This window comes from Lepus europaeus, chromosome X, assembly GCF_033115175.1.
Source record: "Lepus europaeus isolate LE1 chromosome X, mLepTim1.pri, whole genome shotgun sequence".
Lineage (NCBI taxonomy): Eukaryota > Metazoa > Chordata > Mammalia > Lagomorpha > Leporidae > Lepus > Lepus europaeus.
Genome location: NC_084850.1, coordinates 80,971,052 through 81,090,438, shown reverse-complemented (window position 1 = coordinate 81,090,438; position 119,387 = coordinate 80,971,052). Strand labels below are relative to the sequence as shown.

The 119,387-nt window shown below is 40.3% G+C and overlaps 1 protein-coding gene across 3 annotated transcripts; it reads right to left on the bottom strand.

Moving 5' to 3' along the window:
* Window positions 1-17,140: 17,140 nt before the first annotated feature.
* On the bottom strand, window positions 17,141-114,724 carry ZDHHC15 (zinc finger DHHC-type palmitoyltransferase 15). Of its 3 annotated transcripts, XR_009865075.1 has the most exons (13): window positions 114,320-114,723; window positions 99,451-99,477; window positions 72,032-72,126; window positions 70,460-70,580; window positions 60,347-60,416; window positions 58,184-58,216; window positions 57,329-57,449; window positions 52,649-52,781; window positions 50,578-50,704; window positions 48,770-48,873; window positions 33,814-33,892; window positions 30,506-30,759; window positions 17,141-21,316 (listed from the first exon to the last, which is right to left on the bottom strand). XR_009865075.1 is itself a non-coding variant. In XM_062184267.1 (12 exons), the coding sequence occupies exons 1-11, from the start codon at window positions 114,453-114,455 to the stop codon at window positions 33,846-33,848; spliced, it is 1,014 nt and encodes a 337-aa protein (XP_062040251.1). In that variant the 5' UTR covers window positions 114,456-114,723; the 3' UTR covers window positions 17,142-21,316; window positions 33,814-33,845. The 3 variants fall into 3 exon arrangements, 2 of the variants coding, with proteins under 2 accessions (XP_062040251.1, XP_062040253.1); XM_062184267.1 differs by lacking the exon at window positions 30,506-30,759 and having other exon boundaries at window positions 17,142-21,316; XM_062184269.1 differs by lacking the exons at window positions 30,506-30,759; window positions 99,451-99,477 and having other exon boundaries at window positions 17,142-21,316; window positions 114,320-114,724.
* Between the last annotated feature and the right edge of the window lie 4,663 nt (window positions 114,725-119,387).

The window sequence follows — 119,387 nt, the reverse complement described above, 5'->3', positions numbered from 1 at the left end:
GATGATAGTATAGTCATTCCAGTTTTCTTGTAGTTGCTCTTTGCATGATATTTTGTAAAAAGAAGCAATCAATTGAATTGAAAGGCACTATAAATTCCCTAAGTATTAGAAAACATACCAAATTCTACACTTAAATATACAAGATGGTATAGTCTACAAATATTTTTTATCATCTAATTTTAATGTCAAATCTTCATGAGATAGGAAGGGTGAGAATTATTCATTAATCAAAGGAGGAAACATATCTTTAAAAGTGAAATGACTTGTTCAAGACCATATGTTATGCAGAGCTCAAATTAGGAACTCAAATCTCTTAACTGTTCCTGCTAGTTCATCAAAAATACTTCTTATTTTAATAACCATTATTAATTTCTTATAAAAGAAACTGCACAAATATGCCCATTAAATCACCTAATTACCAATATAATCAAAATAAAGGAATATTATGTTTAAAATTTACTCTTGTCCAACATGGATTTTATTCATGTTAAATGAAATCCTGGTAAATCAGTTCATTCAACATTTATTAAGTACCTTCCATATACCAAAAACTGTTCTTGGCATGAGTATACAATTGTGAACAAAGAAGTCCCTGCCTTCACAAAGGCTGTATTATAGTCATTTTAGTGTGTTACAAACAAGTTAATAAACAAATGCATATTAGAATATTAGACATGTTCTTATCTTTATTTTTTAGAAAAAATATATGGATGAATTTGTTTTTAAAATGATATGTCACCTCAAATAGACTATTCATTTGCAAACTCTAATGAATATTTCTTAAGTTGTTTTTGTATTGGGTACTCTAGACTCTAAGGCTCACCATATACAGATGTTCCTTACTTAGGATGAGGTTATGTTCAGATTAATCTATCATAAATTGACAATATCACAAGTTGAAAATGTATTTAATACTCTAACCTATTAAACCTCACAGCTAAGCAGCACTGTGCACTGTAGCATGTCAGTTCTTTCCCTTTGTGATCACATGGCTGAGTGGGAGCTGTGGCTTGCTGCTCCTGCCCAGCTTTTCAAGATAGCATAGTAATGCATATCTCTAGCCTGGGAAAAGATCAAAATTCACAGCGCAGTTTCCACTGAATGCATATTCCTTTTGCACCACTGTAACACTGAAAAATGGTAAGTCGAACAATCCTTAAGTGCAGAACATCTGTACATTTGAATTTACGGGAATCTACTTGAGATTCTATTAGAGATAGGGGAAAACCAAAGTATTTTTCCTACTCTCACTCAGCGCAACACTTCTGATACAGGATATGTGGGCGTTTCTTCCCACACACCAAGCAATCAATCCGCAAGTGGACACCTGCTGAGTGTCCTCTAATTCAATCAGTTCTAACACTCTAGCTGAAGCTACTGTCAGATCCCTCAAGTTAAGTGCTTAGTCCCACTTCAGATGCCAGTTGCAAGTCCTATGTTGTGTTATCTGTATTTCTGACCTGTCAGCTATAAGATGAGGGTCTCCCAAACCTCCTCCTCAGTTTCCATTTATTTGTTAGATGACTCACAGAACTCAGGGAAATGCTTATGCTTACGGTTTATTGTAAAGGATATTATTACAAAGGATGCATATGCACATCTACATGGAAGAGATGCATTGGGTAAAGAATTTGTAAAGGGGTTTGAGTTTCCATGCCCTCTCTGGGCATAACACCTTCTATGAACCTTAGTATGTTCAGCAATCCAGAAGATCTCTGAACCCTGTCCTTTTGGGATTTTATGAAGGCTTCATTATGTAGGCTTAATTGCCTACATCGTTGACCACTGATAATCAGCTCAACCTTCAGACCCTCCTTGGGGGTCTGGGGTGGGGAGGGGGTGGAACTGAAAGATCCAACCCTCTAATCACATGGTTGGTTCTATGGGCAACCAGCTCCCAACCTAAAGACATCCAGGAGTCCCTAACCAGGAGACATCCCATTAGCATACAAAAAAACAATCACTTAAGAGGTACTAGAGATTTTAGGAGCCCTGCACCAGAAACTAGGGGCAGAGACCAAATATATGTACATGTCCTGTTATATCACAATATCATAGATTCATGCTAACTTAATTACAATGATATTCAGAAACTTTACTACTGGGGCCAGAACTGTGGTGTAGTGGGTAAAGCCACCCCCTGCAGTGCTGGCATCCCATATGGGCGCTGGTTCGAGTCCTGTGGCTGCTCCATTTCCCAGCCAGCTCTCTGCTATGTCCTGGGAAAGCAGTAGAGGATGGCCCAAGTCCGTGGGCCCCTACACCCATGAGGGAGACCTGGAAGAAGCTCCAGGCTTTGGACTGGCCCAGCTCCGGCTGTTGAAACCATTTCGGGAGTGAACCAGCGGATGGAAGATCTCTCTCTCTCTCTCTGCCTTTCAAATAAATAAATATTTTTTTTAAAAAAGGAACTTTACTACCTTATAACTTTATTTCCTCTTCCTCCTCTTTGTTCTGGTATTATGCCATATGTTGTCTATATATGTTAAACATCTAACAATATATTACAATTATTACTTCACATAACTTTCATGTCTTTCAAAGAACCTAAGAACAAATACATATGCTCACAGAATTTGTTATATTAACCTTTTTATTGTTTTTTTGTTTTTCCATTGTTTCATCCACATGAATGATTCAACATCATTTCCTTACTGACTGACAGGATTTTACTCCCTACAACCTCCTTTGTGCTGTTATTGCCAAATATTTCTGTATGTTATATGTGTTGTTTTGTATGAGACTTTTTAAATCAGCTAAGGAAAGAAATATTCATGTATAAATTCATTTAGAATTATGTTATAAATTATAATTGCAGTTATATGCTTATAGTTGCATAACAATAAACATTATTTATATAAAATTGCATAATTTTATACAATTATATAATTGTATGGAATTATTATTTGTCAGTCCCTGAGAGAACATCTTTAATTTACATTATACATAAAGGCTTAATCCTCCACCAAATAGAATTCAACAAATAAAAAGTAAAAATAGGGGTCAGCACCGTGGTGCAGTGGGTTAAACTGCGGCCTGCAGTGCCAGCATCCCATATAGGCGCCGGTTTGAGTCCCTGCTTCTCCACTTCCGATCCAGCCCTCTGCTAACTCACTGGGGAAAGCAGTGAAAGATGGCCCAAGTGCTTGAGCCCCTGTCATCCACATTGGAGACCTGGAAGAAGCTTCTGGCTTCGACCTGGCATAACCCTAAGCATTGCAGCTATTTGGGGAGTGAACCAGCAGATGGACAATCTCTCTTTCTCTGTGTCCTTCTGTCTCTCTGTAAGTCTTTCAAATAAATAAATAAATCTTTAAAAAAGTAAAAAGACCATATTTTAGTAGGGAAATAGGCAAAGGCTATATTGAATAATCAAATGAAAAGATGTTCAACTTCACTCATATAAATTAAATTTTAAAATAGTTACAAAATCATTAAAACTGTAGTGGTGTATAATTCTTAATTTGATTGACAAAGGTTTAAAACAAAGATTGATAAAATGCTGTATTTATAGGAAAACTAATACACACCAACATTTATTTTTTTTGTTTTTTTTTAACTCCCACATATAAAGGAGAATATGCAGTACTTGCCTTTTTTTTTTTTTTTTGATAGGCAGAGTTAGTGAGAGAGAAAGATCTTCCTTTTCTGTTGGTTCACCCCCCAAATGGCTGCTACGGCCGGCGCGCTGGGCCGATCTGAAGCCAGGAGCCAGGTGATTCCTCCTGGTCTCCCATGTGGGTGCAGGGCCCAAGCACTTGGGCCATCCTCCACTGCCTTCCCGGGCCACAGCAGAGAGCTGGACTGGAAGAGGAGCAACCGGGACTAGAACCCCGGGCTGCTGGTGCCCCAGGCGGAGGATTAGCCTAATGAACCGCGGTGCCGGCCACTAATTGTCTTTCTGTGTCCACAATATTTCACTCAACATGATGTCCCCCAGTTCTAACCATTTTGATGAAAATGATAGAATTTTATCTTTTTTATAGCTGAATAATATTCCATTGCTTATACAGGCAGTTTTTATCAGCATCATATTCTCTCACTTCTGTTTGCCAAGGAAAAGTTTTACTTTTTGTGGTAAAATATGCACACATATAATCTGTCATTTTAACTTTTTAATTGTACAATTCAGTGCCATTAATTGCATTTACAATGTTGTGCAACCATCATTACTATCTGTTTCCCAAATTTTTTCCACCCTGTGGTCAGCACTGTGGCACAGTGGGTAAAAGCTGCCTCTTGTAGCACTGGCATCCCATATGGGCACTGGTTTGAGTCCTAGCTCCTCCACTTCTGATCCAGCTCTCTGCAAATTTTCCTGGGAAAGCAGCAGCAGATGACCCAAGTGCCTGGGTCCCTGCCACCCATGTGGGAGACCTAGATGAAGCACTTGGCTCCTGGATCCTGGCTCCTGGATTCAGTTTGGTCCAGACCCAGCCGTTGAGGCCAAATAGGGGGTGAACCCGCTGATGGAAGAATTCTTTCTCGGCTGGCGCCGCGGCTCAATAGGCTAATCCTTCACCTGCGGCGCCGGCAAACCAGGTTCTAGTCCTGGTCAGGGCACCGGATTCTGTCCCGGTTGCTCCTCTTCCAGTCCAGCTCTCTGCTGTGGCCCGGGTGTGCAGTGGAGGATGGCCCAAGTGCTTGGGCCCTGCACTCGCATGGGAGACCAGGAGGAATCACCTGGCTCCTGGCTTCGGATCAGCGCAGTGCGCCGGCCGCGGTGGCCATTGGAGAGTGAACCAACGGCAAAAGGAAGACCTTTCTCTTTGTCTCTCTCTCTCACTGTCCACTCTGCCTGTCAAAAAAAAAAAAAAAAAAGGAAGAATTCTTTCTCTTCCATTCTCTCTCTCTCTGGAACTCTGCCTTTCAAATAAATAAGAGAGAGAGAGACAGGTCTTCCATCCGGTGGTTCACTCTCCGATTGGCCACAATGGCTGGGGCTGTGCAGATCCGAAGCCAGGAGCCAGGAGCCAGGAGCCAGGAGCTTCCTCCGGGTCTTTCCACAAGGGGGAAGGGGCCCAAGTCGACTTGGGCCATCTTCTACTGCTTTCCCAGGCCATAGCAGAGAGCTGGATTGGAAGTGGAGCAGTGGGGACTCGAACCAGAGCCCATATGGGATGCTGGCACCACAGGCGGTGGCCTCACTCACTATGCCACAGTGCCGGCCCCAATAAATCTTTAAAAAAAAAACACAACTTTTTCTACCCCAAACTGGAACTCTGTAACCATTATGCAATAATTCCCCATTCTTTCCTCTCCCAGGTCCTGGTTATCTCTTACCTACCTATGTCTATGAATTTGCCTAGTCTGTATATTTCATATAAGTGGAATTATATAACGTATGTCCTTGTTGTGTCTGGCTTATTTCACTTAGCTTCATAAGGTTCATCCATATTGTAGCATACATCAGAATTTCATTCTTCTATGGCTGAATGATATTTTATTGTATTTACCACATTTTGTGTATCCATTTGTTGATTGACACATATACTATTTCTATCTTTTGACTATTGTAAAGAAAGTCTGCAATGAGCATTGGTATAAAGTATCTGAGTTTCTGTTTTCAATTCTTTTGGAGTGGACTCTCTGGATCATATGAGAATTCTGTATTTAACTTTTTGAGGAACGGCCACTATTTTCCACAGGAGTTGCATCATTTTGTATTCTTAGCAGTAATATTTGAGAGTTCCAATTTTTGCAACATCCTTGCTAATATTTATAATATCCTGGGCTTTTAATTTTATATGTATATTATAATTTTTCTAGGTGTATGAGGTGTTATCTCATTGTGGTTTTGATTTAGATTTCCCTGATGACTAATGATTTGTGCATGTTTCCATATGTTTATTGTACATTTGTCTATCTTCTTTGGGGAATTCTTTAGTCCTCAGCTTATTTTAAAATTGTGTTGTTTATTTGCTGGCAGAAGCAGAGAGAGAAAAGTCTTCCATTTACTGGTTTACTTCCCCAAATGGCTGTAATAGCCAGGGCTGGGCCAGAACGAAGCCAGGAGCCAGGAGCTTCATCTGGGTCTCCTACATGTGTGCAGGAACCCAAGCACTTAAGCCATCTTCCTCTGCTTTCCCAGGCACATTATCAGGGGGCTGGCTCAGAACTGGAGCAGCCAGGACTCCATCAGGCCATCCATATGGGATATTGGTGCTGCAGGTTGCAGCTCAGCCCGGCTACTCCAAAGCACTGGCCCTAAGCATGCTTGTTTGAAGGTGATTGAACCTTAGTATTCTCAGCCTGATTTAGCTCAGATAGAACTTCTGTCTCATGGTTGTGTGCTAGAGGATGAGGAGTCTCAAAAGACAGATGCTGGCCGGCGCCGTGGCTTAACAGGCTAATCCTCCGCCTTGCGGCGCCAGCACACCGGGTTCTAGTCCCGGTTGGGGTGCCAGATTCTATCCCAGTTGCCCCTCTTCCAGGCCAGCTCTCTGCTATGGCCCAGGAAGGCAGTGGAGGATGGCCCAAGTCCTTGGGCCCTGCACCCGCATGGGAGACCAGGAGAAGCACCTGGCTCCTGGCTTCGGATCAGCGCGATGTGCCTGCTGCAGTGGCCATTGGAGGGTGAACCAACGGCAAAAAGGAAGACCTTTCTCTCTGTCTCTCTCACTATCCACTCTGCCTGTCAAAAAAAAAAAAAAAAAAAAAAGACAGATGCCTAGGATAGACCTTCTACCACATGGAACTGGAATAGGGGTGAGCAATGTTGGTGGCCTCCTACTCCAGGATAGATACCAGAGCCTTCATTGGTAACTAGGGGGAAGAGGGTTCCTCATGTTTCTGGCTGCACCTCGCCTAGGGTATAGCTTGAATCATACTAATCTAGTGCATGTGTGTGTGTGTGTGGAGGGGTGTTCATGGGTGCTGAAAATGTAAGAAGGCTGTGCTTCGAATGCTGCAGATTCTCATTGTTCATAGTAAGATTGAGATTTTCTTGAATCATTGTTTCTTCATTTGCTGTATGCTTTTGGGACCATTTTCAGAGATTTAAAATGGTTGTTTTAAAAATAATTTTCAATAATTATGTTTCTTTTTTCCTGGGAAGAGTTTCTTTGGAGCTCCTTATACCACCATTTTTTAAAAGATTTATTTATTTATTTGAAAGTCAGAGCTACAGAGAGGCAGAGAGAGAGAGAGAGAGAGAAAGAGAGAGAGAGTGAGCCAGCTGATCCCAAGTCAGGAGCCAGGAGCTTCTTCCAGGTCTCCCATGTGGGTGTAGGGGCCCAAGGACTTGGGTCATCCTCCCCTGCTTTCCCAGGCCACAGCAGAGAGCAGAATCAGAAGTGGAGCAGCCAGGATTTGAACTGGCACCCACATGGGATGCGGGCACTGCAGGCGGCAGCTTTACCTGCTACGCCACAGCACCGGACCCATACCACTATTCTGTAATTGATCTCCTTTGACCATTATTTCTTCAAAATGTTTTTCTACTCTCTCCCCTTGAAGACTACAGTTAAACTTATATTAAGCTCCTTGTGGAGGCCCCCTAGCTCACTGTTCTTTTTCTATCTAATTTTACATAGTTTTAAAACTATCTAAATTTGATATATGACCAAGTTCACTAATCACTACACTGCAATGTCTAATCATGTTAATACCACCCAGTATATTTTTCATCTTTGTCATTTTAAAGAGTGTTAAAAATTATTTGAGAGGCAGACACATACAGAGTGAGGGAAGGAGGGAGGGTGGGAGGGAGAGTGAGCTAGCGAGCTACCATCTACTGGTTCACTCCCTAATTGTCCGGGAGACAGGAACTCACTCTAGGCCTCCTACATGGATGGCAGGGACCTGACTTACATGAGTCATCACTGCTCCTCCCAGGGGATGCATTAGCAGGAAGCTGGGTTCAGGAGCAGAGCCAGGACTTGACTCAGGTTCTCCAATATGGGATGCAGGTATCCCAACTAGTGTCTTAACTGCCACAACAAATGCCTGCCTCAGTAATTTTTAGAATTTCATTATCTTTATTATTATATTTTTAGAATTTATAATTATAAATAAATATAAAATTATAATTTTAGAATTTCATTATCTTTATCCTTTATATTTCTCCTTAACATGTTTATATTTTCTTCTACCTTTTTGAACATATGGAATAAATAGTAACTGTTTTAAGATTTTTTTCTACAAATTCTGTTATCTATCATTTCTGAGTCTGATTTTATTAATAGATTTTTAAATTGTATTTTACTGCTCCTTTGAATTCCTAGTAACTTTTTGTAGGATGCCAGATGTGAATTTCACCATTTTGGGGGCTAGATAGTTTGGGTGTCATTAATATTCTTGAATTTTGTTTGGGGATACAGTGAATTTACTTGCAAACAATTTGATTTTTAAAAGTTTTGTTTTTATTTAGATCTTCTTCTTTTTTTTCTTTTCCATGGTATCTTGGCTTTCCATGCTTACAATACTCTCATGGGCTCTTCCGCCAGATCCGAATGCCTTAAGGGCTGATTCTGAGGCCAGAGTGTTGTTTAGGACATCTGCCATTCTATGAGTCTGCTGTGTATCCCGCTTCCCATGTTGGATTGTTCTCTCCCTTTTTCATTCTATCAGTTAGTATTAGCAGACACTAGTCTTGTTTGGGTGATCCCTTTGACTGTTAGACCTATCAGAGCCATCAATTGTGAACTGAAATTGATCACTTGGACTAGTGAGATGGCATTGGTACATGCCACATTGATGGGATTGTATTGGAATCCCCTGGCACATTTCTAACTCCACCATTTGGGGCAAGTCGGATTGAGCATGTCCCAAATTGTACATCTCCTCCCTCTCTTTTTCCACTTTTATATTTAACAGGGATCACTTTTCAGTTAAAATTTAAACACCTAAGAATAATTGTGTGTTAATTACAGAGTTCAACCACTAGTACTAGAACAACAACAAGAACAAATCCTAAAAAGGATAAAGTATTACATTGTACATCTAAGTGAGATCCCAGTGGAAAGAATGGGGCCATCAAAGAAGGAGGTACCTTTCTCTGAAGGGAAGAGAGAACTTCCACTTTGACTATGACCCTATCGGAGTAAGATCAAAGTCAGCGAACTCTAAAGGCTTCCATAGCCTTGGCAACTCATGACTAGAGCCTAGGGAGATTACTGACGCCATAAACAAGAGTGTCAAATTGTTAAGTCAGCAACAGGAGTCACTGTGTACTTACATCCCATGTGGGATCTGTCCTTAATGTGTTGTCTAATGTGAAGTGATGCTATAACTAGTACTGAAACAGTATTTTTACACTTTGTGTTTCTGTGTGGGTACAAACTGATGAAATCTTTACTAATTATATACTGAATCGATCTTCTGTATTTAAAATAATTGGAAATGAAAAAAAAAACCTGGTGTTTAATTGGAAATGGCATAGAAAATTAATTAATTTAAAAAAATATTATGTAGGATCTCTGTCCTTAATGTGCTCTACACTGTTATTTAATGCTATAACTAGTACTCCAACAGTATTTTTTTCACTTTGTGTTGCTATATGGGGGCAAACTGTTGAAATCTTTACCTAATATATACTAAACTGATCTTCTGTATATAAAGAGAATTGAAAATAAATCTTGATGTGAATGGAAGGGGAGAGGGAGCGGGAAAGGGGAGGGTTGTGGGTGGGAGGGAAGTTATAGGGGGGAAAGCCATTGTAACCCATAAGCTGTACTTTGGAAATTTATATTCATTAAATAAAAGTTTAATAAATGAAAAAAAAATAAAATAAAAGTATAATAAAATTCAATCTGTTTAGGGATCACTTTGGTTCAAATCAATTTTAACCATGTCATAAAACTGTCTCTTATCACCTTTTGGAATACATTTATTAAAACACAAAGTCATCAGAAAAAAGTTTTGTTTTTAAACTTTGGTAGGCAGGTTCAGACCACTTTTTAAAAAGATTTATTTATTTATTTGAAAGGCAGAGTTACAGAGAGGCAGAGGCAGAGAGAGAGAGAGAGAGAGAGAGAGAGAGAGAGAGAGAGAGAGAGAGAAAGAGGTCTTCCATCTGCTGGTTCACTCCCTAGATGTCTGCAAAGGCCGGAGCTCCGCCGAGCCGAAGCGAAGAGCCAGGAGCCTCCTCGGAGTCTCCCACACAGGTGCAGGGGCCCAAACACTTGGGCCAGCTTTTACTGCTTTCCCAGGCCATAGCAGAGAGCTGGATCAGAAGTGGAGCAGCCAGGACTCGAACCAGCGCCCATAAGGGATGCTGGCACTGTAGGCGGCAGCTTTACCTGCTACGCCATGGCATCGGCACCCAGACCACTTTCTAGGAATAATTGTTCCTGCTACTTACTACATGAAACCTTTGTGCATATTCTAGCCCATAGTCTACGAATTACCAGGTTTTTTCACTCTGGCTGTAGGAAAATGAACTCTTTCGGGCCCTGTATGAGATCCAGAGATTGTGTCTTCTGCTTCTTTTGGGTAGTTCCTTAGGGTCCACACTGTGAGAAACACAGCCATGTAGTTAGTAGTAATTCATACACAATAAAAGCTTTTAAGAACCAACGTTGTGGCACCATGGGTTAAGTTGCCATTTGTGTTGCCCACATCTCATACCTGGGTGCTAGTTAGCAGCCAAGCAGTTCCACTTCTGATCCAGCTCCCTGCTAAAGGTCTAAGAGACAGCAAATGATGGCTCAAGTACTTGAGTCTCTGCCACCCACATGAGAGACCTAGATGGAGTGCCAGGCTCCTGACTTCAGTCTAGTTGAGCCTTGGCTGTTGTGGACATTTGGGGAGTGAAGATCTCTTGCATGTGTGCACTCTTGCTCTATTTTTCAAATGCAGGGGAATAAATAAGCACTTTTCAAAAGAGCTATTAAGAGTCGTTTGACCTGATGGTTAAGATCCCAGTTAAGAAGCCCACACCCCATATCACTTTGAGTCCTGATTCTGCTGCTGATTCTAACTTTGCTAATGTGCAACCTGGGAGGCAGCATGTGATGGCTCAAATAGTTGGATCCCTGCCTCCCAAATAGAAGACCTATATTGAATTCCTAGATCCTGGCTTCTGCCTGACCCAGCCTCAGTTGTTGGGGGGCATTTAGCGAGTGAACCAGTAGGTGGAATTTCTCTGTTTGTCTGTCTCCCTCTCAAATAAATAAATAAATAAATAAGCCATTAAAACTTTAGGCATGCAAGTTCCAAAATCCAATATTTGACAAGAAGTTTAAAAGGGGAAATGAGCATAATGCTTATAATAGAAAATTCTCTTTAAAAGCCCATTTCTGACATTTAAAAACCAATGTCAGTATCACTAAAAATAACACTGACATGAGTTAAATATTCCAAGAGCTGTCATGTTAAGACTCTTTTAATTTGATGCAAAACATTTGGTCCCCTGTTGTCTGAAGAGAAGACTGTATATAGTACCTGCTGTGTACATAGCCCTTCTCTCTGATATCCTTAGCAACGACCATGCTGCTGCTCATCCAACTGCTCCAAATTCTCAGGTAATGGGCTGGAGTATTATGGGAATAGCAAATTCTGAAAATATAATAAACTCAGTAATACTTTGCGTTAACTGGTAACTTGTAACCAAACGTAGCATAGAGTCATACACAAGGACACTTATTTGATTTGATGATTCTATAAAGACTGGCACAATTTAAGGTAGGAATTTTTAATTATGGTTTATAATATATTTCAGAGTCTCTTGAAACCCTGTGAAATTGTGTGTGTATGTGTGTGTGCGTGCAGGCACATGCATGTTTTTTATGTAGAGAGGGTCCATAGCTGTTTTTTTCATATTCTGAAAGAGATGTTATGACCAAAATAGTATTTCAGCCCTCCTCAAATAAGTTCCAGCATGGTGCCTCTCTTCCTCCCTTCTTACTATTCCACTTTTATTGTTTTTCAATAGTGCTAACAAGGATGGCAATTTACAACAGTGAGAATTATCATGAAGAAGTAGATTTAAAAGCTAGATTGGGTAGTACTAGAAAGATTCCATGTAATGTAAACACTTTAAAATTTATCAACTGTACTGTCTATATCACTGAAAAGTTACATGGAGGCCGGCTTAGCCACCACCTGGTGATACCAGCATCCCATATGGGCGCCAGTTCCTGTCCCGGCCGCTCTACTTCCAATCCGGATCCCTGCTAATGACCTGGGAAAAGCAGTGGAAAATGGCCCCGGGTTCTTGAACCCCTGTGCCCATGTGAGAAACCTGGATGAAGCTCCTGACTCCTGGCTTCAGCCTGGCCCAGCGCTGGCAGCTGAAGCCATTTGAGGAGTGAACCAGATTGCTCTCTCTGTGTCTCTCCCTTTCTCTCTGTAATTCTTTCAAATAAATAAATATTTTTTTTAAAAAAGAATACAGTTATATACCCTCTGCTTAATAATATACGCTTTTCTCTCACTTTATGACCATTTTAATGAATCTCAGATTACATGATATTGCTTTCAAGAAAAATTTTATTTTATTTTATTTTTTATTTTTTTTGCAACAATCTTTTTTTTTCTTTTTTTTTATTTTTATTTTTTTTTTAATTTTTTTTTTTATTTTTGACAGGCAGAGTGGACAGTGAGAGAGAGAGAGACAGAGAGAAAGGTCTTCCTTTTGCCGTTGGTTCACCCTCCAATGGCCGCCGCGGTAGCGCGCTGTGGCCGGCGCACCGCGCTGATCCGATGGCAGGAGCCAGGTGTTTATCCTGGTCTCCCATGGGGTGCAGGGCCCAAGGGCTTGGGCCATCCTCCACTGTACTCCCTGGCCACAGCAGAGAGCTGGCCTGGAAGAGGGGCAACCGGGATAGGATCGGTGCCCCGACCGGGACTAGAACCCGGTGTGCCGGCGCCACTAGGCGGAGGATTAGCCTATTGAGCCGCGGCGCCGGCCTCAAGAAAAATTGTATGTACATGTATATAATATTTACATATGAAATGAATATATCAAAATGTTAAAAACTGTTAAATATAAAAAAGCCATTCAATTTTTTAAAAAAATTGTTGAAGCTTATTCTGAGGTCTAAAACATTATCTACTCTGGAAAACATTCTGTGTGCTCTTGAGAAGTGTGTTCTGCTCCGATTGGATGAAATGTTCCATATAAACCTGTGAGCTCCATTTGGTCTAATGTATAGTTTAAGTTTAATTTTCTCTTACTGAACATCATCCTTACAATGGATGATCTATCCATTGTCCAAAGTGGGATACTGATGTTCCCTATTATCATAATGCTATCTTTCTCTTCAGATCTGTTAATGTTTGCTTTATATATTTTAGGTATTCCAATGTTGGATGCATATATAAGGGTACTGCAAAAAGTTCAAGGGTAAAAACGTCAAAAAGATAAGTTTTAAAAAGAAGTCACATGGATGCAAAGTTGTTTCTGATGACTTTGGCTGAACTGAAGTTGACTGAAACTTTCTGATAAATAAAAAAATGGGAAATTTCATAATTCCATGACAAATGAAGGTATTTACAAACAGTGTTTAGAAATAGGTGCTCCAGTTGTTACTGTTAAGAGAATCAGACCAAGGCAATGATAGAAATGCACATCTGAAGTTGTCTCTGGATCACTCAGCTAATAGAATAGACATAGATGAGATAAATTAATTTACCCTCAACAAAGTTGCAACTTTTATAGCTTGAAAATACGTTTGAGGAGCTGGCGCTGAGGCACAGCGGGTTAAAGCCCTGGCCTGAAGCACTGGCATCCTATATGGGTGCTGGTTCAAGTCCCAGCTGCTCTGCTTCTGATCCAGCTCTCTGCTATGGCCTGGGGAAGCAGTAGAAGATGGCCCAAGTCCTTGGGCCCCTGCACCCACGTGGGAGACCCGGAAGAAGCTCCTGGCTCCTGGCTTCTGTTGTGACCATCTAGGGAGTGAACCAGCAGATGGAAGACCTCTCTCTGTAACTCTGTCTTTCAAATAAATAAAATAAATCTTTAAAAAAAAGAAAATACATTTGAAATAAATTGAAAATTATCTAGATAATGAAAAAGGGTTTAAAATGCACCCTTTCCTATCTCCCCTTTGCTGATGTCCCCAGTGTTTCCCCTTACTTTTTTTCCATCTCACAGGGCCCTCACAGAACCTGGTAGGTCTGCTATACAGATTCTTTATGATTCAGAAGGAACTACAGATTTGCATTTGTGTGGGGTCCCTCTGAACCTCATTACTCTAATAAGTGTTTTCTAATTGTCCAGGATGGGGTTCCTTGCTTCTGGTTTCCCCTGGCTCAGCCTCAGTCCTGGACATTTGGGGAGTGAACTAGCAGTTGGGAGCTCTCTGTCTCTGTCACTCCCTCTCATATAATAATAAAAAGGAGCTATTAAAACTGTAGGCATGCGGCTTCCAAGATCCAATAAATGACAAGGGATTTGAGAGGGAAAATGAGCATAATGCTTATAATAGAAAATTCTCTTTAAAAGCCCATTTCTGACATTTAAAAACCAATGTCAGTATCACTAAAAATAACACTGACATGAGTTAAATATTGATGTACAGGATGATAGTAGGTTGGTAAGTGTAACCTAATGACAATTTTTTACTAATTGGCAACCTACATTCTTTAATGTTCCAATAGCAAAACTTTTGCTTTCCCTGTACAGTAAATAGTTTTATTTCCATTGCAATTCTTACATGCTGTAGCCAGATTTATTTATTTATTTTGTAGCCAGATTTAAATTAGAGTTTGCCGACATTGTCCAGCTCTTGGTCTGAGACTGCACTAATTTGCAAGATTGATTTGAGTACTTCAGTTTCGGTTTCTGAGGAAAATTTCCTTCAAAACAATAAACACGGGGCCGGTGCTGTGGCATAGCTGGTGAAGCTGCTGCCTGCAGTGCTGGCATCCCATAGGGGTGCTGGTTCGAGCTAGCCCCGGCTATTCCACTTCCTATCCAGCTCTCTGCTGTGGCCTGGGGAAGCGGTGGAGGATGACCCAAGCCCTTGGGCCCCTGCACCCGCGTGGGAGACCCGGAAGAAGCTCCTGGTTTCAGATCCTTGCAGCTCCAGCCATTGCGGCCAATGGGGGAGTGAACCAGCAGATGGAAGACCTCTCTATCTGTCTGCCTCTCCTTTTCTCTCTGTGTAACTCTGACTTTCAAATAAAATAAATAAATCTATAAAAAAAAACAATAAACACAATCAAATACTTTCTTTTCCTTTTTTTTTTTCTTTTTTTGACAGGCAGAGTGGATAGTGAGAGAGAGAGAGAGAGAAAGGTCTTCCTTTTTGCCGTTGGTTCACCCTCCAATGGCCACTGCGGCCGGCGCATCTCGCTGATCTGAAGCCAGGAGCCAGGTGCTTCTCCTGGTCTTCCATGCGGGTGCAGGGCCCAAGGACTTGGGCCATCCTCCACTGCCTTCCTGGGCCATAGCAGAGAGCTGGCCTGGAAGAGGGGCAACCGGGACTAGAACCCAGTGTGCTGGCGCCGCAAGGCGGAGGACCAGCCTGTTAAGCCACGGCGCCGGCCCAAATACTTGCTTTTAAAAAGTTTGCAGGGCCGGCTTTGTGGCACACAAACTAAGCAGCTGCCTGTGATGCAGGCATACCATATTGGAGCACCAGTTTGTGTCCCAGCTGCTCCATGTCTAATCCAGCTCCCTGCTAATGTGCCTGGGAGAGCAGCTGAAGATGGTCCAAGTTCTTGGGCCCTGGAATCCATGTGGGAGACCTGGGTGGAGTTTCTGGCTCCTGGCTGTGGCCTGGCCCAGCCCTGCCATTGTGTTCATTTGGAGAGTGAGCCAGAATATAGAAGATCTCTCTCTCTCTCTCTTTCTGTTACTCAGCCTTTCAAATAAATAAATAAATAAATAAATCTTTTTTTAAAAAGAAGGTTTGCTTAAAACGTACTTCTTGCTATCAAGATCTTTCCACTCCTCTACAGTTGGCAGTCTAACCACTGAAACATTCTGCTTCTGTGAGAGCATGAATATTTCAATCTTCCAAGAGAAACTGACTAGGATTTCAATGTCATTGCATATGGTGATAAAATTACATTTAAAAAAATTTGTTGCTTATAACAGGAAGAAAGTGCATGTCAATATGTTTCTGTGTCCCTGTGTGAAGCACTGTGCAAACTAGTACACCTTTACTTATATCTCTATATATTAAAGTTTCCTCTTAAATATCTATGTCTTAAATTTCTTCACTAACCTTTACTTAAATAATATTCTTCTATAAAGATTTATTCTTTTATCTTTTTTTTAATCCAGAGAGAACTTACTTGTCCTTTAATTCTAGTATGGTATGAATGTTTTTATGTTGCTTGTGATATCAATTCAAGCTGTTTATAGCTGATGCATTGGAATAAATGAAATAGGCTTTTCAGCAGAAGTATTTGAGATCTTTACCAAGGGTAAAGAACTTGTTTTTATAAGCTTAACTAGAATAGAATACATCTTTTTGGTTTTGCAGTAAGCCTGAACTCTATGGATTGAGCCTCTCCTTAAGTGATTCAAGTTCTCCATTATTATTTTGTCAGTCAACATTGACTGTTCCAAACTTCAGCTTTCAATGCTCTGTATTTCAATGATTTTGGCTTTTCTGGTTGGCTAATTGGGGGGCTTTCTCCATTATGACTGAAAAGAACTTTTTGTGCAAATGGCACATCGTTGAAGGAACCTTTATTTGGGTCTTAACATAATGAGGGTCTCTTCAAATATTTCAGGAGCAAGCGGGCTACTAGGTTCTTTTCTCAAGACAACTGTATTCTTTCTTCAGTTGGCATGTATCTGGACAATAATAAATAGTTTTTAGTGTAAAAAAAAGAAGCCAACTGGAGTTTACATCACCCTTAGGCCCATAAGATAAGTTTTCCTTCTCACAATAGTAGAGTGAAAAGCAAAAGATGTATGAAGCTGAGCAGAGACTGAACATGATTAAAGTGCCACCAGACTGTTCTGCTTTCTCTCTTAAAAGCCATTGCTGCTAATTTCTCAACTCATGTTCATGAAAGGGCATAAGAGAGAAACAATGAGCGTAAGGGAGATGGGGCATTCAGGAGATGAGATGTTACGTAGGCATTTACCTACCACACATACTCATAACAGTCAACCTGAGAGTGAATAAATTCCATTATACCTCCATGAAATGAGATGTGTAGAAACTTCAATCTGAGTGGTTTGAAACTTTAGGCTTTGCCAACATTGTTCAACAAAACCATAATATAGAAAAGAAACAATAATTTTATGGATATACCTTTAATAAAGGACATAGGAAGATAAAGCTGGCCAGAATTTGTCAGTATTTCTGCAGCAAGACACATGGTTTTAAGAATACTGTATACAATCACTTTGAGCAGATTGGTGGAAAAAAAGATTTATAGCAAGTTGGCAACTTGAGCTTAACTGCTGAGGTCCCCAGTGCTTTTCTGTTTCTTGCTCTCCAAAACATTTCATATAACCCAAGACCTAGTCCGAACTTTCCTGCTGTGTTCCTTTGCTGATTTAACCAGCAGGGTGAAAGCAATTATTCCTTGAATGCATCTTATCTTATTGTTGTTTCCTTTAATACCATTCCCTTCTACGAATCTATTTCCTGACATATTGAATTCATTGTATTTTTTTAAAAACTCATTCTGCCAATGGCCTTGTACCAGGCTGATCCAAAGAGCACAAGAAATGGTTTCAAACACTGTGCAGGATACAGCCCTAGCCCTTTTGGGGAAGTAAACAGTCATGGGTTGCATGCTATTAGGAGCCTCCCATTCATTATTATGTTATATAACACCTACATGCAAAAGGCTACAATTTAATATGGTACATTACGGCTATGCCTGAAGAAATGCAGATGTACCATACCTCATCAACCACTTCCTACTGACTGGATGGAATGCATGGATTTTCTAGGAACATGGGATTTTGGAAGGGTTGGACAATCTTGATAGATGCCCTCTATGCCTCTGCACAGAACATATCTTTTGCACTGAGTCTCCTAGCCACTCCGAGTGCAGACGTTCAGGAATGTTATCAATGGAATGTTCTTTGTTATAAGTGCTTTTTTAAAAAAAAAAAAAAGAGGACAGAAAATCATTCCTTTAAATTGTTTGCTCCTGGTGACCAAGCAGCCTGCATTGGGGTAGGGGAAATGTTTGTGCACAAGCACATCTGCACGTAGGTTAAGTGTGATGACAGCTGAAAGGGATAGGCTTTGAATGACTGGTATATTCCTGCGGACTTGGGCCTTGTTAAATTTCATGTGCACATTACAACAATATATAGTCAATATTCTTAAAACATACCTGCTAGGATTGTGCTTAAATCTCTACTGACCTCGATGTCTACACTTTGTGCAATTTGGCATCAATATGGGGAAGCACATTCTTTTCCCTGGCAAAGGCAGCCCTAGGATTTGCCATGAGGGGTGTCAAAAGAGATAATGGCACTGGCTGAGTCCATACAGTGTGAAACATGTGTCACATAGCGCCAGCGGGGGGCAAGAGGCACATATGTTGCATTTTTATCACAGAAAAGAAGAGCTGTATAAATTGCATACTTTAAGACTGTGAACAAAGCAGACTCTTTGAATGTTAACCTGTCCTGATTGCTCTTAATGTTCTAAGGTGCTCCATGCTAATTCCAATACTGGGAAGCCAAGTCACTCTACTAGTTATTGGACATGGTAACTGTGAGTTCTGTTCAAGATAGCTATGTTCTTTGGGAGGGCATTTCATCTCTTTTGTCCAATAATTTTTCCTGCTGTACCACGGGGAAAATAATTTCTATTCTATATCTTCCCAAGGACATTATTGAAACAAATGGAAGAATATTAAACAACATACTGAAAGCTCTGCAAGAAAAAAAATCAGCAACAAGTGTATTGAAGAAAGAATGGAACACACTCATTTGCTTAGAAATACCATTATGGTTCAACTTTTCATTCCAGTCCTGCAACTAAAGACATATAAGAGCACTAGGGAGTTACATAGCACCTTTCAGCTGTAGGATCCTAACAGTGAGTACCTTCATTTTGAAAATACGGAAAAGAAGTACCAAAGATTGGGAGATGAGATCCCACAGAGGTTACTGAATAGGGCTCCAAGGAAAAGCAAGAAAGGAGCCATATCAGGGTGCATCTGTCTTTTTGATCAATAATCAAACAGTTGGATGCTTATATACAGAAGTCAATACTCAAATTCCATAGATAGAGATCTTATCCAAGTCTATAAAAAACTGTGATCAAGGTGCTAAGATAGGGATATGGTTTCCTTTTATCTCCAAGCCCCAAGACAAAACCCTGATTTATTTGGCCTTTTTTTAGACAGTGTAAGTCTATAAGACATTAAACGATTAGCTTTGCATTATGGCTCCCCTGAGATTTAGCCTTCCAGTGCTTCCCAGTAGTTCACTGATGCTATCTTTTGTGCCCTGATTTCTGTGACAACTGAGTACTGATACACTCTGTGTAATAAAGACATTCTTGATCCTTCCTGACTTTGAATCATAGTTAGCAGCTGCTCTGCCTAAACTCTTGGCAGAAGATGATATAGATGGGAATAAGGAAGATTGCTTTGAGGCCCACTGTCTGTGAAGTAAGTCATGGCCCTCCATTTAAAGAAAGGTGCATCTCTACAGGAGTAGAAGGCCAGCCTTGTCTATCATAAAACCATGTGGATGGCGAAATAAACTTTTGAGAGAAACCTAAATAAGATGGTGTTTTGGAGGGAGAGCAGAGGGGGAATCTTTCTATTTGAATATATAAGATTTCATTATGAAGCCCAGTGTGCATAGTCTTCTAGGTTGCTTTTTGGATTTTGAGCTTGAGCAACAGTTCCCAGCCCTAATATGTTAAGACATATCTAGTATGCTCTCAGATGAACTGCTGACCACAATTCATTTAATGTCTGTTAAAAGTCTCACTTTTTATCAAAATTACCTAGGAGACCCAAATGAACAGGCTTTGTTGTTGCTTTAAGTAGCTGATGGCTCACCTTCTCAGTTCCATGGTGGCCCCACCACTGAATCATTTGACAGGTAACTCTTTTTTACTCAAAAAGATTTCAGGAGGATAATTTAGTATACCTAATCGTACCTCTAGGAGTTCAATTCCTTGATATCTATAAGATGCTTCTAACTCCCACTGATCTCTGTAAGAGTTGGAGCTTTTATTGTCAGCAGCTGGGCACTAGAGTGCTGGTTGAAAAATGAGAAATATCAATAGTCAGGTATTATTAGTATAAAGAAGCAGCATTAGTGTCCATATTCATTGATTCAGGCACTAGGACTGAAAGAAAGGCTGATTATAAATAAATGGGGAAATGGATGTAAACTGTCTTAATGGCTGAGCCACCACTGAAGTTAAAAAAAAGACTGGCATATTACTGTTCAGTTATCACTATCTGTACATTAACCCCTACTGTGCAAACACAGAGCTTTAGTGCTAATCCTCAGGCTAATGTCAGCTGTGAAACTTTACCCTTTTGAACAGTGTTGTAATTAAACCTGAAATTCATCCTTAAAACCCTTGAGAAAACCTATGGTCTATAACTTAGGCATATAGGTTTTTTTCATCATGAAAATCATTTATAAAGGTTAAAATAAAGATAGGCAGCAATGACATGAATAAAAGTAATTGGAGAATTTTACCACAGCCTGGTACTAAAAATCTTTAAAACATTAATTATTATGTTTAATAAAGTGGAACGAAATCTAAGCTGATCTTCTCTATTAACTGTGGTGCTTTTAGGAACCTCTGTGACAGAGAACAGGTTTTACATTGTTGTTGAATTCCCAGTTTGAGCACCTTGGTCACAGCGCATTGAATCTCCCTTTCAAACTTAGATACCTGATATGGGGTTGGTTCAAAGCTCTGCAAATATTTAAACTGCTCCTTAGGTAAAAAGCATGATTAAATAAAAGCCTCCATTTTTTAAAAAAGAAACCTTGATTTTCACAACAGTTAGCAGAATTTTGTATAGATGTGCTGCACATATACATGTTTACCAACGCACGTACACATAAGCAGCAAATGTAGTCTGTAGTCTGATTCTCTTCAATACCCAGAAGACCCTATAGATATGATTGATAGTCTTTCTTGGGGAACTAAAGACTCCAAGGAAGTCTTATAAATTCCCTTTTACCTGAAAAGATGAATGAAAAGCTATACTTTACATTTAGGTTTTCATGGATTGGGGCAGGAGAAATGAAGAGAGAACTGACTTGAATTAACTGCTACCAAACTGAAGTTCAGTCAGTACATTAAACAATTTGTAAAGTCCTGAAACATCTGCAAAGCAAGGATTTGACAGAATGCTTTCAAATCATGAAGCTTTCAATCCAGCATGGTGACTTATTTTGAAGATTAGAATGGTTCCCAACGCTGAACTCTGTAAGCTTCTTGGGAGATGGTGGGTCCTGAGAATGGAAAGAAGAAATTCACAGGTGAGCTGAACAGCTGTAAGTATTCACATCCCAACATCCATTGGACAACAATATGCAACCATTAAAATTACATTTATGAATAGTATGGACCAGCAGCAAATGAAGAAGGAAGGAGGCAAAATTATACATACAATGTTACAGTCACTTTCAAAACAAAAATTGTATCTGGAGCAAAAGAATGAGGAAATACTGTTGAAAGTATAGATCCATGAATAATTTAGTTTCTTTTCCCCTACTTTCTATTTGGTATTTTACACATTGTTTTTGAGAAATATGTAGTAATTTGATTAAAAAATATTTTTGAAATTCACATGAGATAAACCTGAATTTTGAAATTAGACAATTCTGAAGTTGAATCTAGCTTTGCCACTTGGTATCTTTGTGATTCTGAGCAAATAACATCAGTGAGCCTAAGTTTTTTTATCTGTAAAACAAGCATAGGAGGCCGGCGCTGTGGCACAGTGGGTTAACGCTCTGGCCTGAAGTGCCGGCATCCCATATGGGTGCCAGTTCAAGACCTGGCTGCACCAATTCCAATCCAGCTCTCTGCTATGGCCTGGGAAAGCAGCGGAAGATGGCCCAAGTCCTTCGGCCTCTGCATCCATGTGGGAGACCCAGAAGAAGCTCCTAGCTCCTGGCTTCGGATTGGCACAGCTCCAGCCATTACGGCCAACTGGGGAGTGAACCAGCGAATGCAAGACCTCTCTTGTTCTGCCTCTCCTCTCTCTGTGTAACTCTGACTTTCAAAGTAAATAAATAAATAAATCTCTTTTTAAAAAAAGAAATCTATCTAAAGGAATACCTGGCATGTAGGAGGCCCTCAAGTAGCCATTTTAAGCTATTATAGGCTTTCTGGAAAGCAGTTAGGTCATGAGTATTTTAAAAGTTCATAACAACAGATTTGCTTCCAGGGTTCTATCCTGTGGGAATGGTTATAAATGAGGAAAAATATTCAAATTCAATGATATTATTAATGTCATTTTCATAATATAGACATGTCCAACGGCAAAGAATTGGTTAAACAAATAAAGTATCCTGATACAATGGAAAATTACTTTTGGTGTTTGTGAAAAAGCAGAATTCAAAACAGAATACAATAAAGAATCAATGTTGAAAAATATATTCATAGAAAATAATGGAATGGATACAATTTTTTTTTTTGACAGGCAGAGTGGACAGTGAGAGAGAGACAGAGAGAAAGGTCTTCCTTTTGCCGTTGGTTCACCCTCCAATGGCTGCCGCGGTAGCGCGCTGCGGCCGGCGCACGGTGCTGATCTGATGGCAGGAGCCAGCTACTTATCCTGGTCTCCCATGGGGTGCAGGACCCAAGCACTTGGGCCATCCTCCACTGCACTCCCTGGCCACAGCAGAGAGCTGGCCTGGAAGAGGGGCAACTGGGACAGGATCGGTGCCCCGACCGGGACTAGAACCCGGTGTGCCGGCGCCACAAGGCGGAGGATTAGCCTAGTGGGCCACGGCGCCGGCCATGGATACAAATGTTAACAGGAGCTATCTTTAGGTTGTGTGATTATGAGTGATTTTAATTTTCTTTTTTATTATGAACATGTCACCCTCATGAGTGACCTGAATTGAGTTCCAGATTCCTGGCTCCAGCTTGGCCCAGACGAGGTTGTTGCAGGCATTTGGGCCATGAATCAGCAGATTAAAGATCTCTCTCTGTCTCTCTGCCTTTCTAATAAATAAAAATAGATTTTTAAAAAATGTATTTATTTATTTGAAAGGCAGAGTTACACAGAGAGAGGGACACTCAGAGAGATCTTTCAGCTGCTGGTTTACTCCCCAAATGACCAGAATGAGCCAGGCTGAAACCAGGAGCCTGGAATTCCATCTGGGCCTCCCATGTGGGTACAGGAAACCAAGTACTTGGGTCATCGGTCCGCTGCTTTCCCACGTGCATTAGTGGGGAACTGGATCAGAAGTGGAGCAGCTGGGTCTCAAACCGGCATTTTTATGGGATGCCAGCTAAATTACAGGTGGTGGCTTAACCTGCTTTGCCACAATGCAAGCTCCTAAAAACGGGTTTTAAAAAATGTTCTTAAATTGATTGTGTTGATGGTTGCACAACTTTGTGAATTTACCTAAAAACACTGAATTTGGGGCCAGCATTATGAGACAGTGGGTTGGGTCACTGCCTGCAATGCCAGCGTCCCATGTGAACAATGGTTTGAGTCTCAGATGCTCCACCTCTGATCCAACTCCCTGCTAATGTACCTAGGAAAGCAGTGGAAGATGGCCCTTAGTGCTTGGGGCCCTGCCACCCACGTGGGAGACCCAGGTAATCTCTGTCTCTCCCTCTGTCTGTAACTCTTTCAATTAAATAAATAAATCCAACAAAACAAAACAGAACAATTCAAACTGCATTTATATAGCTTTTTCACATAACCCTGTTATTCTTCAAAATATAATTTTTAAGGATTGTATAATATTTCAACATAATAATGTAGCCACTTATTTCACCACTCTTTATTGCTAGATATTTAGTTTTGTTTCAGATTTTTTGCTATTATAATAGCAGATAAATAGCTGTGCAGATCTCTGATTATTTCATTAAAATATATTCCTAAACTGGAGTTACCAGATAAAATTATATGAACATTTTAAGGTTCATAACATGTTGCTAAATTGCTCTCCAAAATGATCCATGAATCTAAATTTACATCAGCAGTGTATAAGAGCACCTGTTTCAACATGTCCCTGCCAACATTAGATACTATAATTTGTAAAAATTGGCTGACTTAATGAACAAAAATTAGTAATTTAGGTTATCTTTATTTGTATTTCTTTACAATGAAGTTGAACAATTTTCATGTTTATTCTTTGCTTTAATTTTTATTTTGTTGATTGTCTTTTCACATTCTTTAACAATTTTCTAGCTGTTGTAGTTTTCTTTCATCTATTGATTTGCAAGAGCTTTGTAAATTAAGGATGTGAAATTTTTTGTGTTGATATTTTGCAAATGCTCTGTCAAGTTTGTCTTTTCATTTTGAAGAAAACATCATTTTGGATGTTTTGGGTAAAATTATGTAAGTGTTTTCTTTCTATACACAAAAAAATTGAGATAAAATGAAAAAAGTTAGCATTGTTAATTCTAAGTTGTAAACACATGAGCATTCTTTTTATCCTTCAGCTGTTTGTTTTAAAAATTTTTATTTTATATATATTTTACTTTATTTACTTGAAAGTTAGAGTTACACAAAGAGAGAAGGAGAGGCAGAGAGAGAGAGAGAGAAAGAGGTCTTCTACCACTGGTTCACTCCCCAGATGGCCACAATGGCCAGAGCTGAGTCGATCCAAAGCCAGGAACCAGGAGCTTCTTCCGAGTCTCCCACAAGGATGCAGGGGCCCAAGGAATTGGGCCATCTTCAAATGCTTTCCCAGGCCATAACAGAGAACTGGACTGGAAGAGGGGAAGCTGGGACTAGAATCAGTGCCCATATGGGATGCTGGCACCGCAGGCGGAGGATTAACCTACTGCGCCAAGGAGCCGGCTCCTATTATTTATTTATTTGAGAGGCAGAGAGAGAGAAAGAGAGAAAATCTCCTGTCTTCTTATTCACTCCCCAAATGCTTACAATGGCTGGGACCGGGCTGAGCTGAAGCTGGCAGCTGGGAACTCAGCCTAGAATTCTTACCTGGGTGGCAGAAACTCAACCACTTGAGCCATCACCAGTGCTTCCCAGGATCTGCATTGGCAGAAAACTGGAATTGGGAGATTGAGCCCCACATGAAACTGAGGCACTCTGATAGGGGATGTGAGCATGTTAATCTGCATTTTAATTGCTGGGCTACATGCCTGTCCCCATTGTTTTATTAGTATAAAAAGTTTTCAAAATAAAATGAAGAAAGAAAATATAAAAATCTAATACTTTATTCAACCACTCTCCAATTCATACACATTCAAATTGTTTTCAGTTAGTAACTTTCATAAATATCACTTAGTAATTACCTGTATACATCTAAAAAATCCTTCATATCTTAGTTTTAAAATATTTCTCCCAGGGGCCGGCACCTTGGCACAGTAGGTTAATCCTCTGCCTGTGGCGCAAGTATCCCATATGGGCACCGGTTCTAGTCCCGGCTGCTCTTCTTCCAATCCAGCTCTCTGCTATGGCCCGGGGAAGGCGGTAGAAGATGGCCCAAGTGCTTGGGCCCCTGCACCTGCATGGGGGACTGGAAAGAAGCTCCTGGCTCCTGGCTTTGAATGGGTGGCCAGTTGGGGAGTGAACCAACGGAAGGAAGACCTTTCTCTCTGTCTCTTCTTCTCACTGTCTGTAACTCTACCTCTCAAATAAATAAAATATTTATAAAAAATATTTTTCCCACTCCTCCCTCCTGTATTCCAAAATATTTTTCTATTATCAGAATATGACTTTGGGGGCTGGCGCCGTGGCTCACTTGGTTAATCCTCCGCCTCCCGCACCGGCATCCCATATGGGCACCGGGTTCTAGTCCTGGCTGCTCCTCTTCCAGTCCAGCTCTCTGCTGTGGCCCCGGAGGACAGTGGAGGATGGCCCAAGTGCTTGGGCCCCTGCACCTGCATGGGAGACCAGAAGGAAGCACCTGGCTCCTGGCTTCAGATCAGCGCAGCACCGGCCATAGCGGCCATCTGGGGAGTGAACCAACGGAAGGAAGACCTTTCTCTCTGTCTCTCTCTCTCACTGTCTATAACTCTACCTGTCAAATAAAAAAAAGAATATGACTTTGCTGTTACCCCAAAACTAATCAGTTATATAATTCATTTAGACAATGCCCTGGATATAGCATTGCTTAAAGGCAGTTTTGCTTATTAAGGAAAGCATTTTAAAAATATTTTTTTTAACTTTTATTTAATGAATATAAATTTCCAGTGTACAGCTTATGGATTACAATGGCTTCCCCCCCCCAATAACTTCCCTCCCACCCGCAACCCTCCCCCCTCCCGCTCCCTCTCCCCTTCCATTTGCATCAAGATTCATTTTCAATTCTCTTTATATACAGAAGATCAATTTAGTATAAAGATTTCAACAGTTTGCACCCACATAGAAACACAAAGTGAAACATACTGTTTGAGTACTAGCTATAGCATTAAATCACAATGTACAGCACATTAAGGACAGAGATCCCACATGAGGAGCAAGTGCACAGTGACTCCTGTTGTTGACCCAACAAATTGACACTCTAGTTTATGGCGCCAGTAACCACCCTAGGCTGTCGTCATGAGTTGCCAAGGCTATGGAAGACTTCCAAGTTTGCCGACTCTGATCATATTTAGACAAGGTCATAAAAGACAGAGTGAGGATAGTAACCAATGATCCTAAGAGTGGCATTTACCAGGTTTGAACAATTATACAGCATTAAGTGGGGAAGAGGACCATCAGTACACACATGTTGGGAGTAGAGCCATTGGTGGTAGAGTAGAGGTTATGATTACAAAGGAATGAGGCCCAAGTGCACTAGACAGGGCCTAGAACAAAGGACAGAGTCATTATTAGAGGAGCTAAGAAAGGTGCTGTCTAAGCTACAATTAAGTTTTCTGATTGAGAGGCAAATAGAACCTGATAGAAGGGGCTTGATAATAATCTGTTGGGCTTTAGGCCTTGTAAATTCAGAGGCCCAGACCTATCTATCTCTTCACATGGGGTATATCCTAAGGGAGGTGTGAACCTCCCAGGGGAAGGCACTCTGTTGACTTTCATTACTTGGCTGGCCTGGGAGGAGAGCTGGCCAGGTAAAGGCAGGTGGCATCTCTAACAAGAAATTTACAGTTCTGCCTGCAATGTTGCTGACCCTACTTGACCATCCCCTCAGCTGCAGTGGTCACTTTGGAAGTTGGGTTGAGTGAAGGGCTTTTCAGCTTAGAGCCAATAAGATCTGTGGGTCTGACCTGGGCATCCTTCGACTCCAGGGCAGGTCCATTTCCAGTGATCCAACTCTTGGCAGAGCTGCCAGGGCTCTTCACAAGCTGACTTCTGCTGAAGCCCAGGCTTACCACATTGAAAGCCACTGCAGTGGACTGGCCTGTTGGGTCTCCTTGAGGGCAGATCACTGTACAGATCAGCCATTAATAGGCCTGCCACCCATTGCTTCTGATGCCGAGCTTTCTTTTCCTCCTGGTTTGTGTTAAAGCAGACCAGAGGATGCAAGTCAAGGGAGTGCCCGTTTCCCATCTCTAATCTTCGGTGGCCTGAACTACAAGTCTATAGTCACAGGCATGTTCTGTAGTAGTTTTTCTAAGGTAGACAATGCCCATGAGGAAAATTATATTCTCACTTTAAAACTTTCTTTCCCTTTGGTCTGAAAGGGAGGTTTTTTCTACTTACTGTATACTTCGCTGATGGCGAAGTGAATCTAGCTATGAGATTATTATTTGAGTTCTTATTTTGGCTATGCTATTGCAGAAAAATGTTAGCCATCTCTTTTATAAGGTCTAAAGATTAAATTGTGCATCCTACAGATTCCTTCATAATAGAATTAGTTTCCTACCTTGAAGAGAATAGAGAAATGAAAGAACAAGTTGGGCTTAGAATAGAGAAATGAGGGAGCAAGTCCTAGATCGCTTGCTGACAATAGCAATATCACATGAATACTTAGCAAACCGTTTCAACCATTAGATAACAACTTAAGAAAACATTTACCAGAAGGTCCAATGCCTTCTATAAATTTTAAGAATCATGTATTTGAAAACACCTCTTAAATATCTAACATGGTGTAGTTTGTTTAGCGAGTAAACTTAAGCACAACCATCTAAAATGTTTTTAGTTTCTTTCTACCAACAAGTCTAAAACATATGATACACAGATTCAGGTCCCACAAATTAAAATGTATCTTTGATTGATTTTAGCAGCTTAAATTTATGGACAATCTTATCTATAAGCCATTTAAAATAAAACTCTTAATAAAATTTCCCCATGTGGACATACAATATGTACACACATATAATATAGTATAATAGACCAATACATCAATTTTAATAATAGCTTTTAAAATCTTTAACTCTTTTTGTAGATTGCCAATTGATTTGAATTGCTTTTTCTTTTTAGTAACCTCAGTTAACCATACTTTCTCTCAGTTGGTACTGTTAATACATTATTGGCTTCATCTGTTTACAGAGCCATCCCAAAGTACTGAATACAATAAAAGTGGCTGGAAAAAGTCCATAGGAACCTATAGGAGGACAGCTAAACACAGAACCAACAACGCTTTAGTTTTATGAGCAGCAGATATTCAAATTTTTGAAAAAAGCACATATTTAAATAACCCATTGCTCTTAATAAAAATTCAGCTGTTTTTGAACAATTAGAATTTAACAGACATCAAGAGAACATAATAGATTACTTTAACACATTGCTTTAACAGAGCATCAGAGTTTAATTCTATGTCAAAGAGAAATTGAGCTTCCTGTGATCTTTTGCTGTGAGGTTTCCTTCCTTTACCTTCTTTCATATTGGTGACCATGTTTCTGTGTTTCTGTGTGTAACACATCTTTAAGCATCTTTTGCAGGGCAGGATGAGTGGCAACAAATTCTTTCAGTTTCTGTTTGCTGTGAAAAGTCTTAATTTCACCTTCATTTACAAATGAGAGCTTTGCAGGATATAGTATTCTGGGCTGGCAGTTTTTCTCTCTTAGTACCTGGGCTATGTCTCGCCATTCCCTTCTAGCTTGTAGGGTTTCTGATGAGAAGTCTGCTGTGAGTCTAATTGGAGATCCTCTAAGAGTGATCCGACGTTTCTCTCTTGCACCTTTTAGGATCTTTTCTTTATGTTTCACTGTGGTGAGTTTGATTACAACATGTCGTGGTGAGGATCTCTTTTGGTCATGTTTATTAGGGGTTCTATAAGCTTCCTGTACTAAGATGCCTCTGTCCTTCTCCAAACCTGGGAAATTTTCTGCTAGTATCTCACTGAAAATGCCTTCTAATCCTTTCTCCCTCTCCATGCCTTCAGGAACTCCTAGAACCCGAATGTTGGGTTTTTTAATAGTATCCTGTAAATTCCTGACAATATTTTTTAGATTTCTAATTTCTTCTTCTTTTCTTTGGTTTGCCTGTTTCCTTTCCTGTTCTCTGTCTTCTAAGTCTGATATTCTCTCTTCTGCTTCGCCCATTCTGTTTTTAAGGCTCTCTAATGTGTTTGTCATTTGATCTATTGAACTCTTCATTTCATTATGATTTCTAGTCACTATCAGAGTTTCTTGTTCCACTAGTTGTTTCATTTCATTTTGATTCCTCCTTAATATTTCACTTTCACGAGAGAGATTTTCTATCTTGTCCATGAAGGATTTCTGTAGTTCAAGAATTTGTTTTTGAGAACTTCTTAATGTTCTTATCAATTTTTTGAGATCTGCTTCTTGCATTTCTTCGATCTTATCATCTTCATAATCTTGAATTGGGGTGTTTTTTTCATTTGGGGGTGTCATAGTTTCTTCCTTGTTCTTGTTAGCTTGGTTTTTGCGTTTGTTGTTTGGCATGTTGGAGATATTTGGTTTCTTCACTGTGGTGTTTTTTCTTGTTACACTATGGCTCTATATTAAGTGGACTGTCTGCTTTCAGTGGAGCCTTAGAGGCTTGAGATGAGTGTGGACTGAGAGCTGTGTTTGGTTCCTCAGGGTTGAGGGTGTGTCAAGGATGACACTCCCAGGTTAGGTGTGGTAAATCTCTCTTTCTTTTTTTGATTTAAAAGGGAAGTAATTCCGCACAGCTGAACGTAATTGGAGGTAGTTAGCAGGCAAATGATATACCCACAGGAGCCAGAGATCGGAAGCTCTTTCCCAAGGACCACACAGGGAATCTCTGCTGCCCTCAGTGTGGGCTCCAATTCTCCTGCAGTCTCCCACTGGGTTGCCAAGTTAGATGCTAATCTCCTGTTATTTCACCCCTCCCCACAGAGTCAGGTTTTTCTGCTAGGCTCAGGGCTGGTGCAGACCTGAGGTCGCCCTGCTTATGACGTATGTCCAAAATGGCGCCTGCTCTGTCTTGCTCGCCTGTGAGAGGTGAGCGGAGAGAGAGAAACTTGTGTCCGTATCAGTCACTTTTTTTATTTTTTTTTTCTCTCTCTTCTAGTTAGCCTGGTGAACTTTTCCCCACGGAGTTTCAAGCCTCGTTCCCTCTAGCCTCCTCTTTCCGCTTGCCTGCTGGTATCTCGGGCTATGGAGGTTCGGCTCACCTCGCGTTCCAGCGCTGGCGCGTTGAGTCTGCTGCTGGTGTCCCGAACTTGGGCTCCCACGCTCTCCACGCAGGTCCACTGTGAATCACTAGTTCCGGAAGAGTTTCCTCTGCTGTTTCATCCCCTACTCTTCCTTGACACTGCAGTATCTCCACTTATATTAAACTTTCTCTCCCCCCGGACTAAGTGTGCTTCCTGCCTATTCCGCCATCTTGCCGCCTCTCCGCATTTTAAAAATATTATTTCAAGATTTCCTGAAAAAGAAAATACTTATACAGTCATATAAGTTTGAGAATTAACTTATTTAACTTCAGAGCATTCACAAAGCTCTTTAGTATATTAAAAGTGCTGACGGGGTGTGTGTGTGTGTGTGTGTGTGTGTGTGTGGTTTAATAGTTAATCCACCAAGCTCAAATACAGGTATCCCATATCAGAGTGCCTAGGTTCAAATTCTGGCCCCACTTCTGACTGCACTTTCCTGCTAATGTGTACCCTGGGAAGCAGCAGATGATGGCTCAAGTAGTTGGGTCCCTGCCACGCACATGGGAGACTTGGATTGAATTCCTGGCTCCTGGCTTCAACCTGGCCCAGCCCTGGCCATGTGAGCATTTGGCGAGTGAACCAGCAAAGAGGAGCTCTATTTTTGTCTGTCTCTCCAATAGATACAGTTAATGAAAAATTTAAAAATCCTGTAAGTTCTGCACTAAAGAAAAGGTTCAATAATCTGCACAAAAGAAAGAATACAAGGGTCAACTAAATTCAAGGGGCAAATACAATCTTCCCTTGACGAGTCACAAAACTCATCAGCATAGTGGAAGTCCTACACAAAAGAAACTCTCGTTTTGCTTCTACTTTCAGAGGGCTTCCCAAATTTATTCCCCGGAGCACTTTTTCTCTCCCTTAAAATTTGTTAGCATGTTAAGTACTAATGTTTCATAGAATGCCCTTAGCAAAATGCTTAAATAAGCACATGAGAGAGATGAGCATCATAGACAACTGAAATCTAGATATTTCTACCATACAAGTTGTTTTAGTTATACATCAATTATCAACACATTGAATAAGAAAAAACACTTAATTATTTCTTCTAAGCAGGATACACAACAGACTCATAGAAAGACAAATGCCCTAAACAGCACTCTGGTCTCAGAATCAGCCCTTAAGACATTTAGATCTGGCTAAAAAGTCCATGAGAGCATTTCAGGCATGGAAAGCCAAAACACTGTGGCAAAAAAATGACCTACATGAAAGATCTCTGTGAGTGAGATCCCAGTGGAAAGAAGGGGCCATCAAAGAAGGAGGTACCTTTCTCTGAAGGGAGGAGAGAACTTCCATTTTGATTATGGCCTTGTTTAAATAATGTTGAAGTTTGTGGACTCATGAGGCTTCCATAGCCTTGGCAGCTCATGACAAGAGCCTTGGGTGATCACTGATGTCATAAATAAGAGTGTCAATTGTTAAATCAACAACGGGAGTCACTGTGCACTTGCTCCCCATGTGGACCTCTGTTCTTAATGTGTTGTACTATGAGAATTAATGGTCAAACTAGTCTTCAAACAGTACTTTATACTATGTGTGTGTGGGTGCAAACTGTTGAAATCTCTACTTAGTATAGAGTTGATCTTCTGTATATAAAGATAATTAAAATGAATCTTAATGAAGAATGGGATGGGAGAGGCAGTAGGAGGTGGGATGGTTTGGGGGTGGGAGGGTGGGTATAGGGGGAAGAACCACTATAATCCAAAAGTTGTACTTATGAAATTTACATTTATTAAATAAAAGCTTTCTTTTTATTTATTTTTATTTTTTCAACTTTTATTTAATAAATATAAATTTTCAAAGTACAACTTTTGAATTATAGCGGCTTTTCCCCCCATAACCTCCCTCCCACCCGCAACCATCCCATCTCCCACTCTCTCTCCCATCCCATTCTTCATCACGATTCATTTTCAATTATCTTTATATACAGAAGATCAACTTAGTATATACTAAGTAAAGATTTCAACAGACTGCACCCACAAAGATACACAAAGTATAGAGTACTGTTTGGGTAGTAATTTTACCGTTAATTCGCATTAAGGACAGAGATCCTACATGGGGAGCAGGTGCATAGTGACTCCTGTTGTTGATTTGACAATTGACACTCTTATTTATGATGTCAGTAATCACCCGAGGCTCTTGTCATGAGCTGCCAAGGCTATGGAAGCCTCTTGAGTTCACCAACTCCGATCTAAATAAAAGCTTTCTATAAAAAAAATAAATAAATAATCTTACCCGTTGAATTATTAAAAAAAATTCTTCCTTCTGTTAAACCTGGCTTTTAAATATAGTGCCATACTGGAAATGGTAGGCTGTGAGGTCAGACAGACCTGGATTGCACTTTTAGGCTAGCCACTTACTAGCTATATAGCCTCCAACAACTAATTTAACTTTTCTGCACCCCAATTTTCTCATAGGTAAAATGAGAACAGTAACCTCACAACGTTGATGTGAGAAATGAATGAGAGAATGTATATCAAGTACATAGCCAAGTGGCTGATATAGACCAGGTCTTACACAGTACCTACATTTGCACATAGCAGAAGTTCTGTTAAGGGAAAGAACTGAGGACCCAAGAACCTACAAACAGATTGACGGTGTTTAGAGTAATCACCAGCATTTTCAAGGGAATAGAACTGGAAATTTTATCAGATTAGAGTTTGAAGCTCAGTGGTGTTTCTATAACTCAAATTCTCCTTCCAATACTGAATTACACTGGGCTTATTTACCTGTGAGTATTGCAAAAAAGAAGGCCGTTTAGCTTTTCACTAAGCCAAACAGAATCACAAGTATAAAGCTGCCTCTCCCTGATGAACAAATTAGTAGCATTTTCGGAGGATTGGAGTGCAGGGAAGGTGCTTTTTGCCTGTTAGTGGGTAACAGTAGGTTATTAACTGACTACAGAGTCAGGCAAAAATACCCTATTTGTAATCTCTATCATTTCAGACACCTGGCATATACCAGGGCAAGGTTTATAATTCACAGTAGGAAAGTAAATAACCTGAATGGGATGTTTGGTTGTTTGGGGTCCCCTGGGGTCTTTTAGCACAAGTGATATATGTGTGAGTTTTAGGGAAGAAGGGCATTTTTTTCCAGTACATCACACAGGGAAATTATGTATAGTACTTCTGCTTACGTGTGCAGTACAGAATGAAGAATTTCACAGTTTGTTCACCAGGATAAGAACTTACTCCTTTTCAAGTTCTGCTCCAAGGCCTGCTTCTTGGCAGTCCATGCGGCACTGGATGTGCCTCCCTCAGAATACTGACCTGTCTGAGAGATGCAGGAAATGTGGAAACTGCTACGTTTCCGTTTCCACAGCAAGAGATGATGAAGCTTCTGGATAATCTGCAAGATTGAAAAATGAAGGTGAGTGCTATGTTTTGAATATGGTTTGAGTGTGTCGTGCAAAGGTTCATGTGCTGGAAGCTTGATCTCTAGTGTGGCAATGTTAAGTTGGTGGAACCTTTAAGAGGGCCTAGTGGGAGGTAGGTCATCAGAGTGCCATCCAGTGAAGAGGTTAATGTAGTTTGTGAAAGGCTGGGTTGCTATAAAGTGAGGCCAATCTCTGGGCTTTGGCCCCTTCTGCACACTGCCATTTTGCTTTCCATTTCTTTGCCATTTTGTGATACAGCCCCGGGGCCCTTTGCAGGACTCCAATTGCCAGGCTATTTGGACCCTCCAGCCATTAGAATTGTGAGTCAAATAAACCCACTTACTTTATAAGTACCCAGCCTTGGGCATTTTGTTATAACAACAGAAAATGGACTAAAACAGCTATCATATGCATGCCCCTGTGTTTTAAATGTGTGGGTATTGATTCACTAGCATTATTTTCTTCTTGTCCAATCCCTGGAGACAGCAGACAATCTACAAATCTTCAAAGACTGGTGTGGTACACAAAAGTATTTGTAACCAGCCCAGACATTCACATTCCAAGAGCAGCCAACCTGTTCTAATATGAACTAAGACTATTTTATTTATCCACACTATCTGATCTATAATGCTGGCTAGTGACTTAAACAACTGTGATGACAGCTCAACATCATCTGACTTTAATGGAATGTTTTGGGTCTTGCTACTGGACATAATTGTGGTAGTTATTATAGTACTTTAGCTGCTGGTGTGTTTCTACAAAGGAATGAAATATTTAGAAAATAAGAGGCTTTGGGTTTAACAAGCAATATCATTTATGGTACAAATGTTTTGTTTCTGACCTCTAGCTTTTTAGGAAAGCCAAGTACACTCTGAATCAGCTGGCTTAATGTACAGATAGATAATCACTTTCTTCATACTTTCAGCATAATAATGTACTTGGTACTTTAAGACAAAAAAGTTGTTAGTGGTCAGTCCCAAAAGTTTTGGTCTACTGTATTTTCTTTTATGAAGTCAATATGCCATACAGTGTGCTTCCAAAAATGTGAGGTCTGGATCCCTGAAGACAGAGGCCAGCCAGCCAGGATGGGTTATCCTTGCCACAGCCAACTGGCAAATTCTCATGTCACTGAGTTAACCAGACGCAGGGCTGCTTTCTTCTAGGGAAAGTGGAAAAGTAAAAGTGGCTCTGAGAATGTCTGTGTTTGAAATCATGACCCATGGTAGGTACAACATTTTATTTTGTCAGGAATCCCAGATTTAGGGTATTTAACAAAAGATTTATGTATTTATTTGAAAGGCACAGTTATTGAGAGAGAGGGAAAGACATGGGAGAGATCTTCTGTGTCCCAGTTCACTTCCCAAATGGTCACAACATCCAGGGCTGGGCCAGGCCAAAGCCAGGAGCCAGGAGTTTCACCTGGCTTTTCACGTGGGTGGCAGGGTCCCAAGCACTTAGGCCAAATTCTGCATCTTTCCCAGGTGTATGAGCAGGGAGATGGGTCAGGAGTGGAGCAGCTGGGACACAAACTGGTACCCATATGGGATGCCGGCATTGCAGGCAGCGGCTAACCAACAACGCTGGTCCCCTAAGATATTATTTTTAAAATTTTATGTTTAATTGACGCATAAGAATTGAACATATTTATGGGATATCGTATTAGTTTCTGTACATGTAGACACTGAGTAATGTCCAATATGGGTGACAAATCTATCTTGTCAAACAGTTAACTTTTCTACAGTTAAAACAGTCAAAATCTTTTCTTCTATTTTTTTTAGAGAAATACGCAGTACTTTACCATTATCTATAGTCACCCTATCATGCAATAGAACAGCAGAACTTCTTAACTCCTAACTATAACTTAGTAACACTTAAGGTATTCTTGCCCTTAAGTGTGAATAGGAAGAAGCTATGTTGACCCAGGTCTTCAGTGAGAGACGCACAGAGAATAACTCACGTTTGTCAAACCAAGAGAAGAAGACACAGCAAGACTTAAGCATTCCACCTATCCAACATTCTAACCTAGAAGGCATCTGACAAAGAGGGAAAGATAATTCCAGAAGTGACATGAACTTCTTTGCCTTTCTGCTTTGGAGAAGTGATGCTAATTCTTTTGATGTTCAGTCCTTGCTAATGACTGTCTCAGAATTTTGTAGGTGTGCTTTGGCAGCAAAGCTTTCTAGAAGTTGGCTTTTAGGATTTTGCTAAGTGAATTTCTTTTCCTTTTTTCCACTGCAACTCACTCTTTATTTTGGCACAGAACACTTCCTCCAAGCAATTATTTGAATAAAAATCATGCTCTTGTAGACAATGAGGCGTGAGCTGGAAAACCTGATTATCAACTTTCTCCCTGGTTTCACCCCCAGGGTAAGTTGAAGCTCAGGTTGCAAGGCAGGCTTACCTAGTGAGGACTAAACTGAAAAGTGCAGCTACTTTAACTGTGCTAATCAGGCAGTGCAAATAGAAGACAAACGCAGAACTTAGGAAGTCAATTCACCTTCTTCTACCAGCTGCACATTTATTGCTTCCCTCAACTCCATCTGCTCTTGTTGCCTATGCAGTACTGATTTTACCATTATTCAATAGATGTCTACTTGAATTACGAATGGTATCATAAGGTCTTAGTGTATGCTTGGTTCATCTCTGATCCTCTTTCTTCGGCAGTGGAGAAATTATTGTTACCTTGGTTCTTTGTCTCACATGGAAGACGAATAAATTCCAAGCGGATGGCAAAGAGATTTAAAAGTATTTATTAGAATCAAGGACCTCCAGCCAGAGTGGTGTGGAGGGATGCTTCCAAGAGATGAAAACCCAAAGGGTGGTAGTCAGGCTTTTTTTTTTTTTTGACAGGCAGAGTGGACAGTGAGAGAGAGAGAGACAGAGAGAAAGGTCTTCCTTTTTGCCTTTGGTTCACCCTCCAATGGCTGCTGCGGCCAGCGCATCGTGCTGATCCGAAGCCAGGAGCTTCTCCTGATCTCCCATGGGGTGCAGGGCCCAAGCACTTGGGCCATCCTCCACTGCCTTCCCGGGCCATAGCAGAGAGCTGGCCTGGAAGAGGGGCAACCGAGACAGAATCCAGTGCCCCGACTGGGACCAGAACCCAGTGTGCCGGCGCCGCAGGTGGAGGATTAGCCTATTGAGCCATGGCGCCGGCCAGTCAGGCTTTAAGTACAATTTTGAAGGAAAAAAACTTGACAATTAGGTTGGCATTCAGTTACCAGACAGGGACAAAAAACCATCAAAAGACCTCATTACAGTTCTCCATCCTGGCTGGCCTGCTAAGGGTAGGAGCTCCCTTGCTATTCTCATTGTAAATTTGGAGATTCCAAAGGAAGGAGGGCAGCCTGTTTGTTCTCCCTAAAAATAAAGTTTTGGGGAAGGAAGCAAATATTTTACACCTCAAATTCCACTGGGATCCCCTGACTATCTATTAACCCATCTGACTCCTCACACAAGCACTTGGACCATCTTCTACTGCTTTCCCAGGCCATAGCAGAGAGCTGGATTGGAAGTGGAGCGGCTGAGACTCGAACCGGCACCCATACGGGATGCTGGCACTGGGTGCCGGCACTGCAGGTGGTAGCTTTACCCATTAAGCCACAGTGCCAACCCCTCTCTTTGATTTATTATGAGTTTAACTGCCACCTCTATACAAATGACTCCAAGATCTCTCTCTTGGAAATAGTTAATGGGACTATTTCCAGTTATTTCAAATGTCTCTTGGCTCTGATTTGGTCTCTCCATTTCTAGTGTTACCACCATAAAGGCACTGTGACATATACCTGGATTTCTGATGCACTTTTCAGTTTGTATCTCCAAATTCCAATCCATCCTGCATGCCAGTATCTGAGAAAAGTCTGAAACATATCATTTGCTACATCAATCAATATTAGGGCAACAAATTAATAGCTAGTTCCTATTGTATTAAGTCTACAAAGCCCTGTATCATCTGTCCATATCTTACCTCTCCAAGGCTCCTGGCCACAACCCACAATGCTTTAGATTGGATGATATCTGGGGCCAGTGTTGTGGTGCAATGAGTTAAGCTGCAGCTTGCAATGCCACTGGCATCCTACATCAGAGTGCCAGTTCAAGTCCCACTTGCTCGGCTTCCAATCCAATTTCCTGTTAAAGAACCTGGGAAAGCAGGGGAAGATGGCTCAAGTGCTTGAGCCCCTGCCACCCACGTGGGAGACCCAGATGGAGTTTCTGGATCTGTTGCAGCCATTTAAGGAGTGAGCCAGCAGATGGAAGATTCTCTCTCTCTCTCTCTTTCTCTCTCTCTCTCTCCCATCCAAGTACTAACCAGGCCCAACCCTGCTTAGTTTCCGAGATCAGACGAGATCGGGCGCGTTCAGGGTGGTATGGCTGTAGACAATCTCTCTCTCTCTCTCTCTCTCTGTGTGTGTGTGTGTGTCTTCCCTTTCCTTTCCATCACTCTGCCTTCCAAATAAATTAAATAATTCTATTAAAAAAAGAAAGAATGCATGGCCTCCTGAACATTCTTACCACATGAACACTGTATCTCTTATCTAGAAGGCTATTTCCTTCTTTCCAGTCTCTATCATGTTATCCATCCTAATAACATGTAGCTTAAGTTCTGCCTCTTCCTCAAAACTCTCATCAGTATAGTTGATACACTTTCTCCCTTTCTTGATAGACTCAGTGATTAAGCCTCACTAACAATCACATCCTTATCATTTGTACCAAACAGTGCTTAACACAAGGCTAACTTTACACTAGGCATGTAATTGCTAACATCAACTTTATGGCAATGAGCACACCATCACTGTGTTAGATTTATGTGCTTTTCTTGTCTTTCCTTGTAATTCCAAGTTCCTTAAGGGCAGAGGCTACGTTTTATTTATCTTTTTTTTTTTCAAAAGCAAGATTTATTAGAGTCAAAGACCTCCATCCAGGGCGACATAGAGGGGGGCTTCCAAGAGAGGAAAAACTATTTATCTTTATATCTTTCCACAGTACCTTGTTTGGGGTACATTCTCAGGAAATTCATTCTGAATTAAACTGATTGATTGGAGACTTGCATTATTTAAGGCACATACACCAGTTCAGAACTAAGGGTTGGACAATGTATGGAAAGCAGTAAAATAAGCACCCATAACACTTGTAGTAAGTTTTCTAGGAGATGAGGGTATAGATATTTCCTTCTCATCTAGAAAGATTTTCCATGCCACCTGGAAAATGCCTAGCAACACAAAGGTTAGCCCAAGGTATTATGTTTGTTGCTTTCAAAGATGCAGTATAGGATTCCCATTCTTGAACAAAGTCAAATGACAAATGTGAGAATAGGTTTTTTATAGGGCAGTGGTAAAAATGCTAGGTGGAGGAGATAAGGGGAACAAGTGTACCGAGAATACATGAAGAAAGAAATTTGGTTCAGGGCTGGCGTGGTGGAGTGGGTTAAGTTGCCACCTATGACACCCATATGGGTGCTAATTCAAATCTCGATTGCTCTGCTACCCATCCGGCTCTCTGCTAACGTGCCTGGGAAAGCTGCAGGAGACCCAGATGGAGCTTCTGGCTCTTGGCTTGAACTGACCTAGCCCCGACCGTTGAGCACATTGGGGGAATGAACCAGCAGATGGAAGATCTCTCTATCTCTGTGTCTCTCCTTCTCTTCTGTAACTCTCCTTTCCAAATAAATAAATAAAACTTAAAATAATGTAAGTTTACATATACTTCTAGTATAGAATAGCATCCTTCTTAAGAGGCAAAGGAGCCATCTGGTGAAAGACACCAGGTTGTGGTTATTCATAGCTTGAATTGTAACCCCTCAATATCAGATGGTATCATAAACTATCACACCTTAGGGCTGAGAATAGCTTAGAGAACATGAAATTGAAACTGAGGTCCAGAGAGCAGGGACTTTCCAAAAGTCACATGTTGAACCTAGTGTCAGAATCAGAAAATGTTTCCCATGCCAGAGCTCTATCCATGTTTCTCATCCTTCTAAATTTGGTGAAAGAGACACAGGAATTTAGATAATTTCCTTTCAAATGGACTTTAAAAGGTAAATAGGAGGGGGCCTGGTGTTGTGGCACAGGGGGTTAAACTGCCATTTGTGACACCAGAGTCCTATATCCAAGTGAGTGTTTTCAAGTCCCAGTTGATCCTCTTCTAATTCTGCTCCCTAATAATATGCCTGGGAGGTAGCAGATGATGACTTAACTTGGGCCCCTACCACCCATGTGAGAGACCAGAATGGAATTCCTGACTCCTGGCATTGGCCTGGCCAAGCCCCAGTCATTGAGGCCATTTAGGGGAGTGAACTAGGGGATGGAAGCTCTATCTATCTTCTTCAAGATTAGAAAAACCTAGTCACACAGTTAGTAAGTGAGAGATACTAGCTCTGAAGTCCAAACATTTAACCACTGTACCACCTAGTAGTTCTCCTTTACTAGCTGTGTGACTTTGGATTTCTCTGATTTGGGGTTCTCTCATCTATAAAATGGGGTTATTTAATCAGAAAGTGATTATGATCATTAAATGTGACAAAGTCTGTATATCGCTTGGCACATACTAGGCATTTAACAAATGTTGGTTGTACCCTTTAACGATCATTTTCTATGTGCAGCTCTATTTTGCGAGAGTCAGAAAATACTGAAGTGAAGGTGACAAGGTCTCTTGACTTCAGTGAGTTCCTATCTAGTCCTCTATTGCCCAAACTCTTTACTGGAATGAAGCTGCTTTCTTCCTGTACCCCTCACTTAACTTGAGGTGTCATGAATTGTAACCTGGGACTTTCCTTGTAACCTTTTGCCTCTTCATTCCTTGCCACCATCCAGATCCTATCTAACCTTAAGGCTCAAATTCTAGCTCCTTTGTGAAGCCTTTTCCGACCAGCTCGGCCCAGAGGAAATCACCCTTTCTTTTGAATTTCTAGCACACACTTTATGGTTCTACTCATTTGGTAAATAACATATCCTGTATTGTGTTTTGTTAGGTAACTTTTCATGTGTGTGCCTTATTTACCCAAATACATTGAACACTTGTTAGTTTCTCCTTCTTCCCCCTCCTTTTCCTGTTATATTCTTGGTCCATTATCTTGACATCTTATCCCAGAATGGTACTGTGTCCCATATGTAGGAATAAAAGAGAAAATAACCTTTTGGAAAAGATCCACTTACCCGTATGTAGGAATAAAAGAGGAAATAACCTTTTGGAAAAGATCCACTTACCCAATCATCCCAAATGTGTTACCATATGAGTCAGAGGAAGATTGGTTTGGAAGGTATTAGTACAGGCCAATGAATATTGATTCTTAAATAGAAAGCTGGCAAAGGATTGACGGAGACTAAGGACTTTTCCATAGTTGGCCCTACCTATTACTACCATATATGAGAATAAGTAAAGGTAATTTGGTACCCTTGAAGAAGTAGAATCTTTGTGGTAGGAACCATGGATTTAACTTAGGGCTGTAAGTCCTGCAGCAGTGTTTTCAAGTTCCTCAGATATAATCATACAGGTCTGGTTAGGCCTAAAGGATTAAAGGATTAAATGATAAGGTAAAATTTCCTTATGCAAGATTCAATGGCTGTCTCTGGCTGGGAAGTAATTGCACAGAATATCACCCAGAGGCTTCTTCTAAACAACAAAGCTCTTGATGTGAAAGGCCTCTTGTCTCAGAATCAGAGCTCTTGTATACAGAATGTACTTGGAGAGTCTGAGTTCTGTTGAAGAGAAGGACTCTCACCAATCCTTTCAGAAGGTCCAGGGATTAGATCAATCTCTGGCAGATGATGGAAGTATGCTTTGACAGGAGTATCACTTCATCATTTTCCTGAAGCAACATTTTCCTCATGCCACTGCTCACAAAACTTCAGTAGTTCCCCATCACCCACATAATAAAGTTTTTAGTCTTGTGTTTAAGGTCTCAACCAATTTGATACCAATGAACATGCTGAATTAATCTAATAATTGACTCACTTGGTCAATAACATATCCTGTATCATATTTTGTTAGGCAAATTTTCATGTTTTGTGTCTTATCTCCCCAAATAAATGGAAGGCTGTTGTGTTCAGAGACTATATTCATACTATGTAATGCTCCTTATGGGCCCAATGTCATAACCTTAGTAGGTACTTGTTAAATACTAGTTTATTTCTCTTGTTATTCTATAAGGTTATTTGTCATGGCAGCAGAAACTATCAGATTGAAAATAAATCAGAAACCTTTGCTACCTTGAGCACTAGTAATGGGTGTCAAAGAAAGAAGGTTTAATCCAAATAAAGGATTAAGAAATTAGGCTACTTATGTAACATTTAATACATTAGAGTCTGAAAATATTTTTCTGGAAAAGTGTCCAGCATTTTACATTTCTAATTATCATTTACACTAGGAGGTTATAAACAAATTTCAGCAAATTTTTATTTTTGTGTTATAGAGATTATTTTATTAAATAGTATTCCTTCTGTGGTATACTCTATTAAAATTATCAAAATAAGTTAAAGAGCTCATTTCCAGTCTAATCAGCTAGAGTTAAAAGTACTTTTGGCTAAAGAAAGTTCAATTCCTTTTCTGAAGAATTCTTTTAAACTGTTTTTCTTGTCATAGTTTGTACACTGATGCAAAGTAACTGGAATAAGTTGTGCATAATGGTCATGTACCATGGAGCTTGATCCTGATCTGGAGCTCTCTACTGAATTCTCAAACCAGGCTGATAGAAGAAGTAGGTAAGGAGGAAAGGAACTGGCTTTATCCTCTTTTTGAGGAAATAAAGAAACTACGCCTAATAAATAGAAGTCATGTAATTATAATGACAAATGCTGATCTTGGGCACTTTTATCAAAGATAAAACTGAGTTCAGTTCCTGCTAGGTAACCAGTTAGATGTTATTAGAAAGTAGATGTTATTAGAAAGTAGATGTTATTAGAAAGTATATGTTATTAGAAAAAAAATTTTTTGATGACTTCAATTTGTGAGTTCAGGCAAAGCAATCAATGAAAGGCAGATTGCAATCAGTTTAGCTTTGTTCTAGAAAACAGGAGGAACTGGAGCATTCCCTGTAAACTCTGGGACTTTTATCTGGAAACTTCTGACTCTATCAGCGTTAAACCTAGACTCTTAAGTTTCATGGCTACCATTCAGGGATCAGATGACTTGCTTCCCTTATAGCTTGGGCAAATCCACACCAAAGATAGTAACTTCATGGGAGTGTGTTAAGATGTTACCTGGTCAATCATGATACATATTATCATATACTTCAATTTGGGTTTCTCTGTGGGAGTACTCCAACATGAGGACTGAAGGTCACTTGAAGTTGCTTATTTGAGTCAATATGAAAACAAACCTCTTATGCCTCCTTGGTGAGATCTTCAGAGTAAGTTTTCCTAACAAGTGGGATGTATTTCTATTTATCCTTAAGAATTTCTGGATGAGAACATCTCTGGAGCCAGGTAATACATAATGCAATCAGCAGCATTGGTAAGAGTTGCTCCCAGATGACATTAGTGTGATGGCAGAGTAAGAGATCTGGCCTTCCTTCTCCCCAACAAATAGAAACAATTTGGCAGCTATCCATGAATGGAAATAACTCTGGAAGAGCTCAGGAGTCCACTTAAAAAGCTACAGGCACACAGTGGAAGGAAAAAAAAAAAGCAAGAATAACTTCACAAAAAGTGTAGGAAGGACAGTTTCATTTTGCTTGCATCACCCCCTCCCCTCAGCTGTCACAGCAGGCAAAAGTAAACATTTGGGACTATACCAAACTAAAAACCCATGACACAGCAAAGGAGATAAACAAAATGAAAAGGCAGCCTAAACAATAGAGGAAAATATTTGTGAACCATTTATTTGATAAAGGGTTAATATTTATTTATTTATTAAAGATTATTTATTTACTTGACAGGTAGAGTTAGAGAGAGAGAGAGAGAGAGAGAGAGAGAGAGAGAGAAAAGTCTTCCTTCCGTTGGTTCACTCCCCAAATGGCCACAAAGGCCAGAGCTGCGCTGACCCAAAGCCAGGAGCCAGGTGCTTCTTCCAGGTCTCCCATGTGGGTGCAGGGGCCCAAGCACTTGGCCCATCCTCCACTGCTATTCCAGGCCATAGCAGAGAGCAGGACTGCAAGAGGAGCAACCGGGACTAGAACTGGCACCCATATGGGATGCCAGCGCCACAGGCGGAGGATTAACCTAGTGCACCACAGCGCCGGCCCCAAAGTTAATATTTAAATATGTAAGGAACTTGCATAACTGCATAGCAGAAAGATCAACTGGATTAAAAATGGGTAAAGGACATGAAGAAAAATTTTGCCAAAGAATAAACACTAATAGCCAACAGGTGCTTAACATCACTAATCACTGTGATACTGCAAATTAAAACCACCTGAGATATTAACTCACACCTGTTAGGATCAATCGCTATTGTCAAAAAGTCAAAGATAACAAGTGCTGGCAAGGATGTGGAAAAAAGGGACCCCTTATATATTGTTGATGGAATTTTAAATTGGTGCAGTCATTATGAAGAATCACATGGAGGATCCTTAAAAAATTAACCCCCTTCAGGGTGTATACCCAAAGAAAATGAAATTTAGCACCTCAAAGAGACATTTGTGCTTCCATGTTTATTGCAGCACTACTCATAAAAGCCAACATATGGAGACTTTGGAGGTGCTTGTGGATGGATGAATAAATGAATTGTTATATACATGATTATTATTCAACTTTAAAAAAAGAAGGGGTGAGTGTTTGATCTAGAGCTGAAGACACCTGCATCCCATGTAGGCCTGCCTGGGTTTGAGTTCTGGCTCCATTCACAATTCCAGCTTTCTGCTAATGCACACACTGGGAGACAGCAGCAAATGGCTCAAGTTCTGTCCCTACCACCGATGTAGAAGACCTAAACTGAGTTCTTGGCTCCCAACTTTGGCCTGGCCTAGCCTGGGCTGTGGCAGGCATTCAAGGAGTGAATCAGTGGATGGGAGCTTTATCTATCTGTTTCTCTTTCTCAAATAAAAACAAATTTAAAAAGAAGGAAATCCTGCCATTTGCAACAACATGGATGACACTGGAGGGCATTATGTTAGGTGACATAAACCATACACAAAGAAAAATACTGCATGATCCCTTGTGTTTGTGTGAAATCTAAAAAAAAGTGGAATACATAGAAACAGAACAATATGACAATGCTTACCACCAGCAGCAGGCAGGGAGTGAGAGAAATGGGGAGATGTAGGCCAAGGTATACAAGTGGCAATTATGTAGAATGAATAAATCTAGAGATCTAAAGTGTAACTTTAGGGGACTACAGTTAATAATAAGTTACTGCCTACTGGAAATTTTCTGAGTTGATTTTAGGTATTTTTATCACACACTCATATAAAATAACTATGTTGGATGATATAGATGTTAGATTGCTTAACTGTAGTAATCACTTCATTATATATACATACATTTGTACTTCACAGGTTATTGTTACTATTAATATAATATGTTATATCATTTCATATATATTTTAGAGTGTTTATATGATGTATATAATTTGTGGTAAACTAAATATTATATTTTGAGCTAGAAATCAAGCCCTGACATCATTCCCTAAAAACATTAATGTTGTATACCTTAGATTTTTACAATATCAATAAATAAAGAAGTACACACATAAAAAAAATCAAAAATTCCTCCCTTACAAGTGGAGAAAGCCATTTTTCTACTGGTAGCATCTTTGTCAATATCTCTGTTAAGTTTATTGCCTAGAAAACACTGGCTGTGGCTACTTCCTCTGGATTGGCAAGGATACTGCATCTCAAATGTTCATGATCAAAGAGTTCGGCAAGTAATTTGAAAGGAGTGATAGCTGGATAATGGCACAGACTGCTATTTTTTGAAATAGTAAAAGGATACAAAACATTCAGAAAGGTATCAGAGCCATAAAGACAAAAAAATTGAGAAATTAGCTGTAACAGAAAATGTAAAATAACTAATTACTTCTCCTGAAAAGGTCTAGAGAGTTCTTTATGGATTTTACTTACAGGGAAGCTTTGACTCATAGCAGTTTGCATTTAAGAATCATCCTGACCATCATACCCACCTTATTATTCATGGCACTTTTGACAGACTGGGCCATAGATGCCACCCATCCAATCCGGAGGAAATGGATCCCAATTTTGAATACAGTAGAAAGACTCATAATCTCTAATATTTTTATGTAAGCTACAGAAACATTTATAATAAGCAAAAGCAGTAATAAAACAGACATCTCTAGATCATTTCCTCAAAATCTAAGTAGTCTCAAGTCTCAAAAGCCTTTAAAAAGATGCCCATTGAATCCCCTCAGAAGACTACTTGGATCTAATGTGTCATGTGAGGTGGCAGAGGATGGGTCAAGTGCTTGGTCCCTGCCACCCACATGGGAGACCGTGAAGGAGTTTCGGGCTCCTGGCTTCAGCCTGACCCAGCCCTAGCTGGGGAGTGAACTAGCAGATGGAAGATATCTTTCTCTCTCTCTACCTTTCGAGTAGATTAAAATAAATAACTACATATATTTTTAAAAAGTAACCTCTTTATAATGTGGTGCTACATATATACTTAAAGTGTTCCACCTGCCTACTCAAGACTCAGAAAAGAATAGTATTTTTTCCATCATGGAATTTTTTCAAATCAGATTAAGAGCCAGTAAGTCATGGAAGGCATTTGGTGCAGCAGTTAAGATGCAATTCAAGACACCTGCATTCCATGTCAGAGTGTCTATGTTCGAGTCCTGGACACTGATGACTCAAATAGTCAGCTCCCTGCAACCCCATGGGAGAGCTGAATTAAGTTCCTGGTCAGGACCCGCTGTTGCAGGCATTTGGGAGAGTGAACTAGTGGATGGAAGCTTTTTTTCCTCTTTCTCTCACTCTTTCTTTCAAATAAATTAAATAAATGTTTTTAAAAAGACCTGGTAAGTCTCTGATTTCTATTAGAGTTTAGGTCTCTTAATACCAAAATAAAAGTTATTGATTCTGACTTCTAAGTAAAAGTATATTCAGAAAGACTGAAATGTGAAGGCAAGTAGGTAAAAATACACTCAAATTTCCAATAGACAGCAGGAGGCAAGGTAGCTGATTGTGTTGTAAGTTCTTTGGGCTAGGCAAATGTTGTTTTCTTTTTTTTTTAATACTTATTTATTTATTTATTTATTTGAAAGGCAGAGTTACAGAGAGGCAGAGGCAGAGGCCGAGAGAGAGAAAGATCTTCCATCCGCTGGTTCACTCCCCAAATGATCACAACAGCAAGAACTGGTCTGATCTGCTTTGAAGCCAGGAGCCAGGAGCCTCCTCAGGATCTCCCACGTGGGTGCAGGAGCCCAAGGACTTGGGCCATCCTCTGCTTCATTCCCAGGTGCACCAGCAGGGAGCTGGACCAGAAGCTGGAGCAGCCAGGATCTGAACAGATGCCCACGTGGGATGTTGGCACCGCAGGTGGCAGCCTTACCTGTTGTGCCACCGTGCTGGCCCCCGTTATTTTCTTTTGTACCTATGTATTTGGGGTAGTTTTGTCTTTCTTAGTCCTAGCAACAAGCTTTCCTCTAAAGCTGAACTTCCAGGTTGAGAGCATGGCCTTGGATAACTGAACTGGATAAAAATTTAGAAAGGCTGGCTTTCTGGCTCTACTCTCTACCTCTATGCCTTTCAATGTTTTTACTCAGCCTCATTCACCTGAGGTGCAATTTGCGGTAACTATTTCAAGTCTCTACTCAAAATTGCCAAAAGCCACTGCTTTGTTGGGATCAGCAACTACAAACTACTTTCTGCCAGTTAGTTAGCAAGATAAGCAAATGTTGGAGGCATAGAAGTGGGCATAGCAACAGGTAGAGTGAAAGCATAGCACTGGCAATGGGGATACATGATGTGAGAATGGAACTTTCAGCCCTCTCCAAAAGCCTCAAGATTATCTAATGATTTGGTGGGAGAAAGTTGGAAGGGCAAAGTTCTGCTTCCTTCATTTTCTGTTGCCCTTCTGCCTTTTAGAAAAGGAGACTATATGCATGTGAAGGCTTCTCCTGATATACTACCTCTTATTATTTTTCATTTTTCATTTTTTATTCAAAAAATTTAATATATTCAAGTTGTACATATTTATGGGGAACTATGTGATGTTTTGGTGCACATATACATTGTATAATGTCCGATCGGGGTAAACATATTTATCTCTTCAAGCATTTAACATTTTTTGGCAGTAAAAACATCCAAAATCCTATCTCTTCTTTGTTTATGGAGAATTATACACTACATTAGCTGTAGTCATCCTAATGTTCAAGAGAAGCCCAGACTGTCTTATGCAGCTACAACTTAGTACCTATTAATCAACTTTTCCTCATCCTTCTCTACACCTTCTTTCTTCCCAAACCTCTGGTAACCACCACTATCCTTTTCTATGAGGTCACCTTTTTTAGACTCCATGTATGAGTGTGTTAACAGATTTAAAGTATTCTAAAAGAGAAGACCATGTTAAACAAAATTTAACCAAACCGATTAAAGCATAGAAGTGAACTGCCGCATATTGATTGAATTAACTAAAGCTCTGCACTACCAGGCAAGACTGTTTACAAACATGCACAGCATTGTTTATTATGTTTCTTGATTTCTCTGATTGGTTACAAATCATAGTATCATGAAATTGGTTATGGGCCTCCCAAGCTGCCATCTTATCCTATCCAAGCTATCCACATTTGCTAAACAAATCCGGCCATCCTTGCCCTATTTCATCCAGAGGGCACTTACAAGGTTTGCATGATTATAAAAATCTTTGTGGACACTATGTTATGGCCACATCACATTGACTGTATTAACATGGACCTTATAGTGCTTGGATTGATGTGTGATGAAGACTTCCTCTGGACCCACTTACCTCGGTTGTCATCCTCATTGTCTTCCCAGGGCTCTTCATTTGCAAGCAGTGGATTCTGTGACTCATTCATAGACCTCATAGGGAAGGAGTGTCCATCACCTGGGCTGGTGGGGAAAGGAAGACAGTGAACTGTTGACCTTTTTTTTTGACGGCAACAATCCTCTCAGACTTAGCAGGATGGGTTCTTAGGAATATTTAGGCTTATTTTCTAAAGTCATGGTGAAAAAGATCCTTGTAATGGTATCATTTCATTGTTGTATTGCTTTCAATTTCCATATGGTGTTTGTCTGCATCATTATTGACTGTTTCTGTTTGTAAGGCATTTGGTTTCCACAAAGCCCAGTAGGATAATATGCACACACAGCAGGCTTCAGAAATATTATTTAATGATGATGATCCCAATTTATATCCCATTATTTTACTGCTTTGGTTCTAATTTTTTAAGAAATTTGAGCAGAATCATTGAATGCAGTGGAGATAAATTACTGTAAATTAATGGCAGATATTGCCTGGGAGGGTATCCTGTTATTTTTTATTTGGCTTTATGGAAGAAAGGTTATTAGGAACTACGAGAAAGAGCCAGAGTGAGGTGACTCAAGAATGCAGATTTCAGGGACAATTATCCATGCATGTGATGCACTTTGTGGCTATCTATGGTGAGCAAGGGTCCCATCCCCGGTTAATTTCTGGCTAGCCCTTACAAGAGTAGATTACAATTTAAGTATTTGTTTCTGTCTATCTTAATGCACTCTAAACTGAAATCTGAGTATTTTAGATTATTCATTTGCTATTACCTTATGCTTTTTCTCCTGTTCATGAATGTGATTAATTTAAAGTTGATATGTTTTATTGATAGTACTCTACAGTGAAGGTAGTTTACTGATTATTAGTGAATGGGCTTTGATTTTTATTTTTGTTCTTTATTCCAGAGAAAACTCACTGCGTATTTCCCTTTGATGGTGCGTGTATGTGTGTGAACGAGATCATCTTCACACACATGCTGGTAACAGTTATTAATCAACATTACTCGCTGACACAGCTTTGTCTTATGATTTATAGTCATGGTAGTAGGATATATCACATCTCAAATAACCAAGCCTGTAAAACACTAACTGGTGCAGAGGAAGTATCTGGGCAATGAGTGAAGAGAGAAAATTTTCCTTAACTATCACCTCAACAAAATGTCCTCAAAGAAGGAAAGTGAATGGTCCCTGTCTAAAGAGTGGATCTAAGGGGGCTGCAAGAAGGCTGCAAACAAACTGCTCCCCAAGCTAGTCTAGTTGATCATGGTTCAGTCTGCTTCTGGAAGACACTCAGAAGACACAAGCTTGTTTTGGCTCATTTCTTGCTCATTGCTTTCCCTGCATTCTGCTGCAGTTCTAAGAATTACAATCTCTTACTCAACTTTTGTTCTTGCTTTTTATTTTAATTTTTCCTTTCACACAAATATTAGTATTTCATCCCAAAATATAAAAAATGGAGAAAAAAATTAATTTACTGCTTTTAGCATTTTTATATGTATTTCTCTTTTATCATTTTTTTCTGTATATATATTTCTATATATATTTGTTCATAATTTCTACTAGTGTAAATACCATTATGTTATATTTTTCACTTAAAATATAGTAGCCATCTCCCTTTATTGCCCACACACATATGTAATAAATTCCCATTTTGTTGATTATTTTCTTGGGGAATGGAGTGTTTCACATTGGACTGATACCTGTTGCATACTACAATTGAAATGGAGTTTGCTGCTTCAAGGCATGGCCCAGCATCAACTTGTTTCAGTGGTAATAATTACCTACCTGGACCCAATAGGTATTAACCAGAACTTCTTGTTATCTCCAAACACCTGTTGGATATTCTTGATGAAGCCAAGGTTGAACCCATTTTTCTCTGGGCCACTTGTAAACACCGGAGTGCAGAAGGCCTCTAGGACAGGGTAGGGGAGTTGAAAAAAAGATAAAGAAAGAAATAGATTTCAGCACAGTTATAACTTTCTAGTTTTCTATGAATGTGACTTTACCTATGCTATTTTTTTTTCTTTGGTAGCATAGGTCTCTTATTAGTAGTAAACATTAAGTTTAGTCATAAGTTACAAGGTAAGTTTGTTATTCAAAATAAAGAATCACAGCTCTTATTTTCCACAGGGCAGGGGAAACATGATGATAGAAATAATTAAGCAGCCATGGGAGTAATGTGTATTTTATACTGCTGGATTTAAAGAGTAAGGGAATAGAGGCCAGTGCTGTGGCACAGCAGGTTAAACCACCATCTGCAGTGCCAGCATCCTACATGTAAGCCGGTTCAAGTCCTGGCTGCTCCACTTCCGATCCAGCTCCCTGCTAATGGGCCTTGGAAAGCAGTGGAAGGTGGCCCAAGTGCTTGGGCCACTACACCCACGTGGGAGACCCGGATGAAGCTCCTGGCTCCTGGCTTCAACCTGGCCCAGCCTTGCCTGTTGCAGCTATCTGGGGAGTAAACTAGTGGATGGAATATGTCTTTTCTCTCTGTCTCTCCCTGTAATTCTGACTTTCAAATAAATAAATAAATATTTAAAATAATAATAAAAAATAAAGAGTGAGGGAATAGATTTAAGAGCATTTGATTTGAATCTAAGTGGCAACAACAGCCAAATAGTCCCCATCTTTAGAGCTAGGACCAAAGTAATGACATATAAAGAGATGATAATGACATTGATTTGGTTTTGAAACATTTCAGATGTTCACAATGAAGTCTGTAATGTAAGAAACTGAGTTGTACTCCAGATAAAATGTCACTGGGTGAACTATAATCACCTCAAAGACTATAAGGAATTGTACCATGTGAGTGCACATTATTTTAGACACACATTTATCCCATTAAGCAAACACTTTCACTGCTGGATTCAGGCTGCGTCTGACCATTTCCTGTGTGTTCTTCATTTTCAAACTCTGTTATCATGAAGCTTTTAGTACTTTTGTACTTTGTAGCTGATTTCCAAGCCAAATGTGCTAATTTACCATCCTAGCAACTAAGTGCTACATATATATTTGCTTTAGAAAACGGGGTCAAATATTTTCTTAGCTGTTAACATTATTGGCAACTGAAATCCCAATGTGTAGTGGCTTTTACACTAAACTTTATTCAAATCTCTTCTAGCCAAACATTCAACACTTGGACACTTTCTTTTTACTCCCCATATTTGTAGTTTGTAGATAATGTAAATATCTGCTTCACCATAGATGAAAAGAAATCTTATACTGGAATCTATCAGAAATAAAATTCTCCATATAATAACAAAGCTTCAAGTATACAGCAACTGACAGAAAAGAAGTTCATTCCTTGTACTCATTTTCTAGAGACTCATTTGATCAACGTGTTTATTCCCACAGTCCCTACACAGCAACTTGATTATGGTAGATATTCAAAAATTTTATTCTGTCTCAAGACTGTTGGATTCTTGTTGTTGATTGGATTCTTTCTTGGGACTCTGTTTTCTCCTGAGCTCAATAAATTAGATTCTTCTATATTTATGGACCACCTCCTCCTTCTGATAATCTCTTCTGTACTGATTCTCGCCTTCATTCCTCATGGGCACTTCATTTATAAATCTTCAGAGCTGTCAATCTGTGGTATTATTACCCAACATGCACTACAAATAGCAATGGTTATTTTTGTTTTTTTTGTAGAGCTTCATTTACTAATGCTCTGTTTAGTCCATAAGTGTCATCCAATGTGGCACTCCATTTTGGTAAAATGTACTTTCGTAAGTCTGGAGGCAAAGTGACATCACTGGCTAAACTGCTTCATTAGAAGTTTTTGTCTTTCTTGGGAACAATCCACAGATCATCTGATATACATTAGTATGTTTTCTCCTGTAATATTCAGTCTTACCTAAGGTAGTTTTGTTTCTGCTGACAAGCCAACAATGGTAACCAAAGAGAATCACAAGGCTGACAAAAAACATGCAGGCCACAAAGAGGAGAAAAAGGACATGGAACTTAGAGCGAACACTGGGCAATTCCCCCTAGAAAAGAAATAATAAGCAAACAAAACAAAAGATTAAAGTACACAGCTTGGCTAGTTATTTTTTAAATGTAGGTCAGTAGCTTTTCACACGTATAAAATATCTAGCCGTAATTTAACAATCTAGATTTTGCAAATTTCATAAAAGCATTCTTTCTGTTGCTGACCATGGATTTACTCTCATTATGGATAAATGCTCAGCCAACAAAGAGAAAATGGATTCTTTTGTAAGTGCAGTTCAGTGTAAAATAGAGTATATAACATACCAGTTAGAAAAGGTAATGTGAAAAGGGTATACTCAGGCCATAATTGGCATGCAACCTTTAAAGATTGTACTCCATTTAGTTTGAGATTTATAAATCACTGGCTAGAGGTGATCATGAGGTCATATGGCTCATCCTCTTGTCTCAAGGTGAGCTATTTGGGAATTCTTTATATGTCATTTTCCTTGGACATATGTGTGCTGAAAATGTCACAGGGATTTATGTAGGAAGTTAAAACACATAGGTAAAATTTTAAAATGTCCTATCTATAGGTCATGATCTGACTTTAAAGCTGCTGCAGAGTATGTGTGGTTGTTTTTCTTTCAGCTAAAGTGAAATGTGTTGGTTTATTACATCCTGTGGAATAGCTGTTTAGACGGTAAAAATCAAGCAAGGCTTTACAGGTAATTATAAAAATATGTGGCTAAAGATTTTTATAATTTTTGGGACATCTTTATTCCATGTGGCACCAGATTTTTTTTTTTACATGCAATCCTAACGAGAATGAGTGCTCTAAATTTCTGTAGCATGCATAGCATGTAACATTTTTTTTTGTCTTTTGAAGAGAATTTTAGAAAACATTTTGATTATTGGAGTGAGAAGTTGGGGGAATGGCTATTATTTATTTTCTCCTTTTCTGTGATGATCATTGTTTAGGTCTGAGGAATTTTTGAGATATTTCCAAATGTTCTCTAGTAGTAAATTTAGAGGTGACTCTTAAGCACGAAATAGTCATGTTACCTGCAGGAATCTTTGAAACATTCCTTTTTGAAGTGAAATCTCTACAAAATCTTGGCCTATGCACCCAAACTGAATAGGATTGGTTTTGGTTTGTTTTATTTTTAATTTATGAGAAACCCTCATATAGTGCTTTGTAGTGGTTTTTGCCTCAACTGGACTTTATTTATTTTAGTTATTTTAAAGATTTATTTTATTTATTTGAAAGACAGAGTTACAGAGAGAGGAAGAGACAGAGAGAGAGGTCTTCCATCTGCTGGTTCACTCCCCAGATGGCCGCAATGGCCGGAGCTGCGCTGATCTGAAGCCAGGAGCCAGGAGTTTCCTCTGGGTCTCCCATGTGGGTGTAGTCCTTGGGCCATCCTCCACTGCTTTTCCAGGCCATAGCAGAGAGCTGGATTGGAAGAGGAGCAGCCGGGACTAGAACCGGCGCCTATATGGGATGCTGGTGCTTCAGGTCAGGGCTTTAACCCGCTGCGCCACAGTGCCAGCCGCTCAACTGGACTTCTGCTTTCATAGTCTCTATTTTTTGAGTATGCTTTTAAAAATCTTTTGAAGCTCACATTTATTTTACTTCTTATTTTTCACATTTAAAAGGGCAATAGGAAATGGCTGGACAAGAGGAACGGATATAATGTCAGTCCACACTCTATGTAGCTCAGCTGGAAGTCTCCCTCCTCCCTGCAATTATTTTTTGCAGAACTCTTTTTATGCCACAGTCCATCTACTATGTTGTCCCTTGACAGAGTTTTTAGTATTAAACTTTTTCTGTGAGAAGGGAGTGACAGCCCTAGGTTCAAAAATACTTTCTCAGGAGATAATCAAGCTAAATCACTCAAAGTAATAACCACCAGAGGTGTTTAGGGGGAATACTAATAGAATAAGACTACTATCTTATTTCTAAAGCAATTCATAGATTCTATGAGGAGGTTTATGGCCCAGGTGGCAGATAATGTATATGGGTACTTCAAAAATTTTGTGGAATAATGGAATTAAAAGATAAGTTTGTTTTGGTGCAAGATTTTTTGGCAATCTATGTATCAACATTATATGCATTTTCCATGAACTTTTTAAAGATCTCTTGTATTATTACATTTTTCATAGGCAAAAATCAATCTCCTATCAAAGTAGTCATTATTTAAGTTAACATTGAAACAAGAGAAATGGTCTGATGGTTTTCTCAGTTCTTCGTTCTGAAGGAGCTGGAGTTTCTCTGTAGTGGAGACATTACAGGCACTAGGACATGAAACAGTATGTAAGATCCATCGGCTTAGGGTCAGACTTAAGTTCAAGCCTTGACTTTGAAATTTACAAGCTAGGTGATCCTGGGTGAGTCACTTAACTACTGTGAGCCTCAATTTGATCATCTTTGAATGAGATAAATTATCCCTGCTTTGCTGACTTCACAGTGTTGTGATAAGGATTGGATGAGATAATGCATATGAAAGTGCTTCAAAAACTGTCAAGTAGCATACAGATGGAGGTGGTTGTTCTTTGGAGCACAGTTTGTCTCCCTGATGCATGGTTTTTAAAATACATGACAGTGTTTGCTATTGATTTTAAGGGAAGATTCAATTTACATGAGAAAGCCATCCTTAAAGCACACACTAACATGTGTTCACTGATTGAAGAGACTGCAGAGTAACTTTCCCTTGAACTGTCAATACCCTTTTTATTATTATTAAAGAGGGCAAGCCAAGACAGGTTTTCATGCCTCTCATATGTCAGGCATGATCTAGTCTACTGTGGAGAAAAAAAATGAGGGAATAGGAGGACAAGGCTATGTTCACCCCTGGTATTGCTTATGAGTACTGGTACATTTCTGGTGACTAACTTGTATCCAAATACCATCTTTCAAGAATGAAAAAAAAAGCATCCAGCTCCTAGCTGGCATTGTGGTATTTGATTATTGGCTGACTAGGAACTAGGAGGACTAAAGGCAAAATGTGTGAAATGCAGCATTGTTTACTTTATTATGAGGAGAAAGGGTGGTTCTTAAACAGTCATCCACTGTGTTTAGAACCAAGAAAGTGTTTGTGAAGACCAAGCCTGATACTTTCCCTACTGACTGGATGTAGCCAATTCTCTTTATATTCAGGGTAGTAGCTTAGCATATGGAAATAATGTCAAACAGGTCACAGAGACCTGAGCAACAGAGTCTGTGCTATGGAAAGGGGTCAAATAAGAGATGTCAGGATGTGTGGCATGGTAAAGCATTTTGCATTTGGAGAAGATTTATGAGAAAACATGATTCCTGCTTGTAGTTTTGTTTGTTATTCTGAGTTGAACAGCTTTTTATAGCCATTATATAATTCCTGATTCCTAAATTTATTAAAATATCTGCATTGATTAAGCAAATTGAAGGGATAATGGGAAGCACACACATCATTATACTTTTCTACACTGATAAGGATCAAAGTACTAACTGATAATTTAAATATTCTCTGCTACTTAGGTTTTCACTGCCTTTATCTTTTTTTTGCCAGTCTATATTAATCTATATTCTGGTCACAGGATCCATGTTGTTTCCCTACTGCTTTTACTACTCCAGCTGAGGAGAGATATCCCTGTTATACAGGCTCTTATGCAATTCCTAAAGTAATAACTAGTAGCTCTGCCCACATCTGTCTTTTGCTATTCAGGTTCAATCTGGACAGCCCTCATCATGGATGTCTTAGCAATTGTACTGAAGTTGTGGGGATCAAATAGATTCTGGGGTCCATTAGCATGAAAAGAAAACATATTTCACTATACTTCTACAAGACCTTGTGGATATATATAAATGAAAAATATGCCTTAAGTTTTATTGGAGAGGGGAGATTAATGAGATATGATTTATATCTTCAAGTAGAAGAAAAACAATAGTAGGATTTTTTTGTTTGACAGTTCCTTTTAATCACTGGAATCATATTTTGAAAGGTAAAGCATGTTTAAACATCTGTTTCATTTGTTCTTGGCAATAAGCCAGTGAAGCAGGTAACAACCAGTATTAAATCCCAATTCTTCTCATTCTTAAGTCAGTGTTTTTCATAAAAAGTTTAAAACAGACTTTCCATTTAATTGTGGTCATATGCAAAGATGAGTCAGTATATCTTTCTGATCAGTTGGAATTTTGCAGTTATCCTCTGAACAAGAAATTAGAAAGTATTTTATAACAACAGAGGAGTTCTTTGTTGGCCTTTTCTTAGGAAACTAAGGACTTAGAATTAGTTTCAACATTTTTTCAAATCTATAGCTGGTAAGAAGTAGATTTAAAAAAAAAAACTTGAATGGAGAAGTACATTGTAAAGAATCACTAGGATTTGAGATGTCAGGTCCCTTAACAAGATTCTCATATATGACAGAAACCAATTCAACTAGAATCTTTAAGTAACAGCTTCCTAAAAAAGTACTCAACATGGAAAACTTGTTTTTAGCGCCTTCCATTCTGATTACTTCAGTATTAGCTATTTCAGAAGGTAAAAATATATAGAGAATGAACAATATCATAGATTGGAGTGGGTGTGCATTTGTTCCGGGGGTATTCTTCAGGATTTTTAAAACTTACTCTCCAGTATTTGATGAAATAGCTGAAGACTGTTGTGGCAATGTACAGGCAGTAGAGAACAGAATAAGCTAAGAACTGAAGGAAGAATTTGTAGTTGGAAAATCCAATGCAGTTATTAACCCTAAAAAAGAAAAATAATTAATTTGAAATCAAGACCTACAAATTGAGAACACACTGATACATAAATGGACTAAACCACGGAAGTAGGTCACTCTTGCTGCTTCGTTATGCGTTATGTAGAAACCCAGCAGAGAGAGAAGTTCCTTAACAGTAACAGACTAGAAAAACAAGTTCACATCTCACTTGTTTCTCCATTCATTTATAGGCACACGTGACCTAACAGTTTTGGACTGATTACTAAAACATCTAAGCAAACCTTGATCATGGTTGCTACAAACCTATTATAGTCTCAGCAGCTACACTTGGTAAAGTTGTAGCATCTCCTCTTTATAGTCAAGTGAATTCAGAGTGGTTCTCTAGTTCTGACATACAAAGTCTTGAGAAGAATCATGGAATTTAATAATTTAGAATAAATCAAAGATGAAGCCAGGCAGAAATAGAACTGACCTGTGTTTGAAGAGGAGAAATACTTGTGCTGTTTTTCATTACTATGCTCAATTGCTAAAGTAAATGGACAAGAGATCATTACCTTTGTGACTGCAGGAATTCATTGCCATACTTGGGATGGTGTATTTATTCTAGCTTTAAAGGTTTACTCCTCCCTATTCCCACACAAATAAAAGCCCAGTGAATTATGGTGGCAGAAATAGGCATGTTACAGCTATGCATAAGAAAGTGAATATATTGAATAACCTTGACCCTTTTAGAGGAGAGAAGTGAATCAAAGGGACATACCAAGGGCAGTGATGGTCCATTTTTAATACACACCTATAAATGGGACAAAATAAAGTATGATAAGTGAGGGCATGGAAATGAAGCAAGATCTCAAAACTGAATGCAAGGTTTCACCAGTATTTTCACATGGTTCCAGTACACCCATTTCTAGATTTCCTCTACACTGACTCCAAAATTATTGTCCTCAGTTCAGGAATGAACAATCACAATAACACTTTATCAGATCATGCCAGGAGCAAGTTACATGCCTAGAACTCCAAATTTTAAAAGATATTTGGAACTTCAGGATATTAATACAGAGAGATCAAGATCAATCTCCTTTCAATTTGTTCAGTAATCAGTTTAAGGAGTGTTTAGCCTAGTGGCTAAGATAAGGGCATCCTACATCAAAGTACCTAGGTTTGAATCCCAGCTCTGTCTCTGATACCAGCTTCCGGTCAATGCAGATCCTGGGAGGCAGTGGTGATGGCTCAAGTGATTGGGCTTCTGCCACTCATGTGAGAGACACGGATTGCATTTCTGGATCCTGGCTCCAGCCCCAGCCCAGCCTCAGATGTTGTGGGTATTTGGGGAGTGAACTAGTACATGGGTGCTTCCTCCCTCCCTCCCTCTGTGCGTGTGTGTGTATCTCAAATAAATAAATATCAGTTTAATAAAAGTACAGAAGAAAACATATTGGCTGGCATCATGGCATAGTGGATAGAGCTACCACCTGCAACGTCTGCAGCCCATATGGGTACTAGTTTGTGCCTAGCTGCTCTGCTTCTGATCCAGCTCCCTAATGGCCTGGGGAAAGCAGCAGAGGATGGTCTAAGTACTAGGGTCCCTGCTACCCATTGGAGACAGATAAAGCTCCTGGCTCCTGGCTTTGGCCTGGTTCAGCTCTGACTGTTGTGGCCATCTGAGGAGTAAACCAGCAGATGGAAGATCTCTCTCTCTCTCTCTCTCTCTCTCTCTCTCTGTCTCCTTCTCTCTCTCTCTCTCTAACTCTTTCAAATAAATAAATCTTTAAAAAAGAATATGAAGAAGAACACATATGGCTATAACCTATGTTTGAATAAAAGATAAAAGCAATATGGTAGAACAAGCACTCAGGAAGAAAGGCATAATGATTACATGTATTAACAAAGAGATGGGGTTTTACAAAGCTGGAACAATTTGAGTAACAAAATAACATAGTACTGGGTTATAACAAAAAAAAAAAAGAAAATGAACATCCATGCCTTCATACTGATATAAATAAATAAATTGAGAAGAAGAGACAAATCAAATCTCCCACACAGAAGAATTCTAAATAATGTATGTAGATGCTCCGCCTTCATGGAGAGAGAGTATAACTTCCTGTTCCTTTAGTGTGGCCTGGGTATAGTGACTTTCTTCCAAACAGTATACTATAGAAGGGTAGAGGAGAATAACTCTACAGTGAAGAAACCTCACAAATACTACCTCAGTCATATGATCAAGATTAACATTGCAGTGATGTCATGTTTATATTGGACCTTTGATATGATGTAATAAAAATGGACTTGACCTCTGTGGTCTTCCTCCCCAAATCACATTACTCTAGTCTAATAATCATGAGAAAAACATTAAACAAATCTCAGTTGAGAGATGTTCTACAAAATACCTGATCATTAATCCTGAAAATTGCCAAGCTCATCATAAACAAGCGAAGTCTGAGAAAATGTCATAGCTAAGAAGTGCTAAGGTGACATGACTACTAAATGTAATGTGGTATCTTAAATGGGATCCTGTACTAGATAAAAGACATTAAGGAAAAACTGGGAAAACCAAAGTAAATATGGACTTAAATTAAAAATAATATATCAACATTGGTTTATTAATTGTAACAAATGTACCATATTAATTAATGTAACAGGTTAACAAGAGAGGAAATTGGATATGGGACATATGAGAACTATCATCACAATAAATACAAATTTGTTCTAAAATAAAAGTTTATTTTTAAAATGTGGTTTTATTTCTCTTTCCTATGTTTATAATAGTTTGAATCATCATCATTGCTTATGAGAATGTTTGGCATTATGCTTAAAAGGAAAGGCTCTTATCTAGGTATGGTTACATGTTAGGATCCGTCATTTTGTTGTCTAGGTAGCCATCAGTGGCCAATCTCAGCCCAGAGGAAATATGGCTGTCACTTACATGGCACAGACAGAGCAGTGGTGGCAGCGATCTGGCTTGATCAGATGGCACCGGTCACAGAATCGTACAGCTATAGGAAAAATAAGGTGGTTAGCACTTGTTAGGGTCCAGTATGAGACCTTACATCTTACTAGCCTGCCTGGATGATTTGTTGTGGACTGAATATAGATAGTTAAACTCTTCTCAAGTTGACAGAAAAATAGCAAATCACGTGGGACAACTGTGGTATGTATATTTTTCCTCACTGAACCAGACTCAAAAGCAGCTTTTGAGAGATGAAAAGAAGGGGGGAAGTTTCATATCTGGATATCTGAGCATAAGATTATTTATTATAAAACAAACCATACTATCACCTGCTTGAGTTATCTTAGGAAATAATCTAATCTTTGTTTGGCACAACTTTCCTACCTGAAAGTAACTATTCATAATTTATCTCCAGTCTCCAGAGTTTGGATTGTATGAGGTAGGTTGGATTGTATGAACTAGAACTCCCACAACAAGGTAAAGAGAATGGTTCTTAGAATAGCAACTTGAAAAAAAAATAACACTCTGAAGAATAGACTTTATAGAACAATTAGTTCAACTGATCATTTCACATATAAAGGAAATAAAGACCCGAACCATATCAAGTGATTTGCCCAAGGCCACACAGCAAGCAAGTGGCAGGATTTTGACTATACATTTTTTTTTCACTTCTTCAGGTATTTTTTTTATCCTGTAAATCTCATATAAACAACCACTTCCCTCTCCCTCCCTTCACCCTTCTCCCTCCCTACTTCCTTTTTTCATTCCTTTCCTCCCTTCCTTCCCTTAGAGGAAAGGCATTTTCTTTCCTACTCATTTTTCCATGTTCATTGATAATGTGATCAATTAAGTATAAAATCAAAATTGTAATTATTTTTAACTAATATAATTCTATCTAAAGTATACATTAAGCATGCATTGCTGATTCAACACAATAGAGTGCTAATTCAGCAGAGTTCTGTGTTCATTTCTACCAATGAGGGTATGTCACCAAACTTATGGGTATAATTGAATCAAGAAGGAAGAGGGAGGGCCTGCATTTTTAGAGCCTTTAGCATAGTTTTAAAATACTGTCAATGACACAGCCATAGTTTAAGCTACCATCATCTGTCATCTAGACAGTTGCAATAGCTGTATAATTGATCACCTTACTTTAATTCTTCCCCCTCCCTGCAATACCTACTAGGTATTGGGTAATTGGGAGATCTGTCAAAATGCTAATCAGATCTTATCACTCTCCACTTAAAAGTCTCAAAGGATTTTCAAAACCCCTGGAACAAAATATATTTATATTTTATTTTTTACCATGGTTTGTACCATTTGGCCTCTCCCTATCTCTTCAATTTTTTATTGTGTCACTCTCTATCTCCAATACACCAGTGGCACTGGCTGCATATCTACTCTTGTAATACTCAAGTTTGCTCCTGTCTCCTAGCCTCTTGTACTTGCAATTCTTTCTGCTTGGGATGATAACCACTCTGCTCTTTGTATGGAGTGATGGTGAATTTTATGTCAAGTTGACTGGGTTGTGGAGTGCCCAGATATTTGGATAAACATTATAACTGGATGTTATGGAGAAAATTGGCATTTGAACTGGTAGATGGAGAAAAGCAGATTTCGCCCTCCAATGTGTGTGGACTTCATCCAATTCAATGAAGGCTGGAAAAGAACAAAAATGACAGAGAAAGGGTCTCTCTGCCTGACTGCAAAAATCTAGAACATCAGTTTTCTGCCCTCAGTGTGGGACATACAACAGGGTTTCTAGGTTCTCAGTCCTTCCTACCCAGACTAGAACTTACATTATAAACCCCTCTGGTTCTCATGCCTTTGGACTTGGGCTACAATTTAGTACTGGTTCTCCTGGTGCTCAGGCCTTTGTCAGAATAAGAGGCTTATTCACCATCAGTAAAAGCAGCCTTCCTACTGCCAGTGGTATTGGCTTCTCCACACACTTGCAGGGATTAATTCCACATTGCTTGAGAAATTTGAGGCCACTATGCAAGACAAGGCTAGTTCTCTTCAGGATTCTTTTCTTCTAGACCTGTAATTAGACTCAAGCCCCAGAAGGCCCCTAAAGGTAAGGCAGAAAGTGTTACCAAGAGGGGGAGTATGACACTCAAAAAGAACTACTTGGGGGCCGGTGCTGTGGCACAGAGGGTTAGAGCCCCATATGGGCATCCCATAAGGGCACTGGTTCGAGTCCCAGCTGCTCCACTTCCAATCCAGCTCTCTGCTATGGCCTAGGGAAGCAGTAGAAGACGGCACAAGACCTGGAAGGAGCTCCTGGCTCCTTGCTTTGGACCAGCTCACCTCTGGCCATTGCTGTCATTTGGGGAGTGAACCAGTGGATGGAAGACCTCTCTCTGGCTTTATCTCTCTCTGTACCCACATCTTTCAAATAAATAAATAAAACAAATCTTTTTTTTTAAAAAAAAGAACTACTTGTGTTTTCTAATTATATAGATAGAAATCTAGGGAACAAATGTGAGAATGGATACTAAGGATGTGGAGTAATGATGAAGGAACATAAAGTTGGATCTGGCTGAATTTATTCTGCATTGAACGTCACAGCTTGTGGGGGGCAGCATAGTGGCACAGCAGGTTAAGCTACTGTTTGTAAAGCTGGCGTCCCATATCAGAGCACTGGTTCATCTCCTGGCTGCTCCACTTCTGATCTAGCTCCCTGCTAATGCACCTGGGAAAGCAGCAGAAAATGGGCCAAGTGCTAGGGCATCTGACACTCATGTGGGAGACCAAGATGCTGTTCCTGGCTCCTAGCTTTGGCTTGGCCCAATCCTGGTTGTAGCAGCCATTTGGGAAGTGAACCAGTGGATACAAAATCTCTCTGTCTCATTGTCTCTCCCTCTTCTGTCACTCTGCCTTTCAAATAAATAAAATAAATCCTAAAAAATAATGTCACAGCTTGGGAAGTCAGAAAAGATTTTACAGTTGGGTTAGTTGGTTGGATGAAACGTGGACCAAAAGGTGGCCCTCAGTGAGTAAAGTGGAAATGCCAGAACTTCCTTGGTTTAATGCAGAGGATGGAATTCAAAGGCTTAAGAAGGCTGGAATGTTAAAAGTAGATTTTTTCCTTTAAGATCTATTCATCTGCACAGGGAGATTTTTGAAGACAGACATTTCATCAATACTCTCAGTAATAAATTTGTGAGGGGAAACCCCAGCATGCTTTAGGAGCTCTATGACTTCTCTTTTCTGTAGGCCAGACCTCACAGTGAGAATCTAGACTTGATTCAGTGTACAAACACAGAGTCCTTCGAAGGAAGGTGAGGCTGGGTCTCCTTGAGGAAGGATTCCAGAACACTATGAAAATGATATACTGTTTCTCTTTCTCTTACCCTTCCATAAAGACACCTGTGCTCCTATATGAGAGAAATTGTGTATTGGGGAAAAGAAAATACTCAGCCCTTTTGGGGACTAGTAGACACTGTCTTTGAACTGACACTAATTCCAGGGGACCTAAAATGTCACTTTGGTCCACTACTCAGAGTCCGGGCCTATGGGAGCCAATTATTAATGGAATTTTAGTTCATGTCCATCTCACTGTGGGCCCAGTGTATCCCCAAATGCTTCCTGAGCATATTTTACCAATTCCAGGATGCATAATTAGAACAGATACACTTAGCAGCTGGAATAATCCCATATTAGTTCCCTGACCTATGGAGTGAGGATTATTATGGTGGGGAAGGCCAATCAGAAGCCAGGATAACTGCTTCTACCTAGAAAAATAGTAAGAAAAAAACCAATACTACATTACTGGATGGATAGCAGAGATTAGTGCTGCCATCAAGGACTTGAAGATGTAGGGGCAATGACTCCTTCAGCATCCCCATTCAACTCATTTATTTGGCCTATAGAGAGGACAAGTGAATCTTGACAGTGGACTGTTCTAAGCTGAACAGGTGGCAACTTCAATTGCAGCTGTTCTGCTAGATGTGGCTTCAATGATTGAGTAAATGAATACATCATCGGATCTAGGTATGCATCTATTGGTCTGGTAAATACCTTGATCTCCCTATTTGTCTATAAGGCCCACCAGAATTAGTTTGCTTTCAGATAGCAAGGTCAGCAATGTACCTTCATTGTCTCACCTCAGTGGCATTCCAACTTTCCAGCTCCACATCACAATTTAGTTTACAGGGATTTCAACTATCTTACCATTTCAAAAGATATCACATTGATCCTTTACATTGGCAACATGATTCTGATTTGACCTCCTGATCCAGAAGTAGCAACCACTGTAGACTTACTGGTAAGAAATTTCAATGTCACAGGGTGGGAAATAAATCTAACAAAAAGTCAGGGCCTTCTATCTCTGTGAAATTTCTGGGGATCCAACAGTGTAGGGTATACTGAGATATGTCTTCAAAGGTGAGAGATAAATTGTTGCATCTGACTCCTCCTACAACCAAAAAAGGGCACAAAACCTAGTACAAAACAATCTAACAAGGGCACAAAACAATCTATTCTTCATTTGGGTGAGTTACTCAGCCCATTTACTGAGCAACCAAAAAACAAAAACAGAAAACAATAAAAAAAAAAAAAAAAAAACCAAAAACCCTGCTAGTTTTGAGTGGACACCAGAAGAGAAGGCTCTGCAAAAAGTCTAGGCTGATATTTAAGCTTCTTTGCTGCTTGGGTCATATGATCCAGCATATACAATAATACTGGATGGGTCCATGGAAGACAGGAGTACTGTTTGGATCTTTAGCAGGCTCCTACAAGTGATTCTCAGTATAAGGCTGTTGAACATGCATAGCAATACTCCATAATTAAATGGATGACCAAGATATATGATACATACTTAAGCAGACCCTGAAGGCATGAGAAAGTTTACATGAAGTGGCCCAAATGCCCATGGTCTCCACTCTATAGTCTTTCTACACTGCTTTCTCTCTCTCTCAGATTGTACTTATGGCCTCAGAGGGGAGTTTCCTACATTAACTGACAGAGTAAAAGATGGCTCAGACCTACTTTACAAATGGTTCTGCACAATATTCTGGCACTACCTAAAACTGGACACCTGCAGCCCCTTTCTGGGAATTTCCTTAAGGACAATGGTAAAGAAAAATCCTTCCAGTGGGCAGAACTTCAAGCAGTACACCTGGTTATTCATTCTGCTTGGAAGGGGAAATGACCAGGCATGCAATTATACATCGGTTCATATGCTGTGGCTGCTAGTTTGGATGGATGGTCAGGAATTTGGAAAGAAGATGATTGGGAAATTGGTAGCAAGTGGTATAAGGGAAAACCTCTCCGAATGGGTAAAATATGTAGAGATATCTGTGCCTCATGTGAATGTTCATCAAAAGGTGATCACATGTCTTCATGGTTTGAGGCCACTGTAACAAAATATCATAGACTGTGTAGCTTCTAAACAATACATTTATTTCTCACAGTTCTGGAGGCTGAGAGGTCCAAGATCAAAGTAACAGCAGACTCGGTGCTGGTGAGGACCCATTTCCTAACTAGTGCCTTCTCACTGTACATGGTACAAGGGGAAAGACAGTTCTTTGGAGCCTTTACAAGGGCATTAACCTCATTCATGAGGATCCCTCCAAAAAGCCCTTCCTCTTACTACCATCACATTAGCGCTTAGGATTTCAACCTATGAATTTTGGCAGGGGGCATAAAAATTCAGACCATAGCACAACAGAGAAGGATTTTAATAACCAAGGGGATAGAATGATCTGCTCTGTGGACACCATTCAGTTTCTATTCCCAGTCTCTCCTGCCATTGCCCAATGGGTTCATGAATGAAGTGGCCATGGTAGCAAGGAGAGAGGTTATGCATGGGCTCAGTAACATGGACTCCCATTCATCAAGGCTGACCTTGATTACAGCCGAAGCTGAGTACCCAATCTGCCAGTAGCAGAGACCAACACTGAGTCCCTAACCTGATACCATTCCTTGAGGTGATCAACCACCTATCTGTGGTTACATAGAACAGTTTCTAGAACTGTTACATAGAACTGTTTCTATAATGGAAGCAGCGGTGTTCTATCTTTATTAGAATAGATACTCTGGATACGTATTTGCCTTCTCTGCATGTGATATTTCTGCCAAATCTGTGGACTTAAAGAATGTCTCACCCACTGTTATGGTATTCCACACAGCATTGCTTCCAATCCAGGAGCTCACTTCACAACAAGAAAAGTACAACAATGAGCCTATAATCATTGAATAAACATAGAATTCATAAGTTTTACCATGTTCCCCCCTCCCTCACCATACTGAGGAACTGGTTTTCCAGAATGGGGGAAAGATCTTTTGAAGGGTCAGCTACAGCACTAGTAAGGTGACAATGCCTTGCAGGGCTGAGGCAAGGTTCTCTAGAAGGATGCCTATGCTCAGAATCAGCATCCCGTATATGATGTTCTTTCTCTGATAGCCACAATCCATGGGTCCAGTATTCAAAGAGAGGAAATGGGAGTGGCACCACTCACCATTACCTTTAGTGCTCCACTAACAAGACTTTTTCAAAGATTTACTTATTTATTTGAAAGGCATTTGGGTCATCTGCTGCTGCTTTACCAGGCACATTAGTTGGGAGTTGGATTGGAAGTGGAATAGCTGGGTCTCAAACTGGTACTCTGATATGGGATGCCCGTGTTGCAAGTGGTGGCTTAACCAGCTGGATCACAACATCAGCACAGAACAAAACTTTTGCTTCCTGTTTCTGTGATTTTATGTTCTTCTGACCCAGAGGTCTTAGTCTCAAAGGGCGAAATGCTTTCACCAGGAGAAGCAATTCCTTTGAACAGAAAGTAAAGACTGCCACCCAATCAGTTTGGGCTTTTAATGTCTTTGAATCATCAGGCCAAAAAGGCAGCTGTAATGTTTGCTTGGGCGATGGATCCTTACTACTCAAGTGGAAATTGGACTACTAGTCCACAATGGAGGTAAGGAAGAATATGTGTTGAATACAGGAGATGCCATAGGGCATTTCTTAGTATTACCATATTCAAGCCAATGGAAAACTAAACCTAGTCCAGACAGGAATACAAATGGTCTAGACTCTTCAGGAATGAAGGTTTGGGTCACCCCATCAAGCAAAGAAACATGATGAGCTGAGGTGCTTGCTAAAGGCAAAGGGAATATAGAAAATATTTATAAATATCAGCTATGACTGAGAGATCAGCTGCAGAAACAAAGACTACAACTGTCCTGAGTATTTCCTCCTTATTTTGTTAAGAATATGTTTGCATGTATATCTCAAACAGCTTTGTCTTCTTTTATTCTCTTAATTTAACGTAAGATGTATTGACTTAACATCATAATTTTTTAAGTATTGTAACTTTACATCTGAAATTTAAATAGTATTTAAGTTATAAGATATCAAGTAGAAGAATAAATATTACTCAAAGACTTTACCTCTTTGAGGAAGGGGATAAGTATATTTTATTTGCATGCAGAATAGTTGTGGCATGTCAGGCAGAATTAATGTCCTTGTCATTGTCTTTACTTGGAGATTAAATATGGAGTAAGGAGATATGTATGGGTGCCAATATGACAATGGGTGGACTTGTGATAGTTAATTTTATGTGTCAACCTGACTAGGTCATAGGGTACCCAGGTATTTGGTTAAACATTATTTCTAGATGTCTCTAGGGAAGTGTTTCTAGATGAGCTTATTAGCATTTGAATCAGTTGACTGAGTAAAGCAAATTTTTGTCTTCCCCAATGTGGGTAGATCTCATCCAAATCACTTCAGGACCTGAACAGAACAAAAATTTGGGAGAAGAGAGAATTTGCTTTCTCTGCTTGTCTGTATGAGGTGAGACATCAGTTTTCCTGCCCTTGAGTGGGATTTATTCCATTAGTGATCTGGTTCTCAAGCCTTTGGACTCAAACTGGATCTACATTACCAGCTCTCCTGGTTTTCCATCCTGCAGATGGCAGACTGGGAATTTTCTGCTTCTATTAATTGTGTGAGCCAACTCTTCACAACTCCCCCCCCCCCCCCCCGTCTTTCTCTTTCTCTTTCTCTTTCTCTTTCTCTTTCTCTTTCTCTTTCTCTTCTCTTCTCACACACACACTTCAAAAAGTTCATGGAGAATTGAATTAAAACATGTTTATTTTGGTGCAAAAATGTGAAATCCATGCATGGTTTCTCCATAGCATGCATTGTCCATGAACTTTTGGAAGACTACTTGTACACATGCTAGTTCCTTTTAATCATTCAAGTTTCAGCTCAAATGGCATTTCCTAGAGAAATATTTCTTATCATTCTGTAACATGGAACTGGAAACACATGCTTTAAGGGTCCCAGAAACAGTCAGCAGTGAATGAAGCACTGGCTAAGGAATATGTGGAACCTGAGAATTCCTGGTCTCTCTAAAGAAGGCTGCCACTTCTTAGCTCCAGCTAATTTTTGTCATGTGGAAATGTAGATTAGATGTTGTCAGATCATCGGAGTTATCAAGTTATCAAGAGAAACCAGAAATCTGGATTTTAAATGTGGAAATATTCTGTTTGTTAAAAAACAGTAACAAATGAAAAGTTGCAAAAGCTACATTTGAGATCAAAGTCTATCCCTGAACCCTGTTAATGACACATGCATCTATTTTGTAATCTCTTCTTATCACATTGTTCTGTTTACTACAGCCTGAAATTACATAATTCCCTATCTGCCTCCTTTTCACCAGAATTTAAACTCCATATGAGACTGTATCTGCCTGTTCAACTCTATATTCCCAGTGCTTGAGACATTGTATCACACATAGTAGACACTTCTAAAAATTAGATTATGGAAGTTTTCAAACACGAAAGTACACAAAAAGTAATAGTATAGTGAACTCCATGTACCATTACCCAGCTTCGCTAATTATCAACATTGTGCCACTTTTGTTTAACTTATTTCTACTACTAGTTTTTTACTTAGCATTTTAAAGAAAATCCTAGATATGGTGTTACTTTAAACCACAAATATTTCAGTATTCAGGAAGACCTTTTAAAAAGCATATTACTATATTATTTTACTATATTTATATATATTTTTATATATTTATATATTTACTATATTTTACTATATTTATATTACTATATTATTATATTTTCCCAATTGGCAAATGGTATCTTAATAAATATTCATTGAACAAATAAATGATGAACAAATGAATATAAGTATACTTTCCAAAGCCTTGAAACATGATCTTCCTTATTAGAAACATTAGGATGACTTGTCAGAAGAGCCTTGGTTTTCAAATTTTAAAAGGTGGAGAATTGATTGGTTCAGCAAGTACTGTTCTAGTCATGCAGATGAAACCTAAGAGTAAAATTCCATAGTGGATATTTACTCAAGAAAAATGAAGACATATCTTTGTACAAATACTTGGACAAGAATATTTATAGCAGATCAACTCATAATAGCTAAACACTGGAAAAAACTCAGATGTATATCAACCAATGAATGGATAAACAAATTATGATATATTCACACAATAAAATACTACTCAGCAATTACAGGAATGAAATATGCAACAATATGGATGAATCTCAAAAATATTATGCTGAATAAAAGAAGTCAAACACAGAGTACATACTGTATGATTCCAATTATATGAAATTCTAGAGTGGGCAAAACCTATCCACAATGGATCTTTTTCCAAGATCAGAACTGTGGTTGTCTGTATGTGTTGGGGAAGAAATGACTGGAAAGGGGCACAACAGAATTTTTTGGGGTGATGGCAATGTTTATAGGGGTTTTGGTTACATGAGTGTGCAGATTTTTCAAACCATACTGAATTATATACTTCAGATTTGTAGATATTTTGTATGTATTAAATTTTACCAAAAGAGATAAAATATTAGCTGGATAGAGGGATGGAAATGTGGACAGATATGTGATGAGGCAATATAGCAAAAATGTTAGTGGTAGAATTCAGGTGTGTTTACAATCTTCCAACTTTACACATATTTGAAGATTTTTATGACAAAATGTTTAGAAAGTTTCATAGTGAGTTTCAAAAGATGGAAGAGAAAAGCAGGGCTAGCCTGAGAATACATATGACTTAGCCTTCCTGAGATCCCTGCTAAGCTGCTTCTCTAGCTGACTTTGGATGAACTGACCTCCACTCCCGGTTCTTGTGTAAACCGGTAGTTTCTTGGCCATATCAACAAGCATCTGCTTCTGGACCTCAGGTCTCTCTTCATTTTCATAGCGCTCCTTGTCTGTATATGACAAGTGGAACTGGAACCAGAAGTGATAGACAAGACATTATTTCCCAAGGTTCATGGGATTAAAAACAACAACAGTAACTATTTAATTGAAAATTATTTGTTACCTAACCTTGTGATATTCTGGTACTAAATGGGCTTATAACTTTCTCTGGCTAAGTATATCAATGATTGCATCTGGCTTTTATTGCCATCTTCACAACTTTATGAAATAGGCAGCATTGTATATAAAGAAAATAAATCTTAGATTAAGGACCTTGCCTAAGGTTGTGTTCACTCTGTTATTTCTTTTGAGCTAAGATTCACATAATATAAAATTCCATTTTAAAGCCTACATTTTATAGTGCACAATTCATTAGTATTTACTATATTTAAATCGTTGTTCAACAATTATCACTACCTACATCCAGGGCATTCTTGTAACCCCACAATAAAATCCCATACACATTAAGCAGTCATTCCCCATTATTCCTACCCAGACCCTGGCAACCAGTAATCTACTTTATGTCTCTATGCATTAGCTTTTCTAGATATTGCATATAAATTTAATCAAAATTATGTGGCTTTTGGTGCCTGGAATCTTTCAATTAGCATATTGTTTCTAAAGTTCATCTATATTATAACCTATATCATACTGCATGTTTTATGAATGAATAATATTTTAGTGTACGGCCATACCATACTTTATTCATTTATCTGTTGATGGACATTTGGGTTGGTTTTACCTTTTGTCTATAGTAAACAGTGCTGCTATGAACAATTGTGTATAAACATTTGTTTGCACAACTGTTTTCAGTTCCTTTGCATATATACATAGGAGTAGAATTTATAGGTCACATGGAATTATATTTTTAACTTTATGAGGAACTGCATAGTTGCTGCTTATGCTAGCTGTACCATTTTATATTCCCAGTATTAATGTATGAGGGTTTTGATTTCCTTACATCCACCAGCAGTTGCTATGTTTCATTCATTCGTTTAGTTTTGATCTTCCTAGTAAATGTGAAGTGATCACAAACTACTTCATGAACACTTCGAAATGTTGCCTGAAACACATGGATTCAAGAGAACAATTCAAGTTTGAAAATGATTGACTTAAATACTGAATTTTTTTTTCTCAGTTTGTCTTCCAGAATCTTTCTGGGTAATATAATAATAGTTCCCATAGAACTGATCCAGATGAGGCCCCAGAATCCAAGTGGGGCTTTTTTTTTGTTTGTTTATTTTTCTAATTATATCATCAAGGCAGATGGTAGTTTCCTAGCCTTAAAGATATCCAGGACTGGTGATTTCACAAACTCCTTCAATTGCCTAGTCTACCATTAGTTCACCTTTGTCACTAAGAGTCCTTTAAATATTCTCTTTTGTAACAGAAGGTTATTTCTTCTTTTTGTTCTCTTCTTGCTTTATTGGCATCTCTACTTTCCTCTGTTCTTAGTCTTTGTAAGTAAACAATATTCTTACCTTCTGGTTTGGTTGCTGTGGAAGTGTAAAGATAGATTTCCAATAGGTCCAAGCAAAGAACACAAAGATGGCATGGTAGAGGATGAGGTAGATAACTGAAATTTAAAAAAAAATCAGTGTTTACACTACACTACCTTTTTATTCAATTTGCTAAGAGTTCAAAAAGACAAAGCTCAATGACGAATTTCTATTTTTGTTTTCTTATTACCACTTATTCTTAATAGTATTATTATTAAATGTTGATCCTTACCATTTCTACACGTAGTGACAGAAACATGTTATAATGTTAAATTTTGAACTACAGACTTTCTGGAAGTTACATGCCTTAAAAGTTGCCATGTGATTCTTGGAATAAAGAGGAAGCTACTTTAATCAATTGCCATTATTTCCACTTGTGTAGGTACTGAAATGTGGTGATGATATAATTTGCACAACAGTTTAGCATTTACAACATGCTTACATATATATATATATATATATAAATAAAAAATATATAAATAAAATAAAATATAAATATATATAAAATATAATATATATTTTCTCAATAATTTTGTGAGCTATGCAGGATAGGATTGATTAACTATAATAGGTAACTGATTGACCAAAAGTTACACAGCTAGTTGATAACGTAGACAGGTGTTTCCCAAAAGACTACACACATTTGAAGTGTGAGTTATACCTTTGAGACAGTTGTACAAGTGGCTCCCCTTTTTATACTCTTTGCTTCTCGGATAGCTCTTCTGATATGGAGGATTTGGGTATGCTCCACAGAGATAATGACAAAATTGAGTGAGTTCACTGTTTTATTCCAAGTTCTTGAATAGCATGATCTTATTATTTTAATCCATCAGAAATACTCAGGGAATGACATGACTCAAGATCAAGTTAATAGGACTGAGCTTATTGTACATTTACAGCTGTATTGACAAAAAAAGTCTAACTCTCTTGGTCCAGTGTTCTTAACCCTACTGAATAAGTTCTTTTAGATGTACTTGATTTTTGTTATGAAATTCCATTTTAAAGTTAACGCATTATGGAGTAAAAGGAAAATGTCCACGCCACACATATATCTCACATCTCACCTCCTCATCCTAAGGTACAACAATTTGGTGCTTGGTGTGTATTGTCACAGATATTCTTGTTCTTATATGCTTATATAAATAAAAATGAAATTTTATCATATTTAACATTTTTACTGTATTCTTTTTAAAAAGTAATACATTCATAAGGTTCAAACTTTGAAGGTTTAATAATATATTGTGACAACTCTTCCTCCTGTTCCCTCAGCCACTCAGATCTCTGCACTGGAAGTAAGAAATAGCACAGAGAGTGGCAAGATGGTGGAATAGGAAGGGAGCACACTGATAGTCCGGGAAGAGACAGTTTAATAAAAGTGGAGATACTGCAGGTCCAAGGAAGAGTAGGGGAAGAAACAGCAGAGGAAACTCTTCAGGAACTAGTGATTCACAGTGGACCTGCTTGGAGACCGTGGGAGACCACGGTTCAGGACACCAGCGGCAGAATCAACACACCAGCGCTGGAACGTGAGGTGAGCCAAACCTCAATAGCCTGAGACACTGGCGGGCAAGCAGAAAGAGGAGGCTAGTGGGAACGAGGCTTGAAACCCCGTGGGGAAAAGTTCACCAGGCTAACTAGAAGAGAGAGGAAAAAAAAAGTGACTGATATGGACACGAGTTTCTCTCTCTCTGCTCACCTCTCAAAGGCGAGCAAGACAAAGAGCAGGCGCCATTTTGGACATGACATCATAAGCGGCACGACCTCAGATCTGCACCCACCCTCAGCCAAGCAGAAAAACCTGATTCTTAAGGGGGTGAAATAACAGGAGATTAGGACCTAGTGAATGTGTGGTGCTAATGAACTGAGACTGTGAAAAAAGAGACGGTGGGGGAGAGAACTCACAGAATTCACGTGAGTACTCTCCAGAGACGCTACAATTCGGTAACCATGGCAACCCAGTGGGAGACTGCAGGAGAATTTGAGCCCACACGGAGGGCAGCACAGATTCCCTGTGTGGTCCTTGGGAAAGAGCTTCCAATCTCTGGCTCCTGTGGGTATATCATTCGCTACTAACTACCTCCAATTCCGCTCAGCTGTGTAGAATTACTTCCCTTTTGAATCAAAAAAAAAGAAAAGAAAAGAAAAGAGAGAGAGATTTACCACGCCTAACCTGGGAGTGTCACCTTTGGCACACCCTCAACCCTGAGGAACCAAACAGAACTCTCAGCCCACACCCATTTCAAGCCTCTAAGGCTCCATCAAAAGCAGAGAGTCCACTTAATACAGTCATAGTATAACAAGAAAAAACACCACAGCGAGGGGAGAAGAATCCAAAGAAAATCTCTACAATGCCAAGCAACAAATGCAGAAACCGAGGGAACAAGAACAAGGAAGACATTATGACACCCCCAAATGAACAAGACACCCCAAGCCAAGATTATGAAGATGATGAGATAGAAGAAATGCAAGATACGGATTTCAAAAAATTTATGATAAGAACAATTAGAAGTGTTCAAAAACAAATGCTTGAGCTATGGAATTCTTTACTGGACAGGATAGAAAATCTCCTTCGAGAAAATGAAATCTTAAGGAGGAATCAAAATGAAACGCAGAACCTAGTAGAACAGGAAAGTGTGATAGTGAAATCAAAATGAAATGAAGAACTCAATAGATCAAATGGCAAACACATTTGAGAGCCTTAAAAACAGAGTCAGTGAAACAGAAGAGAGAGAATATTGGACTTAGAAGGCAGAGCACAGGAAAGTATATAGTCAAACCAAAGAAAAGAAGAGGAAATTAGAAATCTAAAAAATATTGTTGGGAATCTACAGGATACTATTAAAAAACCCAACATTCGGGATCTAGGAGTTCCTGAAGGCATGGAGAGAGAGAAAGGATTAGAAGGCCTTTTTAGTGAGATACTTGCAGAGAACTTCCGGGTTTGGAGAAGGACAGAGACATCCTAGTACAGGAAGCTCATAGAACCCCTAGTAAACATGACCAAAAGAGATCCTCACCACGACATGTTGTAATCAAACTCACCACAGTGAAACATAAAGAAAAGATACTAAAATGTGCAAGAGAGAAACGTCAGATTACTCTCAGAGGATCTCCAATTAGACTCACAGCAGACTTCTCATCAGAAACCCTACAAGCTAGAAGGGAATGGTGAGACATAGCCCAGGTACTAAGAGAGAAAAACTGCCAGCCCAGAATACTATATCCTGCAAAGCTCTCATTTGTGAATGAAGGTGAAATAAAGACCTTTCATAGCAAACAGAAATTGAAAGAATTTGTCACCACTCGTCCAGCCCTGCAAAAGATGCTTAAAGATGTGTTACACACAGAAACACAGAAACACGGTCATCAATACAAAAGAAGGTAAAGGAAGGAAAACTCACAGCAAAAGATCACAGGAAGTTCAAAGCATATATTAGAAAATATCTTTGGCAAATGGCAGGGCAAAGTTACTACTTATCAATAGTCACATTGAATGTTAATGGCCTGAACTGTCCAGTTAAAAGACACAGATTGGCTGATTGGGTTAAGGAACAAAACCCATCTATTTGCTGCTTACAAGAAACACATCTTTCCAACAAAGATGCATACAGACTGAAAGTGAAAGGCTGGAAAAAGATATACCATGCAAACAGAAATGAAAAAAGCTCAGGCTAAACTTTGTGTTACCTTATTTAAAATGTTATCCTAATTTGGAGATTTTTAACAGTTTATTTCAAAATGTAAATCAAGGACATTGGCAGATGGAAAATGTTACAAGTATACTAATCTATTTCTCTTTGACATAGAATTAAAATCTGATTCTCCGTTAAAGCAATGTGTTAAAGTAACCTATTATGTTCTCTTGATGTCTGTTAAATTCTAATTGTTCAAAAACAGCTGAATTTTTATTAAGAGCTATAGGTTATTTAAATATGTGCTTATTTTCAAAGATTTGAATAATCACCTGTAACAATGATCAAATTTGGTCTATATTATGTCATGATTTTAAGGAATCTTATTTCAACCAGATATTTTGGATTTTGAGCCTTCTTGGCATTCTTGACAGGCATTCAAAAAATCAAAGTTTCAAACCATCTGGACTCTAAAATTTCCAGTAAATTTTGGACTTTGGTTTTTCCAGTTTGGGCCCAACTGAAAAAATCGAAGGACCTATGTCTCTCATCTTATAGAGACACCAACTAACCAGGCTATTTGGATTATATTAGAAGTACTGTCAAGATGTGATGTGGTACTAAATTTTAAGTTTCTATAATGGAAAATGCTATTAATACAAATGTTTGAGAATTAAAAAGTCTAATGATCTTGTGTTACTAGACATGATAGTTAGCTTCATGCGAAAGCCCCAGAGCCCTAAAGGGTTAAATACTTGTAAAATCCTACAGGTGCTTTCAAAAATACTGTGAAGTAAGCAAGGGCCTCTTGTTGATTGATGAGTTTATAATTTTAAACATGGCGACTTAAAGTCTTTTGTCATCCACAGTTATATATGATTTGCTGCTCATAAAAATAAAGCGTTGTTGCTCTGTGTTTAGCTGTCCTCCTATAGGTTCCTATGGACTTTTTCCAGCCACTTCTATTGTATTCAGTGCTTTGGGATGGCTCTGTAAACAGATGAAGCCAATAATGTATTAACAGTACCAACTGAGAGAAAGTATGGTTAACTGAGGTTACTAAAAACAAAAAGCAATTCAAATCAATTGGCAATTTACAAAAAGAGTTTAAAGATTTTAAAAGCTATTATTAAAATTGCTATATTGGTCTATTATGTTATGTTATATGTGTGTACATATTGTATGTCCACATGGGAAAATTTTATTAAGAGTTTTATTTTAATTGGCTTATAGATAAGATTGTCCATAAATTTAAGCTGCTAAAATCAATCAAAGATACATTTTAATTTGTGTGACCTGAATCTCTGTATCATATGTTTTAAACTTGTTGGTAGAAGGAAACTAAAAACATTTTATATGGTTGTGCTTAAGTTTACTGGTTAAACAAACTACACCATGTTAGATATTTAAGAGGTGTTTCCAAATACACGAATCTTAAAATTTATAGAAGGCATTGAACCTTCTGGTAAATGTTTTCTTAAGTTGTTATCTAATGGTTGAAACTGTTTGCTAAGTTTTCATGTGATATTGCTATTGTCAGCAAGCGATCTAGGACTTGCACCCTCATTTCTCTATTCCAAGCCCAACTTGTTCTTTCATTTCTCTATTCTCTTCAAGGTAGGAAACTAATTCTATTATGAAGGAATCTGTAGGACGCACAATTTAATCTTTAGACCTTATAAAAGAGATGGCTAACATTTTTCTGTAATAGCATAGCCAAAATAAGAGCTTAAATAATAATCTCATAGCTAGATTTACTTGCCATCAGCGAAGTAAACAGTAAGTAGAAAAAACCTCCCTTTCAGACCAAAGGGAAAGAAAGTTTTTAAGTGAGAATATAATTTTCCTCATGGGCATTGTCTACCTTAGAAAAACTACTACAGAACATGCCTGTGACTATAGAATTGTAGTTTAGGCCACCGAAGATTAGAGATGGGACTTGAGCACCCCCTTGACTTGCATCCTCTGGTCTGCTTTAACACAAACCAGGAGGAAAAGAAAGCTCGGCATCAGAAGCAATGGGTGTCAGGCCTATTAAGGGCTGATCTGTATAGTGATCTGCCCTCAAGGAGACCCAACAGGCCAGTCCACTGCAGTGGCTTTCAATGTGGTAAGCCTGGGCTTCAGCAGAAGTCAGCTTGTGAAGAGCCCTGGCAGCTCTGCCAAGAGTTGGATCACTGGAAATGGACCTGCCCTGGAGTCGAAGGATGCCCAGGTCAGAGCCACAGATCTTATTGGCTCTAAGCTGAAAAGCCCTTCACTCAGCCCAACTTCCAAAGTGACCACTGCAGCTGAGGGGACGGCCAAGTAGGGTCAGCAACATTGCAGGCAGGACTGTAAATTTCTTGTTAGAGATGCCACCTGCCTTTACCTGGCCAGCTCTCCTCCCAGGCAAGCTAAGTAATGAAAGTCAATAGGGTGCCTTCCCCTAGGAGGTTCACACCTCCCTTAGGATATACCCCATGTGAAGAGATAGATAGGTCTGGGCCTCTTAACTTACAAGGCCTAAAGCCCACCAGATTATTATCAAGCCCCCTCTGTCAGGTTCTACTTGCCTCTCAATCAGAAAACTTAATTGTAGCTTAGACAGCACCTTTCTTAGCTCCTCTAATAATGACTCTGTCCTTTGTTCTAGACCCTGTCTAGTGCACTTGGACCTCATTCCTTTTAATCATAACCTCTACTCTACCACCAATGGCTCTACTTCCAACCTGTGTGTACTGATGGTCCTCTTCCCCACTTAATGCTGTATAATTATTTAGAATTTCTCTATAAACCCCTCTACCTACAAAAGATGAGTGACTTTTCTCCCAGTCTTGGCTGGAGTCAGCTTTAAGCCACATCCATGAAACTGTCCCCACAAGGGTCCAGAGACCCCCCCGATTTCCTCTCCTCTATGAAATTCTATCATTACCTAGTTAATGCCACTCTTAGGATCATTGGTTACTATTCTCACCCTTTTATACTACAGTGTCTAAGTGTTTACAGCAGGTTATAATGTAACAAACAAAGGCCTTCAACAACCAGGCGGTCAACCAAATGCTGCTACAAGGATATACTCGGCTCCCCACCCAGGAGACAGCAGCCTGAGACATCGCCCCATGCCTGCGAAGAGTACCTCGTCGCCCCACGTCAGCAGGAAGTATCTCTAAAGACAGGTCATCATCCCTCTACCCCTCCTGGACTTTTGGGACTAATGTAATCCCATACAACTCCTGCTTTATAAAAAATAAAGGGGGGGGGGGCGGAGCCAAGATGGCGGATAGTGAGGACGTGCGCCGTAGTTTGGGAAAATAAAGTTTCATAAAAGTGGAATTACTGTAGCCTCAGGAAAAGACTCAAGAAAAAAACTGCAGAGGAAATGCTTCCGGATCTAGTGGATGTGACACAGAGGACCTACAGGGAGCCCACCACGTGGAAACTCAACCGTGGGAGAGGAGCCGCAGAATCTTGCCAGCGCGGGAACGGGAGGGAGGTAAGACAAAGACAGCAGAAACCCGAGACATTGGGGGGGAAAAGCAGAGGACTCTCTTGTCACTCAATGAGCAAAACAAAGAGCAGGAGCCATTTTACATATCTAAAGCGCAGCCACAAACTCAGTAACTTCGGAATTTGGTGAATCTTGAGAACACATTGAGGGCTGCATAAACTCTTTGTGTGGTCCCAGGGGTAGATCAAAGGAATACTCACAGAGGCCAGATTTCAACTACCCTCAATTTCACTCAGCCATTCGGGATTACTTCCCAACTGAGTCAAAAAAAAAAAGAGAGAGAGAGAGAGAGAGCGTGATCCAGTAAGGAGCAAGGGAGTGAACAATCTGGGTGAGTCGCTTTTTGCACAGCCTTAAACCTGAAGAATCAAGCAGAGCTCTCTGGCCACACCCATCACAGCCCCTAAGGATCCATCAAAGCAGACAGCCCACTTAGAGGCATAGTATAACGAGAAAAAAACACCACAGCAAAAAAAAAAAAAAAAAAAAACATAAATTATCTCCAACATGCCAAACAACAAACGTAGAAGCCGAGGTAACAAGAGCAAGGAAGACACTATGATGCCTCCAAATGAACAAGACACGCCAATGCAAGATTATGAAGATGAAGAGAAAGAGGAAATGCAAGAAGCAGATCTCAAAAAATTGATAAGAACATTAAGAAGTTCTCAAAAACAAATTCTTGAACTACAGAAATCCCTAATGGACAAGATAGAAAATCTCTCTCGTGAAAATGAAATATTAAGGAGGAATCAAAAAATAAAAGGGGGGAATGTTAGGAAACTGGGGCAGTTTTAGCCAGGTGGCCACATGGCCCAGCTACCTGAGCCAGGCTCCACCCCCCATCCTAATGTGATTCGCTGCTCCTGCTTCCCTGCCCGCCCTCAGGCAAAGTTTTAAAAGGGCCTGTTCCTGAACATGTGCTCTCTCAGCTCTTCCCTCCTGCTCTCTTGGTTCTCTCTCTTGGCTCTTCTCTCCTGTGCTCTCTTGGCCTCTCTTGGCTCCTCTTGTCTCTCTTCTCTCTCCTCTCTGCTCTCTCCTCTCTCTTAGCTCCTATCCTCTGTTTCTCTCTTATACTCTCTTTCTCTCTTTCCCTTCGCCGCCCCTTCACTCTGGTCTGTTGGGTGTTTCCCAATAAACCCTTTCCCTTAAGAAAAAAAAGAGGGAGGTGCCTTTCTCTGAAGGGAGGAGAGAACTTCCACTTTGACTATGACCTTGTCTAAATATGATCAGAGTCGGCGAACTTGGAAGGCTTCCATAGCCTTGGCAACTCATGACGAGAGCCTAGGGTGGTTACTGGCGCCATAAACCAGAGTGTCAATTTGTTAAGTCAACAACAGGAGTCACTGTGCACTTGCTCCTCATGTGGGATCTCTGTCCTTAGTGTGCTGTACATTTTGATTTAATGCTATAACTAGTACTCAAACAGTATGTTTCACTTTGTGTTTCTGTGTGGGTGCAAACTGTTGAAATCTTTACTTAATATATACTAAATTGATCTTCTGTATATAAAGAGAATTGAAAATGAATCTTGATGTGAATGGAAGGGGAGAGGGAGCAGGAGAGGGGAGGGTTATGGGTGGGAGGGAAGTTATGGCGGGGGGGGGGAAGCCATTGTAATCCATAAGCTGTACTTGAGAAATTTATATTCATTAAATAAAAGTTAAAAAAAAGAAATAGCACAAGGATATGACTTTACAGTGTATCTTTTCAGATTTTAAACACATAAAATCACCAAAATAGTACACATTCTCACACAAATAGTGTCATTCTATACACATTTTTTGTACCTTACTTTTTTCACTTACTGTGATTGTTAGTGATTGTTCCACTTAATGTAACTTGGGAGAGCGTAAGCTTAATAACGCTCCTTTAAAAATGTTGCTTGAATTTCCATTGCATGAATGTACTATATTTAACTTGACTGTGCTAGCAAATTAGTTTTTTCTCTTTTCCCTTACTAATACAAATAACCCTTAAATGAAAAATTTATATATGAGGAAACTTCAAAAACTTCATGGAAAATGGAATTAAAAGATAAGTTTATTGGGCCTGGCACTGTGGCATAGCAAGTGAAGCTGCCGCCTGAAGTGCCAGCATCCCATGTGGGTGCCGATTAGTGTCCTGGCTGCTCCACTTCCAATCCAGCTCTCTGCTATGGCCTGGGAAAGCAGTGGAAGATGGCCCAAGTCCTTGAGCCCCTACACCTGCTTGGGAGACCCAGGGGAAGCTCCTGGCTCCTGGCTTCGGATCAGCCCAGCTCCAACCGTTGTGGCATTTGGGAAGTGAGCCAGCGGTTGGAAGACCTCTCTCCCCACGCTCCGCTCTTTGTAATTCTGTCTTTCAGATAAATAAATAAATCTTTTTTTAAAAAAAGAAGTTTAATTTGGCACAAAAATGTTTTAAATTCATGCAGTTTGTTTTTATAATATACATATTTCATGAACTTTTTAAGACTCCTTGTTTTTTTTTAAGATTTTATTTATTTATTTGAAAGAGTTACACAGAGAGAGGAGAGGCAGAGAGAGAGGGGGAGAGAGAGAGAGAGGTAGAGAGGTCTTCCATCCGATGGTCCACTCCCCAATTGGCTGCAGTGGCCGGAACTGCGCCAATCCGAAGCCAGGAGCCAGGAGCCAGGAGCCAGGAGCCAGGAGCCAGGAGCTTCTTCGGGGTCTCCCATGCAGGAGTAGGGGCCCAAGGACTTGGGCCATCTTCCGCTGCTTTCCCAGGTCATAGCAGAGGATTGGATCAGAAGTAGAGCAGCCAGGACTAGAATCGGTGCCCATATGGGATGCTGGCACTTCAGGCCAGGGAGTTAACCCACTGCGCCACAGTGCCGGTCCCAAGACTCCTTGTTATGTCATCAACACATGAACAATGAATATCTATAGGATCAATTCCCTGAAGTGGAATTGCCAGGCCAAAAGTTATGCTCTTTAGTAGATACTGCCAAACTTTGACTAAGAAATGTTGTATTTAATTTATATTTTGCTATCAATAAGTGAGAGTGCCTCTTCCTCCACAGTCTAACCTTTGTGCACTGTTAGCAGATTTTTAAAAAAAATTTTAGGTAAGACCTTTATATTGTTTCCTTATATGTTATCACTTACTAAGATTTTTTTCTTTGATTTTATGAGTTGTATATGGGGAAAATTCCATGACTATGTAAGTTAGAGGGGTTATAAGAGCATGTTACACTGAGCTCCTTCAGTATGGAATGGGAATATGGAAGCTTTGGTTTTAAAGAGATTAGGAGAAAATTATTATTTTTTATTTTTTAAATATTTTATTTATTTATTTTTTAAAGATTTATTTATTTGAAAGAGTTACACAGACAGAGCAGAGGCAGAGAGAGGTCTTCCATCTGATGGTTCACTCCCCAATTGGCCGCAACGGCGAGAGCTGCGCTGATCCGAAGCCATGAGCCAGGAGCTTCTTCTGGGTCTCCCATGCGGGTGCAGGGGCCCAAGGACTTGGGCCATCTTCTACTGCTTTCCCAGGCCATAGCAGAGAGCTGGATTGGAAGAGGAGCAGCCGGGACTAGAACTGGCGCCCATATGGGATGCCGGCGCTTCAGGCCAGGGCGTTAATCCACTGTGCCACAGCACCAGCCCCATGAGAAAATTATTTTATGTTTACTCTCTCATTATGCACTTCACTGGTAATGAGGTTAACCAATTTGGATAATCTGAACATCCAAGACCTAAGCTCTTGCACTTTGCAGTATTTTAAGTGCATTAACTATACTTTTTATTCCAATGATTAAGATAGGAAGCATGGGGCTTTAACTTGGTCCAGGTCTTACTACACATTAATAACTGGTTTTACCATGGGGACTGGAAACAGCTAGCTGCCATTCTTGTATTTTAGGGTTTCACAGAAGTTATGATGCAGATGGGTGGATCTTGAGGCTAAATGACTAAGTGAAGGTCATTCAGCAGATTGGTAGACTAGGGACTGCACTGTAGATTCCATAAAAATCTTTGAGTTGAGTGAGATTGTAGAGATCATCTACTTTAATCTCCTCATTTTTCAGAGAGGTAACTGAGGCCCAGAGAAAGTAACTGGTTTGATAAGGATTACCCACCAAAATTATGGAAGCTATGGAATCAGAATCCAGGTTTCTTCACTCCCAGACAAGAGCTCTTTCCCTTAGAGCAGCTAGTCTCAAATTTCAGCCTGCCTCAAAATCACTGAATGGACTCCATCCAAAAATGGAGTCCAAGAATCTAGCAACTCTCTCAAGTGATTCTGAGACAGATGAATCATGAGACACAGGGCCTTAAGAGGCCATTTGCTTGTCTAACTATCATCCTAAGGAGGATGATTTTCTCCACCATCCCTATCAGACAATTACATCATCTTTTCCAATAGCTGAAGTGAGTATTCTTGAATTAGGGGAAGGCCTTATGATTCCCAATTTTATGTTTCTCCCCCTCTCCCCAGTGTGCACACTTCCATTCCTTTCTGCCTTAAAAAACGCAATATATTTATTTATAATAATTTATGATATCTAGAATAGTCATCATTTTAAGCTGTAGATACTGAGACTTTAAGTGTGATGCTCCAGTAAGGTTTCAGATCCCTGGAGAAATCCAAACACTATGAACTGTACCCTTGAATTGCCACTACTCCTTGACATTGGAATAAAATGAAAAACATCTTTTTTAAGTAAACAAGCAAAGCAGAGCCCTTCAGTTAGCTGGCAGTGATTAAAGCCAAAAGCCCAAAGTCTTTTAAGTGTTTTTTTTCTCTTTTCTTCCACAAAGTGCAAAGGTTTGCAGGAGTAGAAGAATTCAGCCATAAAAAACATGGCCTCCTGCCAAGGAAAAATCAACCTAACCATACAGTTATTCTGAAATCAGTTACTGTACTGCAATGTTAATGTCCCATTATGTGAATAGCTTCTGAAATGAGAATGACTACTTGAGCTTTTTTTCTGAAATAATGATTCATAAACAACTTGGTAGAAATTATGGAATCTGAAATTACATGGTGGAGGTAGCATAAAGTTGTTATTAGCAACATCTTTGGTCAGCAGGGTGTTTTTATAGCTGTTGCTCTCAGGAACTAGTAGGAAATGAGTGATTTTGTATGTGTGTATATACGACACCTGGAAACACATCCTTGTGTGAATAAGAATGAATGTAGCAAGGTATAAAGATGTACACCAAAGTAGGGGGGGAAAGTAATGCAGCAGACACACACACACACACACAAACACACACATATATCTCTACACATGTAAATGCTAAAGCTGTTGCTGTGGCAATTATCCAACATACCTCTTTTCTTTAAAAGCTCTTTGTTGGAAACAACCGATGCTGGCGAGGATGTGGGGGAAAAGGCACACTAATCCACTACTGGTGGGAATGCAAACTGGTAAAGCCACTATGGAAGATAGTTTGGAGATACCAAAGAAATCTGAATATAGCCCTACCACACGACCCAGCCATCCCCCTCCTCAGAATTTACCCAAGGGAAATTAAATTGGCAAATAAAAGAGCTATCTGCACCTCAGTGTTTATTGCAGCTCAGTTCACAATAGCTAAGACATGGAACCAACCTAAATACCCATCAATGGATAAAGAAATTATGGGATATGTACTCTATGGAATACTACACAGCAGTTAAAAAAAAAAAACAAGAAATCTGGTCATTTGCAACAAAATCGAGGAATCTGGAAAACATCATGATGAGTGAAATAAGCCAGTCCCAAAGGGACAAATATCATATGTTCTCCCTGATCTGTGACAACTAATAGAGCACCTAAAAGGAAATCTGTAGAAGTGAAACTCACACTATGAGAAAGCAATGACTTGATCAGCTCTTGTCCTGACTGTCAAGGAACAGCTTACTATTTTATTCTTTTTAGTATTTTATTTTTTTACTTAATGGCATTGGTTGAACTCTTTACTTAACACAGAATTATTCTTAGGTGTTTAAATTTAACTGAAAATTGATCCCTGTTAAAAATAAGAGTGGGAATAAGAGAGGGAGGAGATGTACAGTTCGGCACATGCTCACTCGGACTTACCCTTAATGGTAGAGCTAGAAACGTGCCATGGGACTCCAAATCCCATTAAGTTGGCAGGTACCAATGCCATCTTACTAGTTAAAGTGATCAGTTTAAGTTCATAATTGAACATAAAATAGGATTAAGTGTAAACGGGATCACATAAATAAGACCAAGGGTCTGCTAATAATAATTGATAGAATTAAAAAGGAGAGAATGATCCAACATGGGAAACAGGACACACAGCAGACTCATAGAATGACAAATGCCCTAAATAGCACTCTGGTCTCAGAATCAGCCCTTAAGACATTTGGATCTGGCTAAAAAAGCCCATAAGAGCATTTCAGGCATGGAAAGCCAAGACACTGTGGCAAAAAAATGACCTACATGAAACATCTCTGTGAGTGAGATCCTAGTGGAAAGAAGGGGACATCAAAGAAGGAGGTACCTTTCTCTGAAGGGAGGAGAGAACTTCTACTTTGATTATGGCCTTGTCTAAATAATGTCGGAGTTTGTGGACTCATGAGGCTTCCATAGCCTTGGCAGCTCATGACAAGAGCCTCGGGTGATCACTGACATCATACATAAGAGTGTGAATTGTTAAATCAACAACAGGAGTCACTGTGCACTTGCTCCCCATGTAGGACCTCTGTCCTTAATGTGTTGTACAGTACTTTATACTTTGTGTGTCTGTGTGGGTGCAAACTGTTGAAATCTTTACTTTCTGTAGAGTTGATCTTCTGTATGTAAAGATAATTAAAAATGAATCTTAATGAAGAATGGGATGAGAGAGGGAGTAGGAGGTGGGATGGTTTGGGGATGAGAGGGCAGGTATGGGGGGAAGAACTGCTATATTCCAAAAGTTGTGCCTATGAAATTTATATTTATTAAATAAATGCTTTCTTAAAAATAATACATCTTTCAAAAAAGAAATTCATCTTTAGGAAGTGGCTAAATAAATGATGGAATATTCTTATATAGTTTTAATAATGAAGTATGTTTATATATATTAACAAGAAAACATATACGACACAGAACTGAGTGAAAAAAATCAAGCTATAGAATAATATGTACACTATCAATCCCATTAATAAAAACCAAACCTATATAAAAATGTACATTGATACATATATCAATAAGTACATTGATACTTATATTTTATTTATATGTAAATTCAGAGAAAAAGATCTAGAAGAATATAAATCAAACAAACTAAATATAGTAGTTATCTGTAAACAGTGATAGAAGATGGAACAGTGTGAGGAGGACTTGAAATTTTTATCTTACACATTTCTGTACTGTTTGAATTTTCAATAAACATTATTTGTAACAAACAATAATAAGAGCCTTTTGGAACTAGGAACCTCTAAAAGGGGCATTTCTGTGGTCCCCAAATCTTTATTATAAAATAGTTTTATAATAACATAAAATAGTATATTATTGAGAACACTGATATAACTACTGAAAACAAAGATTTCCTATATAGTCTAAAGATGAATACAAAAGATCCCATACTGTGGCCCTCAATTTTCACTCCTGTTTCCCTCTTACCCTCCTGGTGTTTAACATATCATCAGTAAATTAAGGTCAGGATAATAGAGAAGCTGACACAGAACAGATATTTCCATGCTTTGGATTTTCAAATGGAAACCTGGTTAAGTTCTTGTATCAGTTTTCTGGGGCTCCCATAATACAGTATCACAGACTAGGTGCCTTAAATGACAGAAATTTATTTTCTTACACTACTAAAGGCTAGAAGTCTAAAATCTAGGAGTTGACAGGTTTGCTTCCATCTGAGTCCTCTCTCTTTGGCTTGTAGATAGCCATCTTTTCCTGGTATCTTCATGTGGTCTTTCTTTCATACATGTCTATGTCTCAATTTCCTCTTCTTACGGGGACATCAGTTTTATCGCATTAAAGCCCACCTTAGTGACCTCATTTTAACTAAAGTTACATCTTTAAAGGCTCTGTAAATACAGTCACAATCTGAGGCATTGAGGAACATGACTTCAACATAGGAGTTTTGAGATGACACTAATCAGCCCATAGTAATTGCCTTATTTAGGAAGTACACCTATTTCTGAGAAAGTAAATGATTACGAGCAAGGGCAGATGTCTGGCCTAACACTTAAGGTGCTGCTTTGGATGTTCACATACCATACTGAAGTACCTGGGTTTGAGTCCTGGCTGTGCACTCAATTCTAGCTTTCCATTAATGTGCACCCAGAGAGGCAGCAGGTGATGACTCAAATAGTTGAGTGCTGTCCTCCACATGGGAACCCCAGATTGAATTCCCACATTTGGACCAACCCTGGCTGTTGGGGGCATTTGGAGAGTGAACCAGCAGACAGGAGCATGTATTCTCTCTCTATGCTCATCAAATAAATGAAAATTAAGAAAAAAAAGAATTATAACTGTAGGGAACCAGACCGGAGGAACCGTGCCCCTAAGATGGCGCCGACTCCCTGCTTCCGGGTTCTTCCTCATCTCAGGGAGTTCCCGCTCTTGCTCGCTCCTTCCCGCCTTAGATTTCCCGCTCTAGCTCGCTCCTTCCCGCCTTGCCACGAGATTGTCCTATCCCCGCGCTTCTAGCCTATCACCTGATTTGTGACGTGTATTGTGCATATAAACCCTTGCTACGCGGGTGTAAGGGAAGTTCCTGCCCAGAAGAGATCGAAGCTGGATCTCCTGCTTGCCGAGCAATAAAGGAACCCCGTGCAAAGTGTTCGGTCTCTGTCTCTTGCTGGACGAGGACGGCGCCGAGCAGCTGGTGGCCCGTACGGGGAGCTTCCTCTACGTTGCCCGGTAAGTAGAAGGTAAGCGAGGTCAGTCTTACCGTCTGGGCCCCGCGAGTGAGGTATATCTCGTGGTTGGAGGGTGGACGCACCCTAAGATAGCGGACGTGTTTCCCCGCTTTAAACTGAAAGAATAGCGGACGTGTTTCCCCGCTTTAAACTGAAAGAATAGCAGACTTGTTCCCCCGCTTTAAACTGAAAATAAGATAGCGGACGTGTCTTCTCGCTTTAAACTGAAAATGGGAAATTCATCTAGCCATTCAATGTTGCTTAATCCGTTAAAAGCATTATTGCGTAGCAAAGGGATTAAGGTTTCTAAGACCACACTTGTCAGGTTCCTTGGAAGTGTTGATTTCTTTGCGCCGTGGCTCACCCACGAGGGCCAAATAACTCTTGAGTCTTGGGAGAAATTAGGAAAGGATCTCCGGCGCACAGTTAACGATCCCCAGGAACCCGATATCGACCCCGTTGTTCTCCCCTTATGGGAACTACTGCGGGCGTGCCTCCAAGAGGAGAGGTCGGTGGGAGCGGACCGCCCGACTCTTACGGCGGTTCGCGAGGCTCTCGAGGAAGTTCGTTCTCAGAGCTCGGACGGCGCCCGGGACCTCATACAATTTAAGGACACGGGATGCCAGACTTCCTCACTGGCCTCAGGCTCCGAATGTGGCTCCGCCTCCTCTGAGTCTGAGGGGGAAGGGGACGGCGATCCTAAATCCCCGCCTCCTACGTATGCGCAGCTGCGGCAAAAGTTAAAAGATGCCTGTTTACGCCCTCTAGTGCCTACGGCTCCTCCTATCGATGTCGTGCCCGCCCATCAGATTAAAGACGCAGCGCCTCCTACTGGCGGTCATGTAGGCGTGCCTCAGCCCCATCTAACACCCGTGCCGCCATGGCCATTAAACGTCCCAAATGTGCCACCTTTTTCAGGCAGACAGTTTCATCAACAAGCCTGGAAACAGTTGCGAACTGGCGCTCCCGCTGCCCCCGCTCAGGCTTACCCTGTTTTGGCTTTGGGCACGCGAGAGGCCCGGCACGAACCATTGGACATGACAGTATTAAAACAACTTAAGGCTGCGGTCCATGACTATGGACCCACAGCCCCATTCACATTGTCACTCCTTGAATCAGTCGGCCAGTCCATTTTAACACCTAGCGACTGGACCCAATTGGCTCGGGCCTGTTTAAGTCCAGGCGGCTTTCTTTTGTGGCAATCTATGAATACAGAGTGCTGTCATGACCAGGCAGATGAAAATGCTGAGGACGGCCACCCTACGTGGAATGCTGATATGCTTTTAGGGCGTGGACCTTATCAGGCTGACCAGACCCAATTCCCTAGACAAGTATACAGGCAAATTTCCAACTGTGCCCAACGTGCGTGGAGGCAGGCGTCCAATCCAAGTGACTCAGCTAGCCACCTCACCAAGATCGTTCAGGGCACGGCCGAACCCTTCGCTGATTTTGTCGCTCGCATACTTGAGGCTGCGTCGCGTATTTTCCCTTCCGAGGTTGACGTTCAGCCACTGGTCAAACAAATTATTTTTGAGCAGGCTAATAAAGAGTGCAAAAACATTCTTCGACAATATAGACATAAATCTCTGGACTCCTGGTTAAAATACTGCAGAGATACCGGTGGGCCACTTACTAATGCGGGCCTAGCTGCGATGCTGGCAAAAGTCAAAGAAAACAGTCCAAAATCTAAATCGACCCGACCCCCCATATCTTCAGGACTTTGCTTCCAATGTCATCAACCGGGTCACAGAAAACGCGATTGCCCCAATCTCAGCCATGGGTATTCCACGGCACAGCCTTCAGGCATAGAGCCTTGTCGCCGTTGCCGCAAGGGCCCTCATAGGGCAGAGGTATGCCGTTCTGCTTTCGATATCGATGGCAACCCACTTACAGGTAGCGCCCAGGGGCCAAAAAACGGCCAGAGGGGGCTCCCCAACCCAGCGAGGAGCCCCCAAAATCAAATCTACTCTCAGGTTCCACCTCCCGTGTCTGCGCTACACCCAGTGCACCCTCAGCCCGTGCCACTCACGGGTCCGCAGGCCTGGACCTCCGCGCCACCTCCCCTCTCCTCTTAACTCCGGAGATGGGGGTACAATTAGTGGAGAGCGACTGCTCCGGTCCTCTGCCCCCGGATTCGGTTGGATTAGTGTTGGGTCGGTCCTCCGCCGCCCTCCGAGGGCTAGCTGTGATCCCCGGGGTAGTTGACTCTGATTTCACTGGTAAAGTAAAGATCATGGTTCAGGCCCCTCAGGGACCTTTAGTAATCAATCCTGGAGACCGTATCGCACAAATGTTATTACTGCCCAGTCTTCACTCTTTAATCCCAGCTAAAAACCACGTTCGCGGCGCTGGTAACTTTGGGTCCTCTGGCATTAATTTTACCGGCTTACATATGCTTTTAAATGAACGTCCCACTTTAGTGTTGCAGATTAATGGCAAGGACATTAAGGGACTTTTAGACACAGGAGCCGACAAATCCATTATAGCAACAAAGGACTGGCCTAGTACATGGCCTACAAATGTGGCGGAACAAACCTTGCAAGGACTTGGTTTTGCTCATTTCCCAAAAATCAGTGCAGCCTTGTTGTCATGGCAGGATAGCGAGGGTCATAGAGGACAGTTTTCTCCATTCATTTTACCTCTACCCATTTCCCTTTGGGGGAGAGACGTCCTGGCCGAAATGGATGTTGCTTTGGTCACCACTTCCCCTGCAGTACGATCTATGCTACAAAATATGGGTTACGTCCCAGGCAAGGGACTCGGTGTCCAGCTCCAGGGCCACCCTTCCCCCATTGAACCAAAACAAAGACCAAGTAAAGTTGGCCTGGGTTTTTCCTAGGGGTCACTGTTTCGCCTCCTAAACCAGTGGAGCCTTTACCCATCTCGTGGCTAACGGACGTACCCGTCTGGGTTCCACAGTGGCCCCTATCTCAGGAGAAACTGGAGGCAGTCAACACTCTGGTCTTGGAGCAGGTCAACGCTGGTCATTTGATCCCATCCACCTCTCCATGGAATACGCCTATTTTTGCCATCCGCAAAAAATTAGGTCAATGGAGACTCTTACATGATCTTAGGGCAGTCAACGCACAGATGCAGCCTATGGGCCCTGTGCAACGTGGTCTTCCTCTGCTTTCGGCACTTCCCAACCAATGGCCTGTTATTGTAATAGATCTTAAGGATTGTTTCTTTTCCATTCCATTGGACAAAAAGGATACCCCACGTTTTGCTTTTACTGTCCCCACCCAGAACCAGGAACAACCGGACAAGCGTTGGGAGTGGACAGTCTTGCCTCAGGGTATGACTAATAGCCCCACCATGTGTCAAGTCTATGTAGCCCAAGTACTAAAACCTCTTAGAGACCGATATTCCGACTGCAGGTGCCTACATTATATGGACGACCTACTGTGTGCAGCCCCCACAGCAGAGAGGCTCCTGGCCTTATACAGTACACTCCAACAAGTGCTGGAAGGGGCAGGGCTGCATATTGCACCTAATAAGGTGCAATTGTCGTCTGTAGTTTCTTATCTTGGGGCTATAGTCGCCCCTACTCAAATTAGACCTCAAAAAATTCAAATAAAAATCAATGCTATCTCCACTCTAAATGACTTACAAAAACTTTTAGGGGATATCAATTGGATTAGGCCCTACCTTAACATTCCTAATGCTGCATTGCAGCCCCTCTTTAATATACTTAAAGGAGACCCGGATCTTGCTTCCCCCCGAACCTTCACCTCTGAGGCCAAACAAGCACTGTCAATTGTCAACGATGCCCTTAGTAAAGCTGCCCTAAAACGTTGGGACCCTGCGGGAGACCTTACTCTTTGGGTCCTCGACACCCTTAAACAGCCCACCGCGGTCCTATGGCAGGATGGGCCTCTCCTCTGGATCCATCCCTCAATGTCATCTACTAGATCTATTAGTTACTATCCCGTGGCAGTGGCGGAGATAACTCTCCTAGCCATTCAGAGGGCTATCCAACATTTTGGACGCGAACCATCCACCATTGTTGTCCCCTATTCCATGGAACAGGTACGTGTGCTAATCGCTTGTACTGATGCTTGGGCGGTTTTAGTCTGCTCCACTTCCGCAACTATTACAAACAGAACACCCTCTGATCCTTTGCTAACCTTTGTTCAGTCTCACCCAGTTATTTTTCCAAAGTCCACATCCCAAAAGCCCTTACAGGGAGCCCCAGTAGTGTATACCGACGGTTCTAAAACAGGAGTCGGTGCATATGTTGTTTCAGGATCTGTGCCAAAAACATTCCAATTCGCTACTAACTCCCCCCAGGTAACTGAACTTCTTATAGTTAACCAAGTCTTCTCTGATTTCCCCGGACCTGTCAATATTGTGTCTGATTCACGCTATGTGGTTAATTCTGTGTCTATCCTTGAGGCCGCAGGACTAGTCAATTCTTCATCCTCCGTAGCGACAGTTTTCCTCACCCTGCAAAAATCTATTTGGAATCGGTCTGCTCCTTTCTTTATTACTCATATTAGAGCTCATTCTTCCTTACCTGGACCCATGACCACAGGCAATGCTATAGCTGATCAAGCCACACGCCCCATTTGGATACTCCAATTTTCTTCCCCAGAAGAGCAGGCTATCCAGTTTCATTCAGAGTTCCATGTAAACGCAAAAACCCTTGCCGCCAAATTCGGTCTTTCTCGTGCTGCCGCTCGCGATATTGTTCGCCATTGTGCCGCATGCCCTACTTTAACCCCTGTGCCTTCGGTGGGGGTTAATCCCCGAGGATTACTACCAGGACATATCTGGCAGATGGATGTCACCCACATATCCGAGTTTGGGACCTTAAAGTATGTTCATGTGTCAGTTGACACCTGTTCCCAAGTAATTTTTGCTTCTCTGGAGACGGGTGAGCGTACCACCCATGTCATTAATCACTGCCTTGCTGCATGGGCAGCCTGGGGCAAACCAAAAACTTTAAAAACAGATAATGGTCCTGCATACACAAGTAAATCATTCCAAGATTTCTGCACCCGTATGCAGGTACAACATAAAACTGGAATCCCTTATAACCCTCAGGGACAGGCCATAATTGAAAGGGCTCATCGAACCCTCAAGGCTTTTCTCTTAAAACAAAAGGAGGGAATTGCCACGGGCAAAACCCCTCGAATGCGCCTCTCCCTTGCACTGTTTACTATAAACTTTTTGAATTTGACAGATCATTCTATGTCCCCCGCTGAGAGACACATGTTAAAGGAGCCATCTTCACGAGGCTATGTCCGTTGGAAAGATGTCCTCACGGGAAAGTGGTACGGCCCGGATCCGGTATTATGCTGGAACCGAGGCGCGGTCTGTGTCTTCCCACAGGAATCTGGAAGAGAACCTCTCTGGATACCGGAAAGATTGGTCAGAAAAACAGCCCCGCCGCCACAAGATACACCTCTATCACCTACGGACGACATCTCCCCCGAGATAACCGAGATTACCACGCTCTCACAGGACGACAAATTGCAACAAAACAACGAGACGTCCCTGTGTACTTCGCTAGGTGAGCTCCTTCATCAACAACAAGTTGGAGAGCGTCAGACATCAGTTCCGCGCGGCAGCGTATGCTGCTCTCCATCACCGTGATCCGGATGCATATGCCATGCTGGCTCGCATGACTTATGACCGGGTCCATACCAGCGATTAAAACCCTCGTCCCCCCATCCCTACTCACGCCTCACATATGGACAATGCCTCCATCAGGCACACACCTTCCTCGAGTTGTCTTGTTCCCCCTCTCATTCATTGGGCTGTATCACCCATCCCTGACGGGGAGCGAAAACTGGGTATGCGAGACCAAAGGTACTGCAGCAGGAGTCCACCCGGGGGTTCCGGGGGTCCTGGGAGAGCATATGCATATGCATGCAGGTTCAATTCCCAGCCTGCCCCAGCAAAAGGGAATAAAAACTGATCCCTAACGGAGACATCAGGGGTTGTGGCCAGGCCCTTGAAGTTCCGTAACTAACGGATCACAAGCACGCTGGGTATGCACCTCTACTCTCTGCCTAGTAAATATTCTCCCGGCCCTCATGAGCCAGGGCCGTCGGGGATGTGATTTGTGCAAAAACAAAAGGAGGGAGATGTAGGGAACCAGACCGGAGGAACCGTGCCCCTAAGATGGCGCCGACTCCCTGCTTCCGGGTTCTTCCTCATCTCAGGGAGTTCCCGCTCTTGCTCGCTCCTTCCCGCCTTAGATTTCCCGCTCTAGCTCGCTCCTTCCCGCCTTGCCACGAGATTGTCCTATCCCCGCGCTTCTAGCCTATCACCTGATTTGTGACGTGTATTGTGCATATAAACCCTTGCTACGCGGGTGTAAGGGAAGTTCCTGCCCAGAAGAGATCGAAGCTGGATCTCCTGCTTGCCGAGCAATAAAGGAACCCCGTGCAAAGTGTTCGGTCTCTGTCTCTTGCTGGACGAGGACGGCGCCGAGCATATAACTATTTAAGTTTAAAAGAAGGAACCAGAGAATTTAGTTTGCAAATTCTTCAAAATGCAAGTAAATTCTCAGAGAATTAGTTGAAATTTTGTTTGAAATGATTAGTGTCCTATTTTTGAAGATGAGCAACTGTGTAGAGCAATGTATTACTCAATTATATGTGAATTGTCGATATCATCTTAAGTTCACTTCTGAGCCCTACCCCATCCTTGGACCTGACTTTTATTCCTAACCTCCAGCACATCCCATTGCCTCACTTAAGGGGTATAAGAGGGAGAAGTTCTCAGTTAAGATCTTCAAAATAAGGGTAATATGATGGTGAATGAAATTATCTATGTAAAACAGTTATGAAAGCAAAGTAAGTACATTATTATTATGCTTCTTGTATGATCTATGGAAGAAGATATGGATTATTACCTTAAAGAAAAATTTCCAAGTCCTGTATAACCAAGGGTGACATAATATATATTATGGTCTATGGTTCAGATGACCTGGGCCTTAGTTCTTTCTTTGTACTAGAATCAGAATGACTAGGTGACATATTTTACTTCTTTGAATCTTGCTTGTTCTACCTATGGATTTTGACAATTTTCAAAAGAGGAGTCACAAGGAATTATAGTACTGAAATATGTTATGCTTTTTAGAAGGAAGATTTTTCAAGTTCTCTCCAATGTTAGTACCAATGACAACGACAACAATAATAATAATAATGTAGTAATGGTATTTACTACTACTTATTTTGTCCTTATCATGTCCATGTACTATACTAAGAGATATATCTTCTCTTATTAGTGCTCAGAATAACCTTAAAATGTTAAGTATTATCGCCATTTTATAGAGGAAAAATGTGCCAGAGGTTAGAAATCTGAAATCAAGGTATAGACAGGACTCTGTTATCACTGAAGGCTCTGGGGGAGAACCTTTTTTTTTTTTTTTGCCTTTTCCTAGCTTCTAGTGGTTTCTGGCAATCTTTAGTTTTCCCTGGTTTGCGACAACATAACTCCAACCTCTGCTTCCATCACCACATGGCTGTCTTCTCTCTGTGTATATCTATATAACCAAATTTCCCTTTTCTTATGAGGCTATCAGTTACTGGATCAGGGCTAACTCTAATCCAGTATGACCTCATCTTAACTTGATTACATCCGAATAAGGTCACATTCACAAAGTCCAGGTGGAGATGATTTTTTTAAACTTTTATTTAATAAATATAAATTTCCAAAGTACAACTTTTGAATTATAGTGGCTTTCCCCCCCATAACCTCCCTCCCACCTGCAACCATCCCATCTCCCACTCCCTCTCCCATCCCATTCTTCATCACGATTCATTTTTAATTATCTTTATATATAGAAGATCAATTTAGTATATACTGAGTAAAGATTTCAACAGACTGCACCCACAAAGACACACATTATAGAGTACTGTTTGACTAGTAGTTTTACTGTTAATTCGCATAGTATAATGCATTAAGGACAGAGGTCCTACATGGGGAGCAGGTGCGCAGTGATTCCCGTTGTTGATTTAACAATTGACCTCTTATTTATGACATCAGTAATCACCCGAGGCTCTTGTCATGAGCTGCCAAGACTATGGAAGCCACTTGAGTTCTCTCCTCCCTTCAGAGAAAGGTATTGCCTTCTTTGATGGCCCATTCTTTCCACCGGGATCTCACTCACAGAGATCCATTTAGGTTTTTTGTTTGTTTGTTTTTGTTTTTGTTTTTGTTTTTGCCACAGTGTCTTGGCTTTCCATGCCTGAGAAACTCTCATGGGCTCTTCAGCCAGATCTGAATGCCTTAAGGGCTGATTCTGAGGCCAGAGGCTGTTTAGGGCATTTACCATTCTATGAGTCTGCTGTGTATCCTGCTTCCCGTGTAGGATCATTCTCATGGAGATGAATTTTTAGGGGATACACTTCAACCTATAATAGGAACCATTAAGTAAAGAAAAATTTTTTTAAAAATTTCAGTATTTTTGACTATGGTTTTCTTATGCTTTGGAGACTGAATGAAATTATGTTATTTGAGCCTTTTACTTCTTTGCTTTTATATTCTCTCTGTCTATGCTAAATAATGTTCCTCCTGGTAGTCATATACCATATTTTATGCTTCTTTAATAGTGCAGTATAGTTTGAACCAAGTTACAGATTCACACAGGACTAGAAGGGACCTCAGATAGTTATCAGTCTTTTGGACTGTTTCTAGGCAAATATGCCAAATAGTTGGGTATCTGACACTTTCTGAAAAGGAGATTTCACAGCCTCTCTTAGTAAACTGCTATAGTGTTCAAAGTTCTTTAAAAGTCTAACGGCTTTCTGATTATAACTGAATCTTATTTTAGTTTATGGATTCCAGTGTCTGAGAATTCTGACATTCAAAAAAGTAACAACTGAGATTGTTAATACTTAACATTTACAAGGCAGATTACTGCTGCATACTTTCACTAGCTTACAACAAATCTGTAAGACGTTATTAAACTAGTCTCATTTTAGAGACTGAGGTTCAGAGGAGCTGAGTTAGTTTCCAAAGGTCAGAGAGCTAGTGAATAACACAGCTGGAATTCCAGCTCAGATATTCTATCTCGTAAAACCTATGCTTTGTCCCATTATGCCCCATTGCAGGATGAAAATGCAAAATGTAATCTTATTTCTCACTGTGTTGATGAACTGAAGATCAAGGAAAAAAGTGCTTTGCAATCATAGATTCCTAGCGTTAGAAGAAATCATGCAATTTTGGGGCAGGCATTTGTGGCACAGTGGATTAAGCTGCTGTTTGGGATGCCAATATCCCATATTGGAGTGTCTGACATTGAGTCCTGCCTCTGCTTTCCATTCAGCTTCTTGTTAATGTGACTGACTGGGAGGCAGCAGATGATGGCCTGAGTGCTTGGGCCCCTGCTACCCAAGTGGGAGACCCAGATGAAGTTCCTGGCTCTTGGCTTTAGCCTGGCCCAGTCCTGGTTGTTGCGGGCACTTGGGGAGTGAATCAGCAGATGGAAGATCTTGCTCACTCTGTCTCTCCCTCACTCTCTATCATTTTGTCTTCCAAATAGATAAATAAAACTTTAAAAAATCATACATTGTGGTAACAATCTCTTTAGAGAACTCAAATCCTGGTAACTGGACTGATGTTACCAGAAATCTGTTAAACTGAGTTGAGTTCATAAATGAAACTCCACACCGATGTAGTTAAGTTCACTAAGGTACACAAGAAAATGAAGACATGGTACTTTGGACAGTGGTAAAAAGCAGTTGAACATCAAGTTTCTGAGTAAAGAGCACAGCTAGGCAAGCCTAGGAGATTATCAATTGAAAAGTAAAGCATAAATGTACCTTTGTTTGAGTATGCCTGGGCTTTGAAGTCAGACAGTTCTGGGTTGAATCAATACCACTTGCTACTGAGATGACCTGGGATAGATTACTTAACTTCTTTAAATTTCAGTTTCTTTCTGTATAAAATGAACGTAAGAGTATCTACATTGTTGTGTTAATGCAAATATTAAAGGACACAATGCATATGCAGTACTCAGCAGGGTACCTGGCACAATAAATTTTAGCTTCAAGAATAAACAGACCATTATTCTCATTATTCTTATTATGGTAGAGCATCATCTAAGCCCCCACTCAATTTGTCATGGAAGTTTATTGTGGAGATATTTATTTATGATTATTTAATATTATACATAAAGTATGTAAAAGATGATCTCTGATATTAAGAACCATGCATGATAAAAAATAAAAGGCAACTAAAGACTTGCTGTAATGTTATAATAAAACTTGTAAAAATGTATTGAGTCATCAGGATTTGTTTTGTTCACCTCTTTTCTACATGATTTACATGCGTTAACACATTATATTTTCACAACTCTATGAAATAGGCAGTATTCTTTCTATTCTATACATAAGCATGAGGAGATAAATAATTTACTAGGAAGCAGAAGGGCCAGGATTTGAATTCAGATGGTCTGGCTCCAGAACCCACACTTTTAACTACTCTGCTCTACTGTCTCCCAACCTTACTGCTCTGTTTCCTCTATAGCCAATGCCTCTGTTAAATGACTGATAGCAAACTGGAGCTATAGAATGGAATAATATGAATGCCAGATAGGTTAATGAATTAAAACAATCAATTTCCATGAAGTGAGAATTAAAAATGGCTAGAGGCTACATAAATACTTATGGCTATTACCGATAAAATAAAATAAAGCTAAAGGATTTTTTAGATTCATGCCTAACTTCGACTTTTTAAAATGGAAACATCTCCATCTCTTCAAAAAGTATGTATAGGGGTCGGTGCTGTGGTGTAGTGGGTAAAGCCGCCACCTGCAGAGCCGGCATCCCATATACGCGCTGGTTCATGTCCTGGCTGCTCCACTTCCTATCCAGCTCTCTGCTATGGCCTGGGAAAGTGGTAGAAAATGGCCCAAGTCCTTGGGCCCCTGCACCTGTGTGGGAGACCCGGAAGAAGCTCCTGGCTCCTGGCTTCGGATCCTCATAGCTCTGGCCATTGCAACAATCTGGGGAGTGAACCAGCAGATGGAAGACCTCTCTCTCTCTGCCTCTCCTTCTCTCTCTCTCTCTGTGTAACTCTGATTTTTAAATAAATAAATGAATCTTTTTTTAAAAAAGTATGTATAAACCACAGGTTATGTCAAGGATGGTGGTGAGGAGTGGAAAGGAGAGCAATAAACATACTGGGACTATGATGGTGAAGGATTTAGCCCTTTAAAGCCCACTGTGGGGCACTTCCTCCATGCCTGGGGTAGGGGATGGATTGGGCAGGAAGGGCAGGTAGTTTGGGTAACAGTAATGAGCTGAGAGAGACCAGATCACTTTGGTAGAGTGGTTAATTGTGTTCTTCCCTATCTTAAATTCTGGCAATTTCCAATCGCTGTCCTATAGCCAAAATGGCCGCTGAAAGTATGTTCCACTTTATTTCTGGGTAAGCTTCCTAAAAATTGTTATCATAAACTTTCCACTTATCTAAGTGTACAATTTATAACATCCTCTTACCTTTTTCTGCTGGGCTCAATACAGTCACTGTTGGTGGAGGGGGGAGAGAGAGAGAAATATTTTTTATTAACTCATTTTTCCACATCATCATTTTTGAGCAATTTATACAATGGTACATTAGAGTACCACCAGCCTAACATGAGAGAAGGCAAGGATGACTAAATTTCATCCTTTGCTATCTTCCTTCAGTAATTAAGAATTTCCATTCATTCAATAGAGGCATGAACTTTCATTTTTTAAAAACTCAACAAATGGAAACACACAAGCTATGTAACATGACAGTAAGAACTTAAACATTGATAAATCCAGAGATGATTATTTACATTCCCAAAGTACTCTCTGTAGGATGTCTTTTTTATTTTATTAACTTTTATTTAATAAATATAAATTTTCAAAGTACAGCTTATGGATTACAGTGGCTTTCCCCCCCATAACTTCCCTCCCACCCGCAACCCGCCCCTCTCCCACTCCTTCTCCCCTTTCATTCACATCAAGATTCATTTTCAATTATCTTTATACACAGAAGATCAATTTAGCATATATTAAGTAAAGATTTCAACAGTTTGTACCCACACAGAAACACAAAGTGTAAAGTACTGTTTGAGTACTAGTTGTAGCATTAATTCACATTGTACAACACATTAAGGACAGAGATCCTACATGAGGAGTAAGTGCACAGTGACTCCTGTTGTTGACTTAACAAATTGACACTCTTGTTTATGGCATCAGTAATCACCCTAGGCTCTTGTCATTTGTTGACAAGTCTATGGAAACCTTTTGAGTTTGCCGACTCTGATCTTATTTAGACAAGGTCATGGTCAAAGTGGAAGTTCTCTCCTCCCTTCAGAGAAAGGTACCTCTTTCTTTGATGGCCCGTTCTTTCCGCTGGGATCTCACTTGCAGAGATCTTTTATTTAAGTCTTTTTTTTCTTTTTGCCACAGTGTCTTGGCTTTCCATGCCTAAAATACTCTCTGGGCTCTTTAGCCAGATCCGAATGCCTTAAGGGCTGATTCTGAGGCCAGAGTGCTGTTTAGGACATCTGCCATTCTATGAGTCTGCTGTGTATCCCGCTTCCCATGTTGGGTCATTCTCTCCTTTTTAATTCTATCAGTTAGTATTAGCACACACTAGTCTTGTTTGGGTGATCCCTTTGACTCTTAGACCTATCAGAGCCATCAATTGTGAACTGAAATTGATCACTTGGACTAGTGAGATGGCATTGGTACATGCCACCTTGATGGGATTGAATTGGAATCCTCTGGCACGTTTCTAGCTCTACCATTTGGGGCAAGTCAGATTGAGCATGTCCCAAATTGTACATCTCCTCCTTCTCTTTTTCCCACTCTTATATTTAACAGGGATCACTTTTCAGTTAAATTTAAACACCTAAGAATAATTGTGTGTTAATTAAAGGATGTCTTTAAATACCGAGCTTCTCTTGCATATTTGGAGGTAACAGTGTCGATATTGCATGCTAGCTCTGAAGTCAGACTGGGTTAGAAGCCCAGTTGCACTATTTTGTGACCCTAGGCACCTTCTTTAACTTCCCTAACAGTATCTTCATCACAGGGGGAATGTAGCTGTGGCTACAACTTAGGGTTTTACCTTCATCTTAAGGTTACCTGAGAACTAAAGTGAGTTAATGCATATAAGTGCTGCTTAGCATAGGGTCTAGAAATGGACAAGTACTTGATGAATATTATTACTATCTTTGAGTTAAGATTTCACAGAATATCAGAACTGGAAAGAACTTTAGCAATTATCTGGTTTATTTCATTGTACAGATGGAGAAAAATAGACTGGAGTAGTATCAAATGATTTGCCTAAGTTCACAGAGCAAGTTAGTGGTGAGTTGGGGCTAAATTCCAGTCTCTAGGGCTTTCTTCATGTACTGTGTCTATTTCTTTCAATAATTTCTTGATGGATAATTGCAATATATGCTATGTACTATATCAGTGTATATGTATATGTGTTTCAAAATTTTTTGAAATCAAGTATACAGCGGTATTCAAAAAGCTCATGGAAATGCACTGTATGAAAGTTATGCATGGATTTCAACAGATTTTGCACTAAAATAAACTTCTTCTAATTAATTTTACAAGAATTTTTTGAACTACTTTCATGTGCATGTGTATGTGTGTATGTGTGTATGTGTAAAACTTTGGCTCAGAATGTCATTTGTACAAAGTGAGGCCTACCTGTGTTTACTCATCATCACTATCTGTGTGCACTTGTACTACATGCTAAGGTAAACAGAAGCTACCAGACATGGCTTTCAATCTTGAGAAGCTGGTAAGATGTTTTTTTTACCCAAATGATCAATAGTTAAGGGTCAGAAAAACTAGAAAAAAAAATCCAGAGATTGAGACTACATTCTAGGGGCTATTGTTTCAGGCCCTTTATCAGTTATACTTTCTCTTTCCCTTCAAATGCTGGTGTAATTTTGGTTAGTCCTAAAAAATTCTCCTTTTAATGATCAATTAATGGGCCTTGTTAAAATCATTACATTTTTGTCTGGCTACGAATCTGACCAGATGCTGCTTCTTGGAGAGGACACCAAGTGGCAGATGATGCCAGTGTTGCAGGAGGGTCTGGCAGAGTGGAAGGAATGGAAGGGGAGGCCACCAGCCTTTGGCAGAAGCAGTTGTGGCTGGGGGTGGGGCTGGGGCTGGAGACCTCCTTGCAGAGGCAAGGAGGAGGACAAGGAGTGGTTCCGTCACCAAACTGGGATGCCTGGTTAAGAACATGAAAATCGAGTCCCTAGAGCAGATCTCTCTCCTCTCCTTGCCCATCAAGGAGTCTGAGATCACTGACTTTTTCCTGGGGGTGTCCCTCATGGATGACTTTTGACGATGATGCCAGTGCAGAAGTATGCATGCACTGGCCAGCAGACAAGGTTCAAGGCATTTGTTGCCATCAGGGACTACAATGGTCATGTTGGCCTAGGTGTGAAGTGCTCCAAGGAGGTAGCCACCATCATCTGCCATCCAAGGGGCCTTCATCCTGGCCAAGCTCTCCATTGTCCCTGTGCAGAGAGGCTACTAGGGGAACAAGATCGGCAAACCCCACACAGGGCTTTCCAAGGTGATCAGACACTGTAGCTCTGTGCTGGTGTGCCTCATTCCCAGATCCCAGGGGCACTGGCATACTCTTGGTTCCTGTCCCCAGGTAGCTGCTGCTATGATTGCCACACCTCAGCCAGGGGCTGCACTGCCACCCCAGGCAACTTTGCCAAGGCCACCTTTGATGCTATCTCCAAGAGCTACAGCTATCTGACTCCTGACCTCTGGGGAGAGACTGTGTTCTCCAAGTCTCCCTCTCAGGATTTCATCTTGTAAAAACCCACACCAACGTGTCTGTGCAGAGGATCCAGGCTCCAGCTGTGGTTACAACTTAGGGTTTTTACACGAGAAAAATAAAGTGTATTAAGCCTATTTAAAAAAAAAAATCTGATTAGATAATGTTCGTTCATTCGTTCTTTCTTTTTTTTTTTTTTTACAGTAAACCTGCCCGGAGACTGATACCAAGTCTTTCGTTTTTTCTGCAGTTAAAGACTCTTGGTTAAGAATGCTTGGAAAAGGCAGCTCTTGTACCTTGACAATACAAATCGAAGTATAAACAAGAAGTCTTGATGGGTCAACCTGGGACTTGATGATTTTTTTTAATTTTAAGATTCATTTTTTATTTATTTGAAAGGCAGAATTACAGAGAGAGGGAGAGACAGACATTTGTTTCACTCCCCTAATGGCCATAATGGCCAGGGCTGGGCCAAGCTGGAGCCAGGAGCCAGGAGCTTCATCCAGGTCTCCTACATGGGTGCATGGGCCCAAGCACTTAGGCCATCTTCCCTTGCTTTCCCAGGATGCATTTTCAGAGAGCTGGTTCAGAAATGGAGCAGCTGGGTCTTGAACCTGGGCCCATAAAGGATGACGGTGTCACAGTTGGTGGCTTAACCTGCTATGCCACAATACTGGCCCTGACTTTATGATTTTGCACATGCACATTTCATGGCAGTATTGGTTCAACTAGGCCATGAATTGGGTTAATAACATTTCTTAAAATGGACTGAAGGAGACCAGAATTGCATCAGGATTATTCTTAATAAACAGTAATTGATAAATTGCTGAACACTCACTTAATAAAGAGCATCTGATACTTAAGGGCTGAACACTCACTTCTAAACAAGAAGTAGAGGTCCTAACTCCCATTTGCTTGGCCACTTGCTACAGCACTATGGGTCAGGGAAGATCACCTAGTACTTGTAGTTGTTGGGATGAGTGAATTCTCTAAGCGGGGGGCAACTATCTTTAAGTAATTGCAGGACTTATTTGTAACTCGGATTGGTTTATATGATTCAAGAACAGAAGGCAGAGACAGAATCAGTGGATAACAGCTGCAGGTTAACATATTTAATTCAATGATGGTGATGATGATCATCAGCATGATGATAATTTCCAGCAGCCTTGCGAAGGAGTGAATTTCCCATTGCAAATGGAAATACTGTAGGGGATATTCAGACATCATTTCAGCAGTGACTTGACTTTTAAAGACTTTCACCTCTGAAATTCTATAAGGAGTCAATAAATCTAAGGGAAAAATATTTTCCTGCAAAATTCCCTGAGGAGAAAAAAGGCCTTCATTTCAAAAGATTGTGGCACTTATATCTGTAATTCTGCCTTTCCTTTATTTCTCTAATATTGCCTCGTGCACTATTAGAGGAAGAGGCTAAAATAGTTCAGTTATATCTAAAATGAAAATGTTACAAGAGTCACACTAAATTTTGACAAAATTAATCCTTTATCATGAATCTCGGGTAAGCATACACTTAGCCACTCTACGGGTAATTTGCCATGCATGAATCTAGAGTGATGTGTGATACACTTGCTTTCTTCAAATTTCAGTTCACTACTGGAGAGTGAAATGACTGGAGTTATCATCAAATAGCTCTTTGCACTGTCTCTCCTCTTTTCTCTCACCTATTTATTGATTCTTTGCACCTAGATACAGAGAAAAGTTATGGAAGAGTAAATGGAATGGCTTTTTATCACAACAACTTGTGTTAAATCAAAACCCATCTTATGACTTCTTTTTAGTAGATGCTCAGTGTAGGGTTCACATAAGAGTATGGCTAGAATAAGCCTAATTGGGGCTAGATGAGGATGGATGGTCAACAAATGTGGTAAAAAGGGTATGGAAGAAATTCTTCATCAGTGCTGTACAACAGAAACATAATGTGAACTAGGCAGTTTAAATTTTCTAGTAGGAACATGTTTAAGAGTTTAAAAATACCAAATGAAACTAATTTTAGCAATATAATTTATTTAATCCAGTATATAAAATATTTTCAATATGTTATGTAAAATTATTGGGATATTTTATATTCCTTTCTACACTAAGTTTTAAAAAACTTCTGTATATTTTATGCTCCCAGAACATATAGATTCAGTTGCCAGGTTTCAGACACATGTGGCTTGTGGTTACTGAATTAGCATAGTTCAAAAGAACTTAGGAATGTGGGAAATTTGAAAATATTAGGAGTGCAGTGAGATGTGTGCTCATGTACAACATGAAGCTCTTTAAATTAATGACATATTTGGAAGGAGTTCACAGTGATGTATTGCATATATTTTGGATGTATTCATATTCTGGCTCTGACATTGATTTGTCTGTGACCTTTTAAGCAAGTTATTTAACTGCTGTGTGCATCAGATTCCTCATCTAAAATGAGGATAAAGTTATTTATGTTAACAGGTTGTTATAAGGGCTAATGGATAAGATATGTATAAAGTATGAGTGTCTGGCACATAATAAGTACTTAATTATTGTAAGTTGTTTCTTATCACTTTTCTTAGAAAGGTTAGTTTTTTAGTGATGTTAGGTTTTACAACATGTCTAGGACAAAACAAGTATGAAGTTTTAAAACTTATGGGTTCTCAAAGTTTTAAAATAATTTTTTCAATGTCAAAATGAACAACTTTTATTTTCATCTTTTTCCTTAGATACCTAGATTCTAGGTTAGAAGTGGAAACAGAATTTGAAATAGGGAACTGATTTCTGATTATTCTCTTGTTAAAAGCAAGCAAATCATGCCCATATTCATTTAATCATCTGAAAAAGTTACTCTTACTAGCCATTAATTTGCTATTTATGCAGTCATTCTCAAACCTGGAGGATCTCTTTTTTTCTCTTTTTTTTTTTTTTTTTTTTTTTGGACAGAGTGGACAGTGAGAGAGAGAGACAGAGAGAAAGGTCTTCCTTTTCTGTTGGTTCACCCCCCTAATGGCCGCCGAGGCAGGCGCCCTGCGGCCGGCGCACCGCGCTGATCCGAAGCCAGGAGCCAGGTGCCTCTCCTGGTCTCCATGCGGGTGCAGGGCCCAAAGACTTGGGCCATCCTTCACTGCACTCCCGGGCCACAGCAGAGAGCTGGCCTGGAAGAGGAACAACCGGGACAGAATCCAGCACCCGGACCGGGACTAGAACCCGGGGTGCCCGCGCTGCAGGAGGAGGATTAGCCTATTGAGCCGCGGCATGGGTCAAACCTGGAGGATCTTAATAGTTACTTTGGCAGTATGATAAAAATATAGATTCCAGGGCCCCTTCTATGTAATAAATTTCTGGGTAGAGGTGCAAGAATTTGTATTTTAAAACCTCATCAGGTCTTATATTTAGGTCTTTTATTTGGAGTGGGACAAAATATCTGCAATCTACTTATTTGACAAAGGAATAATATCCAAAACATATAAGGGACTAAAAAACTCAACAACTAGAAAACCAGTCAAGTTAAGAAATGGGCAAATGGCTTAAAGAGACATTTTTCGAAAGAAATACAAATGGCCAACAAATATATGAAAAAATGCTCAATATCACTAGCTATCAGGAAAATGCAAGTCAAAATCATAATGATATATAATCCCTGTTAGAGTGGCTACTACTAAAAAGACAGAAAGTAACAAATGCTGGTGAGGAGGTAAAGAAACCGGCATTCTTAAACACTGTTGGTGGGAATGTAAATTAGTACAGCCATGAAGGAAAATCAAGAGTATGGAGATTCCTTTAAGAAAAAAACTGCCATATGATCCAGCAATCCCATTGCAATGTATATATCCAAAAGACATGAAATCATTGTATCAAAGAGACACCTGCTTCACTATGTTTCTTGCAGTACTAAGGAGTCCATTATCAGATGAATGGGAAGAGAAAATGTATGTATATGCAATGCATAAAAAGAATGAAATTCTGTCACTTGTAGCAAAATGGATGGAGCTAGAGGAACATGCTGAATGAAATAAGCCAGACACATAAAGACAAATACTGAGAGTTCCCCTTCATATGTGGAAGCTAAAAAAAACTCAAATTGAACACAGAATAGTAATTACTAGAGGCTGTGAGGAGTAGTAGAGGATAGACAATTTGGATAATGGGTACCAATCAGTGTGAGGATGAAGGAGTAAGTTCCTAATGTTACAGAGCATAGTAGAGTGACTATAGCTCACAATATCCTAATATATATTTTATGAGGAAACAGAAGAAAGGAACCTCAAGACTCCAATTATAAAGTAATGTCAATGTTGATTATACTGATTTGATCACTATCCATTTTATACATGTATTGAAGTGCTTCACTATAGCCCATAAATATGTATAATTATTGTTAATAAAAACTCTTTTAAAGCTCAGTGGTTGGTTCTGATTATCAACCATGTTTAAGAATCACTGGCGTCATTTTAGAAGTTTAGTATGAGATCTTACTAGTCATGTGTGATATATGCAACTGTTTGGCATACAAATGACATATAAAACCATTCTAGATGTGGTAATACCATGATTCATACAGGCTTGAAGGGATAGCTTTTAGTTCTGTAGAAACTTGGTTTGTAGAAAATGTTAAAATGTTCATCTGGTTTTTTTTGTATTATCAGTTTTCATTTCTTCTAATTTTCCTTGAAGAATTTCTACATTTAGTGTAAAAATAATTCCTAGATCTATTTATTTTTTAATACCCAAATGGATTTTGTTGATCACCAAAAATAGAAGAGTTGTGAATTGGTAAAACTTGTCAGAACTAATTTTTGCAGAACACTATAATATAATAAAAAAAAATTTCCAACAATCAAGAGGGAATACATGGTGGAAAAGGGAACTGTTGCTTTGTAGGAAAATAATGTGACATTTTAAATTGGTTTTGTACTATTCTCAACAACCCAGATCATCATGGGCTGTGAGGGTGGCAGCCCACACTCCTGTTGAAGGTTTCTGATGCTAGAGGAAGCAATATGGACCTTGTTATTAAACTACTGTGGTTGTGAGCTTTGAATGTCTTGTGACTCCCTCAAAGACCAACAACATAAAGGCTTCCTTATATTTTGTCTGACTCAGGGTATTCTCAGGGCCAGAGAAGTTTCCTGGTAGTTTTGATCAGAAGTACTTAAAGACACAGGTATTGTACCAGCTTTGGACAAGAGACAACTCATGGCAACAGATAGACCAGGCAGAGGTGAACAAAGAATATAGGTAGAGGAATAAGGGTATTTAAAAGCTACTATGTGTACCACAGAACAGAGAATTGCATGCACACAGCCTAGATAGGATACATGCTCAGAAATAGCCTAAGAAGACTCCAAGCTTTCACCTTTATTGCTGGCCTTCAAGTACTGCACAGTGAAGGCAAAAATATGGCCACAAATGGCCTGGATAAGAGTTCAAGGAATACTCAACAAAAAGCCAATCAGCAAAGACTGGAGGAGTATATGTTTTTTTCTTTTCTATTTTTTGACACTTTGCATTCATGAAGTATCTATGAAACCACTAAGTAACCAAAGATTTAAGGAACAGAAACTTTAGAGACCACACATGCATAAGGAATAGAATTAGAATATAGGTTAGAAAAGTCACTAAACAAGCAAATATGAACAGCTCACTGCAAGCAACAACAAACCCCAGGGAGGGAGGAGATTCTGATTTTTGGAGTTGCAACTTTATAACATTCAACATGTCTGGTTTTCAGCAAAAAAAATTACAGGGCATACAAAGAAACAGAATCATATAGTTCATTAACAGGAAAAAAGAAATTAATAAAAATTGTCCTTGAGGAAGCTCAGGGATTGAACTTATGAGATAAAGACTTTAAATCAATTGTCTTAAATATGCTTAAAAAGTTATAGGAAACCATGGAAAATGAATTAAAGGAAATGAGGATAACAATGTCTCATCAAATAGATAATACAAATAAGAGATAGAAATCAGGATTACAAGAGTCTGAGAAAGGTGGGGGAGGGGAATGGGGGATGTAGAATAATGGGTAATAAAACACAGTAGGTAACTATAATAGATTTTGGTGTGCTGTGACGCAGTAAGGTGACTATGGCTCATGATGATGTATAATATTCTGTACAAAAAACTAGAAGAGAGGAGCTGATAGGCTCCAAACACAAAGAAAAGATGAGAAAATGGAAAGGCTGGTTTCTTAATACAATTGGTTTAAGATCTGTATATGTGTTAAAATATTGTGTTGTAGACCTTAAAAATGTGCAAGTAGGGGTGACTGCTGTGGCACAATGGGTTGGGCCACCGCTTGGATTGTTTATTGCAGTACTAAGGAGTCCATTATCAGATGATTAAAACCAACCCTGAGGTCATCAAAAAGAAAAAAATATCAAGACAAGTGAAAATGAAAGCACAATGTATGAAAATGTCTGGGATGAAGCAAAAGAAGAATTAAGAAGTTGACAGCAATAACTGACTACATTAAACAAATCTCAAACAACCTAATTTTGCATTTCAAAGAACTAGAAAAAGGAAAGAACAAACCAGGTCCAAAGTTGGCAGAATAAAGGAAATAATAAAGACTAGAGTAGAAATAAATAAGAGCTCCTCTTTTATTTATAATTTTATTTATTTGAGTTTTCTTTCCTTTTTACCCACAAGAACACATGGATCATAAGGGACTACTACAAACAATTACATGTGAACAACTGGAAAACCTGAAAGAAAGTGGATATATTTTGAGAAATATACAACTTATCAATACTGAATTAGGGAGAAATAGAAAATTCTAACAGAAATTCTAACAGATCAAGAGAGGAATTGGAGTCTCTAACATAAAAAAAATCAAAATCAAAAACAAAAACAAAAAAAACCTTCCAACAAAGAAAATCCCAGGCCCATATGGCTTCAATGGTGAATTCTGTTAAACATTTTTTGACTCAACTTTTATTTTATTTATGTAGTCTCTGCTTAACATTTAAAGAATTAACAGGGCTAGTGTTGTGGTGCGGTGGGTTAAGCTGCTACTTGAGACACTGACATCCCAGGTTTGAGTCCCAGCTGCTCCACTTCCAATCCAGGCCCTTTTTAATAGAGAGTGACTGCTGAATGCCCTTGAGGTTTCCTTTTGGGGTGATGGAAATATTTTTGGAACTGCATAGAGGTGATGATTGCACAACACTGTGAATGTACTACTCTGCTTTCCTGATTTTTGAATAATGGTAACTGAGGCAAAATGTTAAGAAAACATGTGTGGGCCAAATAAAATAGATCTGCAGGCTACTTCTGGCCTGTGAGTCACAACTTTTGACCTCTATGTTATTAGAGAGGAGGCAGGGTATTAAGACAGTACAGTGGTTAAGAGCATAGGGTGTGGATCCAAGTTGTCTAAGTATATAGGTTTAGCCATGTACTAGCTCTGTGACCTTTGTTAAAGTACTTAATCTGTATGCTCCTCAGTCTGCTTGTCTATAAAATGGGCATATTGATAGTATATATCTCTTAAAATTGTTATAATTAAGTATATGGCCACGTGCTTTTCTTGTGTGCCTATGAATGCACGTGTGTATGTGTGTGTGTGTATATGTTAGTCACTTACAAACAGTGTCTGGCATGTATCAAGTGTTTTGCAAGTATATCAAAAGTCCTAAGCTTTACCTTTCAGTTTTTTTTTTTTTTTGTTTTTTTGGTTTTTTTTTTTTTTTTTGGACAGGCAGAGTTAGACAGTGAGAGAGAGAGAAAGGTCTTCCTTCCGTTGGTTCACCCCCAAAATGGCCGCCACGGCCGGCGCGCTGCGGCTGGCGCTACAACAATTCGAAGGCAGGAGCCAGGCGCTTCCTACTGGTCTCCCATGTGAGTGCAGGGCCCAAGCACTTGGGCCATCCTCCACTGCCTTCCCCGGGCCACAGCAGAGAGCTGGCCTGGAAGAGGGGCAACCGGGACAGAATCCGGAGCCCTGACCGGGACTAGAACCCGGGGTGCCGGCGCCGCAGGCGGAGGATTTGCCTAGTGAGCCGCGGCGCCGGCCAACCTTTCAGTTTTTAACAGTATGCAGTTAAGTAAGAATTTATAGAAAGCTGATTATTTGCACTGATTCTAACTTGGTCTTTACCTCAGTTTGTTCATCTGCGCTTCAGTTTACACATCTGCACAATGGGGATATGTGTCTCATATGGTTATTTTGAGAATTAAATGAGTTAATATATAAAAAGTGAATATATCTACAGTACCTCAAATCTGGCACAGAGGAAACACATTATAAGTATTAGGCATTATCATTACTAATTTTTAAAAAGATGGTTTTTTTTTTGAAAAGCTCATGTAAGTCATTACTGAGAAACTCCAAAATACATTTAATAGTTCTTACCATATAGTATTGATCCTAGGAGCAATGTCCATACCATAATAATGGAATTAAAGTTTTGACCCTTCAGTCATTCAAAAAGCCACAGTCATTGAACAATCTGCTTAATACACCTTAATAATAGATTAAGATAAAAACGACAACAGCATAAACCCATATCTAAGTAGTCAACTAATGAAATTTTTTTAAAGTTCCAGCTGGACATTTTTTTTTCTAGAAAATTTTCTCCTGTGTAGGATGAAGACACTAAAATGTTACCCCAAGTCACAAATAACCATTTGTATAACATTACATGTTTTTCACTCACTAAAATTTATTTTTAAGAGATCCTTCTGCATTTCCCACAATATCTTCAAGAAGAAGGTAAGGAAAATTCAAACTTTATATTGGAAGCAAGGGTCATCTCTTGTGTCTATAGTTCATCCCAGTCTAGCTGGGAGTTGACTATTGCAAGAGAAGGGGGAGTGGACATTCAGTCTATCAGTTAAGATGCCCGTGTCTCACATCAGAGTGCTTGGGTTTAACTCCGGGCCATAACTCCTGACTCTAGCTTTCCTGACAATGCAGACCCTTGTAGGCAGTGGTGATGGCTCAAGTAATTTGGTTCCTGCTACCCACATTGGAGACCTGGATTGTGATCTCAGATCCTGGCTCTAACTCTGGCGCAGTCTCTGCTGCTGTGGACATTTTGGGGGGTGAACCAGAGAATGGGAGCGGTATCTGTCTCTTTCTCTCTCTCTCTCTCTCTCTTAAATAAATAAAGCATGATTAAAAAGAAAGAGAATTTAAATTATATGTATGAGAACGAAGTTATAAGTGGTGTCAGGTCCTGGGGTTGGGAAAAAAAAAGCACCCCAGCTATAATTTGTAAGGTGAGAAAAGTTTGATATGAAGAAATGAAGGAGTCTTGGAAGGACTTTGGAGTGAAGGGATGTCCAATAGGGCAATTAGGAGTCCTAATGTGAGGGCACTGGAAATATACTGGAACCTTACAGTCAATGAATAGGAAACATAATAGATCAGAAATTTAAGGGTGCTGGCAGTAGGAATATGGTATTGAAGTGCTAAGAAAATAGTAGACTTTCAGAGGAGATGGAAATTCTTCAACGTGTGAGAAGACAAGGGCAATGGAAGAGTTTAGTGGCGGGTAAAAGTGGGAGCTCTATTGTGAAGAGATAAGATATAATATAAAAATTCTGTTGTGGGGGCTGGCATTGTGGTGTGATGGGTTAAGCCACCGCTTGTAGTGCCAGCATCCCATATGGGCACTGGTTCGTGTCCCATGTCCTGGCAGCAGCAGAAGATGGCCCAAGTGCTTGATTCCCTGCACCCACATGGGAGACCCAGAAGAAGTTCCTGGCTCCTGGCTTTAGACTGGCCCAGCTCTGGCTGTTGTAGCTATTTGGGGAGTGCCTTCTCTCTCTTTCTCCCTTTCTCTGCCTTTCAAATAAATAAAATGAGTGTTAAAAAAATTCTGTTGTGAGTTGATGAGAACATTACAAGGCTATTAAAGATACAGAACCAGGAGGAAGCCAAGTTGGGGAGGGACTTGGGGTTTGTATCAGGAAATACTGTGAAATTCTGAGTTTGCAAGTACTTGATAGACTGTGGGAACAATTTTATAAAAAGGAGAAGATGGGCCAGCACTGTGGCTCAATAGGCTAATCCTCCTCCTTGAGGCGCCGGCACACCGGGTTCTAGTCCCGGTCGGGGCACCGGATTCTGTCCCGGTTGCCCCTCTTCCAGGCCAGCTCTCTGCTATGGCCCAGGAGTGCAGTGGAGGATGGCCCAAGTCCTTGGGCCCTGCACCCGCAAGGGAGACCAGGAGAAGCACCTGGCTCCTGGCTTCGGATCAGCGTGGTGCGCCGGCTGTAGCGGCCATTGGGGGGTGAACCAACGGAGAAGGAAGACCTTTCTCTCTCTCTCTCTCTCTCTCTCACTGTCCACTCTGCCTGTCAAAAAAAATAAATAAATAAAATAAAAAGGAGAAGGTGGAGTGCTCCTTAACGCGACAGGACAGGGTATAAGAGAAGATCACAGAATTATAAATGAAGTGGTCTTAATAGAGGGAACAAGAAATGATACTCCCATTGGAGGAGGTACAAAATATTAGATATCTAGTGGGAATGGATAGGGTTTCCCTAGTTTGAGAAGAAAGAGGACAAATGCAATCCTAGAGAGAACTAAGAGGAAATAATAATAGTGAAGAGCAGTGCCAAGTGGGTTTCCCAAAAATGGTAACAAGGAGGAATCATGATTACAAGACAGTGGCCCTTTGAAGGGATGAGTGAGATTGTGGAGCATTTTGGGGAGAGTAAAGAGAAACATGTAGTGTGAGAAGCTGGGGGACAAGGCAGGATCATCGTGTGACAAAAGCAGGGTCACCAGTGTGAAGTATCAGATAGTAAAGTGAGTTCCCTAATGAGAATGAGTGGAGTGCTCCTCAAAGCAGGTAAGCAGGAGACTGGAGGGAACACAGTGTGAGACAATCAAGAGCTCCAGTGTGAGGGGAGAGAATGTAGTGTAGAACTCCCATTCCCTGGGAGAAGATGAGAAAATGGGGAGAGCCCACCCGGAAGGAGAATGGCTTACTGCTGTAAGGGGGAGATCACAGTGGGATAGAACAAGGTGTACCTTGGGGTCACAAGTGGATGAAGACACGATGTACTTCAGCTAGTGTGAGACGATCTCGGGAAAAGGATGGACCCCGGGGGGAGGGGGGAGGAAGGAGAGCCAGGGAGTAGAGGAAATATTTTGAGATTTTTAGCAAGAAATCCCTAGTATGGAATCCTAGAGGGATTCCAGTAGGAGGGAAAACGGTAGGTTTCCTAGTTGGACGCAGTGGTGGAATTCACAGTGGTAAGCGGGCAGTTTAAGGACACGGGGTATGTTGTTTCCTCAGTTGGGTAAAGTGGGGATCCCCAGAACCAGAGCACAAGGCGCCAGGGGTTGCCTTGTATGAGAAAGGGTGGCCCTAATGGGAACAGCCAGGAAATTACTGTGGGTAGGACAAGGAAATAAGAATCCCTAGCTGGGAGGCGATGGTGACATGGCGGGACCCTCGTGGGAGGGCACAGGAGATAATGTGGGAAGGCAGAGGTTGGGGACAGGTCACTCTTCGGAGAACGAAACAAAAACCGCAGACTGAGGGCTAAGAACACAAGGGACACCAGTGTGAAGGGTAGGGCAGACGATTATGCCGGAGCATAATTTCCCCACCTTAGGTGCCCAGCCCCACTTACCCAGGCAGAGCTCAAAGACGTAGGCATAGTAGGACCAGAGCACGACGAGGACAATAACGAGCACTGGCACCCAGGACAGTACTCGGCGGCAGCACCGCAGCCCCCCGGACAGAGCCATCTTCCAGCCCCGCCGCATCTTCGGCTCGAAGATCGACCGAGCAGGCCTGCTGGCGCTGGGTCGGAACTGCTGGGGCGGCGGCTGGGAGGCGGGAAGGCGCGCTGTGCGGCGCTCCACTGCCTAGCCTGGCGGGAACCATAGGCCCGCGCCGGCCGATCCCACCTGTGGGGCTGCGCGGCCGAGTGCGCCGTGCCTGGCACAATAGGCGTGAGTCTCGGCGTGGAGGAACTGGCCTTGTTGGAGCAGAAGGTTATCCGTCAGGCAGTCCTGGCTGGGCACGCTCAGAGGAAGTGCGGGCCCTCCCCTTTCCACCCCCTCCCCCACGCTTCAGCGCTAGATGCTGGCAGGGCTGGACCTCTGCAAAACTGTAAAGCGGAAGAAATAGGGGCCCGCCCATCTGCTCTTACTGCACTGCGTCCACCCTCTTCTCTCCTATCTTTGTCCCTCTCTGTCTCTTTTTGTCCCTCCCCCTTCTCCTTTTGTCTCCCTCTCCCTGCTTCCCTCCTCCACTCCCAACACACACGAGTACACACAGACACAGTGTGAAAAATGCGAACCATAGCATCTCCGGACTTAAAGGTCATCCGGTCCCATCTTCCCATTGCTGCTCGAATAATATGCTTAACACGTAGCGCCGCAGTTGCTGCCGGGGTAAGTCGGTTGAAAGGGTGCTTCTTAACCCCCTGCAGAATTAGCTTGGTCTATTTTCGTAATCAACACTTTGGTGCAGAAAAAAACAAATGAGGGAGACTGTGATTCTGAGAGAGGTCAGAGAAAACTACAAAGGTAGCGATGTTATTGCAGCTGAGCGTTATTAACAAATGAAAGTTTTGCAAGCAGATGAGAAGGGGAGGGCCTTTCAGACAGAAGAAACAGCATTTGCAAAGACACAGAGTAATGAAAAGTCCAAAAGTTGTTCCAGGGACAGCTGGTGTGGCTTGAAGAGAGCGTTAGTGAAGGAGAGAGGCTGGGAATGAGACTGGGAGTATAGCCTGGGGCCAGGATGTGAAGGCTCATAGATGCCCTGCCTCCCTGTGGGGACATAATCCTGTAACAGAGACTATCAACAGGCATTAAAGGTTTTGGGGAAATACAGTGACATCAAGGATGTGTTTTTGTAAAGGACCTGGCAGGATTTTGAAGAGGAAGATGGCCTAGAAGCAGTGAGACCAATTAGGAGCCAATTTGCCAAATGTTTTTGAAGTGGTACTTTCTGTTAGGACAACTTTGGTATAAAAAGAATGACAACGCAGGGGGCCTATCTGTATGACCTTTATGTTCTGATCTGGGCAATAGGTGTTCACTGACACAAGTGCAAAAGTAGAAATGCTTTTGGCATTTATGTATTTGACACTCACTGTTTTAATGATTTCCAAAAGTCTGTTACATGAAGAAACTTGTGATTTTGCTGGGACCTGTGGTTTTTTTCACATTCTGTGTGATTGTTGTGTGGGAACGAGGATTTCTACAAGACTGCTTTCTTTTCTCCATGTATGGTAACATATGCAATACATTTCCTGAAGTGATTGGAATTTTATTGTTTCCTTTTAGATTAAATGAACTTTACAGTTGATGTTACTAAAATGACAATGTAATGAAATGCAAAGTTGACATTAATTACAATATTAAATAACATGGTTATTTGGACCTGAAGGTTATTTAAATTTTTTTTTGTTTATTTATTTGAGAGAGATAGGGGGAGAGAGAGAGAGAGAGAGAAAGAGAGAGAGAAATATCCCATCCTCTGGTTCACTCCCCAGATGCCTGCAACATCCAGGGCTGGGTCAGGCTGAGACCAGGAGCCCAGAATTCAATCCAGGTCTCCTATGTAGGTGGCAGGGACCCAAGTACTTAAGCCATCACTTGCTACCTCCAAAAATGTGCACCACTAGAAAACTAGAATCAGGAGCACAGTCAGGACCCAAACCTAGGCACTCTGATATGGGATGTGAACATTCTAAGCAGTGTCAACCTCTATGCCAAATGCCTGCCATAAGATTCTGGTACTTAAATTTTCCATTATTCATGAATTTGGGGGCTCTTGTAACACATGTCTTGGGATTGTTAAGGGTATGCTATTTAAACCGAGTGGCCTTGAGGAGGCAGTGATTAAATGTAAAAGGGAAAGTCTGAACTTGGTTTTGAATAAAGACTAACATTTAAGTGGGAAGACCAGAGGTGAGTGGGAATAGGAGTTAAGGGGAAGGGTAGTGGCAATGATATATAAAACATCACAGCATATTGGAGTACTGCAAGTAATCGTATGTTTCTGGAAAATGTTATTCTTTTTTTTTAATTTTTTTTAACTTTTATTTAATGAATATAAATTTCCAGTGTACAGCTTATGGATTACAATGGCTTCCCCCTCCCATAACTTCCCTCCCACCCAACCCTCCCCTCTCCCGCTCCCTTTCCCTTCCATTCACATCAAGATTCATTTTCAATTCGCTTTATGTACAGAAGATCAATTTAGTATAAAGATTTCAACAGTTTGCACCCACACAGAAACACAAAGTGAAACATACTGTTTGAGTACTAGTTATAGCATTAAATCACAATGTACAGCACACTAAGGACAGAGATCCCACATGAGGAGCAAGTGCACAGTGACTCCTGTTGTTGACCCAACAAATTGACACTCTAGTTTATGGCGCCAGTAACCACCCTAGGCTGTCGTCATGAGTTGCCAAGGCTATGGAAGCCTTCCAAGTTTGCCGACTCTGATCATATTTAGACAAGGTCATAAAAGACAGAGTGAGGATAGTAACCAATGATCCTAAGAGTGGCATTTACCAGGTTTGAACAATTATACAGCATTAAGTGGGGAAGAGGACCATCAGTACACACAGGTTGGGAGTAGAGCCATTGGTGGTAGAGTAGAGGTTATGATTACAAAGGAATGAGGCCCAAGTGTGCTAGACAGGGTCTAGAACAAAGGACAGAGTCATTATTAGATGTGCTAAGAAAGGTGCTGTCTAAACTACAATTAAGTTTTCTGATTGAGAGGCAAGTAGAACCTGACAGAGGGGGCTTGATAATAATCTGGTGGGCTTTAGGCCTTGTAATTTAAGAGGCCCAGACCTATCTATCTCTTCACATGGGGTATATCCTAAGGGAGGTGTGAACCTCCCAGGGGAAGGCACTCTGTTGACTTTCATTACTTGGCTGGCCTGGGAGGAGAGCTGGCCAGGTAAAGGCAGGTGGCATCTCTAACAAGAAATTTACAGTCCTGCCTGCAATGTTGCTGACCCTACTTGACCATCCCCTCAGCTGCAGTGGTCACTTTGGAAGTTGGGCTGAGTGAAGGGCTTTTCAGCTTAGAGCCAATAAGATCTGTGGCTCTGACCTGGGCATCCTTCGACTCCAGGGCAGGTCCATTTCCAGTGATCCAACTCTTGGCAGAGCTGCCAGGGCTCTTCACAAGCTGACTTCTGCTGAAGCCCAGGCTTACCACATTGAAAGCACTGCAGTGGACTGGCCTGTTGGGTCTCCTTGAGGGCAGATCACTGTACAGATCAGCCATTAATAGGCCTGACACCCATTGCTTCTGATGCCTAGCTTTCTTTTCCTCCTGGTTTGTGTTAAAGCAGACCAGAGGATGCAAGTCAAGGGAGTGCCCAAGTCCCATCTCTAATCTTCGGTGGCCTGAACTACAAGTCTATAGTCACAGGCATGTTCTGTAGTAGTTTTTCTAAGGTAGACAATGCCCATGAGGAAAATTATATTCTCACTTTAAAACTTTCTTTCCCTTTGGTCTGAAAGGGAGGTTTTTTCTACTTACTGTATACTTCACTGATGGCGAAGTGAATCTAGCTATGAGATTATTATTTAAGTTCTTATTTTGGCTATGCTATTACAGAAAAATGTTAGCCATCTCTTTTATAAGGTCTAAAGATTAAATTGTGCGTTCTACAGATTCCTTCATAATAGAATTAGTTTCCTACCTTGAAGAGAATAGAGAAATGAAAGAACAAGTTGGGCTTAGAATAGAGAAATGAGGGAGCAAGTCCTAGATTGCTTGCTGACAATAGCAATATTACATGAATACTTAGCAAACCGTTTCAACCATTAGATAAGAACTTAAGAAAACATTTACCAGAAGGCCCAATGCCTTCTATAAATTTTAAGAATCATGTATTTGAAAACACCTCATAAATATCTAACATGGTGTAGTTTGTTTAACCAGTAAACTTAAGCACAACCATATAAAATGTTTTTAGTTTCTTTCTACCAACAAGTTTAAACCATATGATACACAGATTCAGGTCACACAAATTAAAATGTATCTTTGATTGATTTTAGCAGCTTAAATTTATGGACAATCTTATCTATAAGCCATTTAAAATAAAACTCTTAATAAAATTTCCTATGTGGACATACAATATGTACACACATATAACATAGCATAATAGACCAATATAGCAATTTTAATAATAGCTTTTAACATCTTTAACTCTTTTTGTAGATTGCCAATTGATTTGAATTGCTTTTTGTTTTTAGATTACTTTAACACATTGCTTTAACAGAGCATCAGAGTTTAATTCTATGTCAAAGAGAAATTGAGCTTCCTATGATCTTTTGCTGTGAGGTTTCCTTCCTTTACCTTCTTTCATATTGGTGACCATGTTTCTGTGTTTCTGTGTGTAACACATCTTTAAGCATCTTTTGCAGGGCAGGATGAGTGGCAACAAATTCTTTCAGTTTCTGTTTGCTATGAAAAGTCTTAATTTCACCTTCATTCACAAATGAGAGCTTTGCAGGATATAATATTCTGGGCTGGCAGTTTTTCTCTCTTAGTACCTGGGCTATGTCTCGCCATTCCCTTCTAGCTTGTAGGATTTCTGATGAGAAGTCTGCTGTGAGTCTAATTGGAGATCCTCTGAGAGTAATCTGACGTTTCTCTCTTGCACCTTTTAGAATCTTTTCTTTATGTTTCACTGTGGTAAGTTT

What these genes read in the sequence shown, in the direction of transcription:
- ZDHHC15 (XM_062184267.1), bottom strand. Translation starts at nt 114,455, where the DNA reads ATGCGGCGGGGCTGGAAGATGGCTCTGTCCGGGGGGCTGCGGTGCTGC. An exon ending in ATTGAGCCCAGCAGAAAAAG is followed by an intron (nt 72,127 to 99,450) that starts GTAAGAGGATGT and finishes TTTAAATTTCAG; the next exon opens with TTATCTACCTCATCCTCTAC. An exon ending in CAGAAACAAAACTACCTTAG is followed by an intron (nt 50,705 to 52,648) that starts GTAAGACTGAAT and finishes ACCCTGTCCTAG; the next exon opens with AGGCCTTCTGCACTCCGGTG.